Source organism: Pristiophorus japonicus, chromosome 8 (genome assembly GCF_044704955.1).
Source record: "Pristiophorus japonicus isolate sPriJap1 chromosome 8, sPriJap1.hap1, whole genome shotgun sequence".
In the NCBI taxonomy this organism is placed as follows: Eukaryota; Metazoa; Chordata; class Chondrichthyes; family Pristiophoridae; genus Pristiophorus; species Pristiophorus japonicus.
The window spans coordinates 52,153,421-52,297,599 of record NC_091984.1 but is presented as its reverse complement, the minus strand read 5'-3'; the positions used below and the strand labels follow the sequence as shown (position 1 = coordinate 52,297,599).

The 144,179-nt window shown below is 46.2% G+C and overlaps 1 long non-coding RNA gene and 3 pseudogenes across 1 annotated transcript; 1 reads left to right on the top strand and 3 right to left on the bottom strand.

The window, feature by feature from the left end:
• Positions 1-42,419: 42,419 nt before the first annotated feature.
• LOC139268073 (uncharacterized) lies at positions 42,420-130,590 on the top strand. The gene is made up of 3 exons (XR_011593969.1): positions 42,420-42,520; positions 61,984-62,045; positions 130,553-130,590. It is a non-coding gene; the product is annotated as an uncharacterized lncRNA (long non-coding RNA).
• Positions 42,862-43,099, bottom strand: LOC139269964 (U2 spliceosomal RNA; annotated as a pseudogene).
• On the bottom strand, positions 43,222-43,460 carry LOC139269999 (U2 spliceosomal RNA; annotated as a pseudogene).
• LOC139270000 (U2 spliceosomal RNA) lies at positions 43,587-43,825 on the bottom strand (annotated as a pseudogene).
• Positions 130,591-144,179: the final 13,589 nt, after the last annotated feature.

Sequence of the window (144,179 nt, the reverse complement as noted above, 5' to 3'; positions counted from 1 at the left end):
CAGGGGTATTCAACATTTAGGAAGGATAGACAGAAAGGAAAAGGAGGCGGGGTGGCATTGCTGGTTAAAGAGGAAATTAATGCAATAGTAAGAAAGGACATTAGCTTGGATGATGCAGAGTCGGTATGGGTGGAGCTACAGAATACCAAGGGGCAGAAAACGCTCGTGGGAGTTGTGTACAGACCACCAAACAGTAGTAGTAAGGTTCGGGACAGCATCAAACAAGAGATTAGGGATGTGTGCAATAAAGGCACAGCAGTTATCATGGGTGACTTTAATCTACATATAGATTGGGCTAACCAAACTGGTAGCAATGCGGTCGAGGAGGATTTCCTGGAGTGTATTAGGGATGGTTTTCTCGACCAATATGTCGAGGAACCAACGAGGGAGCTGGCCATCCTAGACTGGTTGATGTTGTAATGAGAAAGAACTAGTTAGTAATCTTGTTGTGCGAGACCACTTGGGGAAGAGTGACCATAACATGGTAGAATTCTTTATCAAGATGAAGAGTTACAAAGTTAATTCAGAAACTAGGGTCCTGAACTTAAGGAAAGGTAACTTCGATGGTTTGAGGCATGAATTGGCTAGGATTGACTGGCAAATGATACTTAAATGGTTGACGGTGGAAAGGCAATGGCAAACATTTAAAGATCACATGGATGAACTTCAGCAATTGTACATCCCTGTCTGGAGTAAAAATAAAATGGGGAAGGTGGCTCAACTGTGGCTAACAAGGGAAATTAAGGATAGTGTTAAATCCATGGATGAGGAATATAAATTGGCCAGAAAAAGCAACAAACCTGAAGACTGGGAGAAATTTAGAATTCAGCAGAGGAGGACAAAGGGTTTAATTAAGAGGGGGGAAATAGAGTACGAGAAGAAGCTTGCCGAGAACATAAAAACTGACTGCAAAAGCTTCTATATATATGTGAAGAGAAAAAGATTCATGAAGACAACCGTAGGTCCCTTGCAGTCGGATTCAGATGAATTTATAATGGGGAACAAAGAAATGGCAGACCAATTGAACAAATACTTCGGTTCTGTCTTCACGAAGGAAGACACAAATAACCTTCTGAAAGTACTCGGGGACCGAGGGTCTAGTGAGAAGGAGGAACTGAAGGATATCCTTATTAGGTGGGAAATTGTGTTAGGGAAATTGATGGGATTGAAGGCTGATAAATCGCCGGGGCCTGATAGTCTGCATCCCAGAGTACTTAAGGAAGTGGCCCTAGAAATAGAGGATGCATTGGTGATCATTTTCCAACAGTCTATCGACTTTGGATCAGTTCCTATGGACTGTAAGCTAATGTAACCACCACTTTTTAAAAAGGGAAGGAGAGAGAAAGCGGGTAATTATGGACCAGTTAGCCTGACATCTGTAGTGGGGAAAATGTTGGAATCAATTATTAAGGATGAAATAGCAACGCATTTGGAAAGCAGTGACAGGATCGGTCCAAGTCAGCATGGATTTATGAAGGGGAAATCATGCTTGACAAACCTTCTGGAATTTTTTGAGGATGTAACCAGTAGAGTGGACAAGGGAGAACCAGTGGATGTGGTATATTTGGACTTTCAAAAGGCTTTTGAAAGGTCCCGCATAAGAGATTGGTGTGCAAAATCAAAGCACATGGTATTGGGGGTAATATACTGACGTGGATCGAGAACTGGCTGGCAGACAGGAAGCAGAGAGTTGGGATAAATGGGTCCTTTTTAGAATGGCAGGCAGTGACTAGTGGAGTGCCGCAGAGTTCAGTGCTGGGACCCCGGTTCTTTGCAATATACATCAATGATTTAGATGAAGGAATTGAGTGTATTATCTCCAAGTTTGCAGATAACACTAAATTGGGTGGTGGTGTGAGCTGTGAGGGGGAGGCTAAGAGGCTGCAGGGTGACTTGGACAGGTTAGGTGAGTGGGCAAATGCATGGCAGATGCAGTATAATATGGATAAATGTGAAGTTATCCACTTTGGGAGCAAAAATGCGAAGACAGAATATTATCTGAATGGTGGCAGATTAGGAAAAGGGGATTGCAACAAGACCTGGGTGTCATGGTTCATCAGTCATTCAAAGTTGGCATACAGGTACAGCAGGCGGTGAAGAAGGCAAATTATATGTTTTCCTTCATAGCTAGGGGTTTTGAGTATAGGAGCAACTGTCTTACTGCAGTTGTACAGGGCCTTGGTGAGGCCTCACCTGGAATATTGTGTTCAGTTTGGTCTCCTAATCTGAGGAAGGACGTTCTTGCTATTGAGGGAGTGCAGCAAAGGTTCACCAGGCTGATTCCCGGGATGGCTGCACTGACATATGAGGAGAGACTGGATCAACTGGGCCTTTATACATTGGAGTTTAGAAGGATGAGAGTGAATATCATAGAAACATACAAGATTGTGACGGGGCGGGACAGGTTAGATGCGGGTAGAATGTTCCCAATGTTGGGGAAGTCCAGAACCAGGGGACACAGTCTTAGGATAAGGGATAGGCCATTTCGCACTGAGACGAGGAGAAACCTCTTCACTCAGAGAGTTGTTAACCTGTGGAATTCCCTGCCGCAGAGAATTATTGATGGCAGTTAATTGGATATATTCAAGAGGGAGTTAGATATGGCCCTTACGGCTAAGGGGATCAAGGGATATGGAGAGAAAGCAGGAAAGGGGTACTGAGGGAATGATCAACCATGATCTTATTGAATGGTGGTGCAGGCTCGAATGATCGAATGGCCTATTCCTGCACCTATTTGCTATGTTTCTATGTTTCCAAAGACATACACCGTGACCGCAGGCTTTGAGTAAAACATTCCCGGTAAAAGTGAAAGACCTCACATCTGCTGATATTCACTCATGACTGTTACAAATCAAATTATATAAATACATAAGTACATGTAAATCAATGTAATACTTACTCTTGCGGATCCCACAAGGTCGTTCCATCGTTTGTGGCATTGGTTGCCCTCACGAACCTCGTTGGTCGCCGACGAGACCACCTTTGTTACTCGGTCCATATCCTCTAGTAGGCCTTTGGGATGTGCTTCCCACGCCTTCCCTGTGCCAAATCACCCCAGTGTAACTCGACTTCCTGAAGGAGGGAGGCATTTGCCTCATCCAAGAACCTCCTGGCTCTTTTGAGTCCTCCAATGTGCTCCTCTTCCACCTCACTGCTATCTCCAGCGTCAGTCTCCACAGCGTGCTGTGATGCTTCCTCCTCTCTTTCCATTATAGGCCAAATTCCGGAAATATGTGGCTGGTAACAGCCAATTTTTGTTTCCCTACTTGCTGTGAAGCTCTAAAGTCTCTCTCCTTCCTCCCAAAGCAGCCATACCATACCCAGACACGCCTTCAGTCCCTCTGAGTTCCCTCTCTTTATCTCCTCTTCTGCGCATGTCATGATGACCCTTGACATTCTAAATCGCAGGACTCGAACATTGCCATGCCATTGTACATGGCCTTGGTGAGGCCACACCTTGAATATTGTGTATAGTTTTGGTCTCCTAATCTGAGGAAAGACATTCTTGCTATTGAGGAAGTGCAGTGAAGGTTCACCAGACTGATTCCCGGGATGGCAGGACTGACATATGAAGAAATACTGGATCGACTAGGCTTATATTCACTGGAATTTAGAAGAATGAGAGGGGATCTCATAGAAACATATAAAATTCTGATGGGATTGGACAGGTTAGATGCAGGAAGAATGCTCCCGATGTTGGAGAAGTCCAGAACCAGGGGTCACAGTCTAAGGATAAGGGGAAATCCATTTAGGACCGAGATGAGGAGAAACTTCTTCACTCAGAGAATTGTGAACTTGTGGAATTCTCTACCACAGAAAGTTGTCGAGGCCAGTTTGTTCGATATATTCAAAAGGGAGTTAGATGTGGCTCTTTGGGCTAAAGGGATCAAGGGGTATGGAGAGAAAGCAGGAATGGGGTACTGAAGTTGCATGCTCAGCCATAATCTTACTGAATGGTGGTGCAGGCTCGAAGGGCTGAATGGCCTACTCCTGCACCTATTTTCTATGTTTCTATGTTACTAAGGACGGTGGCACTTTACGGCAGAAGGTCAAAAAAATTTAACGCTACCGCCCATTTCATATAGCTTGCGGTTATGCCCATTTTAAAAAATGGAGACTTGGTGCTTTGCGAATGGGCGAGAAGCTGGCGATTTGAGAATCCTTTTTTACTGCCCACGCCGGAAATAACACCCATTTTTGGGCGATAAGCACAAAAGTGTAAAATCTATCCCATGATCTTTACGGCGCGACAACTGCAAGAGAAATGCAGGGAACAGCATCAACCCTTGTACATGGCCTTCTTTGACCTTACAAGGCCTTTGACAGTGTTAACCGCGAGGGATTATGGAGCGTCCTCCTCCATTTCGGCTGCCCCCGAAACTTTGTCGCCATTTTCCGCTTGCTCCACGACAACATGCAAGCCATGATCCTGACCAACGGATCCACCACAGACCCAATCCACGTCCAGACCGGGGTCAATCATAGCGCCAACCTTCTTCTCGATCTTCCTCGCTGCAATGCTCCACCTCATGTTCAACAAGCTACCCGCTGGAGTGGAACTAAACTATAGAACTAGTGGGAATCTGTTCAACTTTCGTTGCCTCCAGGCTAGATCCAAGACCATCCCATCCTCTGTCGTCGAACTGCAGTACGCGGACGATGCTTGCGTCTGTGCACATTCAGAGGCTGAACTCCAAGCCATCATCAACATCTTCACTGAGGCGTATGAAAGCATGGGCCTTACACTAAACATCCGTAAGACAAAATTCCTTCACCAACCTGACCCTGCCACGCAGCACTGCCCCACAGTCATCAAGATCTACAGCGTGGTCTTGGACAACGTGGACCACTTTCCACACATCGGGAGCCTATTATCAACAAGGGGAGACATCGACGACGAGGTTCAACACCGCCTCCAGTGTGCCAGTGCAGTCTTCACTCGCCTGAGGAAAAGAGTGTTCGAAAATCAGGCCCTCAAATCTGGCATCAAGCTTATGGTCTACCAGGCTGTAGTGATACCCGCCCTCCTGGATGGCTCAGGGACGTGGACCATATACAGTAGACACCTCAAATCGCTGGAGAAATACTACCAACGATGTCTTCACAAGGTCCTGCAAATCCCCTGGGAGGATAGACGCACCAATGTTAGTGTTCTCGATCAGACCAACATTCCCATCATCGAAGCACTGACCACACTCAACCAGCTCCATTGGGTGGGCCACATTGTTCGCATGCCTGACACAAGACTCCCAAATCAAGTGCTCTACTCGGAACCCCTGCACGGCAAGCGAGCCCCAGGTGGACAGAGGTAACGTTTCAAGGACAGCTTCAAAACTGAAGGAATGCAAAATTCACAAGAAACCCCCCACTGTGTTTGGGCTCATTCGAAAGGAAATTTAATTTGGGACTATCTACCAAAAAGTTTGGAACTCTAAAGTGCTTATGGAAGAAACTATGAATTTTAGTAGAATTTTGGATTTTAAAAGACAAACTCAAGGCTGTAGGTGGACCTACGGAACTAGCAAGAGACAGTCTAATTACGTAAAGCTACCTGGGTGGGAGGACTGAGTTAACCTGTCTGGAAGAATGAGTATTCGAAAATCCTTCTCCACAAGAGACATTAACATCACAAAATCACCCAGAGGTAGCTACCCATCAACATGGGTCTGGACAACCATTGCAGCATATACATCACAAAGAGACCCAATCCAGCCTGTATGCGAAAGACTAAGCACAAAAGGACATTGCAATTACCAAACTAATATTTCCATCAGGAAACAGTTTTCGAACATCAACCCACCTAAGACATATCAACTTTTAATGAGCCCGACAAAGTATTAGAATGAAAAACCAAGCCCGCCAAAATTATACAAAGGATTTTGAACAGATTTGGCGGCAAGATTAGAACACTGAAATTGTATAACTGGCCCCTGTTTTCAACAGAGGTTAGAGGTGGTTGCTAGGTAGCTACAAGGCTGCTACCACCTCAGATGACACTTTGACTGACAGACTAGTACCACACTACGCTGTGCCATCAAGACAAGGAGAGAAACCAACGCGACAGTTGTAAACTAACTTCTCCAGCCTCGAAGTCCTGAAGTCCTGAAGGAAGGAAGAACATCACCATTGCAGCAACGACCGACCACGGTTAACGTGGTATCAAGAGAAAAACAACCGCGATCTACTGTTAACTATCAAAAGGGTTGGCAAGCATAGTCCCTGCATGCCCTGGAGTCTAACCTAGTTAGAATTAGGTATTGGGAGGTGGGAGGTATAATTTAACGTGACCCCCTTTGAATGTGTAGTGCATGGTTCTTTATTGGAGTGATTTGTGATTTTAAGTTTGACCTTGTACCTTTCCTTGTATTCTTTATTAGAGTGATTATAAGTTTGACCTTGTACCTTTCCTTGTATTGTCCTTTATTAGAGTGACTGTAAGTTAGGCCTTGTATTTTCTTACTAGAGTAATTAGCCTGTATTACCTTGACTGTAATAAAAAACAAAGTTCTTTGCATCAAACCAGTGTCCTTTACACTTTTGTCACCCCCCGCCTCCCAAATAAATCCAGAGTACAGAACCTAAGGGAGTGGGAGCGATTCGAATCGCTCAAGTTGGTCAGAAGGGAACCTGACCCCCTCATAGAGACCACCCCACCCCCCCTTACAAAGCCTCCTTGATAAAGTGCAACATCCCCACTGACACTTGGGAGTCCATGGCCAAAGACCACCCTAAGTGGAGGAAGAGCATCCAGGAGGGCACTGAGCACCTCGAGTCTCGTCGCTGATAGCATGCAGAAAACAAACGCAGGCAGCGGAAGAAGTGTGGGCAAACCAGACTCCCCACCCACACTTTCCTTCAACGACTGTCTATCCCACCTGTGACAGAGACTGTAATTCCCGTATTGGACTGCTCAGTCACCTGAGAATTCACTTTTAGAGTGGAAGCATGTCTTCCTCGATTTCGAGGGACTGCCTATGATGATGATGGTGACTGGCTCACCTCTGACTCCCCAAAGCCTTTCTACCATCTGTAAGGGTCAAGTTAGGAGCGTGATGGACTACTCTCTACTTGTCTAGATGAGTGCAGCTCCAACAACACTCAAGAAGCTCGACACCATCCAAAACATAGAAGTCCACTTAATTGATACCCATCCACCACCTAAACAGCCACTCTCTCCATCAGCAGCGTACCGTGGCTGCAGTGTGTACTATCTACAGAATGTGATCTGCCCAGCGGAGCTGATCAAGTGTGGTCAGTGCTTCAATGCTGGGGATGTTGGCCTGGTCGAGGATGCTAATGTTGGTGCATCTGTCCTCCCAGGGGATTTGTCGGATCTTGCTGAGACATCGTTGGTGGTATTTCTCCAGCGACTTGTGGTGTCTACTATACGTGGTCCATGTCTCTGAGCCATACAAGAGGGCAGGTATTACTACAGCCCTGTAGAGCTTGGTGGTTGATTTGAGGGCTTGGTATTCAAACAATTTTTTCCTCAGGTGGCCGAAGGCTGCGCTGGCGCACTGGAGGCGGTGTTGGATCTCATCATCAATGTCTGCTCTTGTTGGCATGCCAGACACGAGGCTCCCAAAGCAAGCGCTCTACTCGGAACTCCTTCACGGCAAGCGAGCCAAAGGTGGGCAGAGGCAACGTTACAAGGACACCCTCAAAGCCTCCTTGATAAAGTGCAACATCCCCACCGATACCTGGAAGTCCCTGGCCAAAGACCGCCCTAAGTGGAGGAAGTGCATTCGGGAGGTCGCTGAACACCTCAAGTCTCATTGCCGAGAGCGTGCAGAAATCAAGCGCAGGCAGCGGAAAGAGCGTGCGGCAAACCAATCCCACCCACCCTTTCCCTCAACGACTATCTGTCCCACCTGTGACAGGGACTGTGATTCTCGTATTGGACTGTTCAGCCACCTAAGGACTCATTTTTGGAGTGGAAGCAAGTCTTCCTCGATTCCGAGGGACTGCCTGTAATGACGATGATATCTATAGAATGCACGGAAGAACGTCACCAAGGCTTCTTCGGCAGCACTTCCCAAACCAGCACATAGCAGGTACAAGGGCACACCATAATTTTCAGTTTCCCTCCAAGTCACCCATCACCCATCACTCTGACTTGGACATATATCGCTGTTCCTTCATTATCACTGGGTCAAAACCCTGGAACAACCGCCCCCCAACCCCCCGACTTAACGGCTTCACCACATGGACTGCAGCAGTTCAAGAAGGCGGCCCATCACCACCTTGTCAAGAGCAACTAGAGATAGTCAATAAATGCTGGCCTTGTCAGCAATACTCACATCCTGAGAATGAATTAAAACAAAGGATTGGGGAATGATGAGATTTGAGAGAGTTGGAGGAAGGGGGAGATCTCCTGAAGCGGTAAGATCAGCAAAGGTGCGTCAGATTATGGTTTAGTGGTTGATAACGGAATCATGGTCACGGGACAGTTAAGTAGAGGAGTTAGGCAGATGCTATTCAGCCTCAGTCAGGTAGGGTTCCTTGCACCTCACAATAACATTTCTAACCTTGAGTGCAAGTTTGATGACAATGTCTGGATTTAAAACAAAGGAGCTAGAAGCTCAGACGGAAATAGATTAAGGAAATACAAACGGCTAATATTGAGCCAACAATTCTCAATGAAAAGGTTGGGAGAAGGCAAATGGCCTGAGGGGATTGCAGGAGAATTTTTGTTTAAGAAAAACTGACTGTCAATTGACCTTAATTTTCCAACATCAAGTTTGAAAATGAAACTGTTAACAGTGCTCCACCTTATTTAACATATAATGATAAAAGGAGCATCAAGGCCAAACTGTTCCTACTGGCACAGATTAGAGAATCGCATGCCAGGTGGCGGCCAGGTCTGATTATTAGAACATGAATTATTAGCAAACTGCAGATGTGAAAATAGGGGTCATTTCATGTTATACATCCTAAAATGGGCCAAAACCTGTCATTTTGATATTTTACTTCCATAAGGCTCTAAACCCCACAAGCTTAATTGAGTTTGGTTATTTACATAGGGTAATTATTCACATGTGTTGCCATGAGATTGATTGCTGATCAGATGACTTTGGCAAATAAACTAATTGTGGTTTTGCACAGGGTACTTTAACGCTTCAAGAAGGTAATAGCCTAAATTTTCTAATGGGACATAAGCTCAACTGGAAGCTTGTAGTGCGCTGACCCCAGACAAATTTCCAGGTCAGCCTAGTTAGAATGTTGTGAGTGAAGGCATGAAGAAGCCCTCTCATTGGGAGGCCACCTATTGGGGCATGGGCAATCATGTGCTGGCATGGGGTTTATAGACCTGTAGCCGCTTAAAAGAGGCAGAAATCCAGAAATTGACAATTACAAAGCAATAAACTCGGTTAGGTGTGTCCCTTAAATCAAATCCTTATGTGCATTCAGCCCAAAAGAATCCCCTCATCTCATGTAACTCGCTGCTGCATGTACCTGTTATCGTGCCAATTATGATCTACATGTTGATACTTGGGTATTGCTTTATGCCATCTTACCAATTGCACTTTCTCACTTCCTGCACTCTTCTTAAAGGACAGACTAGCTCAAGAAACCAGGAGAAATTTCTGATAGGTAGTGGACCTCCTTCAAATCTTTTACTCCAAATGTGGGTAAAGCCCTCAAATCCTTGAAAGGGAAGTTTTTAAAAATTAATTCATGGGATGTGGGTATCGTTGGCAAGGCCAGCAGTTATTGCCCATCCGTAATTGCCCTTGAGAAGGTGGTGGTGAGCCATCTTCTTGAACTGCTGCAGTCCGGGTGGTGAAGGTACTCTCATAGTGCTGTTAGGGATGGAGTTCCAGGATTTTGACCCAGCGACGATGAAGGAACAGCGATATACTTCCAAGTCATGATGTTGTATGACTTGGAGGGGTACTTGAAGGTGGTGGTGTTCCCATGTGCCTGCTGTTCTTGTCCTTCTAGGTGGTAGAGGTTGCAGGTTTGGGAGGTGCTGACGAAGAAACCTTGGCAAGTTGCTGCAGTGCATCTTATAAATGGTACACACTGCAGCCACGGTGCACTGGTGGTGGAGGGAATGAACATTTAAGGTGATAGGTGGTAGACGGGGTGCCAATCAAGTGGACTGCTTTGTCCTAGATGGTGTCGAGCTTCTTGAGTGTTGTTGGAACTGCACTCATCCAGGCAAGTGGAGCGTATTCCATCACACTCCTGACTTGTAGATCGTGGAAAGGCTTTGGAGAGTCAGGAGGTGAGATATTTGCTGCAGAATACTCAGCCTCTGACCTGCTCCTGTTGCCACAGTATTTATGTGGCTGGTCCAGTTAAGTTTCTGGTCAATGGTGACAGGATGTTGATGGTGGGGGATTCGGCGATGGGAAAGTCATTGCCTGGCACTATGGAATGTCAGGGATGTGGAAGTAGCCTCTTGCTCAGGATTCTGCAGCTTTCCCTTGCCCACCTATTGGGGGTGAAATTCAGTAGTGCCCCGTTTGGATCGATAACTTTTCACTTAAAAAAATTCAGCGACCGGCAAGCTGCCTTGTCAAATTGTGTGAAATTCTGCAATCTCGCCCAGCAGTGAAGGGGGGTGGGAAATGAGGCGCTAATGGCCTCAGCTGGGTGTTACAGGGACGCTATTCACAGCCACTGGTACGCTCGCGGCCTTCCGCGAGAGGTGGGCACCGGAGGGACTGGAGTGCATCATCACGCCCGGCAACCAAATTTTAATTTGATTTTACGTTTTTAAGTTTAATTTGTTTTAATTGCCGGTGCTTTTAGTGTCCCCCTTCCCTTTTATAGGGGGCACTGGGGAAAATTGTGATTTTAGTGCCCAAAAAAAAAAAAAAAAAAGAAAAACACAAAAAAAATCAAAAAAAAGGGGGAAAAAAAAGGGCCTTGTAAATGTCTGGAGTGTCACCCAGGTCGGGTGGCACCGTTTAATGTTTTATGTTTTTGCAGGTGAACTCCAAAAAGAGTTTCACAGCCACTTACCCAATTTCAGCTGAGTTCCATTCAGCAATCAACCTTCAACCCTTGACTCCAGCTCCATCTGGCTCTCAAAGGGGAGGTCATTTCAACCTGCTGCTGCTCATTTTCAGCATTACTCATTCAGTCAGTGATCTGTGGACCTGACGTACATTCTGAAATGGCTGCTGCCAATCCCCCTTCAAGGGAGAGGGCCACACGATTTAACAATGTGGCTCTGGAGGCATTGGTGGGGGCACTGGAGACAAGGAGGAAGTCGCTGTTCCCTGCATCAGGAAGGAGGCCATCTCCTCAGGTTTTCCAGGCCATGTGGCAAGAGGTGGCTCTGGAGGTGTTGGCCAGCACTGTGGTGCAGAGAAGCCTCACCCAGTGCAGGAAAAAATTCAACCACCTCTGTCCGGTAGTAAAGCTGAGTACATGCTTCACACCTCCTCCATACCAGACTATCATCCTCTGTCTGTGCGCACTGTGCAAACCACCACTTCCACACCACTCAACCACCTGAGGATGTGAGTGTGACAATCTGCAGATAATCACAACCATATCCTCATCTCATGCCCTGCCTACATTCACAACTATTCAACAACAGCAGGCATATCTTCCATATACATTGCTGGACTCTTACTCACACAAGTTCCTTTATTTTGCAGGCCAAGATGGCACATAACAGACGGGAGCAACAGAGGACTGGAGGAGGGAAACCTTAACTGCGGCCCCTCTCTGACCTTGAGGAGCGAGTGCTGGGGTTCATTGGCCTGCAGGTGGTGGGCGCCATGGCCGGGGGAGACATTGACCCCGCTGGGGAAAAAATGGTATCATTATCCCCTCTCCTTCTCTCATACCACTTCCCCCCCGCCACACTAGAAGCCTTTATCACTTTCCAGCTCTTGATATTGTCCGCATTCCTTGCTCCATTCCTGCCCCACTGCACTCACCTTAATGGGCCTCTTGTGCCAATTACACTTTCAGAGAACCAGGCAGAAGCCCCACCGCCGCTCCCCCCCCCCCCCCCCCAACACATTGTGGAGGGAGATGGAGAAGGAAGAGCAGGAGGAGGAGCAGAGCACTGCGTCATTGCTTCTGTCACCCACAGGCACCAGCTCAGATGCTGGCACTATGCATTTAGTAGAGGTTAGCTTAGTAGAGAGATCTGCACCGGGTGATGCACCGGGGCCTAGCGGGCTGCAGCAAGACCAAGGAGAAAGGGAACCTTGGGAGCAATCTCCCCGGAGGTCGAGTTCGCCTGTGAGTTCTGTTGCACAGATTCAGATGAGGACCTCTATGGGGAGGCAGTCACACAAAGGGTGATGGCCATGCACTCTGACATCATAGGTGCAATGGCAAGGGTGACTGAGAGCCTTTCGGCAGTGGTATGGAGCATGGAGAGTCCACCTCCAGCATTGCAGAGAGCTCGGCACACACTATGGAGCCCATCATTGCCAGTCTGCAGACAATGGTGGACTCCCAGAGAGACCGTGTGGATCCAGACTTCATGACATGTGTCATGGGCGACGTGGCAGCTTCCATTGCAGCACAGGAGGAAGCAAATCAATGTCTTAGTTCTGTAATGCAGACAATGGTTGGTGGTGTGGAAGCTCAGACTGTCCTCATGCAGTCTCAGGTTGATGCCACGCAACGTCTTGGTGCTGTCATGCAGTCTCAGCTGGATGCCACGCGGGCTGTGGCTGCTACCATCGCCACTGGGTCCACCACAGTCCACCGGGGATCTCACAGTGTTGCAGCAGCTCACCAAACAGTGCTCCAGCAGATTGGTGGGGATGTTGAAGATAGTGGCGATGCACTGGGGGAGTGGCACTGGGTGAGTGGAGAAGGAACCTATTGTCCTCTCTCAGAATGACAGCATTCCTGAGCCCACCACTGCCACTCCGCCATTGCACTTGTCGCTGGCCGTCGCCCAGCCAGCCCAGACTGCTGCCACCCAGCCTTCAGCCGGGCCTTCTAGGCCCAGAGCTGGTTGAGGGCTTCCTGCAAGGCCATCTGTAGTCTCTGGCCCTGACACACAGGAGCCTTCCATCAGCCGTATTGCAACCACAGGGGGCACACTGTGGAAGCGTACTAGATTAGTTAAAGCAAAGAGGGGATATAAGGAAATGCACAAGGGTGATTGTTAAATACAATTATGAAAGCGTTTATTCGAGTGATATAAATTTGAATTTGAATGTTTAATCTTTGCTGTTTTCTCATTTCAGTTTTGGGGCTTTGGTATGGAAGGTAAAATGGATGTGGTGATGGGGACGTCCAGAGGAACCAGGAAGTGGGATGGAATTCACTGGAACTGAACTCTGATGAGACGGTCGCAGACTGCCCATGCAGAATAGCAATTGACTCGCTGCCTCCTGCTCCTCATCCTCCTCTTCCTCATCCTCCTTGTCCTCCTTCTCGACCTCCTCCTTCTCCTCGTCCACCTCCTCTTCCTAAGGTGCTGCAGCTATGCCTGGTGGCAATGGCTGTGCCCTCATGATGGCCAGGTTGTGCAGCATGCAGCAGATGACAACAAATAGGGACACCCGCTCAGGCAAGTACTGAAGGACTCCTCCCGAGCGGTCAAGAAAGCGGAACTGTTGCTTCAGCACTCCGATGGTCTGCTCGATGATGTTCCTGGTGGCCGCATGGCTCTCATTGTATGAGCGCTGGGCAGGAGTGTTGGGGTTGCGGAGGTAAGTCATGAGCCAGTGAAGAGCGGATAGCTCTTGTCTCCGAGCAGCCAGCCACAAGCTTGATGTGATTGCTGGAACAGAGTCTGGCACAGGATGAAGGCGTCTTGGTTGCTGCCAGGATATCAGGCATTGACGATGAGGATTCTGCGTGTGTGGTCACACACCAACTGCACATTCAGTGAGTGGAAGCCTTTGCGGTTACGGAAGATCTCAGGATTGTGATGCGGTGCCCTCAAAGCGACATGGCATCCTGCACCATGGAGAAGCCCGCTTTACTGACGAAGCCACATGCACACTCGTGCTGCTTCTCTCTGGTCATGGGGAAGGAAATGTAGTCCCTCCTCCTGTACGGAGCATCTGTGATGTCACGGATGGAGCAATGCAAGGCAAGCTGGGAGATGTTGGGGATGTGTCCTGTCGCTCCCTGGAAGGATCCTTTGGCGTAGAAGTTGAGGGCAATGATGACCTTGACTGCCACTGAGAGAGCCGTCCTCACCCTGGTCTGAGGCTTGAGGTCTGGTTGCAACAGATGGCAGAGCTCTTCCGGGGTGGTAACGGGGTGCTGCGCACAGCAATGGCGTTTTCATCGCCGGGCGCAGCCGAGTGGGCCACCCCCGGCAGGAGTGAGGCGATACCTCTTAGCGCCGCCGCAAAACCCTCGCCCAATTGCGTGGGGGATGCTGTTCTCATCGTGCCTGCATGAAAGACCTTTTGCGTCTTGTTACCGCCTCCCAGAGGCGCTAACAGCTGGCGCATAAGAGGCCAATTTCAGTCCCATTGTCTCATATGTGCTAGCCATGCTTATACTGAAGCCCCTTACCAAAGCGCTCCTTCTTCTGGAGCTATATGTGAAGGCCATTATAACCTGTCCTTCTCCTCTCTTTTTCTCGATGTCCCAGGTTCCATTGCATTCTGTCATACCACCACTAAATAGCACACAGCATCGCTCACTCTCTCCCTCCCAAGTACCAATTGCCACACATTAAATCAAGGTGATTTAATCAGTGAGCTCGAGGGGAGCACATTGGGTAAAACACACTGCATGAATGGCCAAGAGGAGCTGGCGGTGACAGAGGAGAAGGAGGAACTTGCCCTCTGGAGGGCCAGTTTGCATCATACTTTGGCTAATGAGCACAGAGATCTGGACCTCATGAGTCCTGCTTTTAAATGACGAATACTTTCTGAGTATTAATGATTGTATAGGATTGGGAGCCATGCCAATCAGTGTACTGCAGATGGCAGCTTGGGTGGAGGAATCAGCAATCTGCTTCATAATACTGTAGCCCACCATGTGGTAACTTTAGGCCCATCTGCAGTGGTGCCCTTCCCCTCCCAAACATGTCAATTTCATGTCAGAGATAATAAGGAAACTTCCGTAGATGCTTAGTCTGCTCCACAGAGCCCTGATGTTTCAAGTGTAATGTTCTATCCCTCTGGCCTTGCCAGAGTTGGGGGTTAGTTACAAAGAACCGAGAGATGAAGGTGCTTCCTCTGTCAACAGAAATGTATCTGGGTTCTCCCACCATCCCTTCCAATGCTTGCACAGCTGCCAGAAGTCAGGCAGGACCAGGATGCCCATGCAGTAATGGAAGGGTTGCAGGCTACAACAGATCCATCGTAGGAATCAACAACCATGAAATGACGCCACTTCAATCCCAAGAACTTCCTATTGACACACAGCAGGTAGCACCTCGGTGAAGCACCATGGAAAGAAACAGCAGGCACATACACAATGTTTGGAGATTAAAACATATTTTCACTGCTGCTGTTGTTTGTGCAGAGAGCAATTTACCATGGGTTGAGAAGAGATTTCATCAAGCAGCACAAATGCAGATTTATGAGTTGCATTGGAAAGGGAAGGTTCTGTTGGTGAAGGCATATCTGTGCATATATGCCTTCACCAACAGAACCTTCCCTTTCCAATGCAACGCATATATGCCTCAGCCACAACCTATTTATGTCAATTTGGGTCATTTCTGACGCACAGCAGGCTCCTTCAGGATTCCGGCCAGCATGAGGGAGCCCATCAGTGCAGAGGAGACTCCTGAAAGTTCTGCAATGGGAATGCCGCTACAGTACTAGAAGAGACTGTAGGGGCCCTGAAAATTGCATCTAAGCTCCCACAAAAGGCCTCAGCTGAGCAGACACGTGCTGCATCTGAACTACAGGGAGAGCAGAACTCTGTTAGAGGACCTTAGGGCCTTGGCTGCTGCTTACCAGGTCCAACAAACACCTCTCACATGGTGGCCCTGGGAACCAGGGAACGTGGAACGGTTGGGAGGTAAATCTGCCAGGGACTTTGGCCCCACTTGCCATTTGTACATGGTGGGCGAGGAAGGAGTGGTTAGCGGCAGTTCCGACAAGGGAGGAAAATCATGGTCAGGGCAGTGAGGCAGTAGTAGGACTTACCGCTCTAATTTTCCTCATTCTCCACCACCATCCTGTCTGATTTCAGGCAGAAACATAGTGGAAAATTCAACCTGTAGACAGGACTGTTGGCACAACTGCAAGGTAAGAGAATCTCTCCCGCATAAAAACTGAACCATTTAATTTTACAACTGACAAAAAGACTCTCCTCATGTTGCTCCAGCTCCTCTTAGAGGTCCCCTTGCACTTGGGACCCTTCCTCCTCCACAACTTCCATGAGAAAACCTCATTGTAGATCTGTGTAGTACAGCATGCAATGGATAGCAGCAATGCTGAAAACTCTCACATGGCCAGATAGTTCCAAACACATGAAGCAGTGACTCAACAATTTGATTGCTACTCTGCTGAAGGCATGAACCTCACTGTATCTCTGTTCATCATGGCTTCCCTGGTGAGTCTCTGCTCCTCGAACAAGTGGATGTGGATGTATTGCTGCATGTTATTCTAGTTTGGCGGTACTGGTGGGTTTGGTGTAGAGAGCCTTGGTACAATCTAACCTGCCTCTAGTGTTTCTCCACTTCTTCCTCTAAAACAAACAGAGATACAGAAAGAAAAACTTATGTTATATAAAAACAGTAAAAAAGGTCTGGGGGTTAAAAAAAAGGAGGAAAGCGAGCAATATATAGGCAGAGGTTCTGGTCTGAAATTGTTGAATTCAATGTTGATTCCAGAGGCTGTAAAGTGTCTAAACGAAAGATGAGGTGCTGTTCCTCGAGCTTGCGTTGAGTTTCTTTGGGACAGTGTCGGAGGCCGAGGATAGAGAGGTCAGAGTGGAAGTGGAACGGAGGATTAAAGGGACAGGCGACCGGAAGCTCGGGGCCACGGTTACGGATGGAATGGAGGTGTTCCGCAAAATGGTCACTCAATCTGCGTTTGGTCTTTCCAATGTAGAGGAGACCACATTGTAAGCAGTACACTAAATTGAAAGATGTAAGAGTAAATCGCTGTTTCACCTGGAAGTAGTATTTGGGACCCTGTACAGTGGGAAGGGAGGATGTAAAAGGGCAGGTGTTGCATCTCCCATGCTTGCACAGGAAGGTGCCGTGGGAAGGGGAGGGGGTGTTGGGGGTGGCTGCGGAATGGACCAGGGTGTTGCGGAGGGAGCGATCCCTTCGGAATGCTGAGAGGGGAGGGGACGATGTGATCGATGGTGGGATCACGCTGAAGGTGGCGAAAATGGCGGAGGATGATCCGTTAAACGTGGAAGCTGGTGGGGTGAAAGGTGAGGACAAGGGGAACCCTGTCGTGGTTCTGAGAGGGAGGAGAAGGGGTGAGAGCAGAGGTGCGGGAAATAGAACGGACACAGTCGAGGGCCATTTAACCACGGTGGGAGAATGAAATGGAGTCCTTACAGGGTGCGGGGTGGGAGGAAGTGTAATCCAGGTAGCTGTGGGAGTCAGTGGGCTTATAGTGAATGTTTGTCAATAGTCTAACCCCAGAAATGGAGACAGAGAAGTTGAGGAAGGGAAGGGAAGAGTCGGAGATGGACCATGTGAAGGTGAGGGAAGGGTGGAAATTGGATGCAAAGTGAATGAAATTTTCTAGTTCAGGGCGAGAGCAGGAAATGGCACCAATACAGTCATCAATGTACTGGAAAAGGTGGTGAGGGAGGGGACATGAATAGGAACAAAGAATGTTCTACATATCCCACAAAAAGACGGGCTTAGCTAGGACCCATGCCGGTTCCCATAGCAACACCTTTAATTTGGAGGAAGTGAGTGGAGTCAAAGGAGAAGTTGTTCAATGTGAGAAAAAGTTCACGCAGGTGGAGGAGGATGGTGGTGGATGGGGCCTGGTTGGGCCTCTGCTCAAGGAAGAAGCAGAGCACCCTTAGGCCATCCCGGTGGGGGATGGAAGTGTAGAGGGATTGAACGTCCATTGTGAAAAGGAGATGGTTGGGGCCAGGAAACTGGAAACTGTTAAAGTAGCGAAGGGCATCAGAAGAGTCGCGGATGTCGGTGGGAAGAGACTGGACAATGGGAGAAAAAATAGAGTCGAGATAGAAAGAAATAAGTTCTATGGGGCAAGAATAGGCTGAAACGATGGATTTACCAGGGCAGTCCTGTTTGTGGTATTTATATAGCGCTTTTCACGACCACCGGACATCTCAAAGCACGTTACAGCCAATGAAGTACCTTTAGAGTGTAATGTTGTAATGTGGGAAATGCAGCAGCCAATTTGCACACAACATACTCCCACCATCAGCAATGTGATAATGACCAGATAATCTTTTTTTTTAATGTTGATTGAGGGATAAATATTGGCCAGGACACTGGAGATAACTCCCCTGCTCTTCTTCAAAATAATGCCATGGGATCTTTTATATCCACCTGGGAGCAGACAGGGCCTTGGTTTAACATCTCATCTGAAAAACGGCACCTCCAACAACGCAGCACTCTCTCTGCACTGCAGTACCTAGATTTATGCTCTTAAGTCTCTGGAGTGGGACTTGAGCCCACAACCTTCAGGCTTAGAGGCATGTGTGCTGCCCACTGAGCCACAGCTGACACAGCAAACAAATCCCCAGTGTAAAACCCACTGCCTCACTATGCTAGCAGAAGTCAAATAGAATCATCACAATAGTTGACACCATGGCTCTTCAAACACATCAGTTTCAACAGGAATAAAACAAGAGAAACACTTCAGCAATGACCTGGCAATGTTACAGGAAGAAGGGAGAAAGGGATAGACCGAGTAATTACAGGCCAGTCAGCCTAACCTCAGTGGTGGGAAAATTATTGGAAAAAATCCTGAAAGACAGGATAAATCTACATTTAGAAACACAAGGATTAATTAGGGATAGTCAGCACGGATTTGTTAAGGGAAGATCGTGTTTGACTAATCTGATTGAATTTTTTGAGGAGGTAACCAGGAGAGTCGATGAGGGTAGTGCGTTTGATGCAGTGTATATGAATTTTAGCAAAGCTTTTGATAAGGTCCCACATGATAGACTGGTCACGAAGGTTAAAGCCCATGGGATCCAGGGCAAAGTGGCAAGTTGGATCCAAAATTGGCTTAGAGGTAGGGAGCAAAGGGTAATGGTTGATGGGTGTTTTGTGACTGGAAGGATGTTTCCAGTGGGGTTCCGCAGGGCTCAGTACTGGGTCCCTTGCCTTTTGTGGTATACATCAATAATCTAGATTTGAATATAGGGAGTATGATTAAGAAGTTTGCAGATGACATTAAAATTGGCTGTGTGGTTGATAATGAATAGGAAAGTCATGGACTGCAGGAGGATATCAATCTACTGGTCAGGTAGGCAGAGCAGTGGCAAATGGAATTTAATTCGGAGAAGTGTGAGGTAATGCACTTGGGGAGGGCTAATAGGGAAAGAGTATACACTTAAAAGTGTAGATGAACAAAGAGACCTTGAAGTGCTTGTCCACAGATCCCTGAAAGTAGCAGGCCAGGTGGATAAGGTGGTTAAGAAGGCATACAGATGCTTGCCTTTATTGGCCGAAGCATAGAATATAAAAGCAGGGAGGTTATGCTTAAATTGTATAATACTCTGGTTAGGCCACAACTGGAGTACTGCGTGCAGTTCTGGATGCCGTATTATAGAAAGGACGTGATTGCATTAGGGAGGGTGCAGAGGAGATTTACTAGGATGCTGCCTGGAATGGAGAATCTTAGCTATTCGGACAGATTGGATAGGCTGGGTTGTTCTCATTGGAACAGAGGAGGCTGAGAGGAGACCTCATTGAGGTGTGTAAAATTTTGAGGGGCCTGGATATAGCAGATAGCAAGGGCCTATTTCCCTTGGTGAAAGGGTCAATTATCAGGGGGCATCGTTTTAAGGTGGTTGGTGAAAGGTTTAGAGGGGATTTGAGGGGTGGCTTCTTCACACAGAGGGTTGTAGGGGTCTGGAACTCACTGCCTGGAAGGGTGGTGGATGCAGAAACCTTCACCACATTTAAAAGGTGCTTGGATGGGCACTTCAAGTGCCATAACCTGCAGGGTTATGGACCTAGAGCTTGAAAGTGGGATTAGACTGGATAATCTCTGGCTGTCTGGCGCAGATACGATGGTAAGTACTGCAGGGTGATCTCCTGGACTAGTTTTGACTGCCTGGATGGGTCGGAGAGGAATTTTCCCAGACTTTTTTCCCCAATTGGCCTGGGTTTTTAATCTTTTTTTGCCTCTCCCAGGAGATCACATGGCTCCGGTTGGGGTGGAGTGTAGAATATTGCGGTGCAGGGGCTGATGCAGTTGTGTGGAGCGGACTGGTTGGGCAGGATGCTCTTTACCTTTCCGCTATTGTTCATTGTTCATAGGGTTTATATGTAACCTTCAAGGTTGCTGACCAAGGGCCGTGAGGCTCTTTGTCGGCCAGTGCGGACACGATGGGCCGGAATGGTCTTCTTCTGCGCTGTAGATTTCTATGTTTCTTTCTTCTTTCTATTATCGGTCTCTTTAAACTGACTTCCACATTAAGCATGGATTTCAGTGATTCAGAAACCTGAATGCCCAGTTTATATGGGTGGGGAAAGAAAGAAGTTGCAGAAAACAGAACAAATGTTGTTGTCATGTTATTATGTGCTGTTATAATTGCATATAAAATTAGCATAGAACTCTCAGTGAATTCTGTTTGGGCATGAAAACCAACTACTCAGCAGGATTTTCTGGCTGAAAAATCAACTCAATTCCAGACCCACAAATTGGGAGTGTTAGTTCTGAATGTTCTGACCTTTTTTAAAAATTGCAATCTAATACATTCAAGTACAATAAAAGTGAACATTGAACAGTTAACTGTGAATCAAAATAACTGTGAAAAGGTCTTTCACACAATCTTATTTAAATCCAGATTGAGTATTTTGCCCGTTCAACAGCATTTTTGCAGTCCCTCTAAGCGACATTCCTGTTATGTTGGCGGTACTGGTATAATGGGGACAGCATTTGTGTCGATTCCGAGGAACTGCCTATGATGATGAATAGTATGAGTGGAAGATACAACCTTACATTGAGCACTTACAGTTTAATTGTTGGGACAATGAAAGCTGTGAGCATGTGTCAATCATTTCTGTTAAAGTATGAGAAAAAAAACATTTGGTCTAACAACATTCACTCCCTAATACTTTAATTCTCATTATAGCATTTTGAACATCCCTCATCTTTATTTAGTCTCTGCTACCCAGCCAGCCAAATTATGTCAAACCTTTATCATCACATGCCAGGTCCAGATCCAAAAGTTCAGTAAGAACATGTTCTTCCTAATATCCATTTTAAATTTACTTTACACTAATCTAAATCTCTGTTCTTAATTGCCTCGTTTAATTTATGACCATGAATGCTGCAGGATTGTCGTAAAAAGCCAACATGATCACTACTGCCCTTGGGGAAAGACACCTGCTACCTAGATCTAGGTATACTAATAACTCCATTCTCACACGACGTGGTTGACTCTTAATGCCCTCGGGGAAAACGAGGGATGGGCAATAAATGCTGCTCTGCCTGTGTTGCTCATGTCCCAAGAACAATTAAAAATAACTCAGAGTCATATTTTGTGTTTAACTTGTTGATGCAATACCATTTAACATTTCAGAACCTGATGAGGCCACTTTACATGACTTTTTCTAGACTATGGAACTTCAGTTTTGCTAATCATTCCTCACAGTTCATCTCCTTTACACTAATCAATCTTTTTGCTTTCTACATTCTCTCCAAAGCATAGGCATATATTTTGTAGCATGGTGATCAGAGTGGGATACAGTAGGATAGAAATTCCGATTGGCAAAGTTAACTATGTGTATGAGCAATTAATAATATTTATTTCATTCCTACCTAGTACGCATGCCAGATACGAGACTCCCTAAGCAAATGATTTATGCGGAGCTCTTTCATGGTAAATGAGCCAAAGGAGGACAGCGGAAACGTTATAAGGACACCCTCAAAGCCTCCCTGGTAAAGTGCGACATCACCACTGACAACTGGGAGACCCTGGCCGCAGATCGCCCGAGGTGGAGAAAGTCCATCCGGGAGGGTGTTGAGCTCTTTGAGTCTTGACGCAAGGAGCATGAAGAGGCCAGGCGCAGGCAGCGAAAGGAGCATGCGACAAACCAGCCCAACCGATCCCTTCCCCCGACGAATATCTGTCCCACCTGTAACAAGGTCTGTGGCTCACGTATCGGACTGTTCAGCATCAAAGAACTCACTTAGGGCGTGGAAGCAAGTCCTCCTCAATTCCGACGGACTGGCTATGGTGATGATTTTTTTACACAAGCATTGACCTGCTGAATTTCATTTCCCTAATCAGAATTTCTATCCTTCTACTCTCAGTGGGGTCTGACCATGCAGTGAAAAGCCTTAACAGCCTCTGACTGTTCTGTCTATATACAACGGCATTCTTTTAGCTTTCAGAATTGTTTCTTTGTCTTGTGTAGATATTGAAAATAATGAGTTGACCCTCATTCTGAAGTACCTTTCTAAGGCTCCTTCTGTCAATTCAATCTTATTCATTGTATAGTTATGAGATACACATTTTGACTGATGTACATATATCAGTTTAAGTTTCATTTGCCATTTGTATACCGAGTATTTTTTTCCCTTGTCATTTTTTGTCCCCTTCCTTTCTCTCCTGAAGGCTTAGGTTATTTGCTGGGGTACAGTTCTGTGGGTGCTGGGCATCCTCTGCTACTTACCCAAGTGGCCATTATTTTTATGTGAGCCTTGACAGTGAGTGCCTGAGATTCTACCATGGAATGTATCAGAGCAAAGTCAATCCAGTCCTCACCTGAAGTTTAGAAAGGCAACTTCCAACAGGAAACTAATTAGAGTGATCAGGAGTAGGAACTCTGGCTAATACTCTCCTTAGGTGCTGAGACCATTGTCGATCCCTGCCCCTCAAGGTGGCTGAGACCTCCTAACTCAACACAGGTTTGAGATCTTTCTTTTTCACCTTATAAACAGATGCGGTACCATTGAATTTTGAGGCCAATGTGTTTAATTGGTGCTTTTGCAACAGATTTCTATAACTATTTATGATAGCCGACTCTTATCTCAGAAAGTGGTAGCCTCTGTCCACAAAGGAAGCTAGATTCGATGTGTAAAGCATTGAAATTATTACGATGAGGTTAAAAGTGACCTAGGAGTCTTAGTAGACCTAATGCATTGCAGAGCAGCAATCAACAAAGCCAATAAAATGTTGAACAACATAGCCAAAGCAGTAAAATACAAACCAGAGGTAGTTATGATCCAGCTGTACAGTGTTCTAGTCAGACTGCACCTTGAATACCACATTCTAGTTCTGGTTGTCAAGAAACAAGGGAAAGATTCACGTGCTGGAGGCAGTGCAGAGATAAATAAAGAGGCCGATCCCTAGTGTCAAAGGGCTGAGTGATGAGGAAAGACACAAGAGACTTGGGATGATAGTGTAAAATGGACGATATCAAATCAGCCACCCATTATATAACTCTCCTGATTTTCCACTGAAAATTTAATTCAACGAAAATGAAAATTAGGAGAGCTGTATAATGGGTGTCTGATCTGATATCACCCATTTCACACTATCGGCCAAAGTCAAAATTACTCCCTTGGTCTTTAAGTCTGAAAAAGGACGTGTCTAAGAAGTGATCTGATAAAGGCATATAAGATAGTAAATGATTTGGAAAAGAATAATCTGGAATACTACTTTAAAACAAAGGCCGGAATTTTTGTAGCAGGCACGATCAGGTCATCTCGCTCCCACGCTGTCATCAGGCTCCCACGCACCTTTCCCCAGGCAGGTCTGTCATCGCGGAGCCAACCCGACTGGCAGTGGCGGGTGACCCAGTTGAAATCATTATCAGGTAGTTTGCAGGCACTTAAGAACCTTTTTTCACTCATCTTTTAAATTTCCCTGCATGGTCGCCAGATTTACTCAGCTCGGCAACCTGAGGTGTGAGTTCAATGGCTAATGCTCCAGCTGATTACTCAACAGCATCAAATGTTTAGTAAAAGCTCCCACCTGATAGATGATCACTTTCTTCTGGCAGAAGATGTTGCTCAGTCCATTTCCAGCACAGATTCTGCAGGCTGCAAATGTTTCTAGCAAAGTCTCCAACCAGTGTCACCTCATTGGAAGAACTCTCTCACCATTGATGGAATGCTTCTGTCATCTGTACTACACCTGCCACCTATTCCATCAACATGGGTGCCATTTATACTGTCTCACCTTAGTCCTCAGAATTGGACCACGATGAGTCTCAGCACCAGCAGCACCAGGCACACCAGCAGCACCAACAACAACACCAACCTTCTCCACAATCACCTGATGCTACACAAGACAGAGGGCCTCAGCACCCGAGCACATTGCTGCCCGGGAGGCCAGGGATGGCCTTATCATGGCCAGATTTAGTTAACTTTTTGCTGTACACCCATATGGCTGCCACAGGATGTGCCAGGTTGGCACCACCCCACACCAACACCATAAAGCATCCCTATAATGCCCAAGCCATTCCTTTCACACTAATCACCATTGCGGTGGGTACCGTTATATCTCACCATTCACTGCAACTCACTTAGCCACTTCCAAAGGTGCACACAAATCGGTCAGTGTTGAACATAAATATTTTTATGTTTGACACCACATTAACAGAAACTTTACAGAAACATTGGATAAAACACCCAAGTGGCTACCCTTGTGTGTTGTTAGTTGGTATGATTGGACTAGGATGAGAGTGAATGTGAGGGGTGGCTAGTGAGATGGGAATGTGTGGATAGAAAGAGGGATGGGTGGAGGTGCAAGGTAAGTTGGTGTGAGTAACAATGTGCAGGAGTAGGGTAGGGAAAGCAGAGTGATGGGGATGTGATGAGTGGCACAGCAGGATGCAGTTGATTGTGGCTTTGTACTAACGTTTCATGATCGACTGAGATCACTGAAAGGTTTGCGGCACTGCACCCAGGTCCTCCTAACGAAATCTCTGCAGTCTGCAATCAGGCTGTCTTGGTCTCCTGGGGAGGCCTCATCCGCCCATTTGAAAGGAAGAGAACCTCCCTGCGTGCTATGACTCCTTCCATAAGCATATGGGGGTAGTCATCGGAGAATCTAGGTGCAGCCCTGTGCCTCTGTGCAGTCATTGCCAGTGTTTGCAGCACTCCAATACTCTAGTGCACTGACAGCACTGTGTCAGATTTAACTTCAAATCTAAAGTGGTCATGGTCCCTTTAAGGTGGTAGAGGTGGTAGAGGTTGCGGGGTTGGGAGGTGCTGCCAAAGAAGCCTTGGCGAGTTAGAAATATAGAAACATAGAAACATCGAAAACAGATGCAGGAGTAGGCCATTCGGCCCTTCGAGCCTGCACTGCCATTCAATGAGTTCATGGCTGAACATGCAACTTCAGTACCCCATTCCTGCTTTCTCACCATACCCCTTGATCCCCCTAGCAGTAAGGACTACATCTAACTCCTTTTTGAATATATTTAGTGAATTGTCCTCAACAACTTTCTGTGGTAGAGAATTCCACAGGTTCACCACTCTCTGGGTGAAGAAGTTTCTCCTTATCTCGGTCCTAAATGGCTTACCCCTTATCCTTAGACTGTGACCCCTGGTTCTGGACTTCCCCAACATTGGGAACATTCTTCCTGCATCTAACCTGTCTAAACCCAAATGAATTTTAAACCTTTCCATGAGATCCCCTCTCATTCTTCTGAACTCCAGTGAATACAAGCCCAGTTGATCCAGTCTTTCTTGATATGTCAGTCCTGCCATCCCGGGAATCAGTCTGGTGAACCTTCGCTGCACTCCCTCAATAGCAAGAATGTCCTTCCTCAAGTTAGGAGATCAAAACTGTACACAATACTCCAGGTGTGGCCTCACCAAGGCCCTGTACAACTGTAGTAACACCTCCCTGCCCCTATACTCAAATCTCCTCGCTATGAAGGCCAACATGCCATTTGCTTTCTTAACCGCCTGCTGTACCTGCATGCCAACCTTCAATGACTGATGTACCATGACACCCAGGTCTCGTTGCACCTCCCCTTTTCCTAATCTGTCACCATTCAGATAATAGTCTGTCTCTCTGTTTTTACCACCAAAGTGGATAACCTCACATTTATCCACATTATACTTCATCTGCCATGCATTTGCCCACTCACCTAACCTATCCAAGTCACTCTGCAGCCTCATAGCATCCTCCTCGCAGCTCACACTGCCACCCAACTTAGTGTCATCCGCAAATTTGGTGATACTACATTTAATCCCTTCGTCTAAATCATTAATGTACAATGTAAACAGCTGGGGCCCCAGCACAGAACCTTGTGGTACCCCACTAGTCACTGCCTGCCATTCTGAAAAGTACCCATTTACTCCTACTCTTTGCTTCCTGTCTGCCAACCAGTTCTCAATCCATGTCAGCACACTACCCCCAATCCCATTTGCTTTAACTTTGCACATTAATCTCTTGTGTGGGACCTTGTCGAAAGCCTTCTGAAAGTCCAAATACACCACATCAACTGGTTCTCCCTTGTCCACTCTACTGGAAACATCCTCAAAAAATTCCAGAAGATTTGTCAAGCATAATTTCCCTTTCACAAATCCATGCTGACTTGGACCTATCATGTCACCTCTTTCCAAATGCGCTGCTATGACATCCTTAATAATTGATTCCATCATTTTACCCACTACCGATGTCAGGCTGACCGGTCTATAATTCCCTGTTTTCTCTCTCCCTCCTTTCTTAAAAAGTGGGGTTACATTGGCTACCCTCCACTCCATAGGAACTGATCCAGTGTCTATGGAATGTTGGAAAATGACTGTCAATGCATCCGCTATTTCCAAGGCCACCTCCTTAAGTACTCTGGGATGCAGACCATCAGGCCCTGGGGATTTATCGGCCTTCAATCCCATCAATTTCCCCAACACAATTTCCCGACTAATAAGGATTTCCCTCAGTTCCTCCTTCTTACTAGACCCTCTGACCCCCTTTATATCCGGAAGGTTGTTTGTGTCCTCCTTAGTGAATACCGAACCAAAGTACTTGTTCAATTGGTCTGCCATTTCTTTGTTCCCCGTTATGACTTCCCCTAATTCTGACTGCAGGGGACCTACGTTTGTTTTTACTAACCTTTTTCTCTTTACATATCTATAGAAGCTTTTGCAGTCCGTTTTAATGTTCCCTGCAAGCTTCCTCTCATACTCTATTTTCCCTGCCCTAATCAAATGCTTTGTCCTCCTCTGCTGAGTTCTAAATTTCTCCCAGTCCCCGGGTTCGCTGCTATTTCTGGCCAATTTGTATGCCACTTCCTTGGCTTTAATACTATCCCTGATTTCCCTTGATAACCACGGTTGAGTCACCTTCCCTTTTTTATTTTTACACCAGACAGGGATGTACAATTGTTGTAGTTCATCCATGTGGTCTCTAAATGTCTGCCATTGCCCATCCACTGTCAACCCGTTAAGTATCATTCGCCAATCTATCCTAGCCAATTCACGCCTTATACCTTTGAAGTTACCCTTCTTTAAGTTCTGGACCATGGTCTCTGAATTAACTGTTTCATTCCCCATCCTAATGTAGAATTCCACCATATTATGGTCACTGTTCCCCAAGGAGCCTCGCACAACGAGATTGCTAATTAATCCTCTCTCATTACACAACACCCAGTCTAAGATGGCCTCCCCCCTAGTTGGTTCCTCGACATACTGGTCTACAAAACCATCCCTTATGCACTTCAGGAAATCCTCCTCCACCGTATTGCTTCCAGTTTGGTTAGCCCAATCTATATGCATATTAAAGTCACCCATGATAACTACTGCACCTTTATTGCATGCACCCCTAATTTCCTGTTTGATGCCCTCCCCAACATCACTACTACTGTTTGGAGGTCTGTACACAACTCCCACTAACGTTTTTTGCCCTTTGGTGTTCTGCAGCTCTACCCATATAGATGCTGCAGTGCATGTTGTCAATGGTACACACTGCATCCATAGTACGTCAGTGCTGGAGGGAGTGAATGTTTAAGGTGGTGGATGGGGTGCCAATCAAGCGGGCTGCTTTGTCCTGGATTGGTGTCGAGCTTCTTGAGTGTTGTTGGAGCTGCACTTATCCAGGCAAGTGGAGAATATTCCATCACACTCCTGACTTGTGTCTTGTAGATGGTGGAAATGCTTTGGGGAGTAAGGAGGTGAGATACTCGCTGCAGAATACCCAGCCTCTGACCTGCTCTTGTAGCCATAGTATTTATGTGGCTGGTCCAGGTAAGTTTCTGGTCAATGGTGACCCCCAGGATGTTGATGGTGGGAGATTCGGCGATTGTAATGCCATTGAATGTCACGGGACGATGGTTAAACTCTCACGTTGGAGATAGTCATTGACTGGCACTTGTGTGTAGCATGAATGTAACTTGTACAATTTAACATTTTATTTTCAGTTCAACTAAACCTGAATCTATTTTGCTTTCTCTTGTTTAGTGAGCAATACCAATTCCAGCATATTTTAGAAATGCCCAATAGAGAAATAAAATAGTTGGGGCTAAATTATATGTTTGATACGTTTGACCACATTAATAGTGACACACTGTGCGTCAATTCATTGTTTTAAATCATTTATTTTTCAATGCAAAGTAACAGTTCTGCAGTAAAACAGTAATCATAAAGATGGGAGGCAATACACACAGTGAGGGCTTATACATGAGGTTTATGGTATTTATGTACCTGTAACAAGCAAAGGAATTTTGTTTCTGAATCTTTTATTCTTCTAATCTTAGTCAATCCTGTCTGCATTTGCCTGTAACAAAACTGGAGTGAGAGTAATATCCTGAGCCTTTTTTATTTAATATAAAGCGCCTGCTGTCTTTATGAGATAAAGATGGGTTACTTGTTAATTCACCTTGCATGACACATTTCATGTTGTTTTCATTCTTTACTGCCCAGTGTAAAGAGTGAAGGCGGTTAATCAAAACTTTTTTTTTACAAAGTGCTTGTCCTTTGAGTTTGCTGTTTCTTGGGATGATGCCAAAAACATGGCCTTTGGTGTGCTGGTAACATGTCAGAGTTAGTATGGTTCACAGTATAATGCATTCCATTCGTTTCAATGGCCAATAGTGCTATTTAATTTTAATAAAGTCATCTGCTGCAGTTCATCTAAATATTTCACTTAGTTTGTGCTGTAAAAACAAGTTGGAAGGGGTGGGGCCTGTTTCTAAAAGACTCTGCTCCCCTTTTAAAGGAATGGCCTGATTTAATTAGAACAATAGTTTGTAGTGGAATCATTACTACTGAGATAATATGACCAGTATTTGAAAATATTTTAAAAACAAAATGCATTTTTTTTCAAAGTAATTTCTAGAATTCTTCCCTTTTTGAAAAGGGTAAAATAACCAGATTGCAGCTGCTTATTCCCATTCTGGACCTTGTATTTCCATACAGCAATATTTTTAGCATATTCGTTTCTTATTAAAAGCCCCAAATTATTTGCAACACATACAAACACAAACCCTGCAACAAATTATTGTACACAATGTGATGATGCAATAAAAAGAAAATTGACCTTTGTGGCTTGGTCCCTTTAAGATTTGGTGAAACTCGATGAAATAATTTTAATTGTTATTTTGCAGGGAGCAAGTGTTTCAAGTGTAAGTCCACTGTGTTGATTAAAGAGTTTACTACACTACACTCCCACCACCCCTCACACATATAATAGAAAAAAATTCGATGAAATTTTAAATAATTATGTGCTTGAGTGGCAGTTAATGCTTCCAAATTGTGTATCTAATGATCTTTCAAAGGTTTTTGGCTCCTTTTTATGATTGTGTACACTAACGTGTATGTGTTTGATGAGCAAATGCCAGTCTGAAGCAGCTGGCCTGCTTGCTCCTCTGAAAATGCCACTCAGCAATGACAAAATCAATACTCACACACATTAGTTTGTTTACCTGGAAATATCCAGCTATTCAGCAGCTGGGGTTACTTGAATGCTATATTTTGATCAATTTTGACGCAAAATATATCAATGTCTGCTTGATAATTATTATGACCTTTGCAACAGTGTATGTTGGCCTAGTTCTGTTCAGTGTGTCTGATTTCTGTATTTCTGATACTCTGCACATTTAACCTGCTGATTCTACATACTGCACCAGTCCAGTTCAATCTGGAATAAATCTGGCTGTAAATGCTCTTGGCTAATGTGAATGGAAAAATAATTCCCAAAACAATTCTGGGGAGTAATCGAGAGTTTCAAATGGTGTATTGTGATGGGGTGGGTTACGGTTGCTGTAAAATATTGGCATCAGCAGTTGTCTCACTTATAGCATTCTCATACTGAGTCCTGGCACTTCAACCAATTTCACTTGTTGAATCAGTGTTGGAGCAGTGAAATTTATACAATTGGCTGTCCAGAGCTGTGATTTTTGTTTTGTTTTTGTTTTTGATGTGAATGTGGCCTCCCTAAATGCATGCATAGAGCAGGTACTTTACTCCAGTTTCCAAACAGCCATTCTTTTTATTGACTGGAAATTAGGAAATTAATGTATTATATACAGCGATGGATGACAAGGGAGGAATAAAAAATGGTTCTTTTACTCACTTCTGTATGTTTAAGGCAATATATGCATTTGGAATTCACCCCAAACTGCTCCTTAGATTATCAGTGCCAAATTCAGTATTGGTTTATACTGACAGGCAAAGTTTTGTATATGTTGTATGCCTTGAATGTATCAACTGCATCAGTTGCATAAAAGGTAAGCTGATTACAGGATTTTTAGCATAGGCTTGAAGTTTAATCGGGAGTGGGTTAGGAGTGGGGGGAGCTCTGAAGCGGTCGGGAAACCCAGGAGAACGGGTTTCCCACAGGCCCTGCCCAATTTAATGGCAGGGCCTGATTTGCATTGGAAGTCTTTTTTTCCCACCTGCAGCCAGCCAGATTGAGAGGCTGTAGGCCTGTGGCACTAGGCCACGGAGATGAGGAAGGAAGGGATCACATGAGGGCTGGGGGTCAGCTGGAGGAGCACGGGGAGGGTCGCAGGAGCGGGGAGGGGGGCCAGAGCGGTTGATTGGAGGGCCGGAGGTGTGGGGATGGGGGGGCGAGTGAGCATTGGAGAGCCGGAGTGGGGGTGGGGGGGGGGGGGGGCGGTAGGGGTGTGGGTGAGCATCGGCGGGCTGGAGCGGGGTGGGGCGAGCATTGGAGGGCTGGAGCAACTGGGCGGGGGAGGTGGTGGGGCAGGTGGGCATCAGAGTGCCGGGAGTGACTGATCGGGGACGGGAGCAGCATGGGGGGGGAGGGGTCAGGGTGGCAGGAGCAGCAGATCAGAGTGCCGTGAGCTGACCGGAGAGCCAGGAGCAGCATGTGGGGAGGCCTTGTGGGGGTGTCCCCGATTGAGGGGGCGGTTTAGGCAGGGACGCTGGATCCAGGAAGTAAGGGTAACCTCCTGCACTCAGCAGTCCTCGCCTTACTTTAGCTTGCAAAACTCGACCAGCTACAGTTAAACTTAAAATGGTGGTTAAATCTGAGGCATGCCAGCCTCATTATAATATTTAAATGGGAGATCTTCCTCCTGGGAGCGGGTTGGCTGCCCGCCCCACTGTCCCGCCTCCGGTAAAAACCAAAAGTGAGCAGGTTGGAGGGAGGTTGGGGTTGGAATTTAGAGTTTTTAACACTTTAACTTCCCACAAGACCCCAACCCACCCGTTATTTTGGAAGTTAAAATTCCCCCATACCGTAGGTCGCTCTTTTTCGATTACTGTGTTTTGGTGCATTTCCCAAGGACTCTAAAATCACAAATGTCCATGGAGCATTCTTCAACATATCCTCTTGGACCCATTAGAACATAAGAACATAAGAATTAGGAGCAGGAGTAGGTCGTGCAGCTTCTTGAACCTGCTCCGCCATTCAATAAGATCATGGCTGATCTTCTACCTCAAACACCACTTTCCTGTCCTAACCCCATATCCCTTGATTCCCTCAGTGTCCAAAAATCTATCAATCTCAGTCTTGAATATACTCAATGACTGAGCCTCTGAGATAGAGAATTCCAATGATTCACAACCCACTGAGTGAATAAATTTCTCCTCATCTCAGTCCTAAATGACCGACACCTTATCTTGAGACTGTGACTCTGAGTATAGACTCTCCAAGCGGGAGAAATAGCCTCTCAGCATCTGCCCAGTCAAGCCCCCTAAGAATTTTATACGTTTCAATGAGATCACCTCATTCTTCGAAACTCCAGAGAATATAGGCCCATTCTACTCAATCATACCTCATAAGACAACATAATTCTCAAAGAGTGCTTCACCTCAAAAATTTATCATAATTCTCAAAGATCCCTTTACCCTGTTCCAGTAAAGGCTAAGGAGAAGGTCCCAGGTTCAATTAGAGAAAGCAGCATTAGCTGAATTCAAACACAACAGTAGCGGTGTGTTACAATTGGCATCCCCAGGGTGGGGGAGCAAGGGTGGCAACATCAGCCAGGGTTCCTTACATCAAATGGACAACAAATTCCATTTATAACATAAGAACATAAGAACATAAGTGTTATATATGTGGACTTGTATTTACTCTGTACAGCCACCAGAGGGCTCATCTCCTGGAGTTCCAAGGGATCCCATAATCCCTTGGGAGCACAGGTATTTAAGGAGGTTTCACAGGTTTGAGAGGCACTCTGGAGACCTGCAATAAAAGACTAAGGTCACACTTTACTTTGAACTCACAGTGTTCAGTCTGACTCTTTCTCCATACACAACAATCAGAACGTAAGAACATAAGAACATAAGAAATAGGAACAGAAGTAGGCCATGCGGCCCCTCAAGCCTGCTCCGCCATTCAATATGATCATGGCTGATCCAATCATGGACTCAGGTCCACTTCCCTGCCTGCTCCCCATAAGCCCTTATTCCCTTATCAGTTAAGAAACTGTCTATCTCTGTCTTAAATATATTCAATGACCCAGCTTCCACAGCTCTCTGAGGCAGTGAATTCCACAGATTTACAACCCTCTGAGAGAAGAAATTCCTCCTCATCTCAGTTTAAATGGGCGGCCCCTTATTCTAAGATAATGCCCTCTAGTTCTAGTCTCCCCCAACAGTGGAAACATCCTCTCTGCACCAACCTGTCAAATATACACCTTGCCAAATATGCACTACAGTATTCAATGTATATCCTATAACCTAGTGCTAACAGACTGCTATTGTAGAGTAGGGGTTGAAGTGATATGGATCACACAATGCCATGGACTTTGTGCTCCTTTATCTTTATAATCTTTATTACCCTTTCACCTGTGTTGCAGTGCCTGTACTGTACTCGGTATAAACAGTGCAAAACAGTAAACAATTAAAAAGTTATAAATCTATATTACCAAGGATAACAGTTGCATGGCAGTAAGTTTAAGGAAATGATTCAATCTTCAGTCGTACTGATGTTTAGTTAGCACTCAAATTGCACTCTACAATTTTAAGTCATCAGAACTACTCATTTCAATGTAGCTCACAGCCAGCCATCTATTATCTTTATGTTTCTAACCGTCATAGTAAAGTTACCACATCAAGCTGCTGTATTGCAAATAACTGAAATTAATTTGCTTCCCTTTCACCTTATCGTTATTGTCTGAGTCTCAGGAATTGGGTGGTGTGATAGGCTAAACCTTCCAATCTCAAACCACTTCTAGTTACAGAAAGCAGATTTCCTGCCTGTTAACTGATGAATATTGGAAGAGGAAACAAAAGAAAAACGAGGGAAAGAATTGAATTTATCTTTCAAACATTGGAATGCCCTGTCATTTGATAGGTAATGTGTGTCGTTTCTAACGCCATGTCTATTGTAGCCTTTCTAACTTAAATGCTTTGGCTGTTAAAGTTTTAGTTACAGACAACTTTTTTCTTGTGTAATTAATTTCTTTGTAAGTTTTCTCTCCTATTTGGTCTGCTTGACGTAGCCACCTCTGCTGCTGAGAGGGCGGGTTGAGTTGGTCTAAATTTGCTCTCACATGTCAGACATGACTCAGTTGTAGCACTCCTTCCTCTGAGCCAGAAGATTGCGGATTCATAGACCCACTTCAGAGACTTGAGCACTAAATCTAGACTGACACTTCAATGCAGTACTAAGGGAAAGCTGCACTGTTGGAGGTGCCATCTTTCAGATGAAACGTTAAACCAAGTCCCAATCTGCCCTCTTAGGTGGATGGAAATGTTCGCATGGCACTCTTTCGAAGAAGATCAGGGGAGTTCTCCCCGTTGCCCTGGCCAATATTTGTCCCTCAATCAACATAACCAAAACAGATTATTTGATCATTATCTCAATGCTGTTTGTGGGACCTTATTGTCTGCAAATTGGCTGCTGTGTTTCAACATTGTCTACACTTCAAAAATACTTAATTGGCTGTAAAGTGCTTTGGGATATCCTGAGGTCATGAAAGGAGTTATATAAATGGAAGTAGTTCTTTTTTACACTGTTGCTAATACTCCTGCAGATAAGAGATGCTAAAGAACATCAGGCATGCCTCTCTCTCTGAATTAATCTCCCCACCCCTCCGCTCCTGCCCTTTGCCTGCATATGTCACAACCTCAGCATGGCACAGCTCAAATTAAGACTGAGCTGACTGCAGTTCGAACCTATGCTTGTCTCTCATTCCATAGTTCTGAACATTGGTACCCTAACACTCAGCATTGTCATGGAACCCGTGGGTAAATTCTTCTTTATACAGTCAACAGGATGCCAAAGCTTACCCTAAGTGAGACATAACTTGGTCTGCAGCTGTGTACATGAATAATGCACTTCAAATAGCTTTTTAAATAAAGCACCAAGATTCATTCAGTAGCAATGCCATATAAGAAGTGCTCAATTTGCCATCAAACAAGACAATCCACATCATCATAACATTCTGTTACTGTCACATCCAGTTTTTAAAGTATTTTAAAGCAATACTTAGGCTGTATTACCAAATAAATCATTTGGCCAAGCAGGTTCCTCAGCTGAGAGCATGCAAGGCACCTGTACTGGTTGGGTCAGAGATTCAGAAACTGGGGTGCTGGTAATATACATGAAAAGAATAAATGATAAAAGCACAGTCAGACAATGGCACTGATGTGTAACGATTAGTGAGTCCTCTCAAACCACACTCAAGCAAACTCCCTTTTTTTGAGGACATGCATTAACTTCAATGTGATGTCCCTTCATCAGAACTGGCAATAGTTCAAAATGTTACATGAAGGGTCATCAACCTGAAACGTTAATTCTGTTTCTCTCTCCACAGATGCTGCCTGACCCGCTGAGATTTCCAGCATTTTCTGTTTTTATTTCAGATTCCAGCATCCATAGTATTTTGATTTTGTGCTAACATTGTGATACCTATTCTTCTAGTTATTCTAAGAAAATAACACTGTTCCTCAGAATGGGCCGGTTTCTGCTTCATTAAGAAGGTGCAGTACTTTCAAACACAACCACCGATAAAAAAATCAATATTCCAATAGTTAGAAACTGGAAGATTTGACTTCTATGTAGAGTTTCCAGGAGTCTGACATTATTTTTAAGCCTTTGGACAAATGGCTGGAACAAAGTGGAGAAACATTAGTGCAGTAATAGTAGAAAAAAATACTTACATTAATATGATACTCTATCACATTTCACAAACAATGAATGATTTGAAGTACAGTCACTGTTGTTATGTAGACATATGCAGCAGCTATTTTGTGCAAAGCAAGATCCCACAAACATCAATGAGATGATTGACCACTCAATCTGGTTTTGGTGGTGTTGGTTGTTAGAGATACATTGGTCAGGATGCTCGGAGAGCTTCTTGCTCATCGAAAAATGCCATGGGACCTTAAGCGTCTGTCTAAATGGCCTCAGATTAGTATATTATCAGTTATGTTCAATAATACTGCACTCCCTCTCTACACGAGAACAGCTGTCTTGATCAAATGCTCAAATCTTGGAGTGAGGATTGAGGCTAGAATTGTCTGATTCAGACAAAGGGTGGTAGAAATTGTTCCTCTTGCACCCGTTTCATGGGCGGAACATGGAGTAAAAAGGACTGATTTGGGGGCACTACTTGTGGCACTCAATCTGTGCCTGTGTTTTGGGTGCTGTCACATCGGCAAGGGCAGTTTGCAGGTGTCCTGGGCGTTTGCCCCCTGACAAATGTAAATTAGGGGCATGTCGCCTATTTTAGGTCCACATTGTAGAAATTAGTTTCATTTTACTGGAACAGGAGCTGGGCCTGCACTCTTTAGGATTCCTAAGAAATCATTGTGGCCTGAGCATAGTCAGCCATGAAAAGGTTTTGTTTTTTCAAACATACCTGTGAAGTCAAGAGGAGCAGGCGTGCTCCCCTGCCTCCCTCTGTTGCCACTCCAAATCTCCTCTCGGGACTTAACTTGGAGAAAAGACACAGCATCCCTTTTAAATCAAGATCACAATATGAATACAGATGAGGAAGGCCACTTGGCCCACTTTAGTTCATCCTTCCAATGAATGACTCTAAACTTTTCATCCCCGCTAATCCTAAATGTCTATTCCAAATGTTGATTACTTTCTGTGTGAAGACATTCTTCCTGACATCAATTCCTGTCTTTCACCAAACTGAACTTATACCCCTTGTCCTATTGTCATATCTTGCTTTGAAATAGTTCTCTGAAATGTATCTTTTCTGTACCATTTAATTGTTCAGATATATATATATATGAACTTTCAAGGCTAACAGCCCCAGTATGTCTAGCCTAGTGTCATGGCTCAGTCCTTTGATCCTGGGGTTCAGCCTCATGGCTCTTCTCTGATTTACCGCCAGGATTTGGATATGTCTTTTATGTCTTTCTGACCAAAGTTAGACACAGTACTCAAGGTGTAGTATGACCAGAGCACTATACACTTTCAGCATACGGCCTCTAATCTGTACTCTATTGATTGAGCAATATTCTGTTTTATTTGCACGTTGTTGTGGCACAGTGCCTTGACATGCTGGGGTCGAGCTTGACTTTTCGTGATAGTGCAAAATGTGTGCTAGGGAATCGGCAGCCCATTTTACATCTCCCCAAAATGGAAATAACAATCGGGAGAGTTGTAAAGCATGCTGCCGATTTGCTATCACCCGTTTTACATCCTGCACAAAGTCAAGATCTACCCTGCTAAGTGGAGAGTCCACAAATAATTGTATATCTCCTTCATTACCATTTTAGCCATTTATAGTTGCATAAGGTGAAAGCAATGGAAATTCAGAGTAAAACTTGGAAATAGGAAAGGAGTTTGTGTGTTGTGTAATAGAGCTCTACCTAATGGACTACTGATGTAATAACAACTACACATGTAATAACAATAAAAGGTCATGTGGCGAGGTCATGTGACATAATTCTGTTAGGGGCCATCTTGTCGCGTGTGTGCTTGTGTAGTGGTGTCTAAAAATATCACAGATTGGCAATGAGGATGCGATCTTTGGATTCCCTAGCTGATATTTTTGTTGGTGGATAATCCTGCCAACCGCCGAAGAGACTTTGAAAGGTTCTTTGTTTTGCAGAACAGCTAAAGATCCGAGGTAAATTTCAAGCATACTTGGCTGAACTGTTGACGTTGCCAGAGTCCAGATGGTCATGCCTATGGGAATAATAGGGCGCTTGGGTGAGTTCCATTGCGAGACTTTTGGAGTGTATGTGGAGCGACTAGAAATGTTTTTTACTGCGAATAGTATTGTCAAAGTCCCCAATGATGTAAACTGTAACCGGGTGGTTTTAGAAAGAAAATGGGATATTTTCTTAACTGAAGCAGGCCCCGACGTGTATGAAACCCTGAGAAATGTGCTTGTTTCTGCCAAGCCAAAGAACACGCCACTGACGGGGATAGCACTACAGTCCTGTGCCCCTGAAAATTGCTGAAAATTATCGTTTTGGAACACAAAATCAATTAAATGATGAGATTATCAGTGAGTACATTACATAAGAACATAAGAACATAAGAAATAGGAACAGGAGTAGGCCATACAGCCCCTCGAGCCTGCTCCGCCATTCAATAATATCATGGCTGATCTGATCATGGACTCAGCTCCACTTCCACGCCCGCTCCCGTTATCCCCTTATCGCTCAAGAAACTGTATTTTTCTGTCTTAAATTTATTCAATGTGCCAGCTTCCACAGCTCTCCGAGGCAGCAAATTCCACAGATTTACAACCCTCTGAGAGAAGAAATTCCTCCTCATCTCTGTTTTAAATGGGCGGCCCCTTATTCCAAGATCGTGCCCTCTCGTTCTAGTCTCCCCCATCCGTGAAAACATCCTCTCTGCATCCACCTTGTCAAGTCCCCTCATAATCTTATACGTTTCAATAAGATTACCTCTCATTCTTCTGAACTCCAATGAGCAGAGGCCCAACCTACTTAACCTTTCCTCATAAGTCAACCCCCTCATCCCTGGAATCAACCTAGTGAACCTTCTCTGAACTGCCTCCAAAGCAAGTATATCCTTTCCTAAATATGGAAACCAAAACTGCACGCAGTATTCCAGGTGTGGCCTCACCAATACCTTGTATAGCTGTAGCAAGACGTCCCTGCTTTTATACTCAATCCCCTTTGCAATAAAGGCCAAGATACCATTGGCCTTCCTGATCACTTGCTGTACCTGCATACTATCCTTTTGTGTTTCATGCACAAGTACCCCCAGGTCCCGCTGTACTGCGGCACTTTTTAATCTTTCTCCATTTAAATAATAACTTGCTTTTTGATTTTTCTTTTTGCCAATGTGCATGACCTCACACTTTCCGACATTATACTCCATCTGCCAAATTTTTGCCCACTCACTTAGCCTGTCTATGTCCTTTTGCAGATTTTTTGTGTCCTCCTCACACATTGCTTTTCCTCCCATCTTTGTATCCCACTCAGTCTCTTCTTCCAAGTCATTAATATAGATGGTAAATAGTTGGGGCTCCAGCACTGATCCCTGTGGCACCCCACTAGTTACTTGTTGCCAACCAGAGAATGAACCATTTATCCTGACACTCTGGTTTCTGTTAGTTAGCCAATCCTCTATCCATGCTAATATATTACCCCCAACCCAGTGAACTTTTATCTTATGCAGTAGCCTTTTATGTGGCACCTTGTCAAATGCCTTCTGGAAGTCCAAATACACCACAACCACTGGTTCCCCTTTATCCACCCTGTTCGTTACATCCTCAAAGAAATCCAGCAAATTTGTTAACCATGACTTCCCTTTCATAAATCCATCCTGACTCTGTAGTGTATGTAGGCACCTTTAGTAATGACTCCACGAGGCAGGGTATGGTACTTAAACTGTGCAGACCTGCAGTCCTTTATTCGCAGCTCCTGAGTCACGACAACATGCTGTGTGTTCCTTTTTATACTGGGTTACCTGCCGTGTGCAGGCAACCCCTGGGTCTCCAGCAACAGCACCCTCTAGTGTACCAGTAAGGTGTGTACTGTACAAGGGTACATTCAATGTTGCATACAGTGTTACAGACATCACACAGTGAACAGGCATGCCTACACAACAGACTCTGCCTGACCAAATTTTGCTTTTCCAAATGTCCTGCTACTGTTTCTTTAATAATGGACTCCAACATCCTCCCAACCACAGATGTTAGACTAACTGGTCTATAGTTTCCTGCTTTTTGTCTGCCTCCTTTTTTAAATAGGGGCGTTAAATTTGAAGTTTTCCAATCTGCTGGGACTTCCCCAGAATCCAGGGAATGTTGGTAAATTACAACCAATGCATCCACAATCCCTGCCGCTACTTCTCTTAAGACCCTAGGATGCAAGCTATCAGGTCCAGGGGATTTATCTGCCTTTAGTCCCATTATCTTACTGAGTACCACCTCCTTAGTGATTGTGATTGTGTTAAGTTCCTCCCCCCCATAGTCCTCGACTATCCACTGTTGGAATATTGTTAGTGTCCTCTGTAGCTTTAAAAAAGCTATCCATTCACTGTCATTTCGGAAACTTTTCAGTCGGAGCAATGTGTAACCGTTTTGTTTGTGGAATGAAAAATGAAAGAATCGGAAGGAAATTGTTGACAACCCCTAACTTGACTTTGATTTAGCTTGTCAGACAGCTATGTCGATGGATAGAGCCGTCCAATACTCCCAAGCATTTCGTGCCATTTCCAGTCATCAGACAACCGAGGTGAATCGGCTGCAGGCTAAAAGCAAAAGGCAATTGGGCCCCAAGGCGTCAGTAACTGGCTAAGGTAACAGTGCATGAAGTCACATTGCTCAAAGCTGTCCATTTGTGAAGGCAGACTGCTTCTGCTGCAAGAAAACTGGGCATTTTGCGAAGGTGTGTCGACTGAAGAGTTAACCAACTTTCAATGCTAGAAGTAGAAATCACCAGACACTATATAGCATTGAAAAGAAGCAACAGGATGAGGAAGTTCTGGAGATACATATCATCAGGTGCACGAGGTATCTAACAACGATTTGCGATGTATTGTCATCCAAGTAGCTGTTGCAGGAACCAGGATACCCATCGAAATCGACACTGGTGCATCTGTGAGCATAATACCGGAATTGCTATATCTTGACAAGTTGCGTGATTTTCGACTGGAGAAAGCGAGGCTACTCAGGAGAGCAAATCCTGTTGTAGGAAGTATCACCGTACCGGTGAAGTACAAGGATCAGTTTCAGAGCTTGCCTCTCATAATAGTGGCAGGAGAAAAAGCCTGCCTTAATAGGTAGAAATTGGTTGGGATCACTGATGCTGGATTGGAATGAGATTTTTCGTATGGAAATAAAATTTACATCGAAAGATGACGTCATCAAGCAGTATCCGAAGGTGTTCTGCAAAACAGACAGTCCCATCTAAGACTTCAAGGCGAGTGTCAGAGTGCAGAAGGACACAAGACCAGTTTACTGCAAGCCAAGTCCTGTACCATTGGTACTCAAGGAGAAAGTTGAGCAAGAACTCTAAAGACTAGAAACTGAGAACATTATCTCTAAGGTAGATCTAAGTAATTGGGCTACACCCATTGTTGTTCTACCTAAATCAGTTGGTAAAGTACGGTTGTGATGATTATAAAGTAACCATAAACCATGTTCTAGAGTGTAATCTACCCAATATGTTGCCAAATGTGGAAGATTTGTTCACAATGCTGACAGGTGGCCAGATCTTTTCAAAGTTAGATCTCACAAAAGCCTACCTACAACTTGAGTTAGATGAGGAGTCCAAGTCATGCTTGACTTAGGCCTATATCAGTTTAATAGGCTACCATTTGGAGTGTCTTCCACCCCTGACATATTGCAAGGGGTGATGAACCAGATTTTGCAAGGCCTTGAATGGGTAGTATGTTATTTAGATGACATACTCATTTTAGCACCAAACAGGAAAATCTATAGTAACATATTGAATCAAGTGCTCAAACGACTAGAGTAGCACAGAGAATGAGTGACTGCTCACAAGTGTGAGTTATTTCAAAACTCAGTGGAGTACTTAGGGCTCAGAGTAGACAAAGATAGTTTACATCCAACCAAAGGAAAGCTGGATGCAATCAGAAATGCACCCACTCCCAATAATGGACTCAATTTTGGCCAGGAGTTGCTCCGTTTTTTATGGAGCAACTTGATTTTTCTGGAGTATCTTAAAAATCCCCATTTTGCACATTCAATTTGCGCCAGTGTAAGTGAGTTAGTTAGGATTTTTTAGTTTGTTTTTTTTTCTCAAAAGGGGGCATTACCAGCCACCTACGGCAGTTTTTGGCCATTTAGATCACTTTGGCCAGCTAATAGTTATTCCAAATCTACTTAGGTCAGCGTATGTGGCGACTTCAGAAAACCCTTGCAGAGAGTTAAGAAATCAGCGCAGGTAGGTACATTGGAGGCCAGCAGAATTTAATGACGACTAAAGAATGTGATTAGGATCAAACAGCTATACAGCTATATATGACAAACTTCGCAAAGTTAATTTACTATACAAGAGAAGCATTCATGGAAGCTTAAACTGCAAAAATAAAAGAAGTAAAAGATAGTTGAATTAAATTGCCCTTATCTCACAACTAATTTAAACAATTATTTGTTTGCAATGATTATACTGAGCCAAAATTGAGTCCATATTATCTAAATAAAGTCTACTTCAATAAATAAGATATTCTCTCAGAGTTCCTCCGTCACTTATGTTCTTCTTTCACAATAGCACCAGATGAATAGGCTTGACAAATGGCCACCACAAGAGACAAAACATTTTTACATAATTTTTTCAAAATATCCAAAAGTCCAGGAAAATGACAAGCCATTAAAAAAGTTCAAAAATAGCTCCAGTGCATAAAATTTCAAACCTGAGGTCGATCGAACCGGGAGGCCACTCGGCCAGGGCTAGGGGCGGGCATCGGGTCCTGTACACACAGCGGCTACAGAGAGGTTGGGGGCGAGGAGCTACTGCGCATGCGCGGACACTCCACTGCGCATATGCAGACATCCCGGCACTGTTTTCAGCGCAGGACGCTGGCTCCGCCCCCAACTCCACTGGCCACGCTGCACGATGACCGAGGAGAGGCCCGACAGTGGCCAAAGTGGGGAGTGATTTTTTTGCCGCACTTATCAACGGAGAAAAGCGCCGCATCTCTGGTAAGTGCGCCGAAAAAGGGGTGGGCCAAATTTGAGCCCTATGTCTCTTGACTTCGAGCATTTTTGGATCTTTGGAATTATTATGGGAAGTTCCTCCCAAATTTGGCGACAGTCTTACATCCAATGAGCTGTGAAAAAACAGGTCTTTTGGAATTGGTCAGAAGAATGTGACATAGCATTCAGAGTGTAAAAGCCAGTTGGTAGAGAGTACCATGTTTTTTTTTTATTTTTTTTAATTCGTAGCCAATCGTTCCAATTCTTTGTCAAATCACAAACGCCAGAGGTCACCTTGCACACATCAAGGATCACTCTGCGCCAATGCTCTTAGCCAAAAGGCCTAGAGCCACTGCACCATTCCTGGAAGTACTGCAATACCAGGTTCGTGCCATGGAGGTGGATGGGTCAGGCCCCCCACACACCTCCGTGGAGGTGGGTGGGTCAAGCCACCCCACCCACCTCCTATTTCCAAAAAGCAAGCATATACCTTCCTGATCCAGGGAGAACCACTTTGGGGTCATGGTGGTTACTCCCCTGTCAGGTCAGTTACGCATGATCTTAGCCAAAAGGCCGAGAAGCATGTTTTTTTTTTTTTAAAATTCGTAGCCAATCGTTCCAATTCTTTGTCAAATCACAAACGCCAGACGTCACCTTGCACACGCCAAGGATCACTCTGCGCCAATGCTCTTAGCCAAAAGGCCTAGAGCCACTGCACCGTTCCTGGAAGTACTGCAATACCAGGTTCGTGCCATGGAGGTGGATGGGTCAGGTCCCCCACACACCTCCGTGGAGGTGGATGGGTCAAGCCACCCCACCCACCTCCTGTTTCCAAAAAAGCAAGCATATACCTTCCTGATCCAGGGAGAACCACCCGGAGGTCATGGTGGCTACTCCCCTGTCAGGTCAGTTACGCATGATCTTAGCCAAAAGGCCGAGAAGCATGTTTTTTTTTTTTTTTTTGAAATTCGTAGCCAATCGTTCCAATTCTTTGTCAAATCACAAACGCCAGAGGTCACCTTGCACACGCCAAGGATCACTCTGCGCCAATGCTCTTAGCCAAAAGGCCTAGAGCCACTGCACCGTTCCTGGAAGTACTGCAATACCAGGTTCGTGCCATGGAGGTGGATGGGTCAGGTCCCCCACACACCTCCGTGGAGGTGGATGGGTCAAGCCACCCCACCCACCTCCTGTTTCCAAAAAAGCAAGCATATACCTTCCTGATCCAGGGAGAACCACCCGGAGGTCATGTTGGCTACTCCCCTGTCAGGTCAGTTACGCATGATCTTAGCCAAAAGGCCGAGAAGCATGTTAGTTCACGATGACGTATCAAAGGCGATCAAGCTTGTGTGTGATGCCTCTCCGTATGGAGTTGGGGCAGTGATCTCTCATGCACTAGATAGTGAGGAGGAGAGACCAATTGCTTTTGCTTCAGGCACTCTCAATGCCAGTGAGCGTAATTATGTGAAGATCGAAAGGGAAGCTTTGGCATTGATTTTTGGGGTCAAGAAATTTCACAAGTACTTGTTTGGTTGTAAGTTTACCATCGTTACTGACCACAAGTCCCTGCCAGCAATCCTCCTTCCAAAGTCCCTAGTTCCAACCTTAGCGGCAGCCTGAATGCAGAGATGGGCTTTGATTTTGTCAGCATTTTCGTATGACATTGAGTACAGACGATCAACTGATCACAGTAATGCTGAAGCTATGTCCAGTTTGCCATCCCCATCACAAGTAACATCCAATAGGGAAGAAGTATTCTATTTTTCATACATTGATAAGCTGCCAGTTACAGCTGAAGAGATTGGTAGGGCAAGCAAACATGACCCAGTTATATCAAAGGTGTATGATTACATAGCAAGTGGATGGCCAAACCAGGTATCAGAGGAAGATATTCATCCATTCTTCGTCCGTAGGAATGAATTGTTAGTGGATAAAGATTGTATCATGTGGGGAGCAAGAGTGGTTATCCCAAATAAGTTCAGGAGATCCTCATGACCAGCACCTGGGAATGTGCTTGACCAAGAGTTTTGTACACAGTTACTTATTGTGGCCAGGTTTAGAGAAAGAGATAGAGTACATCGTCAGTTAGTGTACAACATGTCAATCGGTAAGCAAGAAACCACCATCAGTACCATTACAGCCATGAAAATGGCCTCCCAGGGTGTGGCAAGGGTTATGTGTAGATTTTGCTTAGCTAGAAGGACAGCAATTGTTCACAGTGATAGATAGTTATTAGAAGTGTTTTCGATGCTGAAAATAACAACATGTAGAACACTTTTCGGATGAGACGCTAAACCGAGGCACCGTCTGCTCTCTCAGGTGGATGTAAAAGATCCCACATATGTCGAATAAGAGCAGGCGAATAATCCCTGGTGTCCTGGCCAATATTTATCCTTCAACTAACTTCAGTTAATAAAAAAACAGATTATCTGGTCATTATCACATTGCTATTTGTGGGACCTGGCTGTGCGTAAATTCTCTAGGAGGTCCCAGCAGATTGGAAAACTGCTAATGTAACGCCCCTATTTAAAAAAGGAGGCAGACAAAAAGCAGGAAACTATAGACCAGTTAGCCTAACATCTGTGGTTGGAAAAATGTTGGAGTCCATTATTAAAGAAGCAGTAGCAGGACATTTGGAAAAACAAAATTTGGTCAGGCAGAATCAGCATGGATTTATGAAGGGGAAGTCATGTTTGACAAATTTGAGAATGTAACGAACAGGATGGATAAAGGGGAACCAGTGGATGTGGTGTTTTTGGACTTCCAGAAGGCATTTGACAAGGTGCCCCATAAAAGGTTACTGCACAAGATAAAAGTTCACGGGGTTGGGGGTAATATATTAGCATGGATAGAGGATTGGCTAACTAACAGAAAACAGAGAGTTGGGATAAATGGTTTATTCTCTGGTTGGCAACCAGTAACTAGTGGGGTGCTGCAGGGAAGTGGAGCTGAGTCCATGATCAGATCAACCATGATCTTATTGAATGGTGGAGCAGGCTCGAGGGGCCGTATGGCCTGTTTCCTATTCCTATTTCTTATATTCTTATGTAACATCCTCGTAAATCCCCTCTGTGTCCTCTCTAGTGCAATCACATCTTTCCTGTATCTTGTGACCAAAACAGTACACAGTACTCTAGTTGTGGCCTAACTAGTGTTTTATTGTTCATTGTGATAGATAGTTATTTGAAGTGGTTAGTTCAAGCATAACATCCCTGCTCTTGTATTTTATGCCGCCGCTAATAAAGGAAAGTATCCTGTATACCTTTTTAACCACCTTACCTACCTGTCCTGCTACCTTCAAGTATCTGTGGACATATACTTCAAGGTCCCTCTATTCCTCAGTATCTTACCATTTATTGTGTAGTCCCTTGCCTTGTTAGCCCTCCCCAGCTGCATTACCTTACAATTATCCAAGTTGAATTCCATTTGCCACTTTTCTGCCCACCTGACCAGTCCATTGATATCTTCCTGCAGTCTACAGCTTTCTTCCTCACTATCAATAACATGGCCAATTTTTGCATCATCTGCAAACTTCTTAATCATGTACCCTACAATGAAGTCTAAATCATTGACATATACCACATAAAGCAAGGAACCTAGTACTGAGCCCTGCGGAACCCCACTGGAAACAGCCTTCCAGTCACAAAAATGCCTGTCAACCATTACCTTTGATTCCTTCCACTTAGCCAATTTTGGATCCAACATGCCACTTTTCCTGGGATCCCATGGGACTTTATTTTTCTGACCAGTCTGCTATGTGAGACCTTATGAAAAGCTTTGCTAAAATCCATGTAGACGGCATCAAATGCACTACCTTCATCGACCCTCCTTGTTACCTCCTCAAAAAATACAATCAAGTTGGTCAGATACGATCTTCCCTTACCAAATCCATACTGACTGCCCTTGATTAATCCGTGTCTTTATAATTGAAGGTTTATACCGTCCCTCTTCTGGGAGGCCATATGAAGAAAACAATCTTCACAAATTGTGGTTTAGATAAAGAAATAGAGTACATCATCAGTCAGTATACAACATGTCAATCGGTGAGCAAGAAGCCATCATCACAACTCTTCACTTCACAGCCTATCCAAATGGCAGATCATTGGCTGGTGGGTTAATTCAGAGCCATTTCAACATTAACTGTTGGCACAGTTCATGCCAGTAGGTGGAAATCCTGTCCTGTCCAGTGTTGTTACTGTCCTCAAGGAATATACTACACCCCACCATTTATTGCCCTTTTCCCCAATATATACTAAATTATAATTTTATCTGTAATATATTTTGTCTGCCAATCTTCTGTGAGTTCCTAATATTTATATAACTCAATTTTTAGGTCCCTGGTAGCTTCTCCCTAGTTTGATATTTAATCTTCCTTTCTTTCTTTCTCTGTTTCCTATCCACATCCGAGTTTTACGATAAATTCCCGCAGATTTGATTTATGCAGCAGCTACAGCATCAACTCTGACCGAATAGTTTTTGCTTTGAAAAGATGGATTTGGATATTGTGTATTGTTTTATAAGGTCCAATTGGAACATCAATCATCAACTAAATATACAGTTGGATCTAACACTGCCTCTCTTTCAACTTTGAGTTGGAACTTCAAAGAAAACTAGTTCAATCTCTAAAGTAACCATTTGACACAGGTTGTATAGTACTGTATTTCACTGTCTTAAACATAAATTAACTTGTCATCACATTTGTGTTACAGCCTTTCCCTATGTGCAAGCTACTGAGTGTAGTATGTAAGGGATCACTGCTTAAATAATCCTATCATTTGGTTCCTAAGAATTGATCTATTAAGTACAACAAAATTATATAAGTCTAATCTGATCATAGAATTCAAATATATTAATATACATTGAATTTATTTTTATTGCCTTTCAACTACATCATGCAATTTTTCATATACATCTTGCATATATTATTTGTGATGCAAAAGTTATACTTTTCCAAGTAACCTTAATCAAAGTATGTGTTCTAAATGATCTAATTTTTAATGCTCAGCATATTAAATGCTATTAAGGCACTGCCATTTCTGTTATCACTGATCAGTGACTAAAGTCTTTGCAGTAAATATTATGAAGTGGGAATGGATGATGTGGTCAGTGTGGTTTCATATGAGACAAATATATGTTCTTAAGGGAACTCCAGCATACACACAGCCAATTTGTGACTCCAAAAAATGTGTTAAACAGTTTAATGTGTGTTTATGTAGCTCATATATGGTGTATATTATTCTTGAAAGGGGTGTTGGATCGATTAAATTACTTCAAGCTGTATTTTGTTTTGGTGTGTTGACAACGTCTCCTTCTCGTGAATGAAAGGGCTTTTCCTCAAATGAGTCATATCAACAGTTCATGTTCCTCAGGAGCACACCCAACAAAGTGACATGAGGGTAAGTTTGGGAGGATGTGGGGTCCCACTGTCTTGACCAATAACTAACACTTATTTAATACAAGCTTTCCATATCAGACTAGCTTGTGAATTATTTGCTTTCATTAGGAGACTTTCTCCTCAAAACGAGGTATCGGAATGAGAGATTAAAGGTATAGTGCACACAATTGTTATGCATTTTTTATAATTTATGTTCCAGTGTTATGCTGGCTCAATATGTAGTACTTTTACTTTTCAACTGTCTTGGCCCTAAGCTTTGGAATTCCTTTAAACCCCTCTCACTCTACCTCCCTCTCCTCCTTTCAGACACTCCTTAAGACCTACCTCTTTGACCAACTTATCCTAATATCTCTAATGTGTCAAATTGTGTTCAATAATGCTCCTGTGAAATACCTTTGGACATTTTAGATGTTAAAGGCACTATATCAATGTAAGTTGTTGTTAAGTCTGAAGTCTGTGAGTTCAATATCCACTCCAGGACTTGAGCACAAAACCTACGTTGCCACTTCAGTGCAGTGCTGAGGGAGTGCATTGCTACATCATCACTGTCTTCTTGGTCTTCCTCCACTGCCTGGCCAGGGCAGTGCTTGGATATCTGAAAGGAAAAAGGGACAAGGTTAAGGTTGTGGTGAGGACAGAGGTGAAAGTAAGAAGTACATGCATACACCATCTGCAACTTTAAGTTAGAAGAGATTGTGGGGTGAGGGGGAATTGTGATGTGAGAAGGAGGATCCATCTTCAATTGATTCAGCCCCACCACTGGCCATGGCCTCAGCAATGGCCCTTCCCATAATGGCCAGCACTATCTCCTCCATGGGGGTTAGAACATGCAGGCACGCCTGTCCCTCCAGTTCCTGCTGCCTCCGGTTGTACGCCACCTTGTCCTGCAAGAGAAAGGAGGTGTGTCAGTGAGTGTTGTGCAATATGTATGTGTGATGTGATTGTGTGCTAGCTGTGAGAAGTGGGTTGAGGCTTGCAACTGTTGTGTTCCGAAAACAGATGAGGCTGCACACAGGGAGGTTAAAGTAACAGTGACCTCAGTCTTTATTAAGACACTCCAGAGTGAGTAACAGGCCTTAGGGATCGGCTTATATACAGTGCTCCCAAGGGATGCTGGGATCCCTTGGGACTTCAGAGGATGTGCTCCCTGGTGGTGGAACATGGGAGTACATGCTTTGCAGATACACAACATCACTCCCCCCACCAAAGTCAAAGAGAAAACTATTTACAAAGTGAGGCGGTCAGGAGCCTTTCTTTCCCTGGTGGACCGCCTCGGTACAAATGTCTGTTCTGGTGTGTTGGCTGTGCCCTCGCTGGGCTGGCATGTTGTTGGCCCTGCAGGGCTGCTGGGTGAGCCTGGCCTTGCTGGGCTGTTGGGCGTGATGGGTTCGATTTCCTGGTCTGGCGTGGTGTCGTTGATCCTTTGGGTGTGTGTTGTGGGCTCGAAAAAGGTGGTGTCTGCTGTGGGTTGTTCAGGGCAGTCTGTGAACCGCAGCCTCGTTTGGTCCAGGTGCTTTCTGCAAATTTGTCCATTGTCTAGTTTGTCTACAAATACCTTACTCCCTTCTTCAGCTATCACCGTGCCCATGATCCACTTGGGACCATGTCCATAGTTTAGCACATACACAGGGTCATGCAGATCAATTTCCCGTGACACAGTGGCGCGACCATTGTTTACATTTTGTTGCTGCCGCCTGCTCTCTACCTGATCATGCAGGTTGGGGTGAACCAGCGAGAGCCTGGTTTTAAGTGTCCTTTTCATGAGTAGCTCAGCCGGGGGCATCCCTGTGAGCGAATGAGGTCTCGTGCGGTAGCTAAGCAGTACTCGGGACAGGCGGGTTTGGAGTGAGCCTTCTGTGACTCGTTTGAGGCTCTGTTTGATTGTTTGTACTGCCCACTCTGCCTGCCCATTGGAGGCTGGTTTAAATGGGGCTGAGGTGACATGTTTGATCCCATTGCGGGTCATGAATTCCTTAAATTCGGCACTGGTGAAACATGGCCCGTTGTCACTGACCAGTATGTCAGGCAGGCCATGGGTGGCAAACATGGCCCTCAGGCTTTCAATGGTGGCGGTGGCGGTGCTTCCCGACATTATTTCACATTCAATCCATTTTGAAAAAGCATCCACCACCACCAGGAACATTTTACCGAGAAACGGGCCCGCATAGTCGACATGGATCCTCGACCATGATCTGGAGGGCCAGGACCACAAACTTAGTGGTGCCTCTCTGGGCAACTGAGCACACACGCTGCATTGCCGTACACAGGACTCGAAGTCAGAGTCGATACCAGGCCACCACACGTGGGATCTGGCTATCGCTTTCATTATTACCATACCCGGGTGTGTGCTGTGGAGATCCGAAGTGAACGTCTCCCTGCCCTTTTTGGGTAGCACTACGTGGTTACCCCACAACAGGCAGTCTGCCTGAATGGACAGCTCGTCCTTTTGCCGCTGGAACGGCTTGATTAGCTCTTGCATTTCAACCGGGATGCTGGCCCAGCTCCCAGGCAGCACACAGTTTTTTACTAGGGTCAGCAGAGGATCTTAGCTGGTCCAAGTCCTAACCTGGCAGGCCGTGACAGGTGATTTATCATTTTCAAACGCTTCCATGACCATCAACAAGTCTGCAGGCTGTGCCACCATCAAAAAGTTTGCAGGCTGCACCATTTCCATCCCCGTGGTGGGCAATGGTAGCTGACTGAGAGCATCCGCACAGTTCTCGGTGCCTGGCCTGTGGCGGATGGTACAGTTATACGCTGATAGCATGAGTGCCCACCTTTGTATGTGGGCTGAGGCATTAGTATTTATCCCCTTGTTTTCAGCAAACAGGGATATGAGGGGCTTGTGATCGGTTTCGAGCTCAAATTTGAGGCCAAACAGATACTGATGCATTTTCTTTACCCCGAGCACACATGCTAATGCCTCTTTCTCAATCATGCTGTAGGCCCTCTCGGTCTTCGACAAGCTCCTGTAAGCATAGGCGACAGGAAGCAACTTCCCCACAACGTTAGCTTGTTGTAATACACACCCGACTCCGTACGACGACGCATCACGTGCTAACACGAGTCTTTTACACGGGTTATACAATACAAGCAGCTTGTTGGAGCATAAAATGTTTCTGGCTTTTTCAAAAGCAATTACTTGTTTTTTTCCCCATAACCGGTTCTCACCTTTACGCAATAACACATGGAGGGGCTCGAAGAGGATGCTTAACCCCGGTAGGAAGTTACCAAAATAGTTGAGGAGACCCAGGAACGACCGCAGCTCCGTGACGTTCTGTAGCCTGGGCGCATTCCTGATAGCCTCTGTCTTGGCATCTGTGGGCCAAATGCCGTCCGCCGCGATCTTTCTTCTCAAAAACTCCACTTCTGTTGCCATGAAGACGCATTTCGACCTCTTCAGCCGGAGCCCTATGCGATTCAGTCGCTGGAGGACCTCCTTCAAGTTTTGTAGGTGCTCAACGGTGTCCCGACCCGTGACCAATATGTCGTCCTGAAAAACCACCGTGCGTGGTACCGACTTGAGTAGGCTCTCCATGTTTCTCTGGAAGATCGTTGCAGCCGACCGAATTCCAAACGGGCATCTGTTGTAGATGAACAGTCCCTTGTGCGTGTTGATGCAGGTGAGGCTCTTCGAAGACTCCTCCAACTCCTGCGTCATGTAGGCCGAAGTCAGGTCGAGCTTGGTGAACGTCTTGCCTCCTGCCAGCGTTGCAAATAGGTCGTCTGCCTTAGGTAGCGGGTATTGGTCCTGTAGCGAGAAACGATTAATAGTTACTTTATAATCGCCGCCAATCCTGACCGTGCCATCACTTTTGAGTACTGGAACAATCGGGCTGGCCCACTCACTGAATTCCACCGGGGAGATGATGCCCACACAATGCAGCCTGTCCAGCTCAATTATCACTCTCTCCCTCATCATGTGAGGTGCCGCTCGCGCCTTGCGGTGAATGGGTCGTACCTCTGGGACCAAGTGGATCTGCACCTTCACCCCGGAAAAATTTCCAATGCCTGGCTTAAAAAGGGAAGGAAATTTATTAAGAACCTGGGTACATGAGGCCTCATCGACATATGATAGCGCTCTGATGTCATCCCAGTTCCAGCGGACTTTGCCTAGCTAGCTCCTTCCAAGGAGTGTGGGGCCATTGCCCAGGACAATCCAGAGTGGCAGTTCGTGCATCGTGCCCTCATAGGTGACCTTGACCATGGCGCTGCCCAGGATAGTGATAAGCTCTTTGGTGTACGTTCTCAGCCACAGTCTCTCAAACATCTTTTTACTCATGATGGATTGGCTAGCGCCAGTGTCCAGTTCCATGGCTATGGGTAAGCCATTCAATTTTACGTTTAGCATTATAGGTTGACATTTCGTCAAAAATGTGTGCACCGCATGTAGTTCAGCATCTGCCTTCTCTCTCTGAGGCTCAAAATTGCTTTGATCCACCATGGACTGATCGTCCTCTGCCACGTGGTGGTTAGCAGGTTGTGCAGAGCTTGCAGCTCATCTGCAAGCTCGTTGGAGGTGCCCCATTGTTCCACAGCTCTTGCAAACATACCTTTTGAAGTGGCATGAATAGTCTGAATGGAAGCCTCCACAACACCAACAAGGTGTGAATTACCTAGCATTCATCCTTTGTTGCGGACTCTAAATCATCTGGGTCACCTGAGGCCTGCTGGCAGTTGCAGACTCATAGTTTCTGCCCTGTACATTTCTGTTTGCAAACACAGTTCCAGTTAAGTTATGAACATTGCTAGCACTTGTGTGCTGAGAGATTTGTTTGGTGTTATCACTGGTGGACATAAACGGCTGTGCTATCGCAATGGCCTTGCTGAGGGTCGGTGTCCCTACAGTCAAAAGTTTTGGTAGGATGGTCTCGTGGCCAATGCCCAGTACAAAATAGTCTCTGAGCATTTGCTCCACGTAGCCATCAAACTCACATTGTCCTGCAATTCGCCTTAGCTTGGCGACGTAGCTTGCCACTTCCTGACCTTCAGATCGCAGGTATGTATAAAACCGATACCACGCCATCAGCACGCTCTCCCTCGGGGTCAGATGTTTCCGAACCAGTGTACACAGCTCCTCATACGACTTACCTGTGGGTTTCACTGGAGCTAGAAGATTCTTCATGAGGCTGTAGGTCGGTGCCCCGCAGACCATGAGGAGGACCACTCTCCTTTTTGCAGCACTTCCTTCTCCGTCCAGCTCGTTGGCTACAAAGTACTGGTCTAACCATTCAACATAGGCTTCCCAGTCCTCACCCTCCGACAACTTCTCCAGGATGCCCACGGTTTGCTGCATCTTTGCATTGGATTCGTGTACTCGTCGCTAGTTGTTATGTTCCTAACACAGATGAGACTGCATACAGGGAGGTTAAAGTAACAGTGACCTCAGTCTTTATTAAGACACTCCAGAGTGAGGAACAGGCCTTCGGGACAGGCTTATATACAGTGCTCCCAAGGGATGCTGGATCCCTTGGGACTTCAGGGGATGTGCTCCCTGGTGGTAGAACATGGGAGTTCATGCTTTACAGAGATACAACAGCAACAGTGCTAAGTGTGTGAACGTGAGGTGAAGCATATGAATGTTAGTGATGGAGTCATGATCGATAGTAGGTGAGTGTTGATGGTGCGGTGAATTGTGTGCGAGGTTGGTGATGCAGTTGGTAGGATATGGCATTTGAAGGTGCATTCATTGACTTGACCACTCGTGTGAGGTAATTGAATTTCTTGCAGCACTGCATTCAGGTTTTGGGGCTAAACTCCTGGCATTGACGTCCACGGTTATCTGTTCCCATTGCCCTCTCATCGTGTGTCTGGAGGGCCGCCTGCCGCCCCCCCCCCTCCCAGCGGATACAGGACATCTCTCCTGCTTTCCATCTCCTCCACCACCTCCAGTGCAGTATTGAAAAACCTTGGTACATGCTCACTCCCAAGCTAAGCCATTGTTGTTTGTTGCACAGCACTATTCCGAATGATTTCAGCATCTCCAGCAGCCACAATGCACCTTCTCTTTCATTAATCATTATAATTAGCATGCAGCACGAAGTTGGCGTACTGTCCTTATTACATTGAATGGGCGCGGGGTAATCGCGCATCGCAATTCTCCCAGCTGTTTTAGGGGGCTATCGAATTTAGCGCCCAATCTGTTCTATAATCATCTGATTTTGATGCTCTTAGAGCTTTAAGAACAAAAGTGACTTCCAGGTATAACAAACTTACGACGAGATAGATTCTCAACATGCCAGCCAGCCATAAAACTGCCATTGTGGATTAGACATCCATTTTACAACAGGCTGATCCTCAATGCCAGTGGAGGAGGATTTCCTGGAGTGTATAAGGGATGGTTTTCTGGACCAATATGTCGAGGAACCAACTAGCGAGCTGGCCATCCTAGACTGGGTGTTGTGTAATGAGAGAGGATTAATTAGCAATCTTGTTGTACGAGGCCCCTTGGGGAAGAGTGACCATAGTTTGGTAGAATTCTTCTTTAAGATGGAGAGTGACACAGTTCAATCAGAAACTAGGGTCCTGAACTTAAAGAAAGGCAACTTCGATGGTATGAGACATGAATTGGCTGGTGAATGATACTTAGAGGTTTGACGGTGAACAGGCAATGGCAGATACTCAAAGATCACATGGAGGAATTTCAACAATTGTACATCCCTGTCTGGCGTAAAAATAAAATGGGGAAGGTGGTTCAACCATGGCTAACAAGGGAAATTAGGGATAGTGTTAAATCCAAGGAAGAGGCATATAAATTGGCCAGAAAAAACAGCAAACCTGAAGACTGGGAGAAATTTATAATTCAGCAGAGGAGGACTAGGTGTTTAATTAGGAGGGGGAAAATAGAGTATGAGAGTAAGCTTGCAGGGAACATAAAAACTGACTGCAAAAGCTTCTATAAATATGTAAAGAGAAAAAGATTAGTGAAGACAAATGTAGGTCCCTTGCAGTCAGAATCAGGTGAATTTATAATGGGGAACAAAGAAATGGCAGACCAATTGAACAAATACTTTGTTTCTGTCTTCACGAAGGAAGACACAAATAACCTTCCGGAAATACGAGGGGACCGAGGGTCTAGCGAGAAGGAGGAACTGAAGGAAATCCTTATTAGTCAGGAAATTGTATTAGGGAAATTGATGGGATTGAAGGCTGATAAATTCCCAGGGCCTGATAGTCTGCATCCCAGAGTACTTAAGGAAGTGGCCCTAGAAATAGTGGATGCATTGGTGGTCATTTTCCAACATTCTATAGACTCCTATGGATTGGAGGGTAGCTAATGTAACCCCATTTTTTAAAAACGGAGGGAGAGAGAAAACAGGGGATTGTACACTGGTTAGCCTGACATCGGTGGTGGGGAAAATGTTGGAACCAATTATTGAAGATGTAATAGCAGTGCATTTGTAAAGCAGTGACAGGATCGGTCCAAGTCAGCATGGATTTATGAAAGGGAAATCAAGCTTGACAAATCTTCTAGAATCTTTTGAGGATGTAACTAGTAGAGTGGACAAGGGAGAACCAGTGGATGTGGTGTATTTGGTCTTTCAAAAGGTTTTTGACGAGGTCCCACACAAGAGATTGGTGTGCAAAATGAAAGCGCATGGTATTGGGGGTAATGTATTGACATGTATAGAGAACTGGTTGGCAGACAGAAAGCAAAGAGTATGAATAAACGGGTCCTTTTCAGAATGGCAGGCAGTGACTAATGGGGTCCCGCAAGGTTCAGTGCTGGCACCCCAGCTATTTACAATATACATTAATGATTTAGACAAAAGAATTGAATGTAATATCTCCAGTTTGCAGATGACACTAAGCTGGATGGCAGTGTGAGCTGTGAGGAGGATGCTAAGAGGCTGCAGGGTGACTTGGACAGGTTAGGTGAGTGGGCAAATGCATGGCAGCTGCAGTATAATGTAGATAAATGTGAGGTTATCCACTTTGGTGGCAAAAACAGAAAGGCAGAATATTATCTGAATGGTGACAGATTAGAAAAAGGGGAAATGCAACGAGACCTGGGTGTCATGGTACATCAGCCATTGAAGGTTGGCATGCAGGTACAGCAGGCGGTTAAGAAAGCAAATGGCATGTTGGCCTTCATAGCGAGGGGATTTGAGTACAGGGGCAGGGAGGTGTTGCTACAATTGTACAGGGCCTTGGTGAGGCCACACCTGGAGTATTGTGTACAGTTTTGGTCTCCTAACTTGAGGAAGGACATTCTTGCAATTGAGGGAGTGCAGCGAAGATTCACCAGACTGATTCCCGGGATGGTGGGACTGACCTATCAAGAAAGACTGGATCAACTGGGCTTGTATTCACTGGAGTTCAGAAGAATGAGAGGGGACCTCATAGAAACGTTTTAAATTCTGACGGGTTTGGACAGGTTAGATGCAGGAAGAATGTTCCCAATGTTGGGGAAATCCAGAACAAGGGGTCACAGTCTAAGGATAAGGGGAAATCCATTTCGGACCAAGATGAGGAAAAACTTCTTCATGCAGAGAATTGTGAACCTGTGGAATTCTCTACCACAGAAAGTTGATGAGGCCAGTTCATTCGATATATTCAAAAGGGAGTTAGATGTGGCCCTTGTGGCTCAAGGGATCAAGGGGTATGGAGAGAAAGCAGGAATGGGGTACTGAAGTTGCATGATCAGCCATGATCATATTGAATGGTGGTGCAGGCTTGAAGGGCCGAATGGCCTACTCCTGCACCGATTTTCTATGTTTCTATGTTTCTATGTTTACACCCGGTATGTTTGAAAATCTGCCCCATCGTCTTTTATTCACGTTTTAAACACTGGCTCTTGTTAAGAAGCTCATGTAAAAAAGTAAAGCTCAGTAACGAAGGTTAATGTGTTCCTCAAATGAATCTCTGCCAGAAATGCACTAAAGCTTTTCGAATAAATGGCAGTAGGAAGGCATTTTTATAATAGGTAGTTTGTATGTTTTATGGGGTTATTGTGGGGCACAAACTTTGAACTATGTGCCCTTAGTATGATATGTAAGACACAAGTATGTTTGATAATGCTAAATCTAAGTATATTTGTTGAAGTATATGAGTGGCACGTGTTAGAAGAGTTCAGCCCTTTGGTGTCAATCTCCTTACACAGCTCTGTTGATGCCTATGATGATCTCCAAATCAATGAAGCACCAGCACCATTCACTCCGTAGCTTTGCAGGCGTGCAGTGACTCGAGGGCAGCGTGGTGGCCCCGACCTGCGAGAGATCATCAGCGGCAGGTCGGGGCCATAAAAGGAGCAGTGTGCGGTGGCCCTGGAGCAGCGTGGCAGCATGCCACTGCAAGGTGCAGCGCGAGCCGGTCCGGGAGGTCGACGGCTGTGAAGAGGGCGACTGGATTGGACATCACCAAAATCCAGGTCACTGATTGGAGCGTGAGCAGGTATAGCAGGAGCGGCGAGGTCAGAGCGAGAGATTGTAGAGCGATATGATTGGGGCCCAGGAGAGGCGAGAGCCCAGGGGCAGCACGAGCCAGCCCACACTGCAATATGTATGCGCACTAGGTCCATGCAGCAGAACTAGTCTCTGGTCGTCTTGGGTCATCCTTGTCACTGGACCAAGACCTAGCTCTGTCAAGCCCATGTGGGGACTAGTTTGCAACGGCTACCATACATTAAAAAAATCGACGCATAGGCATCTTCCACCCTTCAATATGTAGTTCATGACCGGGAATATTAGGTAATTTATTGAAACACCTGTGAACTCATCCCTTTTTAGCGTGGAAGCAAGTCATCCTCGATACGAGGGTCCACCTAAGAGAAGAACTTCTCAGGTTTTATGCTGACAGTTGTTCACCATAACTTTGGCAGAAGAGCCAAAAAATTTCACGCAAGGGAGAAAATTTGCATTTGCCTTGTTAACCTTAACATTGCTCTTTTAAAGCTTTGAAGGGAAATTAAGCTCGCTTGTCATGGCAATAACATCTCTTGAAAGTGCAGATAACTGGCTCTTGTGACAGGTTTGTGATTATGTTTGCTTGAAGGTACTGAATGCTCACAATTGACAGGGAGTAGTCTAATAATAATTTAAATAATAAAAAATGAACCGTATCATGACACATATAAAGCCTGGGAACGTCCCAAACATTCTGGACCCTCTTGGTGAAGAATCAGACAAGACTGAAAAGAAAGAAGTTGGGAGTTTGCCATTTCTTGCTACAGACCCCACAGAATGGTGACCCATCCCAACCATACTCCAGAAAAAATGAAGCTGTTTGATTACCTTAAGTGGCGACAGCTACAAATTTCTTTCAGAACAAATATTTATGATGTTTCTGTACTGCTGCACATCAATGAGACTTTGCTCCATGAAATCATTACACTCTAGCAATTATCCTGTCTGCCATTCCATCTCCTTGCCACTGGACCAAGACCTTGCTCTGCCAAGCCCGTGTGGTAGCTGGAGTGCAACAGCTACCCCACGTTAAAAGAATTCACGCACAGGTATCTTCCACCCTTTAAAATGAAGTTCGGGACCTGTAACATCAGGATCCTCATGCATAACCCTCTTAAGATCATCCACTCTAACAGGTTTTCTCTGCCACCTCCCTCCCAAACTCACACACTGAACTAGATTTAAGATCAGCATATATTTATGATAAACCTATATTTAATATGATAAACCTTTATTTGAATACAGGTACCTGAATAACTTCTCTTTGCGTGTTGAATTCTGCAGAGCTGTTGTTAACCACAAGATTGCTTCACCCTCATCTTCCTCTTACAGCTCATTGCCCTTATAACTTGTAACTTTGCCAAGCCTTGCAGAGCATGCATTTCACATCTGGTAACTAAGTCATCATTTAAACCTAAGTCTCAGCATTCGTATCATCAGCATCAGAAACCGTGGAGCCAGCTCCACGTCTATGTTCAGTGTATGAGGTTGCAGCCCCTCTTCCATTATTTGAAGGGGCTGCTCCTCAAATTCTGGTTGCACTTCAGTCCCACACTCCTGATCTTTGGGCACCCGATACGGAGGGGAGTGAGCAGGTCGGAGGGCCTCCTCGTAGGACTGCTCCTGGGCATGGCCAAGGTGGCCATTAACCGGTCCAGACAGCGGACGGTTGAGGGGGTCATTCAGCCTGACTGCCTGCCTCTCTTCTGTGATTACATCTGAGCCAGGGTGTCCCTGGAGATGGAGCATGCGGTGTCCACCGGTACGCTCGCGGCCTTCCGTGAGAGGTGGGCACCGGAGGGACTGGAGTGCATCATTAGCCTTGGCAACCAAATTTTTATTTGATCTGCTAAGTTTAAAGTTTTATTGTTACTGTTATGTATGTAACTATGTAATACTTGCCATCAGAGGGCACGACTATTGGCGTCCTAATGGTCACATGTGCAGGGCCTGTATAAAAGGTTGGCTGACATGTTGTTTCGGCACTCTGGAGTTGTAATAAAGAAGAAGAAGGTTACACTAAGTTTAGCTCACAGTACTCAGCCTCGTGGAGTTCTTGTATACCTAACAATTACTTTGTGGCTTCTTGTGTCCTTTTAATAAGGGGGCACTCGGGTTTATCGTTTAATTGAAAATATTTGTAGGATGCATTGCTCTCTGCTGTAATAACACTCATAAAAATGTATGTGTGAGATGAGTCCCTGTCCCGTATCTGCATGAGAGTGAGGTATAACTTGATTGTTATCTGACCTGTGCAAGGTTACCAACATACCTGGCCATGGCTACTTGAACTAATTTGACCACGTAAATAAAAATTAGCTATAATTAAGAACCGCGTAAGAATTTGCAGCCTTTCACACAGAGCAGTGCAGGGACCTGAAGAAGGCAGTGGGACTGAATAACTCAGAAGTGGCGTAGTAATGAACAGATTGTCTCGTTGCTGGTTGTTAACTACAGCGATACAGGAGGTGGGTGGGGTGGCTTGACCCATCCACCTCCACGGAGGTGTGTGGGGGACCTGACCCATCCACCTCTATGGCACGAACCTGGTATTGCAGTACTTCCAGGAACGGTGCAGTGGCTCTAGGCCTTTTGGCTAAGAGCATTGGCGCAGAGTGATCCTTGGCGTGTGCAAGGTGACCTCTGGCGTTTGTGATTTGACAAAGAATTGGAACGATTGGCTACGAATTTCAAAAAAAAAAACTACAGCGATTCTCCATGTACACAAAAAAGAAGTTACAAGTAAAGCCCGAGAGGAGTTTTGTACTGATTCATGTCCCCAGGTTTACCGTGGCAGAAGGGCTTTAAACTGTGGCCCTTCCCCACCGTGCCTTTGCGGCGACTGCACCAATTTTAAGTGCGTCCCTGGATCTTGGATTGCGCCAGTCTGCAACACGCAGACTGGACATCTCCTTGCTCTGGAAGACCAGCAAGTTTCGGCAAGACCAAAGAGCGTCTTTGACCGAGTTGATGGCCCTCCAGCAGCAGGTGATGTCTGTCTCGGTGTGTGTCCCTGGGAACAGCCCGTAGAGCACAGAGTCCTGTGTTACGGAGCTACAATGCAAGGTCTGTTTCGTGATGCACGTTGGAAAGGAAAAGTGTAAATGTACCGTCACCCATTCCGTGTACTGTATAGTGACACATGTAATGTAATTTGTTGAATGTACTACAATGTATGCCGTATTGTACCGAATTGTACTTGAACTGAAAAGCAAGGAAATGTATCGAACGGAACTGCCGTCAGCACCCAAATGTAGTGTATGGGATTGCTGACCGCAGCAAAATGTACTGAACTGCTTTTGAATGTACTGTACAAATTTTTATATGAATAAAGTATATTTTGAAATAAAAAAAACTACAGTGATTCTGATGATACGTCTTGTCTTAATTTGTAAAATAAATTATCGCATTTATAAAAAACATTTATGGTGCAAACAGTGGGAATGGTAGCATAGTGATAATGTTACTGGACTAGTAAGCTAGAGGCCTGGACTAATAATCTAGAGACAAGAGTTCAAATCCCACCACAGCAGCTGGGGAATTTAAATTCAATTAAATAAATTGGGAATAAAAAGCTAGTATCAATAATGGTGACCATGAAACTACAGGATTGTCATAAAAACCCAGCTGGTTAACTCATGTCCTTTAGGGAAGGAAATTTGCCATCCTTACCTGGTTTGGCTGATATGTGACTCCAGACCCACAACAATGTGGTTGACTTGTAACTGCCCTCTGAAATGGCCTAACAAGGCAATTAGGGATGGGCAATAAATTCTGGCCTTTTCAGTGACGCCCACATACTGTGAATGAATATAAAAAAAACAGAGTCACCCCGATTTTAACTTGGGGCTTCAATCAGATGGGTAGGGGGGCCAAGACGTGTGGCAAACTGGCCTGACCTCAGCTACATGAGGCCCGGCCACATCTGCATTCCCTCAGTCAGTTGCCTGCCCAAAACTGTCTGGAAGTGGCAGCTGGCTGGCTGGCGGGAAGGAGTACAATATTGAGCAGCAGGAGGTAGGTCCTGGGGAAGGGGTTTAGTGAGGGTCTCGCGGTCATAAGGGGGACTGGATGGCAGCCCGGGTCTGCAGAGGCTTAAACTCCTCCTGGCACCACAAGGAAAGTCAAAAAAGATTTAAGCACTTGCCTGATTGCAATATTAACTTATGGCCTGACCAGGAGAATGGTGATGCCTCTCCGCCAGGCCAAAGTTGTCAGTAAGTGGATCCAGGGCCAGATAAGGCCAAAAAGATGCTTTTAAACAATTAAAAAAAATGTCCTTGTGGGCCAGAAGGAGCAAGAACATTCCTTTGGGCCCTGCAAGAAAACCTTGGGTCTCCCATTCTCACAGCTTCCCTCACCCGACTGCAATCTTTGTCATAGCCCCTCCAGAAGAGTTACCCCTTAGTGCCTGGGACCATTGCTGATTTCCCTAGCATACCTTCTTTCATCTAGTACCATGAAAAACATGAACTATTGGGCTTGAGGTCCTTTCCAAACAACTCCCACCATTAATGTAGCAGTGACTGGCCAAAGGACCTTGAGTTGGAGAGATTGAGAATAACACTTTACAGATCCTATTATTTCTGGAATCTTTTGGTTCTGTAGAACTCTTGAACAGTTTCCCGGTGATATCACAAATAATGATTCTTCTGCTTCTCTCATTTCAGAAACACTGTGATCTGATCCACAAAATGCAGGAAGATATTAAAGGGAGGCAGAGCTAATCCAGGTAATTACAGGCCAGTTCGTTTAACATTTGCGGTAAGGGAAATTTTAGTCTTTAATTAAGGATGAAACTACCATGTATCTTGATAAAGAGAAAACATTTAGAACATTTGTACTTGACAAACCTCATAAAATTCCTGGAGGAGGTATCGGGCATGGTAGCTGGGGGAAATGCAGTAGATATAGAATACCTCGACTTTAGGAAAGCCTTTGACAAGGTACCACATGGCGGATTACTAGAGAATGGAAGGGTATGGAATTAGGAAGAGGAGGGCAAAGTGGATTAAAAATTAGTAGAAGGGAGAAAACAGAGAGCAGGAGTTCAGCACAGTTTTTCAGAATAGTTGGAAGTGGGTAGTGTGTTTCAGTTCTGGGGCCAATTCTGTTCACTATGTATATCAATGATTTGGACATAGGCTGAGAGGGAGTGGTGTCGAAATTTGTAGATGATACCAAAATAGGAGATATGCTTAATATTTTAGCAGTCTAAAGGAAACTGCAAAGGGATATTGATAAGAAGAAGGAATGGACAATAAAGTGGCGGATGGAATTCAATGTCAGTAAGTATGCGATGATGCATTTTGGTAAAGCAAAGTAACTGCAATAATTGTAACCTAAAAGAAAATAAGCTTGGTGCTGTGGGAGAGCAGAGGGACTTGGAGGTACAGGTTCACAGAATAAAGGCAGAACCTCTTATTGATTAGGCTGTATAAAAGCTAATAGAATTCTCAGTTTTATCTCTCAAGTGGTATTGACTATAAAAAGCCAAGAGATAATTCTGAGCCTATATAAAACTTTAATAGGACTTTAGTTAGAGTACTATGTGCAGTATTGGGTTCCACGCTATAATAAGAATATTGAACCCTGAAAGAGGGTACAATTCACAAACCCATGACCTCTACCACCTAGAAGGACAAGGGCAGCAGGTGCCTGAGAACACCACCACCTCCAAGTGACACACTATCCTGACTTGGAAATATATTGCCATTCCTTCGTCGTCGCTGGATCAAAATCCTGGAACTACCTTCCTAACAGCTCTATGGAAGTACCTTCACTGCACAGACTGCAGCAGTTCAAGATGGCTCACCACCATCTTCTCAAAGACAATTAGGGATGGGCAATACATGCCGTGCCAGCAATGCCCACATCCCAGGAACGAATACGAAAATAGATAGATTAAAAATGGAGATCAGGAGATACCTCTTCACACAGAAAGTTGTGAGGCTGTGGAATTCACTTCCAGAGGTTAGTGGTTGCAGCAGAAACTATGTTAACATTCAATAGTAGATTGTAGGTGATGAAGAAATAAGGATGGAAGAGATATGCGAAAAATGTGGATAAATATGATTAGAACTATTTCTCACGTGGAGGTCAAATGCCAACATGGGTTGAATGGCCTGTTTTACACGTTGTAACTTCTACGTATTTCTAGGTACTTATTAGACAAATAAGTTAATGGAAACCACTCATTGCCAGAACAGTTGTCAACTGCACTTCCACACTTTGGGTTGAGTTTGCTGTTTGCAGTAATACAGGTGGAAAGCATGAACTGTCATTACATTTAAGAAACAAAGTCATAACTATAAGCAGGGTAAATATTGATGCAGTTAAAACAATTCAATAAACCAAATGATCAGAACAATCAAGCACTTTGTCTCCTATGCTAGTTGTAGCTATTGTATTATAGTATTATTTAATAACCCATACATATGTGTACTGACTGGTAATTATTAACCACACAGCACAGATGGTTGAAGGGCCAGGAGTTTAAATGGAACAGTTTGCAAATGAATACCAGCAGATATGAAATGTGTAACCTTTAAAATGGATCAATGTTTGATTATTAAAATGTGTTGAACCCTTATTAAGAGAGAGATATATGAACATAATTTGTAACTTATAATACACAGAAATTAACTCCAGGGAACTAGGCAGTCAAATGAATTGCAATACGGGGGTGATTCTACAATCACAGTGGGGAGTGTTTTCAAGAAGAACACTAGGGTCGTTACCCTGGGAAGAATATTCATCAAGGCTACATAGGAATCATAGGAAAATCTGGGCTTGAGCCTGGGACAATTATAGTGATCCCAATGTTGCCTGTGCAAGCTCAGCTAACTCAAAACAGAATGGAGTCTTCCTGCTCTGCTTGGCCCAGTTCCACTCTAGCCAGTGGGGATTCGAAGCTGAAGAGTGCTGGAGGTTGCAGAGTTACCAAACATTTATAGCGGGTGTGTTGCAGTGTTTTTTTCTTCCCTTTTGCTTTGCCTATTCTCAGCACCCGACATGTTTCCCATCAATTTACAAGTTTTAAAACTCTATAAACAGTGACTCGCCTCGGGCTTAAGAGAAACTGGTTTATCAAATTCATAAATTAAAGGCAAATCTCTTTCTTCTTGATTACATGCTTGTCAGATGTAAATCCATTCCACAGTTAGCTGCAGCTGGTCTTCCCACGCAAGTAAACCTTTTTTTCTAATGCCATCAGTATATTTATTTTTTAAATATTTCGATGCGTACTTGTTGAAATGAAGATGAAAACATAGAAACATAGAAAATAGGTGCAGGAGTAGGCCATTCAGCCCTTCTAGCCTGCACCGCCATTCAATGAGTTCATGGCTGAACATGCAACTTCAGTACCCCATTCCTGCTTCCTCGCCATACCCCTTGATCCCCCTAGTAGTAAGGACTACATCTAACTCCCTTTTGAATATATTTAGTGAATTGGCCTCAACTACTTTCTGTGGTAGAGAATTCCACAGGTTCACCACTTTCTGGGTGAAGAAGTTTCTCCTCATCTCGGTCCTAAATGGCTTACCCCTTATCCTTAGACTGTGACCCCTGGTTCTGGACTTCCCCAACATTGGGAACATTCTTCCTGCATCTAACCTGTCTAAACCCGTCAGAATTTAAAACGTTTCTATGAGGTCCCCTCTCATTCTTCTGAACTCCAGTGAATACAAGCCCAGTTGATCCAGTCTTTCTTGATAGGTCAGTCCCACCATCCCGGGAATCAGTCTGGTGAATCTTCGCTGCACTCCCTCAATTGCAAGAATGTCCTTCCTCAAGTTAGGAGACCAAAATTGTACACAATACTCCAGGTGTGGCCTCACCAAGGCCCTGTACAATTGTAGCAACACCTCCCTGCCCCTGTACTCAAATCCCCTCGCTATGAAGGCCAACATGCCATTTGCTTTCTTAACCGCCTGCTGTACCTGCATGCCAACCTTCAATGACTGATGTACCATGACACCCAGGTTTCGTTGCACTTCCCCTTTTCCTAATCTGTCACCATTCAGATAATAGTCTGTCTCTCTGTTTTTACCACCAAAGTGGATAACCTCACATTTATCCACATTATACTTCATCTGCCATGCATTTGCCCACTCACCTAACCTATCCAAGTCACCCTGCAGCCTCATAGCATCCTCCCCGCAGCTCACACTGCCACCCAACTTACTGTCATCCGCAAATTTGGAGATACTACATTTAATCCCCTCATCTAAATCATTAATGTACAATGTAAACAGCTGGGGCCCCAGCACAGAACCTTGCGGTACCCCACTAGTCATTGCCTGCCATTCTGAAAAGTACCCATTTACTCCTACTCTTTGCTTCCTGTCTGACAACCAGTTCTCAATCCACGTCAGCACACTACCCCCAATCCCATGTGCTTTAACTTTGCACATTAATCTCTTGTGTGGAACCTTGTCGAAAGCCTTCTGAAAGTCCAAATATACCACATCAACTGGTTCTCCCTTGTCCACTTTACTGGAAACATCCTCAAAAAATTCCAGAAGATTTGTCAAGCATGATTTCCCTTTCACAAATCCATGCTGACTTGGACCTATCATGTCACCTTTTTCCAAATGCGCTGCTATGACATCCTTAATAATTGATTCCATCATTTTACCCACTACTGAGGTCAGGCTGACCGGTCTATAATTCCCTGTTTTCTCTCTCCCTCCTTTTTTAAAAAGTGGGGTTACATTGGCTACCCTCCACTCGATAGGAACTGATCCAGAGTCAATGGAATGTTGGAAAATGACTGTCAATGCATCCGCTATTTCCAAGGCCACCTCCTTAAGTACTCTGGGATGCAGTCCATCAGGCCCTGGGGATTTATCGGCCTTCAATCCCATCAATTTCCCAAACACAATTTCCCGACTAATAAAGATTTCCCTCAGTTCCTCCTCCTTACTAGACCCTCTGACCCCTTTTACATCCGGAAGGTTGTTTGTGTCCTCCTTAGTGAATATCGAACCAAAGTACTTGTTCAATTGGTCTGCCATTTCTTTGTTCCCCGTTATGACTTCTCCTGATTCTAACTGCAGGGGACCTACATTTGTCTTTACTAACCTTTTTCTCTTTACATATCTACAGAAACTTTTGCAATCCGCCTTAATGTTCCCTGCAAGCTCCTTCTCGTACTCCATTTTCCCTGCCCTAATCAAACCCTTTGTCCTCCTCTGCTGAGTTCTAAATTTCTCCCAGTCCCCGGGTTCGCTGCTATTTCTGGCCAATTTGTATGCCACTTCCTTGGCTTTAATACTATCCCTGATTTCCCTTGATAGCCATGGTTGAGCCACCTTCCCTTTTTTATTTTTACGCCAGACAGGAGTGTACAATTGTTGTAATTCATCCATGCGGTCTCTAAATGTCTGCCATTGCCCATCCACAGTCAACCCCTTAAGTATCATTCGCCAATCTATCCTAGCCAATTCACGCCTCATACCTTCAAAGATACCCTTCTTTAAGTTCTGGACCATGGTCTCTGAATTAACTGTTTCATTCTCCATCCAATGCAGAATTCCACCATATTATGGTCACTCTTCCCCAAGGGGCCTTGCACAATGAGATTGCTAATTAATCCTCTCTCATTACACAACACCCAGTGTAAGATGGCCTCCACCCTAGTTGGTTCCTCGACATATTGGTCTAGAAAACCATCCCTTATGCACTCCAGGAAATCCTCCTCCACCGTATTGCTTCCAGTTTGGTTAGCCCAATCTATGTGCATATTAAAGTCACCCATTATAACTGCTGCACCCTTATTGCATGCACCCCTAATTTCCTGTTTGATGCCCTCCCCAACATCACTACTACTGTTTGGAGGTCTGTACACAACTCCTAGTAACGTTTTTTGCCCTTTGGTGTTCTGCAGTTCTACCCATATAGATTCCACATCATCCAAGCTAATGTCTTTCCTAACTATTGCATTAATCTCCTCTTTAACCAGCAATGCTACCCCACCTCCTTTTCCTTTTATTCTATCCTTCCTGAATGTTGAATACCCCTGGATGTTGAGTTCCCAGCCCTGATCATCCTGGAGCCACATCTCCGTAATCCCAATCACATCATATTTGTTAACATCTATTTGCACAGTTAATTCATCCACCTTATTGCGGATACTCCTTGCATTAAGACACAAAGCCTTCAGGCTTGCTTTTTTTAACACCCTTTGTCCTTTTAGAATTTTGCTGTACAGTGGCCCTTTTTGTTCTTTGCCTTGGGTTTCTCTGCCCTCCACTTTTCCTCATCTCCTTTCTGTCTTTTGTTTTTGCCTCCTTTTTGTTTCCCTCTGTCTCCCTGCATTGGTTCCCATCCCCCTGCCATATTACTTTAACTCCTCCCCAACAGCACTAGCAAACACTCCCCCTAGGACATTGGTTCCGGTCCTGCCCAGGTGCAGACCGTCCGGTTTGTACTGGTCCAACCTCCCCCAGAACCTGTTCCAATGCCCCAGGAATTTGAATCCCTCCCTGCTGCACCTCTGCTCAAACCACGTATTCATCTGCGCTATCCTGCGATTCCTACTCTGACTAGCACGTGGCACTGGTAGCAATCCCGAGATTACTACTTTTGAGGTCCTACTTTTTAATTTAGCTCATAGCTCCTTAAGTTCGTTTCGTAGGACCTCATCCCTTTTTTTACCTATGTCGTTGGTACCAATGTGCACCACAACAATTGGCTGTTCTCCCTCCCTTTTTAGAATGTCCTGCACCCGCTTCGAGACATCCTTGACCCTTGCACCAGGGAGGCAACATACCATCCTGGAGTCTCGGTTGCGGCCGCAGAAACGCCTATCTATTCCCCTCACCATTGAATCCCCTATCACTATTGCTCTCCCACTCTTTTTCCTGCCCTCCTGTGCAACAGAGCCAGCCACGGTGCCATGAACTTGGCTGCTGCTGCCCTCCCCTGATGAGTCATCCCCCCCAACAGCACTCAAAGCAGTGTATCTGTTTTGCAGGGGGATGACCACAGGGGACCCCTGCACTATCTTCCTTGCACTACTCTTCCTGCTTGTTTTCCATTCCCTATCTGGCTATGGACCCTTCTCCTGCGGTAAGACCAACTCGCTACATGTGCTACTCACGTCATTCTCAGCATCGTGGATGCTCCAGAGTGAATCCACGCTCAGCTCCAACTCCGCAACGCGGACCGTCAGGAGCTGGAGGTGGATACACTTCCCGCACACGTAGTCGTCAGGGACACCGGAAGTGTCCCTGAGTTCCCACATGGTACAGGAGGAGCATAACACCCGACCGAGCTCTCCTGCCATGACTTAACCTTAGATACACTTAAATTGGTGACAACAATGTTACTGACTAATATAAAAAAGAAAAAGAAAAACTACTCACCAATCACCAGCCAATCACTTACCCCCTAGGCTGTGACGTCACTTTTATGTTTCTTTCTACTTCTTTTTTGCCTTCTCCCTATAGCTGCACAAGCTGGGCCTTTTATCGGCCTCTGCTGATCCCCGGACTCACACCTCAGCGACCACGAACTCCCGCTGCCTCTCGCGGCCTTTTATAGGCCTCTGCTGCTCCCCGGACTCACGCCTCAGCGACCACGAACTCCCGCTGCCTCTCGCGGCCTTTTATAGACCTCTGCTGATCCCCGGACTCTGCTGAACATAAAGGTTTACTGTGAATATCTACATAATAATTGAATGGTAAAGTCTTGAGGACCGAAATTGATAGACTTACTGCCCACTACTGCCGAGATCAGCCGACATTCCTCTCCGGGTTATGCCCAGTGCCAATTTGCACTTGGGCTGGAGGGGAGAACCGTCGGGAACCGCCCGCTGACGTCAGTGGAAGGCCAAGTGGCGCAAGTGATCTCCCGCCTGCCGAGATGCCAGATTGGTGCGGGCGGGAGTTGGCAGGAGTTGGCGCCTGCAGTGGGAAGGACCGCCACGAGGAGGCTGGTCTAATCCCCCAAGGTAAGTTTTAAAAAACTGAAAAAAAAGGTTCGTAAGCTTTTTAATACATTTTTTTTCACAGCGACTTACCTTAATGGGTTCCCCTGAAGGTCTTCCGGGTAATTTTTTTTTTACAATCGTTTTTATTGAACATCTTCGACCATACGTGGGCCCGACTCCATCCTCGACTGCATTTCGGCGTCAGGAGCCTTTGTCGCCAAGATTGGGAGCTCCCGCCCGCTCCAGCCCAGTTTGACGCCGTACGTTGCTCGTTTGCCGCTGGCCCAACTTTAAAATGATTTTTTATCAATTTCCCGCCCAAAGTGCCGCCTGGTCTCTCGGCGACCATCGACGGCCTTTTGGGTGGCACTTGGGCGGGACTTGGCCTTCACCAAGTTTGGCCCCCATGTGGTTGTTCAAGTCAAGGTCACCTGACTTGCAACATGCTGAATTCTGCGAGACACACGCAGCACTTAGGCATGCGCAACCTGCATTTAAGTAGCATTTATTTGGGTGGACATGGAACAACAGGATCGGATCGGATGTCCCTTTTACACCCCAACTGAAATTGCTTACCGTTGTAGCCAATCTGATGGGGTGGGTTTCCTGCCAGGCGGGTTGGGTTAAATTGACTCCCCACATGTTGAATTTCACAACTTTGGCCACGATTCTGCCTCCAGAGTGCACCTCACCCACCTACACTGGGTGCTTACCTGCTGTGGTCCGGGCCCACTTAGGTCTAATTCTTAAAAAGTAACGTCGGCTTTGTTTCAGTTAGCGTGGAGTGCAGCTTTTTTCACAGTTAACATTTATTCTGCATTGATCAGCTTTTTCTCCCCTTTGTTTTTATGCACTTTAGTTAAAGCTTTCCATCTGCCAAGCAAAATTTTCCTGAAGTATTGGAATTGCTTTACAAATTGCCCCTAATAAAGTTAGGATATAAATCACTTTGACTGTTCCTGCAGTGTTGAATCAATTGGATGAGGAAGGAAAATATTTCCAATTCAATCACACCTCAAGTGGTATGTTCACTCCTGTCAATCCCTAAGGACCGGACTTGTTTTTTATTTGCCCTCAAGATGTGGGAGAGGCTGGTGGGGCCACATTTATTGTCCTTGGGAAGTGGTGACGGGCCTTCTTTTTGAACCGCAGCAGTTCTGGTGGTGATTTTGCTCCCACGATAGTGTAGGTGGGGAATTTCAGGATATTAGAAATCTATGTCCAAGTCAGGATTGTTATGTCTGATGTCAGCTGTGGCTCAGAGGGTAGCACACTTGCCTCTGAATCAGAAGGTTGTGGATTCAAGTCCCGATCTGGGAACTTGAGCACATAAATCTGGGCTGCCATTCTAATGATGTGCTGAGGGAGTATTGCACTGTCGGAGGTACCGTCTTTCAGATGAGGTGTTAAACCGAGGACCCATCTGCCCTCTCAGGTGGATGTAAAAGATCCCATGGCACTATTTCGAAGAAGAGCAGGGGAGTTATCCCCGGTGTCCTGGCCAATATTTATCCCTCAATCAACATAACGAAAACAGATTATCTGGCCATTATCATATTACTGTTTATGGGAGTTTGCAGTGCGCAAGTTGGCTGCTGCGTTTCCCACATTACAACAGTGACTGCACTCCAAAAATACTTTATTGGCTGTAAAGTGCTTTGAGATGTCCGCTAGTCATGAAAGGTGCTATAGAAATGCAAGTCTTTCTTTCTTTAAACACTAAGTTGGTGTGGTAATGTTATAGTGTATGAAATGATACAATGAACTCCGTACTGTGAGCCAGTGACTAGATGTAACCTGGTCAGTCTTTAATGGCTTCCAGAAGTGAAGATACAAAGGTGAAGTTCAGATTATATAGCGGGCCCGGCACGAGTGTACCTCTGACCCTAGGACCTCTGTTGGTGGACAGACCTTATGTACATACATTACATCATTCTACCCCCCCCCCTGCCCCCCACCCAGTTCTTGGTACAAATCCATATTACAAGTTCAGATGGTCCGGAGCCCTTTGCTCCCTGGTTGACCATCTCAGTACAATCCCAGTGCTTTCTGAGTCTCTCATGACTTGGGGCTGGGCGTTGACCACAGTGGGTTCTTCTGATGGCTGGACGTGAGTTGGTTGGTCGTCTCAGCTCGCAGTGTCTTCCAACTGTTCCGGTTCGTCAGTATGTCTTAGCTTGATTTGATCAATGTGTTTCCTGCACATCTGCCCATTCTTGAGCTTAACCATATACACCCGGTTACCCTCCTTATCCGTAACATTGCCCAGGAGCCACTTGTGCCCTTGACCATGGTTAAGTACATACACTGGGTCATTTACAGATATGTCACATGACACTGCGGCACGGTCGTGATACCACTGCTGGCATTGACGTCGGGTTTCGATATGATCGTTAAGGTCAGGATGGACCAGAGAGAGCTTGGTTTTGAGGCCTCTCTTCATCAATAGTTCCGCAGGCAGGAGCCCGGTGAGCATGTATGGCCTTGTCCCATAACTGAGCAGTATGCGTGACAGGCTTGTCTGCAAGGAACCGTGAGTTACGCGTTTCAGGCTCTGATGATAGTTTGAACTGCCCGCTCCGCTTGACCATTGGATGTGGATTTGAATGGGGCTGACCTCACGTGTTTTATGCCGTTGCATTTCATGAACTCTTGAAACTCCAGGCTCGTGAAACACGGTCCGTTGTCGCTGACAACAATGTCTGGCAGACCATGTGTGACAAACATGGCTCTCAGATTCTCAATGGTGGTAGTGGAAGTGCTGGATGACATGATCACACATTCTGTCCATTTGGAGTATGCATCCACCACCACAAAAAACATTTTACCGAGGAAGGGGCCCGCAAAATCGATGTGGATTCTAGACCACGGTTTGGATGGCCATGACCACAGACTGAGTGGAGCTGCCTTTGGGGCATTGCTTAACTGCATGCAAGAGCTGCACTGATGCACGCATGACTCTAAGTCCAAGTCAATGCCAGGCCACCAAACATGGGACCTGGCAATGGCCTTCATCGTGGCAATCCCGGGATGCGTACTATGTAACTCCCGTACAAATCTTATCCTACCTTTCTTTGGCATTAGAACACGATTACCCCACAGTAAACAGTCAGACTGGATGGAAAGCTCATTTTTGTGATGGCTGTATGGTTTGGTTTCATCACCCATTTCCTTGAGGATGGTCGACCAGTCCCCGTTAAGAACAGAATGTTTTACAAACAATAAGGTCGGATCTTGGCTGGTCCAGGTCTTAACTTGTTGAGCACTGACAGGCGACCCTTCATTCGCAAAGGCATCCATGACCACGAGTAGCTCTGTGGGCATTGGCGTTTCCACCTCCGGTGTGGGCAACGGTAACCGGCTCAATGCATCAGCGCAGTTGTCGGTGCCTGGTCTATGGAGAATGACATAATCATAGGCAGATAATGTCAGCACCCACCTCTGGATGCAGGACGACGTGTGGGTATTGATACCTTTATGTTCCGAGAACAGTGATGTAAGTGGCTTGTGATCGGTTTCCAGCTCGAAGCGTAGCCCAAACAGGTACTGGTGCATTTTTTTAACCCAAAAATACATGCTAAAGCCTCTTTCCCTACCATGCCGTAGGCTCTTTCTACCTTGGACAGGCCGCAAGATACGTATGCAACTGGTTGTAGTTTGCCTGACTCATTGGCTTTCTGGAGTATGCAGGCGACCCGATCCCACAGGACGAGGCATCTCAGGTCAAGACTAGACGCTTGCATGGGTCATACAGTACCAGTAGTGTTGTGTATCTGTAAAGCATGCACTCCCATGTTCCGCCACCAGGGAGTGCATCCCCTGAAGTCCCACGGGATCCCAGCATCCCTTGGGAGCACTGTATATAAGCCGGCCCCTAAGGCCTGTTCCTCAATCTGGAGTATCTTAATAAAGACTGAGGTCACTGTTACTTTAACCTGCCTGTGTGCAGTCTCATCTGTGTTAGGAACACAATAACTGGCGATGAGAATACGAATCCAACGCAAAGATGCAGCAAACTGTGGGCATCCTGGAGAAGTTCTCGGAGGGTGAGGACTGGGAAACCTATGTCGAACGGCTAGAGCAGTACTTTATAGCCAATGAGCTGGACGGAGAAGGAAGTGCTGCAAAAAGGAGAGCGGTTCTCCTCACGGTCTGCGGGGCATCGACCTACAGCCTCATGAAGAATCTTTTAGCTCCGGTGAAACCCACAGATAAGTCATATGAGGAGCTGTGTACACTGGTTCAGGAGCATCTTAACCCGAGGGAGAGCGTGCTGATGGCGAGGTATCGGTTCTACACATGCCAGCGATCTGAAGGTCAGGAAGTGGCGAGCTACGTCGCTGAGCTAAGGCGATGTGCAGGACAATGTGAGTTTGATGGCTATCTGGAGCAAATGCTCAGATACTTTTTTGTACTGGGCATTGGCCACGAGACCATCCTACGAAAACCTTTGACTGTAGAGACACCGACCCTCAGTAAGGCCATTGCGATAGCACAGGCATTTATGAACACCAGTGATAACACCAAACAAATCTCTCAGCACACAAGTGCTAGCAATGTTCATAAATTAACTGGAACTGTGTTTGCGAGCAGAAATGTACAGGGCAGAAATCGTGAGTCTGCAAATGCCAGCAGGCCTCAGGTGACCCAGATGACTCAGAGTCCCCAACGAAGGATGAATGCAAGGCAATTCACACCTTGTTGGCACTGTGGAGACTTCCATTCAGCCTATTCATGCCACTTCAAAGGGTATGTTTGCAAGAGCTGTGGAACAATGGGGCACCTCCAACGAGCTTGCAGATGAGCTGCTAGCTCTGCAAAACTTGCTAACCACCATGTGGCAGAGGAAGATCGGTCCATGGTGGATGAAAGCAATTTTGAGCCTCAGAGAGGAGGCAGATGCTGAAATACATGGGGTGCACATATTTTCGACGAAATGTCCACCTATAATGCTAAACGTAAAATTGAATGGCTTACCCATAGCCATGGAACTGGACACTGGCGCTAGCCAATCCATCATGAGTAAAAAGATGTTTGAGAGACTGTGGTGCAACAAGGCACTGAGACCAGCCCTGAGCCCCATCAACATGAAACTGAGAACGTACACCAAAGAGCTTATCACTGTCATGGATAGCGCCATGGGCAAGGTCACCTATGAGGGCATGGTGCATGAACTGCCACTCTGGATTGTCCCCGGCGATGGCCCCACACTGCTTGGAAGGAGCTGACTGGGCAAAATCTGCTGGAACTGGGATGATATCCGAGCGCTATCACATGTCGATGAGGCCTCATGTACCCAGGTTCTTAACAAATTTCCTTCCCTATTTGAGCCAGGCATTGGAAACTTTTCCGGGGCGAAGGTGCGGATCCACTTGGTCGCAGAGGCACGACCCATTCACCACAAAGCGCGAGCGTGTACATGTCATCGACGAACCAGTGCTCTTGATGAGGGAGGGAGTGGAAATCGAGCTGGACAGGCTGCAACACGTGGGCATCAACTCCCCAGTGGAATTCAACGAGTGGGCCAGCCCGATTGTTCCAGTACTCAAAAGTGATGGCACGGTCAGGATTTGCGGCGATTATAAAGTAACTATTAATCGTTTCTCGCTACAGGACCAATATCCGCTACCTAAGGCAGACGACCTATTTGCGACGCTGGCAGGAGGCAAGACGTTCACCAAGCTGACTTCGGCCTACATGACGCAAGAGTTAGAGGAGTCTTTGAAGGGCCTCACCTGCATCAACACGCACAAGGGACTGTTCATCTACAACAAATGCCCGTTTGGAATTTGGTCGGCTGCAGCGCTCTTCCAGAGAAACATGGAGAGCCTACTCAAGTCGGTACCACACATGGTGGTCTTTCAGGACGACATATTGGTCACTGGTCGGGATACCGCCGAGCACCTACAAAACCTGGAGGAGGTCCTCCAGTGACTGGATCGCGTAGGGCTGCGGCTGAAGAGGTCGAAATGCATCTTCATGGCAACAGAAGTGGAGTTTTTGGGGAGAAAGATTGTGGCGGACAGCATTCGGCCCACAGACGCCAAGACAGAGGCTATAAGGAACGCGCCCAGGACACAGAACAACACGGAACTGTGGTCGTTCCTTCCTGGGACTCCTCAACTATTTTGATAACTTCCTACCGGGGTTAAGCACCCTTTTAGAGCCCCTACATGTGTTATTGCGCAAAGGTGAGAACTGGGTATGGGGAAAAAAATAAGTAATTGCTTTTGAGAAAGCCAGAAACATTTTATGCTCCAACAAGCTGCATGTATTGTATAACCCGTGTAAAAGACTTGTGCAAGCATGTGATGCGTTGTCGTACAAAGTCAGCTGTGTATTAAAACAAGCTATCGTTGCGGGGAAGTTGCAACCTGTCGCCTATGCCTCCAGGAGCTTGTCTAAGGCCGAGAGGACCTACAACATGATTGAGAAAGAGGCATTAGCATGTGTGTTCGGGGTAAAGAAAATACATCAGTACCTGTTTGGCCTCAAATTTGAGCTGGAAACTGATCACAAGCCCCTCATATCCCTGTTCGCTGAAAACAAGGGGATAAATACGAATGCCTCAGCCCGCATACAAAGGTGGGCACTCGCGCTATCAGTGTATAACTATACCATCTGCCACAGGCCAGGCATCGAGAACTGTGCGGATGCTCTCAGTCGGCTACCATTGCCCACCACGGGGGTGGAAATGGCGCAGCCTGCAAACTTGTTGATTGTGGCATGGCCCGCAGACTTGTTCATGGTCATGGAAGCGTTTGAACATGATAAATCACCTCTGTCACGGCCCGCTAGATTAGGACTTGGACCAGCCAAGATCCTCTGTTGTCCCGAGTAAAAAACTGTGTACTGCATGGGAGCTGGGCTTAGCATCCCTGTTGAAATGCAAGAGCTAATCAAGCCGTTCCAGTGGCGAAAGGATGAGCTGTCCGTTCAGTCAGACTGCCTGTTGTCGGGTAACCGCGTAGTGCTACCCACAAAGGGCAGGGAGACATTCATCTTGGATCTCCACAGCACACACCCGGGTTATAGTAATGATGAAAGCGATAGCCAGATCCCACGTGTGGTGGCCCGGTATCGACTCTGACTTAAGAGTCCTGTGTACGGCAATGCAACGTGTGTGCTCAGTTGAGCAACGCGCCCAGAGAGACACCACTAAGTTTGCGGTCCTGGCCCTCCAGACCATGGTTGAGGATCCATGTCGACTATGCGGGCCCGTTTCTCGGTAAAATGTTCCTGGTGGTGGTGGATGCTTTTTCAAAATGTATTGAATGTGAAATAATGTCGGGAAACACCGCCACCACCATTGAAAGCCTGAGGGCCATGTTTGCCACCCACGGCCTGCCTGACATACTGGTCAGTGACAACAGGCCATGTTTCACAGTGTGGAATTTAAAGAATTCATGACCCGCAATGGGATCAAACATGTCACCTCGGCCCCGTTTAAACCAGCCTCCAATGGGCAGGCAGAGCGGGCAGTACAAACAATCAAACAGAGCCTTAACCGAGTCACAGAAGGCTCACTTCAAACCCGCCTGTCCCGAGTACTGCTCAGCTACCGCACGAGACCCCACTCGCTCACAGGGGTGCCCCCGGCTGAGCTACTCATGAAAAGGACACTTAAAACCAGACTCTCTCCGGTTCACCCCAACCTGCATGATCAGGTATAGAGCAGGCGGCAGCAACAAAATGTAAACGATGGTCGCGCCACTGTGTCATGGGAAATTGATCTGAATGACCCTGTGTATGTGCTAAACTATGGACATGGTCCCAAGTGGATCGCTGGCATGGTGATAGCTAAAGATGGGAGTAGGGTGTTTGTAGTCAATGGACAAATTTGCAGAAAGCACCTGAACCAAACGAGGCTACGGTTCACAGACTGACCTGAACAACCCACAGCAGACACCACCCTTTTCGAGCCCACAACACACAATCAAAGGATCAACGACACCGCTCCAGACCAGGAAATCGAACCCATCACGCCAACAGCCCAGCAAGGCCAGGCTCACCTAGCAGCCCTGCAAGGCCAACAACATGCCTGACCAGTGAGGGCACAGCCAACACACCAGAACAGACATTTGTACCGAGGCGGTCCACCAGGGAAAGAAAAGCTCCCGACCGCCTCACCTTGTAAATAGTTTTCACTTTGACTTTGCGGGGGAGTGATGTTGTGTATCTGCAAAGCATGTACTCCCATGTTCCGCCACCAAGGAGCTCATCCCCTGAAGTCCCAATGGATCCCAGCATCCCTTGGGAGCACTGTATATAAGCCGGCCCCTAAGGCATGTTCCTCACTCTGGAGTATCTTAATAAAGACTGAGGTCACTGTTACTTTAACCTCCCTGTGTGCAGTCTCATCTGCGTTAGGAACACAATAAGTAGCTTGTGGAAACACAACAGATTTCTAGCCTTCTCAAAGGCTCTGTCTTGAAGTTCACCCCACACCCAGTTGTCTTCTTTCCTGAGCAGCTTGTGCAAAGGCTCTAATACTGTGCTCAATTTGAGTAAGAAGTTACCGAGGTAGTTGAGAAGACCCAGGAACGAACGCAGCTCCGTCACATTCTGGGGCCTGGGCGCATTTTTTATGGCCTCTATTTTCGCGTCTGTAGTCCTTCTGCAGCAATCTTTCGTCCAAGGAATTCGACCTCTGGTGCCATGAAAATGCACTTCGAACGTTTCAGCCTGAGTCCCACTTTGATCAGATGACGCAAAACCTCTTCCAGATTGTGCAGGTGCTCGACGGTGTCACGACCTGTGGCTCGGATGTTGTCTTGGAATACCACGGAACCTGGGGACAGATTTCAATAGGGTCTCCATGTTTCTCTGAAATATGGCTGCCGCCGAACGAATGCCAAAACGGCATTAACAGTCCTTTGTGCGTGTTGATGCACATAAGTTTCTTGGATGATTCAACCAGTTCCTGTGTCATGTAGGCTGACGTTAGATCCAATTTGGTGACCGATTTTCTCCCGGTTAGCGTTGCAAACAGGTCATCAGCTTTCAGTCGCGGGTACTGATCTTGTTTCGAAACTCGGTTGGTCGTGACCTTGTCGTCTCCACAAATCCTGACCATGCTGTCGCTCTTTAACACTGGAACAATCGGGCTGGCCCATTTATTACATTCGACCAGTGATGTCATGTATCTATCCATCATGCAACGGTAATCTTCGTGTAACTGTAACCTTCATGCAACTCCTGTACACTGTACTTATACCCTAGAAATGCACACCTTGACCACAGTGGGTAAGCTTGTGGGAGACACTCCTCACCTGGGTTTCCAGGTATAAAAGGGGAGGTCCCACCCAGGGTCAGCATCCCTTGGTCTTGGGAATAAAGGTTAAGGTCACGTAGTGACTGTGTCTGCAGTATATGCCTTGTGTGAGTTTGTAGTACAGTGCAGGGACACCACATTTGGCGAAAAGAATGGGATAAGGACTGGGACGACTTTGTGGAAAGACTCCAGCAGAGCTCTGTCACGAAGGACTGGCTGGGAGCGACAGCGGCTGACAAGCGGAGGGCGCATCTACTGACCAGTTGCAGACCACAGACGTATGCGCTGATGAAAGACCTGCTTGCACCCCAAAAGCCAGCGGACAAGTCCTTTGAAGAGCTCAGCCAGCTGATCAGTGAGCATCTCAAGCCGGCGAGTAGTGTACACATGGCCCGGCACCGGTTCTACACACACCGGCGTCGGGAGGAACAATACATCTCGGACTTCGTTGCAGACCTGCGGCGCTTGGCCAGTGTCTGTAAGTTCACAGACGCCTGCAGAGGGGAGATATTAAGGGACTTTTTCATTGAGGGCATTAATCATACCGGCATTTTCAGGAAGCTCATAGAGGCCAAGCACTTGACTTTAGAATGGGCGGCGTTGATAGCTCAGACCTTCATGGCAGGGGAAGAGGAGACCAAGCTAATTTACACATGCAGCCCTGGTCCCAACGTGGCGATGGACCAGGGAGTTAACATTGTGAACGCGACTAAGGACCCTGCAGGCAAGGGCATTTCGAAACCGCCCAGGCAGCAACAGACTCTAGAGGGGGCCCGCAACAGGGACAATGGAAAGGAGATCGGCAATTCACGCCATCACGAGGAACAATGCATCCCGTGATGGGACCATTAACACCTACCATCAGAGTGCTTAGAAACAACCAAATGGGCAATCAGAGAGGAATGCCTGGTAACAGTCCCTTTGTTAACAACAATCTCAGCTCAGGCTAGAGATGCAGGGGTAGACATACTGTGAAAAGCTGCAGGTTCCAGCAATATACTTGTAGGATTTGTAACGTCAGTGGACACTTGGCCAGGATGTGCAAAAAGGCTGTGGCGAGGCTAATCTGCGAGACAGAGGGACCAGATGAAGGGTCTGTAATGCAGAATGATGCCAGGGGAAAAGACATGGATGTTGAAGTTCAGTGGGTTCACGTGGCTGACGTCCACAGCTCATACACTAAAAATGCCACCCATGATGATGAAAGTTTTATTGAATGGCATCCCGGCGCACATGGAGCTGGATACGGGAGCTAGCCAGTCACTTATGAGCGCCCAACAATTTGAGAGACTATAGCTACACAGAGCTAGCAGGCCCAAACTGGAACGCATTGACACGCAGCTACATACGTACACCAAAGAGATCATCCCAGTGCTAGGCAGTGCAAACTTGGTGGTAACACATAATGGATAACAGAACTGGCTGCCACTCTGGATCATCCCGGGCAATGGCCCTGCGCTCTTGGGGAGGAGTTGGCTAGCCGAGATGAATTGGAAATGGGGGGATGTGCACGCCATTTCATCTGTGGAGCGAAGTTCATGCTCACAGGTCCTACAAAAATTCGGGTCACTGTTTCAACCCGGTGTCGGAATGTTCAAGGGCACTAAAGTAGTGATACGCATCACTCCGGACGCCAGACCAGTGCACCACAAAGCTAGAGTGGTGCCGTATGTGATGTGTGAGAAAATTGAAAGTGAATTGGACAGGCTGCTCAGAGAGGGCATAATTTCGGCCGTTGAATTCAGCAACTGGGCAAGTTGCATCGTTCCTGTCCTTAAAGCAGATGGCTCGGTCAGGATTTGTGACGACTACAAAGCCACCATCAACCGAGAGTGGCTGCAAGACCAATACCGGCTCCTGAGAGCGGAGGACCTTTTGCCACGCTGGCAGGTGGCAAGCTTTTCATGAAGCTAGACCTCACTTCGGCCTACATGACTCAGGAACTGGCTGAAGAATCCAAGCTTCTGACCACCATCACGATGCACAAGGGATTATTTATCTACAATAGGTGTCCGTTTGGCATTCGTTCGGCGGCAGCGATCTTTCAGCGGAACATGGAAAGTTTGCTCAAATCCACTCCTGGAACAATCGTATTCCAAGACGACATCCTTATAACGGGTTGAGACACCGAGGAACACCTCCACAACCTGGAGGAGGTGCTATGCCGACTGGACCGGGTAGGCTTGCCGCTTAAAAAGGCCAAGTGTGTGTTTTTGGCCCCAGAGGTCGAGTTTTTGGGCAGGAGGGTTGCCACAGACGGGATCCGGCCCACTGAATCAAAAACGGAGGCGATCAGCCGGGCGCCCAGGCCTGGCAACACGTCGGAGTTGTGATCATTCCTGGGACTTTTGAACTATTTCGGGAACTTTCTGCCGAACTTAAGCGCATTGTTGGAGCCGTTACACATGCTCCTGCGTAAAGGTTGTGAATGGCTTTGGGGGGACTGTCAAGAACGGGCTTTCAAAAAGGCGAGGAACCTGCTGTGTTCTAACAAACTGTTGACTTTGTATGACCCCTGTAAAAAACTGGTTTTAACGTGCGATGCATCGTCCTACGGGGTTGGGTGTGTGTTGCAGCAGGGTAATGACGACAGCTGACTCCAGGTCACTCTCCCAGGCAGAGCGTGGATACGGCATGGTCGAAAAGGAAGCACTCACTTGTGTTTACGGCGTGAAAAAGATGCACCAGTACCTTTTCGGTAGACGGTTCGAGCTAGAGATGGACCACAAGCCATTAACATCCCTGTTGTCCGACAGCAAGGCTGTCAATGCCAATGCGTCAGCTCGCATACAGCGATGAGCTCTCACGCTGGTTGCGTATGACTACACCATACGGCATCAGCCAGGCACCGAAAATTGCGCTGACGTACTCAGCAGGCTCCCACTGGCCACCACCAAGGGGGCAGCGGAGCAAAGCGCTGAGATGGTCATGGCCGTTGAGGCTTTTGACACCGCAGGCTCCACCATCACAGCCCGCCAGATCAAACTCTGGACCAACAGAGACCCCATCCTATCCATGATAAAGAAATGTGTCCTGACTAGGGATTGGGCGCCCGCACAGAGGGCGTGCCTCGAGGAGGTCAGACCGTTTCAGAGACGGATGGATGAGCTCGCCATCCAAGCCAACCGCCTGCTATGGGGCAGCCGGGTTGTCATGCCCCAGAAATACATAAGAACATAAGAACATAAGAATTAGGAACAGGAGTAGGCCATCTAGCCCTTCGAGCCTGCTCCGCCATTCAACAAGATTATGGCTGATCTGGCCGTGGACTCAGCTCCACTTACCCGCCCGCTCCCCCTAACCCTTAATTCCCTTATTGGTTAAAAATCTATCTATCTGTGATTTGAATACATTCAATGAGCTAGCCTCAACTGCTTCCTTGGGCAGAGAATTCCACAGATTCACAACCCTCTGGGAGAAGAAATTCCTTCTCAACTCGGTTTTAAATTGGCTCCCCCGTATTTTGAGGCTGTGCCCCCTAGATCTCGTCTCCTCGACCAGTGGAAACAACCTCTCTGCCTCGATCTTGTCTATCCCTTTCATTATTTTAAATGTTTCAATAAGATCACCCCTCATCCTTCTGAACTCCAACGAGTAAAGGCCCAGTCTACTCAATCTATCATCATAAGGTAACCCCCTCATCTCCGGAATCAGCCTAGTGAATTGTCTCTGTATCCCCTCCAAAGCTAGTGTATCCTTCCTTAAGTAAGGTGACCAAAACTGCACGCAGTACTCCAGGTGTGGCCTCACCAATACCCTATACAGTTGCAGCAGGACCTCCCTGCTTTTGTACTCCATCCCTCTCGCAATGAAGGCCAATATTCCATTCGCCTTCCTGCTGCACCTGCAAACTAACTTTTTGGGATTCATGCACAAGGACCCCCAGGTCCCTCTGCACCGCAGCATGTTGTAATTTCTCCCCATTCAAATAATATTCCCTTTTACTGTTTTTTTTCCCAAGGTGGATGACCTCACACTTTCCGACATTGTATTCCATCTGCCAAACCTTAGCCCATTCGCTTAACCTATCCAAATCTCTTTGCAGCCTCTCTGTGTCCTCTACATAACCCGCTTTCCCACTAATCTTTGTGTCATCTGCAAATTTTGTTACACTACACTCTGTCCCCTCTTCCAGGTCATCTATGTATATTGTAAACAGTTGTGGTCCCAGCACCGATCCCTGTGGCACACCACTAACCACCGATTTCCAACCCGAAAAGGACCCATTTATCCCAACTCTCTGCTTTCTGTTAGCCAGCCAATTCTCTATCCATGCGAATACATTTCCTCTGACTCCGCGTACCTTTATCTTCTGCAGTAACCTTTTGTGTGGCACCTTATCGAATGCCTTTTGGAAATCTAAATACACCACATCCATCGGTACACCTCTATCCACCATGTTCGTTATATCCTCAAAGAATTCCAGTAAATTAGTTAAACATGATTTCCCCTTCATGAATCCATGTTGCGTCTGCTTGATTGCACTATTCCTATCTATTTCTTCCTTAATGATAGCTTCAAGCATTTTCGCAACTATAGATGTTAAACTAGCTGGCCTATAGTTACCTGCCTTTTGTCTGCCCCCTTTTTTAAACAGAGGCGTTACATTAGCTGCTTTCCAATCCGATGGTACCTCCCCAGAGTCCAGAGAATTTTGGTAGATTATAACGAATGCATCTGCTGTAACTTCCGCCATCTCTTTTAATACCCTGGGATGCATTTTATCAGGACCAGGGGACTTGTCTACCTTGAGTCCCATTAGCCTGTCCAGCACTAACCCCCTAGTGATAGTGATTGTCTCAAGGTCCTCCCTTCCCACATTCCTGTGACCAGCAATTTTTGGCATGGTTTTTGTGTCTTCCACTGTGAAGACTGAAGCAAAATAATTGTTTAAGGTCTCAGCCATTTCCACATTTCCCATTATTCAATCCTCCTTCTCATCTTCTAAGGGACCAACATTTACTTTAGTCACTCTTTTCCGTTTTATATATCTGTAAAAGCTTTTACTATCTGTTTTTATGTTTTGCGCAAGTTTAATTTCGTAATCTATCTTTCCTTTCTTTATTGCTTTCTTAGTCATTCTTTGCTGTCGTTTAAAATTTTCCCAATCTTCTAGTTTCCCACTAACCTTGGCCACCTTATACGCATTGGTTTTTAATTTGATACTCTCCTTTATTTCCTTGGTTATCCACGGTTGGTTATCCCTTCTCTTACCACCCTTCTTTTTCACTGGAATATATTTTTGTTGCGCACTATGAAAGAGCTCCTTCAAAGTCCTCCACTGTTCCTCAATTGTGCCACCGTTTAGTCTGTGTTTCCAGTCTACTTTAGCCAACTCTGCCCTCATCCCACTGTAGTCCCCTTTGTTTAAGCATAGTATGCTCCTTTGAGACACTACTTCCTCACCCTCAATCTGTATTACAAATTCATCCATACTGTGATCACTCATTCCGAGAGGATCTTTTACTAGGAGATTGTTTATTATTCCTGTCTCATTACACAGGACCAGATCTAAGATCGCTTGCTCCCTTGTAGGTTCTGTGAGATACTGTTCTAAGAAACCATCCCGTATGCATTCTATGAATTCCTCCTGAAGGCAGGGCAAGGAAGCGTTCACCAGGGAACTCCACAGCGAGCACCCTGGTATCGTGTTAATGAAGGTCATTGCCCGGCCACTTGTATGGTGGACGGGGATTGACTCAGACCTGGAACACTGGGTTCGCAGGTGCATGACGTGTGCCCAGCTGGGCAATGCCCCCAGGGAGGCCCCACTCAGCCCATGGCCCTGGCCTACCAGGCCACGGTCACGTATTCACGTAGACTAAGCAGGCCCATTAATGGGGAAAATGTTCTTGATTGTTGTCGATGCATACTCAAAATGGATCGAGTGCATCATATTAAACTCGTGCACAACATCCATCACCGTGGAGAGTCTGCGTACGGTTTTCGCGACCCACGGCTTGCCAGATATCCTTGTCAGCGACAATGGCCCGTGTTTCATCAGCTATGAATTCCAGGAGTTTATGTCGGGTAATGGCATCAAACATGTCCGGACAGCGCCGTTCAAGCCGGCTTCCAATGGCCAGGCGGAACGTGCGGTCCAAGTCATAAAACAGGGCATGCTACCTCCCAAGGACCCTCCCTTCAGTACCGCCTATTGCGCCTCCTGCTGGCCTACAGGTCCCGCCCGCACTCGCTCACGGGAGTCCCGCCAGCGGAACTCCTTATGAAATGCACGCTTAAAACGTGTCTGTCCCTCATTCACCCAGCCCTGGCAGACATTGTTGAGGGCAAGCGCCAGTCCCAAACCGAGTTCCATGATCGAAACTCAAGGGGGAGGTGTATAGAAATGGATGACCCAGTATTTGTTCTTAACCATGCTTTGGGACCCAAGTGGCTTGAGGGCACAGTACTTGGCAAAGAAGGGAATAGGATCATAATGGTCAGACTAAACAATGGGCAGATATGCCACAAACACTTGGACCAAGTAAAGAAAAGGTTCAGCATAGACACGGAGGAACCTGAGGGAGATCATGAGATGTCACCCACACCACTGCCAGTGGACAAGCAACGAGGACAATCCATAGCATGCAGAGTCCCTGCGGCCAGCCCGGACAGGCCGGAATCACCTCAGGTGACAGAGACGCATGCCGAGGCTCAGCCACCAGAGCCACAACTGCGGCGCTCCACGAGAGAGTGTCGACCACCTGAAAGACTTAACCTTTGACACAAAAAGACGTGGGGGGAGGTGATGTCATGTATGTAACCATCATGCAACGGTAATCTTCATGTAACTGTAACCTTCATGCAACTCCTGTACACTGTACTTATACCCTAGAAATGCACACCCTGACCACAGGGGGTGAACTTGTGGGAGACACTCCTCACCTAGGTTTCCAGGTATAAAAGGGGAGGTCCCACCCAGGGTCAGCACTCCTTGGTCCTGGGAATAGTGTCTGTGTCTGCAGTACATGCCTTGTGTGATTTTCTAGTACGGTGTAGGGACACCACTGCAGAGAGATGACCCCCTCGTGATGTAGCCTGCCCAATTCGAGCTCGACCTTTTCTCCCATCATGTGCGGGACCGCCCTGGCTTTGTGATAGATGGGCCTTGCGTCTGGGCCTAGGTGAATCTGCACCTTTGCTCCGTTGAAACTGCCAATTCCTGGTTCAAACAATGAGGGAAATTTTCTCAGCACTTGAGCACACAAATCATCATCCGCTGATGACAAAACTTTGATATTGTACCATTTCCATTTTATTTTCTTGAGCCAACTCCTGCCGAATAACGATGGGCCGATGCCCGGGATAGTCCATAACGGTAGATCATGAACCGCTCCCTCATACGACACTCTTACTGCTGCACTACCGATCACTGGTATGAGCTCTTTGGTGTAGGTATGCAACATTGCATTTATCGGACTCAGCTTGGGTCTCTCTGCCTTGGTCTCCCACAGCTTTTCGAAAGTCCTCTGGCTCATTATCGATTGACTCGCGCCCGTGTCTAATTCCATGGATACCGGCACGCCATTTAATTTTACCTCCGTCATTATCGGTTGGCTCTTCGTTAGTAATTTTACCTCCATCATTATCGGTTGGCTCTTTGTTAGGAACGTACGTACGCTATACACTTCCTCCTCGGAGCTCTCACATGCCTTGGGCTGCATCGCCAGATCCACACTGAATTGATCATCATCCACATGGTGTGTCGCAGCTCGCTTGCTCCGCTGCGGACACATCCGCTGAAGATGCCCCGTCTTCGCACACCCTCTACATACATACTGCCTAAAGTGGCACTGATGGGGTCGGTGGATGCCCCCGCAACGCCAACATGTTGAGCTTGGATTTGCGCCCGATGGCGGGCTTTGAACGGCTCCCGTTCTCACATACGCAGTCGAGTAGGCCCTCGATGGCGAACTTTGAGCAGCTCCCGGTCTTGCAGACGCAGTCGAGTAGGTCCTGCCATGTGCAGCTCTGCCGGCCGTCGATACAATTTTGTACACAGTACTTGCCATGGAGTTTCTATTTTGTCACAATATCTGCTTCGTGCTTTTCTGTGTGGACATGCAAGCCTGGGCGATGGTGGTGACCTTGCTGAGGTCCGGCGTCTCCGCAGCCAGCAGCTTACTTAACATCGCCTCGTCGTTGATCCCGATCAGGAAAAAGTCACGCAGCATGTCTTCCAACGCAGGCCCAAATTTGCAAGGCCCTGCAAGATGTCTCAGGTCGGCAACAAATGCCGCTACGTCCTGGCCTTCTGGGCGAACGTGCGTATAGAAGCGATATCTGGATATGAGGATTCCTTCCATGGGTTTAAGGTGCTCCCAACCTAAAGCACACAGTTCTTTGTAATCCTTTTCTGTAGGAAGAGTGGGTGAGGGCAGATTCTTGATGAGTGCATAGATCGTGGGGCCACAAGCGGTGAGAAGAACTGCCCTGTGCTTCTCTGCATCCTCGTCTTTGTTTAGGTCGTTTGCCACGAAATACTGGTCATGATGATCCGTGAAATCTCCCCAATCCTCTCCCTCATTGAATCTCTCAAGAATTCCAACAGTACACGATCGTGCTGTGCTCGCCATACTTTTGCGTGAGTTCGTATTTGCCTCATCGGCAGTTATAGTGTATGAAATGATACAATGAACTCCGTACTGTGAGCCAGTGACTAGCTATAACCTGGTCAGTCTTTAATGGCTTCCAGAAGTGACTATACAAAGGTGAAGTTCAGGTTATATACCGGACCCAGCATGAGTATACCTATGACCCTAGGACCTCCTTCGGTAGTGCCCCCTGTTGGTGGGCAGACCTTATGTACATACATTACAAATGCAATGGCTGCTTTTATTTCAGACTCTCTGGGACATTCTCTTTAGATATAACATACATTATAGAAAGACAGTCAGAGGCGGGAGTTTAGGAGGTGAGCGGTCTACAAGAGGCCCGCCAGTGAGCAGCGGGAGTTCGTGGTTGGAGGCGGGAGTTCGGGAGGCGAGCGGCCTACAAGAGGCCCGTCAGTGAGCAGCGGGAGTTCGTGGTCGGAGGCGGGAGTTCAGGAGATGAGCAGCCTACAAGAGACCAGCCGGTGCAGCTGCAGCAGGGAGGCAAAAAAGAATTAGAAAGAAATTGAAAGGTGACGTCACAGCCAAGGGGGTAAGTGATTGGCTGGTGATTGGTAAGTAGTTTTTCATTTTCTTTTCTTTATCAGTAAGTAACCTTTAGCATTGTTCTTGCCAAATTAAGTTAATCTAAGGGTTAAGTCAAGGCAGGAGAGCTTGGACATGTGTTATGCTCCTCCTGTACTATCTGGGAAGTCAGGGACACTTCCAGTGTCCCTGACGACTACGTGTGCGGGAAGTGCATCCGCCTGCAGCTCCTGACGGACCACATTGCGGCACTGTAGCTGCGGGTGGATGAACACTGGAGCATCCACGATGCGGAGAATGACGTGAATAGCACGTTTACTGAGTTGGTCTTACCACAAGTAAAGGGTACACAGTCAGATAGGGGATGGGTGACCAACAGGAAGAGTAGTGCAAGGAAGGTAGTGCAGGGGTCTCCAACGGTCATCCCCCTGCAAAACAAATACACCGCTTTGGGTACTGTTGGGGAGGATGACTCATCAGGGGAGGGCAGCAGCAGCCAAGTTCATGGCACCGTGGCTGGCTCTGCTGCACAGGAGGGCAGGAAAAAGAGTCGGACAGCTGTAGTGATAGGGGATTCAATTGTAAGGGGAATAGATAGACGTTTCTGCGCCCACAACCGAGACTCCAGGATGGTATGTTGCCTCCCTGGTGCAAGAGTCAAGGATGTCTCGGAGCGGGTGCAGGGCATTCTGAAAAGGGAGGGTGAACAGCCAGTTGTGGTGCTGCATATAGGTACCAACGATATAGGTAAAAAATGGGATGAAGTCCTACAAGACAAATTTAGGGAGCTAGGAGCTGAATTAAAAAGTAGGACCTCAAAGGTAGTAATCTCAGGATTGCTACCAGTGCCACATGCTAGTCAGAGTAGGAATCGCAGGATAGCTCAGATGAATACGTGGCTTGAGGAGTGGTGCAGAGGGGAGGGATTCAAATTCCTGGGACATTGGAACCAGTTCTGGGGGAGGTAGGACCAGTACAAACCGAACGGTCTGCACCTGGGCAGAACTGGAACCAATGTCCTCGGGGGAGTGTTTGCTCGTGCTGTTGGGGAGGAGTTAAATGGCAGAGGGATGGGAACCTATGCAGGGAAACAGAGGTAAGTAGAATGGGGGCAGAAGCAAAAGATAGAAAGAAGAAAAGTAAAAGTGGAGGGCAGTGTAACCTAAGGCAAAAAGCAAAAAGGGCCACATTACAGCAAAATTCCAAAGGGGCAATGTGTGTTAAAAAGACAAGCCTGAAGGCTCTGTGCCTCAATGCGAGGAGTATTCGGAATAAGGTGGATGAATTAACTGCACAGATAGCAGTTAATGGGTCTGATGTAATTGGCATCACAGAAACATGGCTCCAGGGCAACCAAGGCTGGGAACTCAACATCCAGGGGTATTCAACATTTATGAACAAGAATGTTCCCGATGTTGGGGAAGTCCAGAACCAGGGGACATCGGCTTAGGATAAGGGGCAGGCCATTTAGGACTGAGATGAGGAGAAACTTCTTCACTCAAAGAGTTGTTAACCTGTGGAATTCCCTGCCGCAGAGAGTTGTTGATGCCAGTTCATTGGATATATTCAAGAGGGAGTTAGATATCGCCCTTACGGCTAAAGGGATCAAGGAAATGGAGAGAAAGCAGGAAAGGGGTACTGAGGGAATGATCAACCATGATCTTATTGAATGATGGTGCAGGCTCGAAGGGCCGAATGGCCTACTCCTGCACCTATTTTCTATGTTTCTATGTTTCTACATCCTGGCATGTAATTGCTCTGTCATGGATGGAATTTATAGCATGCATTACTTTAGTAATGTCAATTGATATACATTAAAAGTTATACTTAAAAAAATAAACTTGTTTATTGGAATAATCAGTACATAAACAGGATTAGCATAGACTTTTAATAGAATGCGAAGTGGGCACCATTAACAAGGGACAATAAAACTGTGAGATAGTTATATCAGTTGGATCTATAAATATTGTACATGTCTGCTGGAATTTGCATGCATTTTACTTCCTTGTTTGTCATTAGCAATGTTGTTAAATATTTTAGAAAGTTTGAACTCTATAAAGAAAGTAGATTGGGAACTTGCTTGTGCAAGTTCCAGCAAGACTATGAGCTATGATCTGAAAGGTGAGCTTCAGAGGGAGTGACCACATTCCCGTGGACCATGGGTACGTGGAGCAAGGATGGAAATTGAGCGTCTACTTTGGAGCAAAATGATGCATATTGTAGATTAGCAGACCTGAGCAGGCCATTAGTCTGTGCAGTGCAGGACTACAGTTACATTTGTTACTAAAAAATTATTTTGAATATGTGGCTACAATATTCAACCCTTTTGCTCTGCTACTTCAAAGTAATCTCCTGTTCTCATTTTGAGTTACCTCTAACAGCCAGAAAATACCTTTGCCCATAGATGTATAACCATAATAGTAATGATCATTTACAGCCAGCAATCTGGGCTTTGGATTTGCCTTTACTTTACTATTTTTGTACCTTTTGATGCCAAATACCACACAGTTGATATTTATATTGATGTTATTTAATTGCAAATTATGACCAGTTATTTAAAGTGCCAAATAAGCAAACCGTAAGTATTGTGTTCCTAACACAGACGAGGCTGCACACAGGGAGGTTGAAGTAACAGTGACCTCAGTCTTTAATAAGACACTCCAGATTGAGGAACAGGCCTTAGGGGCTGGCTTATATACAATGCTCCCAAGGGATGCTGGGATCCCTTGGGAATTCAGGGTATGCGCTCCCTGGTGGTGGAACATGGGAGTGCATGCTTTACAGATACACATCACCATTCCCCCGCCAAAGTCAAAGTGAAAACTATTTACAAGTTGAGGCGGTCGGGAGCCTTTCTTTCCCTGGTGGACCGCCTCGGTACAAATGTCTGTTCTGGTGTGTTGGCTGTGCGCTCGCTGGGCTGGCGTGTTGTTGGCCCTGCAGGGCTGCTATGTGAGCCTGGCCTTGCTGGGCTGTTGGGCGTGATGGGTTCGATTTCCTGGTCCGGCGTGGTGTCGTTGATCCTTTGGGTGTGTGTTGTGGGCTCGAAAAGGGTGGTGTCTGCTGTGAGTTGTTCAGGGCAGTCTGTGAACCGCAGCCTCGTTTGGTCCAGGTGCTTTCTGCAAATTTGTCCATTGTCTAATTTGACGACAAACACCCTATTTCCTTCTTTAGCTATCACCGTGCCCGCGATCCACTTGGGACCATGTCCATAGTTTAGCACGTACACAGGGTCATTCAGATCAATTTCCCGTGACACAGTGGCGCCACCATCGTTTACATTTTGTTGCTGCCGCCTGCTCTCTACCTAATCATGCAGGTTGGGGTGAACCAGCGAGATTCTGGTTTTAAGTGTCCTTTTCATGAGTAGCTCAGCCTGGGGCACCCCTGTGAGCGAGTGGGGTCTCGTGCGGTAGCTGAGCAGTACACGGGACTGGCGGGTTTGGAGTGAGCCTTCTGTGACTCGGTTAAGGCTCTCTTTGATGGTTTGTACTGCCCGCTCTGCCTGCCCATTGGAGGTTGGTTTAAATGGGGCCAAGGTGACATGTTTGATCCCATTGCGGGTCATGAATTCTATGAATTCGGCACTGGTGAAACATGGCCCATTGTCACTGACCAGTATGTCAGGCAGGCCGTGGGTGGCAAACATGGCTCTCAGGCTTTCAATGGTGGTGGTGGCGGTGCTCCCAGACATTATTTCACATTCAATCCATTTTGAAAAAGCATCCACCACCACCAGGAACATTTTACCGAGAAACGGGCCCGCATAGTCGACATGGATCCTCGACCATGGTCTGGAGGGCCAGGACCACAAACTTAGTGGTGCCTCTCTGGGCACGTTGCTCAACTGAGCACATATGCTGCATTGCCGTACACAGGACTCTAAGTCAGTGTCGATACCGGGCCACCACACGTGGGATCTGGCTATCGCTTTCATCATTACTATACCCAGGTGTGTGCTGTGGAGATCCGAGATGAACGTCTCCCTTCCCTTTTTTGGTAGCACTACGCGGTTACCCCACAACAGGCAGTCTGCCTGAATGGACAGCTCGTCCTTTCGCCGCTGGAACGGCTTGATTGGCTCTTGCATTTCAACGGGGATGCTGGCCCAGCTCCCATGCAGTACACAGTTTTTTACTCGGGACAGCAGAGTATCTTGGCTGGTCCAAGTCCTAATCTGGCGGGCCATGACAGGTGATTTATCATTTTCAAATGATTCCATGACCATCAACAAGTTTGCGGGCTGCACCATTTCCACCCCCGTGGTGGGCAATGGTAGCCGACTGAGATATCCGCACAGTTCTCAGTGCCTGGCCTGTGGCGGATGGTATAGTTATACAGTGATAGCGCGAGTGCCCACCTTTGTATGCGGGCTGAAGCATTAGTATTTATCCCCTTGTTTTCAGTGAACAGGGATGTGAGGGGCTTGTGATCGGTTTCCAGATCAAATTTGAGGCCAAACTGGTACTCATGCATTTTCTTTACCCCGAACACACACGCTAATGCCTCTTTCTCAATCATGCTGTAGGTCCTCTCGGCCTTAGACAAGCTCCTGGAAGCATAAGCGACAGGTTGCAACTTCCCCGCAACGTTAGCTTGTTGTAATACACACCGGACTCCGTACGACGACGCATCACATGCTAGTTCAAGTCTTTTACACGGGTTATACAATACAAGCAGCTTGTTGGAGCATAAAATGTTTCTGGCTTTCTCAAAAGCAATTACTTGTTTTTTTCCCCATACCTAGTTTTCACCTTTGCGCAATAACACATGTAGGGGCTCTAAAAGGGTGCTTAACCCTGGTAGGAAGTTACCAAAATAGTTGAGGAGTCCCAGGAACGACCGCAGCTCCGTGACATTCTGTGGCCTGGGCGCATTCCTGATAGCCTCTGTCTTGGCGTCTGTGGGCCGAATGCCGTCCGCCGCGATCTTCTCCCCAAAAACTCCACTTTTGTTCCCATGAAGACGCACTTCGACCTCTTCAGCCGCAGCCCTTCACGATCCAGTCGCTGGAGGACCTCCTCCAGGTTTTGTAGGTGCTTTGCGGTGTCCCGACCCTTGACCAATATGTCGTCCTGAAAGACCACCATGTCTGGTACTGACTTGACTAGGCTCTCCATGTTTCTCTGGAAGATCGCTGGAGCCGACCGAATTCCAAACGGGCATCTGTTGTAGATGAACAGTCCCTTGTGCTTGTTGATGCAGGTGAGGCCCTTCGAAGACTCCTCCAACTCCTGCGTCATGTAGGCGGAAGTCAGGTCGAGCTTGGTGAACGTCTTGCCTCCTGCCAGCGTTGCAAATAGGTCGTCTGCCTTAGGTAGCGGGTATTGGTCCTGTAGCGAGAAACGATTCATAATTACTTTGTAATCGCCGCAAATCCTGACCGTGCCATCACTTTTGAGTACTGGAACAATCGGGCTGGCCCACTCGCTGAATTCCACTGGGGAGATGATGCCCTCGCGTTGCAGCCTCTCCAGCTCGATTTTCATTCTCTCCCTCATCATGTGAGGTACCGCTTGCGCCTTGTGGTGAACGGGTCATGCCTCTGAAACCAAGTGGATCTGCACCTTCGCTCCGGAAAAGTTTCCAATGCCTGGCTCAAAAAGGGAAGGAAATTTGTTAAGAACCTGGGTACATGAGGCCTCATCGACATGTGATAGCGCTGGGATGTCATCTCAGTTCCAACGGATTTTGCCCAGCCAGCTCCTTCCAAGCAGTGTGGGGCCATCGCCCATGACAATCCAGAGTGGCAGTTCGTGCACCATGCCCTCATAGGTGACCTTGACCATGGCGCTGCAGTGAAAAGCTCTTTGATGTACGTTCTAAATTTCGTGTGGATGGGGCTGAGGGCTTGTCTGAATGCTTTGCTGCACCACAGTCTCTCAAACATCTTTTTACTCATGATGGATTGGCTAGTGCCAGTGCCCAGTTCCATGGCTACGGGTAAGCCATTCAATTTTACGTTTAGCATTATAGGTGGACATTTCGTCGAAAATGTGTATACACCATGTACTTCAGTGTCTGCCTCTTCTCTCTGAGGCTCGAAATTGCTTTGATCCACCATGGACCAATCTTCCTCTGCCACATGGTGGTTAGCAGGTTTTGCAGAGCTTGCAGCTCGTTTGCAAGCTCGTTGAAGGTGCCTCATTGTTCCACAGCTCTTGCAAACATTCCCTTTGAAGCGGCATGAATAGGCTGAATGGAAGTCTCCACAATGCCAACAAGGTGTGAATTGCCTTGCATTCATCCTTCATTGGGGACTATGTGTCATCTGGGTCACCTAAGGCCTGCTGGCAGTTGCAGACTGGTGAGTTCTGCCCTGTACATTTCTGCTCGCAAACACAGTTCCAGTTAATTTATGAACATTGCTAGCACTTGTGTGCTGAGAGATTTGTTTGGTGTTATCACTGGTGTTCATAAACGCCTGTGCTATCGCAATGGCCTTACTGAGGGTTGGTGTCTCTACAGTCAAAAGTTTTCAAAGGTATGGTCTTGTGGCCAATGCCCAGTACAAAAAAGTCTCTGAGCCTTTGCTCCAGGTAGCCATCAAACTCACTTTGTCCTGCAAGTCGCCTTAGCTCGGCGACGTAGCTTGCCACTTCCTGACCTTCAGATCGCTGGCACGTGTCGAACCGATACCTCGCCATCAGCACGTTCTCCCTCGGGTTAAGATGCTCCCGAACCAGTGTACACAGCTCCTCATACGACTTATCTGTGGGTTTCACCGGAGCCAGAAGATTCTTCATGAGGCCGTAGGTCGGTACCCCGCAGACCGTGAGGAAGACTGCTCTCCTTTTTTCAGCGCTCCTTCTCCATCCAGCTCATTGGCTATAATAGGAGGTGGGTGGGGTGGCTTGACCCATCCACCTCCACGGAGGTGTGTGGGGGGCCTGACCCATCCACCTCCATGGCACGAACCTGGTATTGCAGTACTTCCAGGAACGGTGCAGTGGCTCTCGGCCTTTTGGCTAAGAGCATTGGCGCAGAGTGATCCTTGATGTGTGCAAGATGACCTCTGGCGTTTGTGATTTGACAAAGAATTGGAAAGATTGGCAACGAAAAATTAAAAAAAAATAAATAAATAAAGTGCTGGTCTAGCTGTTCGACATAGGCTTCCCAGTCCTCACCCTCCGAGAACTTCTCCAGGATGCCCGCAGTTTGCTGCCTCTTTGCGCTGGATTCGTATTCTCGTCGCCAGTTATTGTGTTTCTAACAGATGAGACTGCACACAGGGAGGTTAAAGTAACAGTGGCCTCAGTCTTTAATAAGACACTCCAGAGTGAGGAACAGGCCTTAGGGGCTGGCTTTTATACAGTGCTCCCAAGGGATGCTGGGATCCCTTGGGACTTCAGGGGATGAGCTCCCTGGTGGCGGAACGTGGGAGTGCATGCTTTACAGATACACAACAGTAGATTATTTGTTTCTAAACTAAGTGCAATGTTTGTTATCCTGATGCAGTGATTCATGGAAATTGTTTTTGAATTTATTTAAAAGGTGAAGTAAATTTTTAAAATGTGCTCACACTCCAAGTCAACATGCAACTAAATCCACGGTGGTGGGAAGATGTTTGCCTGTCCTGATTGCGTCTTTGGGTTATTTGAAAGGTCACCATTGGCTGTTGCTGGTTTTGTGCAGGGGAAGTGTGGCCATCTTGTGAGTGCACGTTATCCAACTATCCTGATACTGAAGCCATAGTGGAATCAGTGTTCCCAGCAGCTGTTGCACATCATAACTGCTGCAACACATGCTTGATAAAGCATGTTAGCAGTCATTTTCTGAGTCTGCACTGGCAGCAAGAAACATTGCCAACACCTGTGCATATTGAAATGAAATGTTTTTAAAAGATTGGAGATACAGTTCGTGTAAGAAAGAGAAGAGAGTTTCTTTTGTTGTTAAGAATTAAGAAAACATTAAAAAGATGCCTCATTCATTTGCTGATATTGGCTTCAGCACTGAATCTTGCAAGGTCGAAGATGTGTTTCAGTCATCAAAGATAGCTAATGTTTTTACAAAATGGATCTGACAGCGATGAGTTAGTCATAGTACATTTGATGGATTGATGAGTATTAAAGCATGATGGAACTGAGTGAATAGGCTAACTATTATGTTAATGGGTGTGCTCCAACATCACCTGCAGCATTAGGAACAAATTATTTTCACTTGTTTGCATTGATGTTGCAACATTTTTGGAACCCTCCTAAGAACCATATTTATGGAATATTGTTTATGGATACGCAAGGTACAAACAGATTGTACTATTTTCTGGCTGTATGTTTAATATATACACTGAATTTATAGGGCAAGGAGTTTTTAATTCAATGTTTACATTGTAGTTTCTTTCCTTGTCTACGTGGCATGCACAATCTTTTCTTAAGGATATTATCAATGAGCATATTCAAGTTCATCTTACAAGTTTCATGAAGTGTGAAAGCAACTTTATCTCTACAAGAAATGAGGGCATGTAAAGGTGTTTCATAATATGTTGGCACAAGGGGGAGAAATTCCGTCGCGCCTCTATTGCGGTGTTAATGCAGGTGCAGCGGTACTTTTAGTGCCTCCTGCCCAGAGATTCGTCAGAATCGGTCGAAGAGCTGACAGGCATGCTAAATCAGCCTTTGCACACCAGATCTGTGGGGGCGATAATGAAAGTTTGCTCGGTAAATTTCGCAGACTCATTGCGCCGAACTCCGATTCATATCCCGGAAAAAAATGAATCTTAAAGGCACAGCAAAGTAAATTAGCGCATGGGTAGCTCCAGCTCCACAGTGTCTTCAGAGCATCAAAATGGAGGAGCAAGGAGGACGGCAGCTATCTACCCGCTTCTCACCCACTGCCCTTTATGCCGTGTTGGAGGCAGTGGAAAGTCATTGGAGTGGCCTCCAGCCTGCAGGGTGACAAAGGTCACCACTTGGGGTTTTGACGAGGCTGTGGAAGGAGGGGGCACAGCAACGTTGCAGCTTAGAACACGGTGGTAACAACAGCAGTGCAATATTGCAATAAATTAAACGACCTTACTTGGGTCGTCAGGGTGAGTACCCTTTCCATTCACCTTCCAATGCCTTCATGTGAACCTCACTGTCTCACACATGTGAAGACTTCGCAGTGACTACTTCTTCTCTTTTTCTACCAGGCCATGCTCTTCCTTGCTGAAGCCAGCCTGAGATTTCGCTATCGCCTCACCAGCCATGCCCCGCCCATCCAAACATTGCTCACCTTCTAGCTCTTTACTCAGCCTGAGCCCACCTACCAGCACCTTTCAACTCTTCAGATGCGGTCCCAGTCCTGAGCCTCATACTTATTGTAGTTGCTTGTGCCCCAGACCCATTGTTCACATATCCACTATGCAATGCCACGAAGGATGAAATGCCGATATTCACACTTAATCATGTTACTCGCAACTACCCTACTGCAGACACATGTGGCACATCAGCACCTACACAGCCACTAACAACTTTTTGTTTTATCATTGCAGGTCAAACTTGCACACAATCTGCGCGAGCGGCATCATCAGGGAGAGGGCCAGCCCTACCTCCAGGACCTGACCGAGGTGGAGGAGCGAGTGTCCGCCCTCATGGACGCTGCAGTTGTGACGGTGGAGGGCAGAGAGGCAGAGCCCCCGCTCGACAGTGACGATCTGTGAATGAGATGACGTTTTGCGCAAGTCCCTTTAGTCTTGACGCCACAACCAAAATAATGATGCCCCCCTCCTTCTTGCCTTCCTGCCCCCTCCCCAGCTGATGACCGCACTTCTGTTGCTTTGTGCTTACAGATGATGAGCCAGAAGAGCGGCAGCCTGCCCGTCGGTGGATGTCTGCAGATGACAGGCAAGATGAGGAGGAGGTGGAGAGCAGTGTGCCGGCACAGCGCGAGACGTCCTCATTGGAAGCGAATGGGGAGAGCACCTAGACGAAAGAGGCCATCTTCCTGGGGTTGGCTGAACCTGAGGCTCCTGGCCCCAGTGGTCTGCAGCAACACCCAGTGCGAGGGGAAGCTCGGGGGCCAGCTCTCCGGAGGGTGAGTTGGCCCATGAGCTCTGCTCACAGACAGGTAGATGAACACCTGGACTTGGAGGCTATGTCCAGGGAGTCAATGCAGATGCACCGCGAGCTCAGGGGTGCTTTGGCGAGGGTCCTGCCGAGCGTGTATGCACTTGCTTTGAGTGTAGTGGAGGCTGCCCCAACATTTACATTTGCATCTCAGGAGACCATCGAGCCCATCCTTGGTAGATACCAACGGATGATGGATGCCACAAGTGACCATGGGATCCCAGACATGATGGCACGGGCCATGGCTGACATGGCAGTAGCCATTGAATGGCAGGCTGAGACCATGCTACACCTGCATTCAGTGCATGGTGGTGTAAGTGGTTTTGCCCTTGGCAGTTTCGAATCACCCTCCTTACAACAGTTCTAGACTCCGGAATTGCAGTGGTGAACAGAAGCACACAGTTACAGTCAGATCATTCGGTCTCAACCGTCACAATGCTTTTATTCCAGTTAAAGCACACACCTGCACCCAGTAAAACACACCATGTAAAACAAACAAACATAGTACAACACACAACCCTGGCCCGTCGAAACAGGCTCCTAACGCCAAGTACCCACATCTAAAACACCTCCGCTCAGATTCGAAAGTTTACCTCTGAAATCTGTCCAACAGAATTGTGCGTACACTTATGATCCTTGCAGAAAAGCTCTCCAGTAAACCCCTAAGGCTTGGTTGGGACACACGACACCCTTTCACACTATGCGGTGGTCTTAAAGAAGTGTGGGCTGGGATAAATGCTCACCAATTACCCTTCTGGCTTACTCGTTGCTTCTCCCGATGAGGCGTATCTTCTGGTTCTGTACCAATCTGTGGTATTCAAGTCCAGTCTCAAGGTCAGCTTCCCGGTCGAAATAGCGAGGCTCTCTTTGCTCGTAGATGGTGATTTTTTTCTCTCCATCCCAGACGCAGTGCTCAGTCCTTGTGCGTTGATCGAAGCAAGCAGGTGTAGAAGAGGGGAGAGAGAGAGAGAGAGATGGCTGCAAACTACCGGCCACTTTACTTAATGTCTCACTGATGGGTTCCCATTACACGACAAAAGGCGTCCATCAACCATGATGTTCCTGCTTTCAGCCATTGACCCATTCCCGCCCAGTTGATGTGTATTCCTGCAGGACATGTTTGGACCTGTCCCACTTCAGCTGTCTGCTCTTCTGCAGTAACAGAAAATATGTCCAAGCAAAGTCCAAAACTTACATACAAACGTGTGTTTTCGACGAATTCTTACAGTAGCATCAATGACCTGTGTGCTCTGATGTAGAGTCAAATTGATGCCATGCAAGTATTGACTGCTGCCATTGTGTGTCTGGGCCCCCATCAGTCCAATGGGGAGGTAACGGTGCTGCAGCAGGTCAGCAATCTGTGCTCCACCAGATTGCTCCGGATGCTGAGGCTCTGCCCCGGGGGAGTGGCAGCCAGTCAGTCGAGATGGAACCTGATGTCCTCTCTCAGGAGGAAATGATTGCAGCTCCCACCACTGCCATTCTGCCTTTGCACCTGCTGCGGTCTGCACCCCAACCATTCAACACTGTTGCCGCCCATTCTCAGGTGGTGCTGTCAGCAGCCGGGCCTTCCAGCCTCAGAGCTGGTCCAGGACTTCGTGCTAGGCCTCCTGTCCTGTCTCCCTCAGACACACAGCAACCTTCAAGTGGCCTTGTTGCAGGCACTGAGGGCCCATTGAGGAGGAGCAGTAGACGAGGGATGGGGGTGAGGCAGAGGGGCGGAAAATGTCAGCGGAAGACGTACTGAATAAATATCTCCCCATGGGACCAATGTACATATGTTGGCAAGTTTCAGCATCTGTTGTGTTTATTGAAATGGCGGGTGCTCCATTTTGTTTTAATGGATGTTGTGGGGTGTTTGGGGCATGTTTGCCAAATAAAATGTTAGTTGAACCGTTTCCTTCAGCCTCTGGTGCCTGACTGTTCAACTGAGACGAAGATGTGCATTATCATCACACAATGCGCGGTCATTATTCACTGCATCCCTCAGCTACACCCATTTAAGTGAAGCGCTCCCTTATGAGCTGCCACTGAATAGCCATAGTGCCGCCAACATTGGCAGGCTGCTTCCTCCGTGGCTGCTGCTGGTCCTCATCGTGTTGCTGGACATTCGGGGTGGTGCAAGGCTCCTGTTCCTCTTTCTCCTCCTCCTTCCCCACCTCCACCACCTCCTGAGGTGGGCCTGCAATCCCCACTGGGCAAGGCCTGCACATTTACATGATTGGAGCAATGACATCAGCACTAAACGCGCCGCTGGTTGATTTAGCGCTGAACAGGGGGTCAATATCGAGTGCAGTCTGATGGCCAATATCTTTTTGCCTAGGCTCTTTGCACTACTTAAAGGGGAGGTGCTTTGTTGGAGAAGCACTTCATTATCAGTCTGAAGCCATGGCACAATGGGGAAGAGAGAGGGTGAGGTGATTCTCAGCTGTGACACCGGAGGCCTCGGTCCCCATAAAAACTGACTGCAAAAGCTTCTATAGATATGTGAAGAGAAAAAGATTAGTGAAGACAAACATCGGTCCCTTGCAGTCAGATTCAGGTGAATTTATAATGGCGAACAAAGAAATGGCGGACCAGTTAAACAAATACTTTGGTTCTGTCTTCATGAAGGAAGACACAAATAACATTCCGGAAATACTAGGGGACCGCGAAAAGTGGTTTGCGCCAAGCCCCACGATTAGTGCACCGGTGCGGCGCGTGCACGGCAATGATGTCATCGTCGTGCGCAGTGACCCCTTATTGCCCCGCACCGACCCCTTTGCATCCCTCGGGGGAAATTGCCCTGCGGGATGCGAAGTTGGCGTGTGGCACTGCCACCGGCAGCTTCCTGGGGCGAGACTGGTGCGCGAAGCTGTGGTGGCTGTGGCACCCTGACCGCCCTTAAAGGGGAAGTGGTAGCGCGGCGGCCACCATCTTTTTTCTGTCGGCCAACTTTTCAGTCAATCTTTAAAAGAAGGGGAGGGACGTTGTGAGGCGGCAGCACGATGGGGCACATCCGCAACATGCTGACGTCATCAGTGCCTAACTCAAGTGCTGAGCGCATGCCCCGCAAGTGCCACACGAATGCCTCGGGAACACCATTAGCGCAACAATTATCTTGGGTCAAAGAGACAAAATCCACACCGGTGCCCGCGCTTCCCGCGCCATGCTAAAAAAACACCTCATTTGAATTTTGCGCTCCAACCCCAGCGTGGGGCAAATTCGGCCGCATAATTTATAAAATGAATCAATGCAAATCGATATAACGTCAACTAATAATTACCATTTCTACAACGAACGCACGAACGCATGCAACAGCAGTGCTGCCGACTACCCAAAATGGCAACCGCCACGGGACACATCGGAAGTGCCATTTTTATGCCGAAACTGGCCTTAACAGCTGGAGGTAAGAGGTGCAATTTAACGGTCTGTGATAATCATTAAAAGTTGATGATGTAACAAAGATGAAAGAGAACAGAGAAACTAAAATGTTTAAAGAGGGACTAACCAGTTATTTGGAGCACAGCAGCAATTTGGCAGATTTCCTAAATTAAAGGATTAATTCAGTATAACCGACAGGGGAGCCAAAATCACTCGCTGGTTTTGGGTGGTGCATAACCTGATTTGAAGGTCTGCAAATTGAGGTGGTAGCCATTATGGTTGGTTTCCCCTCCCCCAAATGTAATGCTCCCAAGTGTCTGGTGCTGCTGGGGCTCCCCTGATACCCAGCCAAGTCCCTTTAGAGCTCATTAACAGATAATAGCATGAGGGCAGTGGCCTTGGCATCCTTAAATCCTGCAAGTCAAGCTTGCAGTGCACCATGGGTAACTTAGAATAAGACAAATTAAAGCGGTCCTGTTGTCTGTAACAGTTGAGACAGGCAGAACTTGTTGTGTATTTGTAAAGCATGCACTCCCATGTTCCACCACCAGGGAGCGCATCCCCTGAAGTCCCAAGGGATCCCAGAATTCCTTGGGAGCACTGTATATAAGCCGACCCCTAAGGCCTGTTCCTGACTCTGCAGAGTCTTAATAAAGACTGAGGTCACTGTTACTTTAACCTCCCTGTGTGTAGTCTCATCTGTGTCAGGAACACAATAACTGCCGACGAGTATTCGAATCCAACGCAAAGATGCAGCAAACTGTGGGCATCCTGGAGAAGTTCTCGGAGGGTGAGGACTGGGAAGCCTATGTCGAATGGCTAGACCAGTACATTGTAGCCAATGAGCTGGACGGAGAAGGAAGTGCTGCAAAAAGGAGAGCGGTCCTCCTCACGGTCTGCGGGGCAATGACCTACAGCCTCATAAAGAATCTTCTGGCTCCGGTGAAACCCACAGATAAGTTGTATGAGGAGCTGTGTACACTGGTTTGGAAGCATCTTAACCCGAGGGAGAGCGTGCTGATGGCAAGGTATCGGTTCTACACGTGCAATCTGAAGGTCAGGAAGTGGCGAGCTACGTCGCCGAGCTAAGGCGACTTGCAGGACAATGTGAGTTTGATGGCTACCTGGAGCAAATGCTCAGAGAGTTTTTTTAATGGGCATTGGCCATGAGACCATCCTACGAAAACTTTTGACTGTAGAGACACCGACCATCAGTAAGGCCATTGCGATAGCACCGGTGTTTATGTCCATCAGTGATAACACCAAACAAATCTCTCAGCACACAAGTGCTAGCAATGTTCATAAATTAACTGGAACTGTGTTTGCGAGCAGAAATGTACAGGGCAGAAACCACGAGTCTGCAACTGCCAGCAGGCCTCAGGAGACCCAGATGACTCAGAGTCCCCAACGAAGGATGAATGCAAGGCAATTCACACCTTGTTGACATTGTGGAGACTTCCATTCAGCCTATTCATGCCACTTCATAAGGTATGTTTGCAAGAGCTGTGGAACAATGGGGCACCTCCAACGAGCTTGCAGACGAGCTGCAAGCTCTGCAAAACCTGCTAACCACCACATGGCAGAGGAAGATCGGTCCATGGTGGATCAAAGCAATTTCGAGCCTCAGAGAGAGGAGGCAGATGCTGAAGTACACGGGGAGCACACATTTTCGAAGAAATGTCCACCTATAATGCTAAACGTAAAATTGAATGGCTTACCCGTAGCCATGGAACTGGACACTGGCTCCAGCCAATCCATCATGAGTAAAAAGATGTTTGAGAGACTGTGGTGCAACAAGGCACTCAGATCAGCCCTGAGCCCCATCCACACGAAACTGAGAACTGAGTACACCGAAGAGCTTTTCACTGTCCTGGTCAGCGCCATTGTCAAGGTCACCTACGAGGGCACGGTGCATGAACTGCCACTCTGGATTGTCCCCGGCGATGGCCCCACACTGCTTGGAAGGAGCTGACTGGGCAAAATCTGCTGGAACTGGGATGACATCCGAGCGCTATCACATGTCGATGAGGCCTCATGTACCCAGGTTCTTAACAAATTTCCTTCCCTTTTTGAGCCAGGCATTGGAAACTTTTCCAGGGCGAAGGTGCACTTGGTCCAAGAGGCACGACCCATTCACCACAAGGCGCGAGCGGTACCTCACATGATGAGGGAGGGAGAGTGGAAATCAAGCTGGACAGGCTGCAACGTGAGGGCATCATCTCCCCTGTAGAATTCAGTGAGTGGGCCAGCCCGATTGTTCCAGTACTCAAAAGTGATGGCACGGTCAGGATTTGCGGCGATTATAAAGTAACTATTAATCGTTTCTTGCTACAGGACCAATACTCGCTACCTAAGGCAGACGACCTGTTTGCGACGCTGGCAGGAGGCAAGACGTTCAGCAAGCTCGACCTGACTTTGGCCTACATGATGCAGAAGCTGGAGGAGTCTTCGAAGGGCCTCACCTGCATCAACATGCACAAGGGACTATTCATCTACAACAGATGCCCGTTTGGAATTCGGTTGGCTGCAGACATCTTCCAGAGAAACATGGAGAGCCTCCTCAAGTCGGTACCATGCATGGTGGTTTTTTAGGACGACATATTGGTCATGGATCAGGACACCGTCGAGCACCTACAAAACCTGGAGGAGGTCCTCCAGTGATTGGATTGTGTAGGGCTGCAGCTGAAGAGGTCGAAATGTGTCTTCATGGCAACACAAGTGGAGTTTTTGGGGAGAAAGATCGCGGCGGACGGCATTCGACCCACAGACGCCAAGACAGAAGCTATCAGGAATGTGCCCAGGCCACAGAACGTCACGGAGCTGCGGTCGTTCCTGGGACTCCTCAACTGTTTTGGTAACCTCCTACCGTGGTGAAGCACCCTCTTAGGGCCCCTACATGTGTTATTGTGTAAAGGTGAGAACTGGGTATGGGGAAAAAAACAAGTAATTGCTTTTGAAAAAGCCAGAAACATTTTATGCTCCAACAAGCTGCTTGTATTGTATAACCCGTGTAAAAGACTTGTGCGAGCATGTGATGCGTCATCTTACGGAGTCGGGTGTGTATTACAACAAGCTAACATTGCGGGGCAATTGCAAGCTGTCGCCTATGCTTCCAGGAGCTTGTCTTAGGCCGAGAGGGCCTACAGCATGATTGAGAAAGAGGCATTAGCGTGTGTGTTCAGGGTAAAGAAAATGCATGAGTACCTGTTTGGCCTCAAATTTGAGCTGAAGACCGATCACAATCCCCTCACATCCCAATTCATTGAAAACAAGGATAAATACTAATGCCTCAGCCCGCATACAAAGGTAGGCACTCACGCTATCAGCTTATAACTAGACCATCCGCCAAAGGCCAGGCACTGAGAACTGTGCGGATGCTCTCAGTCGGCTACCATTGCTCACCACGGGGGTGGAAATGGCGCAGCCTGCAAACTTGTTGATGGTGGCGCAGCCCGCAGACTTGTTGCTGGTCATGGAAGCATTTGAAAATGATAAATCACCTGTCACGGCCCGCCAGATTAGGACTTGGACCAGCCAAGATACTCTGCTGTCCCGAGTAAAAAACTGTGTACTGCATGGGAGCTGGGCCAGCATCTCCGTTGAAATGCAAGAGCTAATCAAGCAGTTCCAGCGTCGAAAGGACGAGTTGTCCATTCCGGCAGACTGCCTGTTGTGGGGTAACTGCGTAGTGCTACCCAAAAAGGGCAGGGAGACGTTCATCTCGGATCTCCACAGCACACACCCGGGTATAGTAATGATGAAAGCGATAGCCAGATCCCACGTGTGGTGGTCCGGTATCGACTCTGACTTAGAGTCCTGTGTACGGCAATGCAGCATTTGTGCTCAGTTGAGCAACGCGCCCAGAGAGGCACTACTAAGTTTGTGGTCCTGGCCCTCCAGACCATGGTCGAGGATCCATGTCAACTATGCGGGCCCGTTTCTCGGTAAAATGTTCCTGGTGGTGGTGGATGCTTTTTCAAAATGGATTGAATGTGAAATAATGTCGGGAACCACTGCCACCGCCACCATTGAAAGCCTGAGGGCCATGTTTGCCACTCACGGCCTGCCTGACATACTGGTCAGTGACAATGGGCCATGTTTCACCAGTGCCGAATTTAAAGAATTCATGACCCGCAATGGGATCAAACATGTCACTTCGGCCCCGTTTAAACCAGCCTCCAATGGGCAGGCAGAGCGGGCAGTGCAAACAATCAAACAGAGCCTTAAGCGAGTCACAGAAGGCTCACTCCAAACCCGCCTGTCTGTGTACTGCTCAGCTACCACACGAGACCCTACTCGCTCACAGGGTTGCCCCTGGCTGAGCTACTCATGAAAAGGACACTTAAACCAGACTCTCGCTGGTTCACCCCAACCTGCATGATCAGGTAGAGAGCAGGCGGCAGCAACAAAATGTAAACGATGGTCGCGCCACTGTGTCACGGCAAATTGATCTGAATGACCCTGTGTATGTGCTAAACTATGGACATGGTCCCAAGTGGATCGCGGGCACGGTGATAGCTAAAGGAGGGAGTAGGGTGTTTGTCGTCAAATTAGACAATGGACAAATTTGCAGAAAGCACCTGGACCAAACGAGGCTGTGGTTCACAGACTGCCCCGAACAACTCACAGCAGACACCACCTTTTTCGAACCCACAACACACACCCAAAGGATCAACGACACCACACCGGACCTGGAAATTGAACCCATCATGCCCAACAGCCCAGCAAGGCCAGGCTCACCCAGCAGCCCTGCAGGGGCAACAACACGCTAACCCAGCGAGGGCACAGCCAACACACCAGAACAGACATTTGCACCGAGGCGGTCCACCAGGAAAAGAAATGCTCCCGACCGCCTCACCTTGTAAATAGTTTTCACTTTGGCTTTGGAGGGGAGTGACGTTGTGTATCTGTAAAGCATGCACTCCCATGTTCTGCCACCAGGGAGTGCATCCCCTGAAGTCTCAAGGGATCCCAGCATCCCTTGGGAGCACTGTATATAAGCCGGCTTTAACCACCCTGTATGCAATCTCATCTGTGTTAGGAACACAATAGAACTGATGAGCTTTTGAGCCTGGCAAAGCGCGGAAACATTTGACTATGGATTACTAGAGACCTCCCAAAGAGGTCCGACAAGTATTTAATGCTTATTTTGAAGCTATGCATCTTCATCATCATCATCATAGTCAGTCCCTCGGAGTTGAGGATGTCTTGCTTCCACTCTCAAAGTGAGTTCTCAGGTGACTGAAGAGTCCAATGCGGGACCTCCCCGGGTGGTTGGGGAGCCTGGTTTGACGCACTCTCCTTCCGCTGTTTGCGCTTGGTTTCTACTTCTTCTTGACGATGGGACTCGAGGTGCTCAGCGCTCTCCCAGATTCTCTTCCTCCACTTTGGGCGGTCTTGGGCCAGGGATTCTCAGGAGTCGGTGGGTGTTAGATCTCTTAATTTCCAATGAAATACGAACTCCGATGGTAGTTTTAACTTTTTAATCTTGGCGAGTAACAAGCTGCTGGCTGATTGCCAGTTTCTTTGTCTTACTGAGACACATGGTCAAAATGGCTGTATTTTATACCTGGATCAATTTACAGAAAAGAACTCGCCTTCTTTGACCTTATTGGCTCACTACCCAAGGTCTGAAAATGTCAAGTTGATTGATGAGTTAATGCAACATGCCGAACTGCATGTAGCAGCCTTGACTTGGGGGTCTGTTAATTTTCACAGTCTGTCTCAATGAGCCTGTTTGAATACTCTATCAATTCCCCCTTTGATTCTTTCACAAACTGAATCATAAAACTTCAGGTATCACTGGTTAAACATTCTACAAAATAATTTCATAGATGTTAATAGAGTTTCCTTCTAAAATTTGTTGATGTGTTTCGCCACATGTCCGGACTAGTAGCTTCCACACAAATTTACACCAACCCGAGTTCCATCGTGGCCACAATGGAAGTCTGGTTTTAGTAGGTTAATTAACCTTATTCCAATTTAATCCAAATCAATATCTTAATTCAACCAGTAAACAACCTTTCCTTAAGCATAACATACCCCTGTGCCACATACAGACGGTCTGCTGGGACCTGCAAGGTGTCTCACCTGCGGGACAGCAGCTGCAGCCGCCTGGTCGCAACAACATTTAATCAACATAAACAAACACTATAAAAGTAAAAGGTATTTACATGTAATTCCCTTGCTACCCTACTATTCCCCTTTGGTGCAGAGGGTCGGCTAGTAAGAAGTAGGCCTATGCCTAGAATACCTACAGTCAATACTACAGTAAATTTATACATTTTCGCAAAAAGTGATTGTCCTTATTAGATTTCAGCTTCAGTTACGGGTGCTCATTTAACGTGTGAAGCGTGGATCCAGGCTTTCTTTCCTTGGACTTTAACAGCTGCCTGGGTGGTCAATAACACTTGATAAGGTCCCTCTCACTTGCCACCCAAAGGTTCTTTATGCAACTTTTTCACATACACCCAGATTCCCGGGATGATGTCGTGTCCTCCTTCGGGTGGATTACCCCAAGCTGCCGATACCTGTCGGGAAACAGAACTAATAGCATTGGTGAAGTTCTGACAGTATGATAACAAAGTGTCACTCATTAAGTGAACATCAGCTTTCCGTAAATCGATAGTTCCTGGCAGCGACATGGGTCTTCCTGTTATAATTTCAAATGGGCTTAGACCTGTAGTTCTGTTCGGGGTTGCCCTAATGCTACATAGCACTATTGGTAGTGCCTGGGGCCATGGTGTTCCTTCTTGGTGATATTTGGCAAGCCGTTGTTTCAGAGTTCGATTCATTCGCTCTACTCGTCCTGATGATTGTGGATGATAAGGACAGTGTAAATCCCACGTAATGTTCAGTAACCTACAGATTTCTTGGCAGACAGCACCTGTGAAGTGTGTTCCCTGATCTGAGTCAATGCTACTTGAGACTCCCCATCGGGGAATGTAATCCTTACACAAGACCTTTGCAGTGTGATTGGCTGTGGCTCTTTTAGTTGGGACAGTTTCTACCCATCTAGAGAATCTGGCGACCATGACAAAATGTTAGTGTATCCTTGGCATGAAGGAAGAGATATATAATCAACCTGCAGATGCTGGAATGGTCCGACAGGGGCAGGGGGCCTCAGTTGGGGCATTACCGTGATGGGTCCAGATCACGCAGCGGTATGTTACCAGCTGGGCATGTTTTTTAAATCCCCGATCCCACCAGCTTTTCTGGAACTGTGCCGTCATCTGTTGTGAGGCCAAGTGTCCCCACGAGTGGATCTGTTGGGCTAAAAAAGGCATAAGCGCTTGTGGCGCAACTGGCTTGTCGGTAACTCTTTGTCTCCAGACACCATCTTCGCATAGCTTAATTCCTGCCTCAATCCATGTCCATTTTTCCTCTCTGGAGCACTCGCCTTGCATTGTTTGAAGATCTCGTGTAAGGGTCCTGAGTGCTTTCAATCTGCACATGTGTTGGTTTTTCTGGAGGAACGCCCTGTGAGGCGGCATCTTTAGCTGCCTGGTCGGCTAGGGCATTTCCCTGTGCTTCTGTGGTATTTTCCTTGGTATGGGCCTTACACTTTAGGATGGACACTTCCTGAGGTAATTGTATGGCCTCCAGTAAGTCTCGGACTTCTTTTCCATTTCGGATAGGTGTACCAGCAGCAGTGAGGAATCCTCTTTTCCGCCATAACATACCAAAGTCGTGAGCGACTCCAAAAGCATAATGCGAATCTGTGTCGACATTAGCTGTCTGTCCTTCTGCTATTCGACATGCTTCTGACAGGGCCCGTAACTGGGCCTGTTGTGCTGACGTTCCTGAGGGTAAACATCCTTTTGCCACTACCTCATATAAGGTTGTAACTGCCCATCTTGCTTTTCTGGTACCATTGACAACAAAGGAGGAACCATCTGTAAACAGGATGAGGTCTGGGTTGTGCAGAGGCTCCTCTGCTGCTAAGGCTGCTTCTTCTGTTTCTTTTAAAATCTCCACGCAGTCATGCTCTTCATATTCTTCCCCCTCTTGCTCCCTCGATTCTGACATCGGGAGTATAGTTGCGGGATTAACCGGGCTGGCCCGGACGATATGGAGATTAGGAGCTTCCAAAACTGCTGTCCAGCGGGTCCATCTTGCTGCTGTCACCTGAGACATTCTATTCAGCTACCGCATCCAGTTTTGCCGAATAATAGTCAATAAGTCTTTGCCGATCCCCATGTTCTTGTGCCAGTATAGCTGTCATATATCCTTCTTTCTCATGGACAAACAGAGTAAATGGCTTACCACTGTCGGGGATTCCCAGAGCCGGTGCCGAACACAAAGCCTTTTTCAAACTCAGGAAGGCCTCTTGCTGTTCTTTAGTGAGGGTGATGGCTTCTTTAGAGGCACGTTTCCCCTTTAATATCATTCAGTGGCTGAGCAAGCTGTGTGAAGGAGTCAATCCAATTTCTGTTAAAGTTACACAATCCCAAAAAAGACCTTAGTTCCTGAATAGTGGTGGGTTTTTTAGCAGCCCGAATGGCTGCAGTTCTATCCTGGGTAAGTTCTCTCTTTCCTTGTGAAATCTTTTGTCCCAGGTATACAACCTCTTCTTGGGATATTTGTGCTTTGTCGATGCTGGCTTTATGTCCTTTCAGCCGAAGGTGATCCAGCAAAGCTCGTAAATCTTGTTCATGCTGTTCTTCCGTGTTTGAAGCTAGCAGGATATCGTCTACATATTGGATGACTGTGGATGACAGGGGAGGTAATTCTCGCAAATGGCTTTGTCAAGCCATGTGGAATACCGTAGGGCTGTTGTGGAAACCCTGTGGTAACCGGGTCCAAGTATACTGTTGTCCTTGGACAGTGAAAGCAAACCACTGTCGAACCTCCGGTGCCAGAGGCACCAACCAAAATCCGTTGGCCATATCTATAACCGAGAAATATTTATGTTCCGGTTTGAGGGCATTAAAAATGGTGGAGGGATCTGCGACCAAAGGAGCTTTTTGATCAATACACTGATTAGCTTTCCTATAATCGACAGTCAAACGCCAAGTCTCATTAGATTTCTGTACCGGCCACACGGGGCTATTGGAGGAGCTATGCGTTTTAATAAGCACCCCTTGTTTCTCCAATTGCTGAATAACCGGTAAGATTCCTGCGATGGCAGTTGGACTGATGGGATACTGTTTAGTGCATGGAGGCTTGGTCCCTGTAAATGACGCAGGCTCCATCTGGAGTAGGCCACAATCGTTCTTATCTTTAGCCCATATCGGGTGTTCCTTCAATTCTTCTTTCTTCAAAGTTTTAATTGACCATGTCACCTGACCATCCTCGAAATGCAACGATGAATCTATTTGGATTAGAACGTCCATTCCCAAAAGGGGTTGATCTACTGGGCCTATCCAGACCCAGCCCTATAAGTACCGGTGTTGTCCTTTTAATTTCCATTTTATGGCCCCCAACTCCATAGGCTGTACGTGCCCTACCATCCAACGGCAAAAAGTCTCCATATTTTAGGGGTAAGCATGTTAATTCCGCCCCTGTGTCTAAAAGACAGTCCACATCCTTATTGCCCACCCTCACAGTTATATATAGCCCATCTCCCCTTTGTTGTATTAGTGCCAGGAGGGGGGCCAGGGTGGGCTCTGATCGTTTTTTGCTATCCCAAGTAACTCCTTCTGTTGTTGTATTGTGAGTCGCTTAAATGCTTCTATGAGGTCGTTATCTTGTGACAAGCCTGGCTTGTTGGCTGAATTGTATCCCTGGCTGCGTCCTCTTCCCCAGCCACGACCTTGCTGTTTTGCCCTGCACGTCTTGGCCCAGTGACCTTCTTTCCCACAATAATGACATTTTCCGGGTAATTTTCCTAATAACTGTTTATCGGAATCCTGGGATTTCCATCCCATAGCCTGTACAGTTCGGACTTTAGCTCCCATATCCCGATCTAATTGGTTACATCGATCCACCAATGCTGCAAAGGTAGTTCCTCTACCTTCCCAGTCCGGTAACACTACCTTAAGCATTTTGGACAGTTCCGGCTTTAGACCTGCTACGAAAGCTGCTTTCAGGGGTCCAAACACTTGTTCATCCATTTCCTCATCCGTATTATTCATACCCGAATGTTCTAGCCACGTGCATCTAAACCGCTCGTCATACTCCAGGACCTCCTCTGTTCCTTTCTGTTGGCAGGCTGCAATTTTTCCCCAGTCTGTCTTAGCTGGACTGAAGGCTTGCAGCCAGTGTTTAATCGCCTCCCATCCTGCGTCTAATTCTTGCTCATTCTTCCCCAAAGCTTCATCTACCTTGTCGTGCAATTTTCTTCCCTGTGTTTTTGGCACCATTATGGTAAAAATTTGCACTCCGTCCCAGGGATGAAGTTGATATATATTTCTTAAGCGGTCCAATTGTTCCCACGTTTTTACTCCCCCTTTCTTTGGATTGGGCAACTCCTTGGACCATTTATCAATTTTCTCTGGGTCTGTCGGAGCATGAACTAAGTATTCTGCATACACCCTTTGTTTTTTTGGTTCCGCCCTCATCCGCAGTCTCTTCTGATTTGACTACAACTCGTCTTTTTTTAAACGGGGCAAAGCGCACCCCTAATTCTTCATCATCCTCCGACCCTGTATCGTCGGAGGATTCAGAATCCATATCTATTCCTCGGTCGTCTCTTCGGGTTTGCGCTTTTAATTTATTCAAACATGGGTACCCTGGGAATTGATCAATACATTTTCCTTTTCCTATTACTGTCTCTTGACCTAATGATTTTTTCCATTCTTTAATTTCATCTTTAAGATCTTTAACTTCCGCTTCCAGCTTTTCAAGTTCAAGCTTTTTCTGTCGCAGCTGTGCACAAACTGCTTGCAATTGGTCCTTTGTACTGGTCAGTTCTCGATCATGTTGGAAACGCATTATAATTTCATTCCGGTTTCGGATCTGGCCCATAACCGCTAGGGATCATCTAGTTCGCTCTTTATTTTTCATACGGGTCATTTTTCCCCAGACCCTTTTAATCTCGTCCAAGGACCATTGTCCTTTGGAGGTTCCGTACTTTTGTTCGATCTTAATACAGATTTTAGATTAGTTGAATTGTTGCTCTATGTATTCTTTCAACTGTTCGAGAATTAAATCTAGCGAAACTTCAGGTGGTGCCTGCCCACCTTTAACAGTTGTAGGCAATTCTTTGTTCTTATCTCCTGCTGCCATAATACTGAGTTCTTTACTGGGGTCTCGAGTCGTAGGCTTGCTAGCCGATCAATAGGTCGGTGATTAATTAACTAACACACCGCCGAAGTTTAGACGTCTATGGGACCTTGAGCCGATTACCAACCGGAGAGTTCGCAAACCGGAGGCTTTCGGAATCGCATAGAAGGAGAGGCGAATTTAGACTTTTGACCGAGGACTTTTAAAAAAAAAGAGGAGTCCTTACCTCAATATGCAGGTCCGATGTCCAAAATTCAGTTTCTTTCCTCAGCGATCCTGTTCGCAGCGCCAAAATTGTTAGATCTCTTAATTTCCAATGAAATACGAACTCCGATGGTAGTTTTAACTTTTTAATCTTGGCAGAGAGTAACAAGCTGCTGGCTGATTGCCAGTTTCTTTGTCTTACTGAGACACATGGTCAAAATGGCTGTATTTTATACCTGGATCAATTTACAGAAAAGAACTCACCTTCTTTGACCTTATTGGCTCACTACCCAAGGTCCAAAAATGTCAAGTTGATTGATGAGTTAATGCAACATGCCGAACTGCATGTAGCAGCCTTGACTTGGGGGTCTGTGAATTTTCACAGTCTGTCTAAATGAGCCTGTTTGAATACTCTATCAGTGGGGATGTCGCACTTTGTCAAGGAGGCTTTGCGGGTGTCCTTGAAATGTTTCCTGTGCCCACCTGGGGCTCGCTTGCTGTGTCGATGCTCTGTGTAGAGCGCTTGCTTTGGGAGTCTCGTGTGGGGCATGCGGACAATGTGGCCCGCCCAATGGAGCTGATCGAGCATGGTCAATGCTTCGATGCTGGGGATGTTGGCTGAGCTATGCTAAAACAGTATAGGCTGCCACTCACCTTTACATAGGTTCATCACTTTAAACTTTAGCTGCTGGCTAGATATAGCGCTTCCACTGTCAGGCCACGTGATGGTGCAATGTAAAAGTCGGCGCTGGAACATTCTCAGTGCAGATTTTTCAAAATTGGGGCTATTAAATATGCATAATCAATAAGGCCCTTAATTTGAAAATGAAGCACTGATAAAAAGGAATTCCTGACCTGGATTAGAGCATTCTCTAGTAGTTCCCTTTTGTGTTAGGGTGGGCCTAAGGCTGCAGATGGAGACTGGCGAGTTGCGGATTTAAACCAGGAAAAGCCTGTGTCAAATGGTGCAAGGCCCTGGGACTGTGTAGGACAGGTTTGTTTGATTTGGATGATAGGAAAACTAAGAAAGGTGCAGGGAGTAGGAGTCATTATTGAACAACATTTACAAACAAGTGGTTCTTGTGCAGTACAGTTCAAACACAAACACATTTTTCTTTCTTGCTTTTCTCTCAGCCAGACACATTTCTATCTTCCTGAGGTAACTTTTATTTTTTGAAAGCTGTCATTTTCCGTAAGCCTCCAGTTTATCTCCCACAGATGTATAGGTATTAAGTAATTAATTTCCAAAGTCTGTGAGAAGTGGAACAACATCAAAGAATGCTGCAGGGCTATGATGATCAAAGTTAATCGGGATCTATCTCAGATTGGGAGGGCCCCAGGATTTCCATGGGGTTTAGTATCGCACAACATTGCCAAATTGAAACGAAGAGCTTTTCAACCAAATGCATTCTGAACAAGTACAACAATATTCAGATTTTTTTTTAATTAACTGAAATTTCAATGTAACTTACTGGATGAATACTGCTGTTGCGTGCACATAGCCTACATGGGCAGCATGAAGAAAGTTTGCCTACCTTGTAGAGTCTTTCACCGATATGCATTCTCCACAAGCTGCTCGACTTGACCAAGGCTGTACAATGTTCTGAGGAAACCACATGGTGAGCCATACGTTCTACCAATGCTTTTCAGCATTGGCATGCACGAGCATCAAGAATCGTTGGGTAGTTCTGACCAAGGTAGCCTCCTCTGTCTCTGTGCCCGTGCCTTCCTTATGTACATGGCTGAAGCAGCATTTCATTGCGCTTACCAATGTGGAAACAATGAAATCAGCAAGTTGTTTACGCTGAACTCAGTGTGTGGAGGATGGATATAATTTGAAGAAATAAGACACTACAAGGCAGTCAATGTTGCTTTATTTTTTTAAGCATCTTCAACACAGCCTGGTCCAGGGGGTGGGAGATCCCTGCGGGGTGGGGGGAGGGGGGGAGGTGTGGAGGAAGCCACAGCTGCCAGGGTGGGCTGACCAAAGGTGGCACCCACTATGGTTGCTAAGTTGAAACAGTAATATTCTTTTATAGGAAGGTAGCAACTTTGCAGATATTATCAATAGGCAGCAGTGCAATAACCTTCAACAGGATTGCTGGGTTTTTAGCTGAGAGTCTGTCATAGACACAATGGAGGACTGATTTAGTGGGTTTTTGCTTTGAAACTGGTCTACCCTGGGCATTACGATGATGGAGCACTTGCACATAGAATAGGCACAAGCATTGTAATAATATAGAAATGAGGTGGAAGTGATGCCAAATCCCTCCTGCCTCATTTTCTTCTGTTTCCACTTGACAGAGGCCCAAATGAGCGATACCCACAGTTAATCTTCATTATTACTTATGGCTGCCCCCTCAGATTGGAGGGTGAGAGCTCAGACAGCATGTACATGGAGATAGCTACACTTGTTTATACATGACCTGCAAGGTGAACATTAGCTCTGGAGACCTTCTGGCTGCTGTTTTGAGAAAGGGCGTCAGTGGTAAGTTCCAACCCCTCCCTTCCTCTTTCCAAGAGATATAAAATTACTGACTGAATGTTGCTGCTGAGGCAGAGAAACAGAGAGTGCAATCTGCATATCTATTTAAATAATTGTGATTTTTATTTATCTAAGGAAACATTTTTTTCAAAAAACAATCACTAAAACAATTAATATCTGTTAAATATGAATAGCTTTACAAACCAGCCTTGGCCCCTCCCCCCAATCTGCCAAACCTGGGACCCTCCGCCCCATCCCCCCCAACCCTGTATTTGGTGTCAACAAACTTCACTCCAATAGGTACCTACCTTCTCTTTCCCGATTTCAAAATATTTGCTTTATCAGTAACATTTTGAGGCCACGTAACTTTTTACAGAGTTAAATTGATCCAGTTCAATAAGAAATTTGGCAAACAGAATACACAATTTACCACAGCGTGATCATGGTTGTGCATAGGCATAACCATCATCATAGGCGGTCCTTCGAACGAGGATGACTTGCTTCCACATGAATTCACAGATGTTTCAATGAAGGATCTGATGTTCCAGTCCTGAACTCCAATTGAGGGCCTCTGCGTGGATTTTTTTAACGTGTGGTGACCATTGCACATCAGCCACCACACGGGCTTGACAGAGCTAGGTCTTTATCCAGTGCCAAGGGTTAACCAGGACGACTGGAGATCTGCTCTGCTGCACGGGCCTAGTGCGCACACATATCGCAATGTGGGCAGGCCCGTGCTGTCCCTGGGCGCTCGGTTCTTCTGGGCCCCGCACCCTCATTCACCGCACTTCCGCCACGATCTCTCGTTGCCCCTCCGCCACAAACATTCGCAGCACCTCCGCCACGACCCCTTACCGCTACTCCACCACAAAAACACTCGCTGCACCTCCGCCACGATTTCCCGCCGCACCTCCGCACCAAACATTTGCCAAACCTCCTTATGATCACCCACTAAATCTCAGCCATGATCCCTCATCACTCCTCCGTCCCAATCACTTGTTGCAAGTCCGCCACAATCTTCCCGTTCCTCTGCTGTACCAGGGCCCCGCCAATGCTCCGGCAAATGGCGACCTGGGTCCTGATGACGTCACCCACCTCGAAGCCGTCGCACATTTGTGCCAGCTCATATAGGTAGCTACAGTGGCTCACTCCAGCTCTTTTTATAGCCCCGACCTGTAGAGATGTCCGCCCCAACTATTTACAAGCTATATTAACAACTTGGAAGAAGGGACCGAGTGTAACAAAGCCAAGTTTGCTGATGATGCAAAGATGGGAGGAAAAGCAATGTGTGAGGAGGACACAAACAATCTGCAAAAGGACATAGACAGGCTAAGTGAGCGGGTAAAAATTTGGCAGATGGAGCATAATGTTGGAAAGTGTGAGGTCATGCACTTTGGCAGAAAAAAATCAAAGAGCAAGTTATTATTTAAATGGAGAAAGATTGCAAAGTGCTGCAGTACAGTGGGACCTGGGGGTACTTGTGCAGGAAACACAAAGTGATAGTATGCAGGTACAGCAAGTGATCAGGAATCTTCGCCTTTATTGCAAAAGGGATGGAGCATAAAAGCAGGGAAGTCTTGCTACAGCTATATAAGGTATTGGTGAGGCCACACTTGGAATATTGCGTGCAGTTTTGGTTTCCATATTTACGAAAGGATATACTTGCTTTGGAGGCAGTTCAGAGAAGGTTCACTAGGTTGATTCTGGGATGAGGGGGTTGACTTATGAGGAAAGGTTGAGTAGGTTGAACCTCTACTCATTGGAATTCAGAAGAATGAGAAGTGATCTTATCGAAATGTATAAGAGTATGACGGGGGCTTGACAAGGTGGATGCAGAGAGGATTTTTCCACTGATGGGGGAGACTAGAACTAGAGGGTATGATCATAGAATAAGTGGCTGCCCATTTCAAACTGAGATGAGGAGGAATTTCTTCTCTCAGAGTGTTGTAAATCTGTGGAATTCGCTGTCTCAGTGAGCTGTGGAAGCTGGGACATTGAACAAATGCTGAGAATGACGTGAATAGCACGTGAATAGAACATTTAGTGAGTTGGTCTTACTGCAGGTAAAGGGTATACAGCCAGATAGTGAATGGAAGACCAACAGGAAGAACAGTGCAAGGAAAGTAGTGCAGGGGTCCCCGGTGGTCATCCCCCTGCGACACAGATACACCGCTTTGGGTACTGCTGAGGGGGATGACTCATCAGGGGAGAGCAGCAGCAGCCAAGTTCATGGCACCGTGGCTGGCTCTACTGCACAGGAGGGCAGGAAAAAGAGTGGGAGAGTGATAGTGATAGGGGATTCAATTGTAAGTGGAATAGATAGGCATTTCTGCGGCCGCAACTGAGACTCCAGGATCGCATGTTGCCTCCTTGGTGCAAGGATCAAGGATATCTCAGAGCAGGTGCAGGACATTCTGAAAAGGGAGGGTGAACAGCCAGTTGTCGTGGTGCATATAGGTACCAATGATATCGGTAAAAAAACGGGATGAGGTCCTACGAGACGAATTTAGGGAGATAGGAGTCAAATTTAAAAGTAGGACCTGAAAAGTAGTAATCTCAGAATTGCTACCAGTGCCACATGCTAGTCAGAGTAGGAATTGCAGGATAACTCAGATGAATACATAGCTTGAGCAGTGGTGCAGAAGGGAGGGATTCAAATTCCTGGGGCATTGGAACCAGTTCTGGGGGAGGTGGGACCAGTACAAACCGGGCGGTCTGTACCTGGGCAGGACCGGAACCAATGTCCTTGGGGAAGTGTTTGCTAGTGCTGTTGGGGAGGAGTTAAACTAATATGGCAGGGGGATGGGAACCTATGCAGGGAGACAGAGGGAAATAAAATGGAGTCAGAAGCAAAAGATAGAAAGGAGAATAGTAAAAGTGGAGGGCAGAGAAATCCAAGGCAAAAAACAAAAAGGGACACATTACAGCAAAATTCTAAAAGGGCAAAGTGTGTTAAAAAGACAAGCCTGAAGGCTCTGTGCCTCAATGCGAGGAGAATTCGGAATAAGGTGGATGAATTAACTGCGAAGACTGCAGTTAACGGATATGATGTAATTGGCATCACGGAGACATGGCTCCAGGAGGACCAAGGCTGAGAACTCAACATCCAGCGGTATTCAACATTTAGGAAGGATAGACAGAAAGGAAAAGGAGGCGGGGTGGCATTGCTGGTTAAAGATCAAATCAATGCAATAGTAAGGAAGGACATTAGCTTGGATGATGTGGAATCGGTATGGGTGGAGCTACGGAATACCAAAGGGCAGAAAACGCTAGTGGGAGTTGTGTACAGGCCACCAAATAGCAGTAATGAGGTTGGGGTCAGCATCAAACAAGAAATAAGGGAGGTGTGCAATAAAGGTACAGCAGTAATCTATGTATTGATTGGACTAACCTAACTGGTAGCAATGTGGTGGAGGAGGATTTCCTGGAATGTATTCGGGATGGTTTTCTAGACCAATATGTCGAGGAACCAACCAGAGAGCTGGCCATCCTAAACTGGGTGATGTGGAATGGGAAGGGACTAATTATCAATCTTGTTGGGGAAGAGTGACCATAATATGGTAGAATTCCTTATTAAGATGAAGAGTGACAAAGTTATTTCGGAAACTAGGGTCCTGAACTTAAGGAAAGGTAACTTTGACGGTATGAGGCGTGAATTGGCTAGAATAGACTGGCAAAGGATACATAAAGGGTTGACGGTGAATAAGCAATGGCAAACATTTAAAGATCACATGGATGAACTTCAGCAATTGTACATCCCTGTCTGGAGTAAAAATAAAACGGGGAATGTGGCTCAACCATGGCTAACAAGGGAAATTAAGGATAGTGTTAAAGCCAAGGAAGAGGCATATAAATTGGCTAAAAAAAAGCAACAAACCTGAGGACTGGAAGAAATTTAGAATTCAACAGAGGAGGACAAAGGGTTTAATTAAGAGGGGGAAAATAGAGTACGAGAAGAAGCTAGCAGGGAACATAAAAACTGACTGCAAAAGCTTCGATAAATATGTGAAGAGAAAAAGATTAGTGAAGACAAACGTAGATCCCTTGCAGTCGGATTCAGGTGAATTTATAATGGGAACAAAGAAATGGCAGACCAATTGAACCAATACTTCGGATCTGTTTTTACGAAGGAAGACACAAATAACCTTCCGAATGTACTAGAGGACAGTGGGTCTAGTGAGAAGGAGAAACTGAAGGATATTGTTAGGCGGAAAATTGTGTTAGGGAAATTGATGGGATTAAAGGCCGATAAATCCCCGGGGCCTGATAGTCTGCATCCCAGAGTACTTAAGGAAGTGGCCCAAGAAATAGTGGATGCATTGGTGATCATTTTCCAACAATCTATTGACTCTGGATCAGTTCCAATGGACTGGAGGATAGCTAATGTAACACCACTTTTTAAAAAAGGAGGGAGAGAGAAAACGGGTAATTATCGACTGGTTAACCTGACATCAGTAGTGGGGAAAATGTTGGAATCAATCATTAAGGATGAAATAGCAGCGCATTTGGAAAGCAGTGACAGGATCGGACCAAGTCAGCATGGATTTATGAAAGGGAAATCATGCTTGACGAATCTTCTGGAATTTTTTGAGGATGTAACTAGCAGAGTGGACAAGGGAGAACCAGTGGATGTGGTGTATTTGGACTTTCAAAAGGCTTTTGACAAGGTCCCGCACAAGAGATTGGTGTGCAAAATCAAAGCGCATGGTATTGGGGTAATGTAATAACGTGGATAGAGAACTGGTTGGCAGACAGGAAGCAGAGAGTCGGGATAAACGGGCCCTTTTCAGAATGGCAAGCAGTGACTAGTGGAGTGCCGCAGGGCTCAGTGCTGGGACCCCAGCTCTTTACAATATACATTAATGATTTAGATGAAGGAATTGAGTGTAATATCTCCAAGTTTGCGGATGACACTAAACTGGGTGGTGGTGTGAGCTGTGAGGGGGACGCTAAGAGGCTGCAGGGTGACTTGGACAAGTTAGGTGAGTGGGCAAATGCATGGCAGATCCAGTATAATGTGGATAAATGTGAGGTTATCTATTTTGGGGGCAAAAACATGAAGGCAGAATATTATCTGAATGGCAGCAGATTAGGAAAAGGGGAGGTGCAATGAGACTTGGGTGTCATGGATCATCAGTCACTGAAAGTGGGCATACAGGTACAGCAGGCGGTAAAGAAGGCAAATGGTATGTTGCCCTTCATAGCTAGGGGATTTGAGTATAGGAGGTCTTACTGCAGTTGTACAGGGCATAAGTGGGGCCTCACCTGGAATATTGTGTTCAGTTTTGGTCTCCTAATCTGAGGAAGGACGTTCTTGCTATTGAGGGAGTGCAGCGAAGGTTCAGCAGACTGATTCCCGGGTTGGCTGGACTGTCATATGAGGAGCGACTGGATTAACTGGGCCTTTATTCACTGGAGTTTAGAAGGATGAGAGGGGATCTCATGGAAACGTATAAGTTTCTGACAGGACTGGACATGTTAGATGCGGGAAGAATGTTTCCGATGTTGGGGAAGTCCAGAACCAGGGGACATAATCTTGGGATAAGGGGTAGGCCATTTAGGACTGAGATGAGGAGAAACTTCTTCACTCAGAGAGTTGTTAACCTTTGGAATTCCCTGCCATAGAGAGTTGTTGATGCCAGTTCATTGGATATATTCAAGAGGAAGTTAGATATGGCCCTTACAGCTCAGGGGATCAAGGGATATGGAGAAAAAGCAGGAAAGGGGTACTGAAGGAATGATCAGCCATGATCTTATTGAATGGCGGTGCAGGCTCGACGGACCAAATGGCCTACTCCTGCATCTATTTTCTATGTTTCTATGTTTCTAAATTTAAGACAAAATAGACAGTTTCTTAAACAATAAGGGAATAAGGGGTTATGGAGAAGTGGAGCTGAGTCCATGATCAGACATGATCTTTTTTTTCCCCAAAATATACTTTATTCATATAAAATTTTCACAATACACTGGAAAATAGTTCAGTACCTTGCGGTCAGCAATTTCATACAATTTGTTTGAATGCTGACGGCAGTTCCATACAATGCACTAGCGTGCATTTCATTTCAAGGTACAGTTTAGTACAATTCGTAAATCACGTTACATGTAATACTGTGCAAATAAGGGTACTACATCGAGCAGGTGGGAGTAGGTTTACATTACATTCCAGGATACATTTCAATACCGATCACGAATCACGTTACATGTAGCACTATACCGATGAAAGCAGTACAGGGAACGGTTGAGAATACATTTACATTTCTTTACAAATTACTAAACAGTGCAGAGACTTACATTATACATGGCACAACACAGGTGTTTTTCAGTGCATGGTGCTCTATGTATACAAGCAGATTAACAAGTACAGCCCGAGGGGTGACTGATTCCATCCCCTGGGTTTATCGTGGCGGAAGGGCCTTAAACTGTGGCTCTTCCCCACCGTGCCTTTGCGGCGACTGCACCAATCTTTAGTGCGTCCCTCAGCATGTACTCCTGGACCTTGGATTGCGCCAGTATGCAACACTCGGCCATGGACATCTCCTTGCTCTGGAAGACCAGCAAGTTTCGGGAAGGCCAAAGTGCGTCTTTCACCGAGTTGATGGCTCTCCAGCAGCAGATGATGTGTATCTCGGTGTGCGTCCCTGGGAAGAGTCCGCTGAGCACAAGAGTCCTGTGTTATGGAGCTGCTTGGGATGAACCTCGACAGCAACCACTGCATCTCCTTCCAGACCTGCCTAGATTCTGGGGAGGTCCAGCGGATTGGAAAACTGCAAATGTAATGCCCCAGAATCCACGGAATATTGGTAGATTGCAACCAATGCATCATTATCTATAGTGATGGGGCTATAAAAAGAGCTGGAGCACCGGGCCCTGCAATATCGTGGGCCACCCCGACCTGCGACAGAACATAAGGGATTATGGGGAGATTATGGAAGTGGAGCTGAGTCCATGATCTTATCGAATGGTGGAGCAGGCTCGAGGGGCCGTATGGCCTACCCCTGCTCCTATCTCTTATGTGCTTATGTTCTTATGTTCTGTCGCAGGTCGGGGTGGCCCACGATATTGCAGGGCCCGGTGCTCCAGCTCTTTTTATAGCCCCATCACTATAGATAATGATGCATTGGTTGCAATCTACCAAAATTCCTTGGATTCTGGGGTGTTACATTTGCAGTTTTCCAATCCGCTGGGACCTCCCCAGAATCCAGGCATAACCATAACTGGTGAGTAACACGGACAAGTAGGGTTTCCTTGCTCATCCATATTTTTATTCAATATGTTCTTTATATAATTATTCTTAATGATTTTCTCATTATTTAAGGAGCTAATCCCCATTAATCTAATCCCATGCCTTTGTTATCTCTAGACTTGAGTATTCCAACACACTGCTGGCTCGTCTCCTATCTTCCACCCTCCATAAACTTAACGTCCTCCAAAACTCGCACCAAGTCCTGCTCACCATCACCCCTACATTGGCTCCCGGTTAAGCAATGCCTCAATTTAAAAATTCTCATCTTTGTTTTCAAATCCCTCCATGGCCTCGTCCCTCCCTATCTCAGTAACCTCCTCCAGCTCTATAACCCCATGAGATCTCTGCACTTCTCCAATTCTGGCCTCTTGTGCATCCCCGATTTTAATTGCACCACCATTGGCGGCCATGCCTTCACCTGCCAAGGCCTTAAACTCTGGAATTCCCAAATTCGGTCATCTGACCTAATAACTCATATGTGGCTCGATGTTAAATTTGGTTTGATAATGCTTCTGTGCAGTGCCTTATGATGTTTTACTACATTAAAGGTGCTTTAGAAATGCATGTTGTTGTTAGTTCTATTTGACATTCTAATTATTTAGTTCAACTAATTATTAATCTGTGGTTAAACCAATTTATCCAAATTTTACACAGAATATGTAATTATATGAAAACTAATCAAACCAGTCAATTTGAGATTCTCACAGAAAGCAGTAATGAAGTAGTTAAATCTAGCTGTAAAGAGATACTGTTATGGATTGCTGATATAATCCCGACTTAATATGATTAATTTAATAATTTAGTTGCTATGTACCCTGTTGCTATGCTTCAGGCTTCATAAGTAATTCGGTGCTTAAAAAGAATGATGACGAGATTACATTATTCCTTTTATATCCCACCTGTAGCTCCCACCCAAAACAAGCGAGCTTATGTCTGTTTAACAGCAAGGCCCAAGAAACAATAGTAAAACATTATCTGTGCATTCTTACTGTATTTAGATGGATTGTCATGTCTGCCACTGACATTCATTTAAATATCATTTCGCCAGATTACTGTGCACCAGACTATTTCTAAAGATTCGGTGCTGTGAAATCTCCTGGCTGATGTAACTGTAAAATGTTCAAAACTTTAAAAACATAACCAGGATAATTTCTTCAATAAAAGGTAAAAAAAATATCCGCAGTAGTGAGTCAGCATCTAAAAGGGAAAGATAGATTAACAGTTCAATTCGGGCCCTTCATCAGAACCTTCAGGAAGATCACAAAGTTAAGTGCAGATGAGTGAGGCCATTCAGCCCATGTGCTGCATCCTTCCATAGAGACCGATGATACCCACATTGCAGCATCTAACTGTCTCTTGAATAGGGTGTTTGCCTCCAGTACCCGGAAAGGGGCCCATCAAAACATTAACGACTTCCTCTACCAGATGCTGAAAGCCCTGCTATATATTTCCAGAATTTCTTATAAAGGAATAATAGGTAACATTTGCACATGTAATAGCTATGGCTTTCAAATGGATTTTAACTATCTCAGTAAAGCTGTTGGAGTGCAAAGAAGAAGCAGGTGGAACACTTGAACTAAGCAATAGCAGACAACAATGTGATGTAACAAAACAAATTGAGAGTACAGTTTAAGACTGAGCAGATCATACACCAGAGCTGTCCCGATGACCCTCTGAGTTTATCCAGTGAAAGCTGAGGCATACAGACCAAGAAGGTACCAGATTTCTGAGTTAGTTCATCCCAGCTGAGGTGGTGTTAGGATGGTGCAATTGGCAAGTCTTTTGTGCCGATTACCTTTGCACTATGTGCTCTGGCTTAGCTCTCCCCAGACTTAAGTGCCAATAGCCCTTGCGCCTTGGCTGTGCTTTGGCTTGGCTCTCTCCATGTTAACCCCCAAGTCCTTTTGCCACAACGTTGGGTAGTTGTAACCAGTTTGGATGGTTCGATGATGCAGTGGAGGTTCCAGTGGGTTCTGGGTGTGATCCATGTATGTCCATGGCTACATACATCAATTTTCCACCCCTCCCCGGCCACAGCGAGATCATGCAGCAGGCCCGTTACATTAACATACAGGATCAGACACAGTGCAAGTATAAAGAAAGGAAGTTACAATTTGTATCGAGACACCTTGGTTCAGTGACTTACATTCGTTACGTTTTGCGGTCGTGCGCCAGGATTGGGTAGATTGCATTCATGGTTCAGTCATGGTCAGTACTGAGGTAGCAGTACAGGTATGCGAGGACGCAGGTTCCAGAGCAACCGGATAGGGTCCTAGTCATCTGATAGCGGCGCTGTACCTCCTGCTAGCGGGGTGGGCTTGGTTCACTCACCTTGCCGGGACTCAGGGCTTTTGCCGTTGCCTAGTAGTGGGCAGAGCCACAGATGTGTGTGGCCTCCCTGTCCTCCTTTGAGGGCTGCAGAATCTTCTGCCTGCTCTCTAACGGTGTTGGGAACCTGGCTGTTCCAGGTCACGTTTGGGGAACTCGTTGGTTCTGACCTTTCGCTCCCAGACATGGCCGAGGTAGTGACTGGGTCTGGGGGCTGTGCTGTCTCCACCCGGGTGGTGGGTAACGGTGGCTGACTGCTCATTGTATGTCTTATCCTTGGCCTTCGTGGATGCCAGAAAGTCCCTGATGAGGTGGTAGACCTCGGGCCCACAACTGGTCAGCAGTATAGCCTTGCGCTTCTCTGCCAATGTGTCCATCTCCTCTGCCAGGTCGTTTGCCGTGAAATATTGCTTGAGCCTTTCCATGAAGGCATCCCCATCATCACCCTCTGTGAAGTCTTTTCGTGTGCCAAAGGTAGCCATAATCGCGTGAAAGTCCGTATTCTCGTCGCCAGTTGTTGTGTCTGTAATGCACTTATGAATGACTCCACAAGGCAATGCGTTTTACTCAAATTGTAGTGAGCTTGGTCCTTTATTCGTAACTCCAGAGTGAGGCACAAGCATGGTGGGCAGCCTTTTATACTGGGCCCTGCACATCTATGCAGGTGACCCTCAGGTCTCCCACCGCAGTGCCCTCTGGTGGACAGCCCCTGCCACAGGGGCAGGAAACCCCATCAGTTGCACCATCTAGTGGTGCCAGCATAGTATATATACAGTGTAAACCTTATTGACAGTACATCAGGTAAAAAGTCTCCATCTTATGCAATTATATAGTGACTACACAGAGAATATATCTATAGTCTGCATATATAACAGGCTTCAATGTCTAAGAATAGGGAATGGAAAATTGTCCAGGATTTTCAGTCCTGTGCTCTATCCTGTGACTCCGGCAGGAACTGCACATGTGTGGGCAACGGGGGAGGATAAAATCAGTCTCAACGATGATGGCTCCCTTGCTGCAGTTGAAGAGTCTGCCCACTGACACATACACACATGAAGAATGAATAATGGCCACCTAGCTGAAGTACTTGGCTGTGGATCGGACTACTACATGTTAACAACACCTTCGGGAAAGAATTATTGGGGAAATCGAAGAAGAAAAAATGTCAAGAGTGTATTTTTGTCTATGAGCTTGTATACTCTTAAGTTCTTCTTTATGCCACAGTATATTCTGTGTTAAAGATAGTTACACTCACAGAAAATAGCCTAGCTTGTTCTGATACACAATAGCCCCAGAATATCAATGTTGTGACTGCTTCAGGTATCGGAGGGAAGACTAAGGCATTCAATTCAAATACAAGCATTTTCTGGGTTTTATTTCTTTATTTGTTTGATTTTTGAGTTTAATAGACACATCATTATATTTCCTTTGTTCTGGTCAAATTCTAAAAAGTAGTTCTCAGTCTGCCTTAGGGACACCATCTGAATCCATCAGAGAGAAATAGATAGGGCAGAAATATTCCATGGGCAGTCAGTAAAAAACTGCCATGTAAGGCTAATATTCAGAAATCTTTTGTCTGGCCCAGTTTACATTGCAGTTTAGCATGTCTATTATTTTTTTTTAATCTTCAAAGGAGTGATAGTTAAGCCTGTGTGGCCTAGAAATTGGAACCTTTTTGAAGAAATAATGGCAGCCGGCTCGTTTCCGCCCACTTCCGGCGTGGAATGCGACGGCCATCATATTGGGCAGGCTGGCAGCGTTGCTGTTGCCTGCGTTCACCGCAAGTATTTTCATTACCAGAGCTGTGACATCAATCGACATGCAATGCAGCATTGACGCATGCTCATCAATTTTAGACGTCGTCGGACTCACCACTCCTCTTACTGCCCTCTCCAAAGCAGATCTGTGCGTGCAGCCATTGACAGTGCATAGAGCTGGGAGAATAACTCTGAAGATTAACGTAGAAACATAGAAAATAGGTGCAGGAGTAGGACATTCGGCCCTTCGAGCCTGCACCACCATTCAATATGATCATGGCTGATCATGCACTTCAGTACCCCATTCCTGCTTTCTTTCCATACCCCTTGATCCCTTTAGCCATAAGGGCCACATCTAACTCCCTTTTGAATATATCTAATGAACTAACCTCAACAACTTTCTGTGGTAGAGAATCCCATATGCTCACAACTTTCTGAGTGAAGAAGTTTCTCCTCATCTCAGTCCTAAATGGCTTACCCCTTATCCTTAGACTGTGACCCCTGGTACTGGACTTCCCCAACATCGGGAATATTCTTCCTGCATTTAACCTGTTCAATCCCGTCGGAATTTTATAAGTTTCTATGAGATCCCCTCTCATTCTTCTAAATTCCATTGAATATAAGCCTAGTCGATCCAGTCTTTCTTCATATGTCAGTCCTGTCATCCCGGGAATCAGTCTGGTGAACCTTCGCTGCACTCCCTCAATAGCAAGAACGTCCTTCCTCAGATTAGGAGACCAAAACTGAACACAATATTCCAGGTGAGGCCTCACCAAGGCCCTGTACAACTGTAGTAAGACCTCCCTGCTCCTATACTCAAATCCTCTCACTATGAAGGCTAACATGCCATTTGCCTTCTTCACCACCTGTATGCCAACTTTCAATGACTGATGCACCATGACACCCAGGTCTCATTGCACCTCCCCTTTTGCTAATCTGTCACCATTCAGATAATAATCTGCCTTTCTGTTTTTACCACCAAAGTGGATAACCTCACATTTATCTACATTATATCGCATCTGCCATGTATTTGCCCACTCACCGAACCTGTCCAAATCACCCTGCAGCCTCTTAGCATCCTCCTCACAGCTCACACTGCCACCCAGCTTAGTGTCATCTGCAAACTTGGAGATATTACATTTAATTCCTTCATCTAAATCATTAATGTATATTGTAAATAGCTGGGGTCCCAGCACTGAACCTTGCGGTACCCCACTAGTCACTGCCTGCCATTCTGAATAGGATCTGTTTATTTGAACTCTTTGCTTCCTGTCTGCCAACCAGTTCTCTACCCACATCAGTACATTACCCCCAGTACCATGTGCTTTAATTTTGCACACTAATCTCTTGTGTGGGACCTTGTCAAAAGCCTTTTGAAAGTCTAAATATACCACATCCACTGGCTCCCCCTTGTCCACTCTACTAGTTACGCCCTCAAAAATTCTAAAAGATTTGTCAAGCATGATTTCCCTTTCATAAATCCATGCTCACTTGGACCGATCCTGTCACTGCTTTCCAAATGCGCTGCTATTACATCTTTAATAATTGATTCCAACATTTTCCGCACCACCGATGTCAGGCTGAACGGTCTATAATTCCCTGTTTTCTCTCTCCCTCCTTTTTTAAAAAGTGGTGTTACATTAGCGACCCTCCAGTCCATGGGAACTGATCCAGAGTCTATAGAATGTTGGAAAATGACCACCAATGCATCCACTATTTCTAGGGACTCTGGGATGCAGACTATCAGGCCCAGGAGATTTATTGGTCTTCAATCCCATCAATTTTCCTAACACAATTTTCTGACGAATAAGTCTTCTCACTAGACCCTCGGTCCCCTAGTATTTCTGGAAGGTTATTTGTATCTGCCTGATTCTGACTGTAAGGGACCCACATTTGTCTTCACTAATCTTTTTCTCTTCACGTATCTGTAGAAGCTTTTGCAGTCAGTTTTTATGTTCCCTGCAAGCTTACTCTCATTTTCTATTTTCCCCCTCCTAATTAAACCTTTGTCCTTCTCTGCTGAATTCTAAATTTCTCCCAGTCCTCAGGTTTGCTTTTTCTTTTGGCTACTTCATATACCTCTTCCTTGGATTTAACATTATCCCTAATTTCCCTTGTAAGCCACGGTTGAGCCACCTTCCCCGTTTTATTTTTATGCCAGACAGGGATGTACAATTGTTGAAGTTCATCCATGTGATCTTTAAATGGCGGCCATTGTCTATCCACAGTCAGCCCTTTAAGTATCATTCACCAGTCGATCATAGCCAATTCACGTCTCATACCTTCGAAGTTACCTTTCCTTAAGTTCAGAACTCTAGTCTGAATGAACTGTGTCACTCTCCATCTTAATGAAGAATTCTATCATATTATGGTCACTCTTCCCCAAGGGGCCTCGCACAACAAGGTTGCTAATTAATCCTCTCTCATTACACAACATCCAATCTAGGATGGACAGCTCTCTAGTTGGTTCCTCGACATATTGGTCGAGAAAACCATCCCTTATACACTCCAGGAAATCCTCCTCCACCGTATTGCTACCAGTTTGTTTAGCCCAATATGTATGTAGGTTAAAGTCACCCATGATAACTGCTGTACCTTTATTGCATGCATCCCTAATTCCCTGCTTGATGCCATTCCCAACCTCACTCTGACTATTTAGTGGTCTGTACACACTAGCGTTTTCTGCCTTTTGGTGTTCCGCAGCTCTACCCATACAGATTCCACCACATCCACGCTAATGTTGTTCCTTACTATTGTGTTACTCTCCTCTTTAACCAGCAACGCTACCCCACATCCTTTTCCTTTCTGTCTATCCTTCCTGAATGTTGAATACCCCTGGATGTTGAGTTTGCAGCCTTGGTCACCCTGGCGGCATGTCTCCATAATCCCAAATACATCATATCCGTTAACAGCTATCTGCGCAGTTAATTCATCCACCTTATTACGAATGCTCCTCGCATTGAGACACAGAGCCTTCAGGCTTTTTTTTTAACATTCTTTGTCCTTTTAGAATTATGTTGTAATGTGGCCCTTTTTGATTTTTACCTTTGATTATTCTTCCCTCCACTTCTACTTTTCTCCTTTATACCTTTTCCTTCTGACCCCATTTTATTTCCCTCTGTCTCCCTGCATAGGTTCCCATCCCCCTGCCCTATTAGTTTAAATCCTCCCCAACAGCACTAGCAAACACTCCCCCTCGGACATCAGTTCCAGTCCTGCCCAGGTGCAGATCTTCCGGTTTGTACTGGTCCCACCTCCCCCAGAACCGGTTCCAATGTCCCAGGAATTTGAATCCCTCCCTCTTGCACCATTCCTCAAGCCACGTATTCATCCTAACTATCCTGCTATTTCTACTCTGACGAGCACGTGGCACTGGTAGCAATCCTGAGATTACTACCTTTGAGGTCCTACTTTTTAATTGAACTCCTAGCTCCCTAAATTCAGCTTGTAGGACCTCATCCCGCTTTTTACCTATATCATTGGTACTTATATTGTTGGTACATATATGTACCACGACAACTGGCTGTTCACCCTCCCCCTACAGAATGCCCTGCAGCTGCTACGAGACAGCCTTGACCCTTGCACCAGGGAGCCACCATCCTCGAGTCTCGTTTGTGGACGAGAAACGCCTATCTATTCCCCTTACAATAGAATCCCCTATCACTATAGCTCTCCCACTCTTTTTCCTGCCCTCCTGCGCAGCAGAGCCACCCATGGTGCCATGAACTTGGCTGCTGCTGTCCTCCCCTGATGAGCCATCTCCCCCAGCAGTACCCAAGGTGGTGTATCTGTTTTGGATGGAGATGACCGCAGGGGACCCCTGCACTACTTTCCTTCCACTGCTTTTCCTGCTGGTCACTCATTTCCTATCACCTGTGTAACCTTTACCTGCAGTGTGACCAACTCATTAAACGTGCTATTTGACATCCTCAGCATCGCGGATGCTCCAGAGTGAATCCATGCGCAGCTCCTGTGCCGCAATACAGTCTGTCAGGAGCTGCAGCTGGATACACTTCCTGCACACATAGTAGTCAGGGACACTGGAAGCGTCCCTGATTTCCCACATAGCACAGGAGGAGCATAACACGAGCCTGGGCTCTCCTGCCTTGACTTAAGTCTTAAATTAACTTAATTTGGCAATAATGCCAAAGGTTTCTTCCTGCTAAGAACAAGAAAAAAGATAAAGAAAAAAGAAAAACTACTCACCAATCAACCAACCAATCACTTACCCTCTTGGCTGTGACATCACCCTTCGATTACTTTTGACTTCTTTCTTACTTTTGACCCTGCTGCAGCTAGCTGCTCCTGAACTGCCGCCGACCCCGGACTGTCGCTGTTTATAGGCCGCCGCTGCTCCTCCTCCGGCTGCTGCTTCGGAACTGAAAGCTACGGTGAGCCTAAATCAGAAGGTTTGCCAGCCTGACTGAAATTATATCAGTCAGTAGTCAGCATTAAAAATAAAGAGTACATCCACTCCAATAAGATGGCAGCAGATGGAATGCCTGTTCTGTGCATGTTAGATGCCAACACTCAACCAGAGCAGGCCAGTGAGTTCTAGCATGCAAAGCATTCAGAACAGCATATGGTTACAGTCTGGTGGACTTGTACTGCATCTAAAGGCCTGATCCATTACTGTCGCTTGCAGTTGTGCCAGTGAACTAAAAATGAAATGATATTTGGGATTTGTAAATATTTACTGTTATTGTTCCAAACGTCCGTATTGAATATGCATCCTGTTCCTCTGAAGTAACAGCTGTGTGCTTATTACTTTTTCAATTAAAGGATACACAATGATGTTTTCCTGTTTCTGGAGGAATTTGTACATCTGCATTTACTCCTATCGATGTTCAGGATATCCAGTAAACGTTTCACATCTCTTGGTCTGTTCAGGGAGGAATCATGGGTCACAATGTTGCCTCTGACATCCATTATTGCAAACAAATCTCCCAATTACAATACACCATTGCCCTTTCAAAATGCTTATCCGGGTACTTTCTAGAGAGACATACTCCTAACAAGACTTACAGTGAAAAGCCCCTGTAATAACAAAGCTTATTCACTATGTTTGTGGTTAAAAGAATAAGTTGTTTTTATTTGTATTTTAAGGAGTAGAACAAGAAATATTGGTTGCATTCTTCAAAATATGACAGATTAGTGTATTTTTATGCTTTCCGTTATCTTGCATACACTCTCTGTTAACGGAGAAACATAACCGGAAACATAACAGTTCACTTTAAGAAATTGTGATCTCCTGAGAACGCCGCACAAATCCTTTAGACTCGACTTTCTATCTCTGCTGTTTTTACCGCCGGAAAGAGCGGGTTGCTTAGGAGCTCCTCCGCTGCACTTTTAAATCAGCAGGCAGCACCAAAATACCAGTGCTGCCGGCGCTCTTATTGCGGGCAACCGTTAATCTTGGCCTGTGGTGGCACCACCCGTTTGCGGGCTTGATCGAATTTCTGGGACATTGTTTTTTATTTCTACTTTTTACTTGTCAATTTACTGTTTAATAAAGCTGTTCTACATTTGTAACAGTTACATAGGAATGATATTGTAGTGTATGAATAAAGAGTCTGACCAGATACTGTGAGCTCAAAGTAAAGTGTGACCTTAGTCTTTTATTGCAGGTCTCCAGAGTGCCTCTCCAGCCTGTGAGGCCTCCTTAAGTACAGGTGCTCCCAAGGGATTGTGGTTAAACAAGGTATTTACAGGTTTACATATATAACAACACTCCCCCACAAAGTCAATAGTGTAACTATTTACAAGTTGAGTTGATCTGAGGCCTTCCTTTCCCTGGTTGATCGTCTCGGTGCAAATGCTGGTTTTGGTGAGTCATTTATTGGGCCCTTGCTGGGCTGCTGTGCAGTTGGCCTTGGTGGGCTGCCTGGTGTGGTGAGTCCTTCTGGACTGCTGCAGGTGATGGGTTCTGCTTCGTGGTCAACCGCTGTGTCGGTTGCCACTGGTATATGTGTTGGGGGGTCAAAAAAGGTAGGGTCTAATGTGAGTTGCTCTGGATAGTCAGTGAATCTGAGTTTGGTTTGGTCCATCCTGTAGATGAGTCCATTTGAAAGTTTGACCCGAAACACCCTACTCCCCTCTTTGGCCATGACAGTGCCGGGAAGCCACTTGGGACCTTGTCCATAGTTCAGCACAAATCCAGGATCATTAATCTCAATTTGGTGTGACACATTTGCGCTATCATGATATGAATTCTGTTGAAGCCGCCTGCTCTCTGCCTGTTCATGTAGATCAGGGTGGACTAACGAGAGCCTTGTCTTAAGTGCCCTTTTCATGAGCAGTTCAGCGGGTGGAATCCCAGTGAGCGAGTGGGGTCTCGTGCGGTAACTAAGCAGGACTCGGGATAGGCAAGTCTGCAGTGAGCCTGCAGTTACCCTTTTCAAGCTCGGCTTGATAGTTTGCACTGCTTTCTCTGCCTGACCATTGGATGCTGGTTTGAACGTGGCAGATGTGACATGTTTGATCCCATTGAGCGTCATGAACTCTTTGAATTTGGCACTGGTGAAACACGGCCCGTTGTCACTCACAAGGACATCAGGCAGGCCGTGCGTGGCAAACATGGCCTACAGGCTTTCAGTGGTGGCAGTGGACATGCTTGCTGACATTATCTCACATTCAATCCATTTGGAGTACGCATCTACAACCACTAGGGACATTTTTCCCAAGAACGGGCCTGCATAGTCGACATGGACCCTAGACCACGGTTTGGAGGGCCAAGACCATAAACTTAATGGCGCCTTCCTGGGGGCATTGCTTAACTGTGAACATGTGTTACATTTGTTCACGCAGGACTCTAAGTCCACATCGATACCGGGCCACCACGTGTGGGATCTGGCTATCGCTTTCATCATTACGATGCCTGGGTGGATACTGTGGAGTTCCCTAATGAAAGTGTTCCTGCCCTTTTTTGCTACCACTACCCGATTAACCCAAAGAAGGCAGTCTCCTGTATAGACATTTCATCTTTGCGCTGCTGGTACGGCTTTATTTCTTCCTGCATTTCTAATGGTACACTGGACCAGCTCCCGTGAAGCACACAGTTTTTTACTAAGGACAGTAAGAGGTCCTGGCTCATCCAGGTTCTAATTTGTCAGGGGGTAACAGGTGATTGCTCACTCTTGAATGCTTCCATTACCATAACTAAATCTGCGGGCTGTGCCATTTCCACCACCGTGGTGGGCAATGGCAGCCTACTGAGACATCGGCACAGTTTTCTGTGACTGGCCTGTGGCGGATGGCATAGTTGTATGCGGACAATGTGAGCGCCCACCTCTGGATACGGGGCGATGCATTCGTATTTATCCCCTTACTTTCAGAAAAAAGGGCTATCAGTGGCTTATGGTCACTTTCCAATTCAAATTTGAGCCCAAACAGATATTGATGCATTTTCTTTACCCCATAGACACACGCTAATGCTTCTTTTTCAATCATGCTGTCGGTCTTCTCAGCCTTAGACAGACTTCTGGATGCATAAGCAACCGGTTGCAATTTCCCAGATTCATTAGCTTGCTGCAATACACACCCGACCCCTTATGACGACGCATCACATGCGAGTACCAAACACTTACATGTATTATACAACACAAGCAATTTGTTTGAGCATAACAGTTTTCTAGCTTTACAAAGGCATTTTCTTGGCTTTTACCCCATACCCATTTGTCTCCTTTACGCAGTAAAGTGTGCAGTGGTTTTAACAGTGTGCTGAGACCCGGTAAGAAGTTACCAAAGTAGTTCAGGAGTCCGAGAAACGACATCAGCTCCATCTCGTTCTATGGCCTCGGTGCGTTCTCGATTGCCTCCGTCTTCGAATCGGTGGGCCTGATGCCGTCCGCCACGATTCTTCTCCCCAGGAGCCGCCACTTCAGGCACCAGGAAAACGCATTTCGAGCGTTTTAACCTCAGCCCCACGTGATTAAACCGACTAAGAACCTCCTCCAGGTTCTGCAGATGCTTGACTGTGTCCTGACCTGTAACCAAAATGTCGTCCTGGAAGACCACGGTGCGCGGGACCGACTTCAGTAAGCCTTCCCTGTTTCTCTGGAATATTGCCGCAGCTGATTGAATCCCAAACGGGCATCTGTTGTAAATGAAGAGACCTTTGTGCGTGTTGATGCAGGTGAGGCCCTTCGATGATTCCTTCAGCTCCTGAGTCATGTAGGCTGAGGTCAAGTCCAGCTTCGTGAACGTCTTTCCTCCCGCCAGCATCGCAAAAATGTAATCTGCCTTTGGTAGTGGGTATTGATCCTGCAGGGAGAAACGATTGATAGTTGCTTTGTAATCACCACAGATTCTGACAGTGCCATCTCCCTTGAGGACTGGAACAATTGGACTGGCCCACTTGTGGAATTCAATCGGCGAGATGATGTCCTCTCTTTGCAGCCAGTCTAGCTCGATCTCTACCCTTTCTCGCATCATGTACGGTACTGCTCTCGCCTTGTGATGGATGGGTCGCGCCCCCGGAATTAGGTGGATCTGCACTTTTGCTCCTTGGAACTTCCCGATGCCTGGTTTGAACAGCAAGGGGAACTTGTTTAGGACCTGGGCACGCAAAGTGTCATCGGCGGGCAAAAGCGCTCGGCATTGTCCCAGTTCCAGCGTATCTTCCCCAGCCAGCTCCTGCCGAGCAGCGTGGGGCCATCGCCCGGTACCACCCAGAGTGGTAACTTGTGCACTGCTCCATCGTAGGAGACCTTTACAGTAGCACTGCTGATTACTGGAATCAGTTCCTTTGTGTAAGTTCTCAGTTTAGTGCGAATGGGAGTCAGGACTGGCCATGAGACCTTGCTGCACCACAATTTATCGAAAGTCTTTTTGCTCATAATGGACTGGCTCGCGCCCGTGTCCAGCTCCATTGACATCGGGAGTCCATTTAATTCAACCTTCAGCATTATCGGGGGACACTTTTTGGTAAATGTGTGCACCCCATATATCTCTAGCCTCCTCGGTCTGAGGCTCTGGTTCGTCGTGATCAGCCGTGGATCTGTCCTCCTCTGCAACATGGTGGTTTGCAGGATTAGCAGGGTTTGTAACTCGCCTGCACATACGTTGGAGATGTCCCATTGTTCCACAGCCCTTGCAAACGTATCCTTTGAAGCAGCATGAATGGAAACGATGATCACCCCCGCAGCGCCAACAAGGTGTTAATGGCCTTGCATTCATCACCCTTGATGGTGGACTCTGAGACATCTGCGGATGTGCCGCTGTAGGCATGTGAGGCCTGCCCTGTACGTTCCGATTCGAAAACAACGTTACTTTGTTCACAGTACTTGTAGCAGCACTTGTGTGCTGAGAGATTTGCTTAATATTGTCACTGGTGGCGATGAATGCCTGGGCTATCGCTATGGCTTTACTCATGGTTGGGGTCTCTACAGTCAAAAGTTTGCGAAGTATTACTTCATGGCCAATGCCAAGTACAAAGAAGTCCCTGAGCATGTGCTCCAAGTGGCCTTCAAATTCGCAATGTCCTGCAAGGAGTCATAGCTCGGCGACATAGCTCACCATTTCCTGGCCTTCAGACCTCTTGCACGTGTAGAACCGGTACCTCGCCATCAGAACACTTTCCTTCAGGGTAAGATGCTCCCGGACCAGTGTGCACAAATTATCATATGATTTCTCTGTGGGTTTTGCTGGAGTGAGCAGATTTTTCATGAGGCCATACGTTGGTGCCCCGCAAACGGTGAGGAGAATCGCCCTTCGTTTGGCAGCGTTCGCTTCTCCTTCCAGCTCGTTAGCCACGAAGTATTGGTCAAGTCGCTCCACGAAGGTTTTCCAATCATCTCCCGCTGAAAATTTCTCCAGGATTCCCACTGTTCTCTGCATCGTTGCGGTGCAGTTCGTTATCTGTATCTTGTCGCCAGTTGTAGTGTATAAATAAAGAGTCTGGCCAGATACTGTGAGCTCAAAATAAAGTGTGACCTTAGTCTTTTATTGCAGGTCTCCAGAGAGCCTCTCCAGCCTGTGAGGCCTCCTTAAGTACAGGTGCTCCCAAGGGATTGTGGGATCCCTTGGGACTCCAGGGGATGAGCCATCTGGTGGTTAAACAAGGTATTTACAGGTTTACATATATAACAGATATCGTCCATGAAAACATGAAGGACCCATCCACAAAGTCTACTTGAAAATGGTGCAGCTGTCAGTAATTAATTTCTCATCAATCAATATTGAAGAAATGGGTGAGAATAAATTGTAATTTTAAATTATCCAGAGATTTGATTGTGCCACTAATACACTGCAACAAAAATGCCAACCTCAGTGGCCCTTTCATATCACATGATCTGATGAGAGCTGAGTTATTTCTTCCCAAAACTCCATTTTATAGCCCCTCTTCCTTTCAATGCTGTTAAAGTGAATGCCAGGGAAACCATTATAGAGGATTTCACAACAACTATAGACAATGATAATGACATTGGTTCATGTCTGTGATTTTTCTGGATGGGTGGTTTTAATTATGTGGTGCCAACAGGGAAGAGAAGGGGGCATTTAGTGGAAACCAAGCATTTTTCCCACCGGGTGAGACAATTAAGAGGGCAGGTCATCCTTGGACATGCTCACATACATATCCTAATGGTCTGTTATAGAGTTACACTAGTGGAGGCCATTGAGCAGGTCTCCAGCTTATCCTCGCAGGCAAGAGTTCAAGGGAACGAGATAAAAGAAATCTAACCTTGGCATTGCAAATATTGCAACTAACCTGTTCAAAATGTGCCATTAAAAATAGCATTACAGTTTAAATTATTCATCTCACTTGAATGTATTCCGCAAGTAGCAATCCCATCAGGTCTCGTCAGAACTGCAGTCAATAACCTAGATTTCCAATCCAACTAGAACCATTTCAATTTCTATGATGGGCTCCAAGCTCTATTTCCAGTCCTGTCTAGTACCACTGTTGGCTCTGGGGAGGGAGATTGTTTGCTGTACAAGGCAATGTGGCCATTTCATTTTTAAAACCTCTCTTCATTGCTTAAGCAAAGCTGGGCACCATAAACCCGAAGTAGCAGCAGAGACTGGGGAGTTGGCTCCCTGCTGCATTTCCTGCTTCTGCCCGTTTGCCCAGAAACTGCCGGAAAATGGGTGGCAAATCTGTGGAAAATTCAGGCCATTGTGTTCCAGAAAATAGTTGGTCATGATTATCCGGGTACTTTCTAGAGAGATATACTCCTAAAAAGACCTACAGTGAAAAGCCCCTGTAATAACAAAGCTTATTCACTATGTATGTGGTTAAAAGAATAAGTTGCTTTTATTTGTATTTTAGGGAGTAGAACAAGAAATATTGGTTGCATTCTTCAAAATATGACAGATTAGTGTATTTTTATGCTTAAGTTTATCTTGCGCACCCTCTGTTAACGGAGAAACATAACCGGAAACATAACAGTTCACTTTAAGAAATTGTGATCTCCTGAGAACGCCGCACGGATCATTTAGATCTGTGGCTCAGCGGGTAGCACACTTGCCTCTGAGTCAGAAGGTTGTGGGTTCAAGTCCCACTCCAGGAACTTGAGCACATAAATTTAGGCTGACACTCCAGTGCAATGCTGAGGGAATGCTGTACTGTTGGATGTGCCATCTTTCAGATGAGACGTTAAACTGAGGGCCCCATCTGCCCTCTCAGGTGGACGTAAAAGATCTCATGGCACTATTTCGAAGAAGAGAAGGGGAGTTATCCCCGGTGTCCTCGCCAATATTTATCTCTCAACCAACATAACAAAAACAAATTATCTGGTCATTATCACATTGCTGTTTGTGGGAGTTTGCAGTGTGCAAGTTGGCTGCTGAGTTTCCCACATTACAACAGTGACTGCACTTCAAAAGTACTTCATTGGCTGTAAAGTGCTTTGAGACATCCGGTGGTCGTGAAAGGTGCTATATAAATGCAAGTCTTTCTTTTTTTTAATGTTCACCTATAACATTCAATCTCTTTCATAAGGAGATAATCATTACGCTCTCTTCCAAGACTTCTGAATTCCTGATATGCATCCCTGTCATGTGCAGTTTTATGAAAGGAAAATTAATTAATATAATCTATCCAAGAATTTCAAATGTGGTCTTACCAATGAATTATATACAGTTAACATACCCTGCTCTCATTTCTAATCAAATTCCTTCACAATGCAGTCCTCAATGCTTGATTGGTTTTACTTGCAAACTGTCTCAGATTGACTCAATGACCAGATCACCATCCATTTTGCATATGTATTTCGTGTTTCTGATACTGAGGTACTTTACCTTACAAATTGTTTCATACAGTATTAAATATCATCTGACATTTCCTTGTCCATCTATTTCATTAGTTGACATTTCACTGGCTCCCTTTACACTGAGATATGTTTTACTCAAGAGATGTCAAAAACCGGTTTTACGTGGCCGATTAAGAATATTAAAAAGAAATGAAAATGTAAAGTCAAAAGATAAAACAAAACTCACGTTGCATTACTTTTGTAGGCGGCATCTTCAGAATTAACAAAAAGTAGGCTTGTTAAACCAGTATCTGATGTAATAGATACAAACTTACAAAACCCCTAAGCCATTGCCTTAATAACCCCATTTAAGGGCAGCCAAACATCAGCAAATTAACAAAGCCCCTTAACCTGTTGCTTAGGTAACTCTATTTAATAACAGTCTGCTTCCACTAGGGACAAATCCAGCTTTGGAATTCATAACTTGACCAGATTTTTATGGTTTCTCAGTTTCCAATGCAATTTAAATACTTCAAAATGCTTGTGAGATGAAGGCGTAACTATAGAACAACTGTAAAACATTGCCGTTTTAAGATGAGTATCAGTACTAACTTACATAGCAAAGCATTGTGCTGCTGTTGTTTTACATGGGGAATGGGCTGATAGAGATAAAGTATGCCTGAGTGTGCAGAACACGAACGATGTATCGACAATAATCTGCTTATGTGTATGTCAGGTATTATATCATCAATTCAATTTGCGATTTCCTTTTCTCCTGCATTTATTTACGCCTGTCAACTCTTGTTTATTTTACATGAATGCACAAACAGATATGTATTCCAAGCCACAAAAAAAAGCTCCCTTCACGTGAGAACCTTTTACATTGAGGAATTTATTTTTCTTTATTTCAAAATCTTTTGTACAGTTTGAAAGTTACATGAAGGCCGACACTACTCCTAGCTAACAATCAAAACACTAATTTGAAGACTATTTCACATAATATGGAAATCAAGCAAGCACACCCAATGGAAAAATAAAAAATAAAAATTGATGCGCTATTATTGCAACATTTAGGAAATAGAACATTAAATAGACGCTGAATAGGCGTTCCCTTTATTCCTAAATGGTGTCAGTCTTGGCTCAATGGTAGCACTTTTACCTCTGAGTCAGAAGGTTGTGGGTTCAAGGCCCACTCCAAAGACTTAAGTAATTAATCTAGGATGATATTTCAGTGCAGTACTGAGGGAGTGCTACACTATTGAAGGTGCCAGTAATATCATGTGGTAGACTCCTCTACTTACATCACCAAAACAGATTATCTGGTCATTATCACATGGCTGTTTGTGGGAGCTTGCTGTGGACAAAATTGGCTGCCGCGTTACTTACATTACAACAGTGACTACACATTAAAAAAATGTACATCATCAACTGCAAAGCGCTTTGGGACGTCTGTTGTTAGTGAAAGGCGCTATATAAATGCAAATCTTTTTTTTCATTAAGGTTCCAAAAGTTATGTTAATGACACAATGGATTCATAATGCGTTTTCAGTGTCTGAACACTGCTCATTTCAAAGAGAAGGTAAGTTCTAAAGTCAGCCACGACAGGTCTTTTTTTAAAGGGGAATCTGCCTAGTATCAGTGACAAGCAGTTGTATTTTGACCCAACCATTTCTCTGCCTCTTTGCAATTTATTTTTCTCTCCTCAACACTGAAGCTATACTCATCTTCTTAAATCCTCACTTATCTCCCATCTGTGTTTTTTGTCAAAGGAACTGTAATTACCAGAAACTGTGATAGGACTCAGCAGCCTCCTTCAATCAGATCTTTCAAAGACATTCCACATGGCAGTAGGAGTTATGTGATGAATGATCGAACCTAAATAGTGGGGGGTGGGGGGGGGCGCGGGGGGCGAGCGATCCAATGAGCGGAAATGTAAAAAGAGAAATGAGAAGGCAAAAGTGCAGAGTAGCAATAGGGGTATTGATAACCAGAATGTGACAGGGAGGAACAGAGCGTATTCACATAAGACAAAATTAAAGCTCTATATCTGAACACACGCAGCATTCGTAACAAGATATATAAGTTGACGGCACAAGTAGAAATAAATGGGTATGATCTGATTGCCATTACAGAGACATGGTTGCAAGGTGACCAAGGATGGGAACTGAATATTCAGGGGTATTTGCCATTTTGTAAGTATAGGCAGAAAGGTAAAGGAGGTGGGGTAGCTCTGTTAATAAGGGATGAGATCAGTGCAGTAGTGAGAAATGATATTGGCTCAGAAGATCAAGATATAGAATGAGTTTGCGTGGAGATAAGAAATAATAAGGGAAAGAGGTCACTGGTGGGAGTGGTCTACAGGCCCCCAAACAGTAATCATACTGTAGGACAGAGTATAAATTAAGAAATAATAGAGGCTTGTAAGAAAGGGACGGCAATAATCATGGGCAATTTTAATCTTCACATTGATTGGGCAAATCAAATTGGCAAAGGTAGCCTGGAGGAAGAGTTCATAGAGTGTATGCGGGATGGTTTCTTGGGAGCAGGCTATTTTAGATCGGGTAATGTGTAACGAGTCTGGATTAATTAATGATCTCATAGTGAAGGATCCTCTTGGGAAGAGTGATCATAGCATGGTAGAATTTCAAATTCAGCTTGAGGGTGAGAAAGCTAGGTCTCATAACAAGGTAATTACAAAGGTATAAAGGCAGAGCTGGTTAAAGTGGACTGGGAAAATATATTAAACGGTAAGACTGGAGAAAAGCAGTGGCAAACATTTAAAGAGATATTTCACAACTCCCAGCAAAGATATATTCCAGTGAGAAAGAAAGACTCCAAGAGAAGGATGCACCAACTAAGGAAGTAAAGGATGGTGTCAAATTGAAAACAAAGGCATACAATATTGCAAAAAACCAATTTAGGAGTGGCTGAAGATGAAAATATACCCCTATATGGTTGGTAGAAAAATGGCAGATGCCAACAGTACAGCTCAAGTGTCTGTTGGTCTCCTTGAGTTGTCAGGTGACTGTACAGTCCAATATGGGAATTACAGCCCCTATCACAGGTGGGACAGACAGTGGTTGAAGGAAGCGGTGGAGGGAAATCCCGCTTGACAAATCTTCTAGAATTTTTTGAGGATGTAACTAGTAGAGTGGACAAGGGGGAACCAGTGGATGTGGTGTATTTGAACTTTCAAAAGGCTTTTGACAAGGTCCCACACAAGAGATTAGTGTGAAAAATCAAAACACATGGTATTGGGGGTATTGTATTGATGTGGATAGAGAACTGGTTGGCAGACAGGAAGCAGAGAGTCGGGATAAACGGGTCTTTTTCAGAATGGCAGGCAGTGACTAGTGGGGTGCTGCAGGGTTCAGTGCTGGGACCCCAACTATTTACAATATACATCAATGATTTAGATGAAGGAATTGAATGTAATATCTCCAAGTTTGCAGATGACACGAAACTGGGTGGCGGTGTGAGCTGTGAGGAGGACGCTAAAAGGCTGCAGGGTGAATTGGACAGGTTAGGTGAGTGGGCAAATGCATGGCAGATGCAGTATAATGTGAATAAATGTGAGGTTATCCACTTTGGTGGCAAAAACAGGAAGGCAGAATATTATCTGAATGGCAACAGATTAAGAAAAGGGGAGGTGCAACGAGACCTGGGTGTCATGGTACATCAGTGATTGAAAGTTGGCATGCAGGCACAGCAGGCGGTGAAGAAGGCAAATGGCATGTTGGCCTTCATAGCTAAGGGATTTGAGTATAGAAGCAGGGAGGTCTTACTGCATTTGTACAGGGCCTTGGTGAGGCCTCACTTGGAATATTGTGTTCAGTTTTGTTCTCCTAATCTGTGGAAGGACGTTCTTGCTATTGAGGGAGTGCAGCGAAGGTTCACCAGACTGATTCCCGGGATGGCAGGACTGACCTATGAGGAGAGATTGGATGGACTGGGCCTGTATTTACTGGAGTTTAGAAGAATGAGAGGGGATCTCATAGAAACTTATAAAATTCTGACGGGATTGGACAGGTTAGAGGCAGGAAGAATGTTCCCGATACTGGGGCAGTCCAGAACCAGGGGTCACAGTCTAAGGATAAGGGGTAAGCCATTTAGGACCAAGATGAGGAGAAACTTCTTCACTCAGAGAGTTGTTAACCTGTGGAATTCTCTACCGCAGAAAGTTGTTGCGGCCAGTTCGTTAGATATATTGAAGAGGGAGTTAGATATGGCCCTTACGGCTAAAGGGATCAAGGGATATGGAGAGAAAGCAGGAAAGGGGTACTGAGGTGAATGATCAGCCATGATCTTATTGAATGGCGGTGCAGGCTCGAAGGGCCGAATGGCCTACTCCTGCACCTATTTTCTATGTTTCTATGTTTCTATGCTTGCCACACACTCCTTCCGCTGTCTGCGCTTGATTTCTGTATGCTCCCGGTGACGAGACTCGAGGTGCTCAATGCCCTCCTGGATGCTCTTCCTCCACTTAGGGCAATCTTGGGCCAGGGACTCCCAGGTGCCGGTGGGGATATCAAGGAGGCTTTGAGGGTGTCCTTGAAGCATTTCCTCTGCCCACCTGGGGCTCATTTGCCGTGTAGGAGTTCTGAGTAGAGCGCTTGCTTTGGGAATCTTGTGTCGGGCATGCGGACAATGTAGCCTGCCCAACGGAGGTGGTCGAGTGTGGTCAGTGCTTCGATGCTGGGGCTGTTGGCCTGAGCGAGAACACTGACGTTGATGTGCCTATTCTCCCAGTAGATTTGCAGGATCTTGCGGATGCAGCATTGGTGGTACTTCTCCAGTGCTTTGCGGTGTCTACTGTATATGGTCCACGTCTCTGAGCCATATAGGAGGGCAGGTATCACTACTGCCTTGTAGACCATAAGCTTGGTGCCAGACTTGAGGTCTTGGTCTTCAACCACTCTCTTCCTCAGGCGACCGAAGGCTGTGCTGGCACACTGGAGGCGGTGTTGGATCTCGTCATTGATGTCTGTCCTTGCTGATAGTAGGCTCCTGAGGTATGGAAAATACTCCACGTTGTTCAAGGCTGTGCCGTGGATTTTGATGACCGGGGGGCAGTGCTTAGTGGCGGGGTCAGGTTGGTGAAGGACCTTTGTCTTCCGGATGTTTAGTGTAAGGCCCATGCTTTCATATGCCTCGGTGAAGATGTTGACGATGGCTTGGAGTTTGGCGTCTGAATGTGCGCAGACGCAAGCGTCGCCCGCATACTGTAGTTCGATGACAGAGGAAGGGCCGACCTTGGATCTAGCCTGGAGGCGACGAAGGTTAAACACATTCCCATTGGTTCTATAGTTTAGTTCCACTCCAGCGGGGAGATTATTGAGGTGGAGCATTGCAGCGAGGAAGATCGAGAAGAGGGTTGGCACGATGACGCAGCCCTGCTTGACACCAGTCCGGACGTGGATTGGGTCTGTGGTGGATCCGTTGGTCAGGATCACGGCTTGCATGTTGTCATGGAGCAGGCCACATTTACTCAGCCACGTTACTAGCCAACAAAAAGACAGTTTGTGCGGGATTTGAAGACTGGTTCCAGAAATTAAATGTCAGTGCTTCGATCTATTGTGGCACCCAAGCCACCCGTTATAGACATATTACTTTGTGCCTCTTTACTTTTTATCATCAAAAATTATAGTTTTCATTTCCAAAAATATAAAATGGTTCAACCGTGCGTTGCCTTTTGGACTTTAGGTAGATTTGCAAGTAACTTATTCAGAAA